We start from the raw sequence: 104,650 nt of genomic DNA, 5'->3' as shown, positions 1-104,650 counted from the left end.
TCAACAAATATATCATTTTCATGAGGGTTCTTTGCACGAATTCCCGTAATGACCATGCAATAGCTGTTTAATCACACGCCATATCAAAATCATAGATGGTAGAATTTCATATTTGAAATAAACTCTATCTTTAATTCGCTACCAAGACGTAAACAAAAACAGCTGTAAAGTGCACACGTTATGACTGTCTCCGCAGAGGGAAAACAAGGCATTGTATGTTTAGACAAGGACCAAGAGGATATCAAAATTGTCTTTATGCATATACATAAGTTGTAGTAAAATGAAAACGGAATATATTTCTAAAAAGAAAACACATGCACATTAACTAACCATGCATATTGTATAATGTAGTTGTGGCACACTTCAGACTATCACTCGATGCAGAGGGTATATTAGATAGAAAGGTTGAAATGTTGACATGCAAAAGCTAGGTCACTTACGGTCTCACAAAAGAATTATTACTGTATTCTCATATAACAGTTCAAACTGACGTTAATTATCATAGATTTTATGCGACTGTCATATACAAATGAGAGGTTGATCTAGTTATAAAACCAGGTTTACAATATTTTCTACACAAGAATATGCCTGTACCAAGTCAAGAATATGGCCGTTGTCATGATCATCCATTCGTTTGATGTGTTTGTAGCTTTTGATTTTGACATTTGATTGGGGACTTTCCGTTTTGAATTGTCCTTGGAGTTAAGTATTTTTGTTATTTTAATTTTAACCACCATATTGTGATGGTCAATTAGCTAGACAATCAGATTTATTTCTCCTGGTCAAAATTTAAGGAAGAGTCAGCATATTGATCATCATAAGTTGGTAGATACTACCCGTGTTATTAGGGAGTAATTTAATAATGAAAGAACAGCTAAAAACTTGTGATAATTCTTACTAAAACATTTATTGTCATGTATGTGGGAATATATTTTCATTACCACGATCAAATGAAATAGACAAAAAACCTATTTCACTTTAATTTTGTTGTGAATGTTGTTTGTTCAATTAAGAAAATGACTTAAATCAGTTTTTAGAAAAAGCTCATATCAATATTATTTAACGACTTTATAACGACATTGTTATTGGTTTGGACATCACGAAAGGGGAATGTCTCTGTGTTGCCATCAATGCAATGGCAAACACACATATGCATTTGTCATTAGAGAAAACCATTGTTAACGTAGTAAAAAAGTAAAATAACAAATTAAACACAAATACCGAACTGCGTGGAAAATTAAAAAAGGAAAGTCCTTTAACAAATGACAGAATCAAAAGCTTGAACCATATGAAACGAATGACGTTTTCTTATGTATAAAATTTTGTTTATCAATATAGTTGAATAGCTAGGTAAACTTCTCACTTGAAAGACAGACGAATATAATTTCATTATGAAGACAGCAATGTGTGAAAAAAATCTAAAAAAATAAGAAAATAAAAAAATAAACTGACATAATTGGTAAAAGTGTAAACAATTGGGTCACAACAGTCAACATTGTCTCTTTATCACAATAAAACCAAACAACTGACATACTAAGTCTAATTTAATGTTTTCTCTGCATGCAAAAAGAATATAACAAAATTGTAATATTTTTATTCAAAATATGTATATCACTCCTTTGGGACTGGTTGTTAGCCATCGATTATAAATAAGTGAAAGATGACGGTCGTTAACACAGAGCAATGGTCATTTATATATTATCAATCGTGCACTTTTTACTATTAGTACGGATAAGTCATATGGTTCGTTTCAATATTCTTGGGAAAGTGGTCAAATTAAAGGACAGTCTGGATGTTGTTCGTGTAGACAGAGAATTTACCGGGGTGGGGGGGGGGGAGTGAACGAGGAAGAATGTGATGTGTGTGTGTGTGAACGAGTGACGAATCGTGTGAAAATGAGTGGAAATGCATGTGTAAACGAGGGACGAATTGTGTGAAAATAAGTGGAAAGGCATGTGTGAACGAGTGATGTATGTGTGAATGGTTGATGTGTGTGTGTTTGCACAAATAATAATGAACATACAATAATGTTTCTATGAATGAGTGTCAATAAGCACGAGAGACAAAGAGTGATAATATGTGTGTAGACGAGTAAAAATCAGTGTAAGAACGAATAAGAATGAGAGAATGAGTGTTCGAAAGAGTCAGATATGTGTGAACATTAGTGTATATGTGAACGAGTGAGAATAAAATTTGAGAAGGAATGTGTGAGAAGGATGTGTAAACGAATGAAAATGAGTATGAAATAGCAAAAATAAGTGAGTGATCAAGTCGGCGAGAGTGGAAATGCATGTGTGAACAAGTGACGAATTGTGTGAAAATGAGGGGAAAGGTATGTGTGAACGAGTGATGTATGTGTGAATGGTTGATGTGTGTGTGTGTTTGCCCCAATAATAATGAACATACAATAATGTTTCTATGAACGAGTGACAATAAGTACGAGAGCAAAAGTGTGATATTATGTGTGTAGACGAGTAAAAACCAGTGTAAGAACGAATAAGAATGAGAGAATGAGTGTTCCAAAGAGTGAGATGTGTGTGGAAGTTAGTGTATTTGTGAACGAGTGAGAATAAAATTTGAGAAGGAATGTGTGAGAATGAATGTGTAAACGAATAAAAATGAGTATGAACTAGCAAAAATGAGTGAGTGATAAAGTCGGCGATAATGAAATCGTGACAATTAGTGTGTGAACGAGTAAACATTATCGAAAAATTAAGAAGTTAAAATGAATGTGCAAACGACTTAAAATCTTTGTGTTACTGAGTGCGAATGAGTGGGTGAAGAATTAAGAATGATTAGGTGAACTGCTGAGATGGATGATTTAGTGTGTAATAAAGAAAGAATGAGTGAATGAAACAGAATGTTTGAGTGAACATTAGACTAGGATTATTTGAGTGAACGCCAAAATGTTTGAGTGAACGAGAGAGATGCAATTATTGACAGATCGCGTGAACTGGTAAAAATGTCATTGCGCAAATTAACGAATGAGGAAGCGAAAGATGTATGAATATACGAGCTATATTGAAGAATATATAATGAGTGAGCTAACGAGTAATACTGACTTAGAAAACGCATAAAAAGATGTTGAAATGCCGGATATAGCAGAACAAGACAGTCTTCTGTTGTTTTTTTCTTGAAAAATCGAGACCAACAAGAATTAATTTATTGCATTGTGCATTGCAACGAATCCAACTTAGTTTTACATGATTGTATAAAATAGTAGATGTGTTGTAATTGTTTATGAGACAATTGTTTACAAGAGATCAAATAACATAGAAACTAACAACTGTATGTTACCGTAGGGCCTTTAACAATGAATATATATATCTTTATACTTTGAATGAAATATCTTTAGTTTTATGAACTACATTACAAATGTTTTGACAGATGCTGTGTATCTATTTTCTAACTCAGAATGAAAGATAAACAAGCACATATGTTCTCTCAGACCAGTTTCTCGTAATTCTTTTTTTTAAATCAAGCTCCCTTTAAAGATATTTCAGTTCCAGGTTATGCTAAGGAGTGAGGAGTACACGTTAACATGCTTACTTTAATTTACATTTTAACACATCTGTCACAAAGGTTTTTGTCTTGACAATCTTTTGAACCTTTGCATCGTCTTTAAATTGATTTGGTGATGATAACCAGTTAAAATTTTACGCTCGCTATTTTTCCTGTAGGGGTAACATTTTGTCATTGTCTTTGAACTGAACTAAACAGAATTGAAGGAAACGCAAATCTATTTTAATAAGTTGCCCTGAGAGAATTTAGTTTTTTAAATCTTCATTTTGAAGTTGATCGTATTCGTATGATGTAACAATTTGAGTGTTCAAAAATAACTAAGTATTTTTTTGTTTTGGTAACATTGCAAACATATCAAAAGGTAATGCAGCAATACTCATTTTCTTGTTATATGATATTTTGATTTCCTGCGTATCAGAGGCGGATTTAGAGGGGGGTCCAGGGGGCCCGGGCCCTCCTTTTTGGGGAAAAATTTGGTTGCTTATATAGGGAATCATTGAAGCGTGACTGGAGCGGGCCCCCTCTTAGGTCAGTCAGTGGGCCCCCACTTATGAAAAATTCTGGATCCGCCACTGCGTATCGATCAGTTTAGCGGGAAAATGTTGTATTCTCGGTATGTAGCTGTTAATTTTCGGTCGGACGATGTTGAGTTGTCAGCCAGGGGACTGAGGTTTTGTCATATCTAAGTTGGTTTTCTAGTGGTAGTTTCACTTTCCAAACGTTGTTTGACCGAGTAAATCCGTAATTTGAAACGATGTTTTGAGATATCTTTTGATAGAAACAATTGTTTTGCTTTTGTACTTTTTGGCTCTGACGAGAAATGACACGGATATAGGTTTCTTAATGTGAATTTTCCTTGTCGGCCTTGACTATCAATGAGCGGTAATTTATCAAACGTACAGCTGTCTATATTTTGATGTATTTCTACATATGTTTGGCGGATAAAATGCCGTTTTATAAATAAATTTGATGTATTTACTGATTTTGATTGGTTAAAATTTAGTATTACTTTTATTTTTAATGTTTTTTGATAGAAATTTATTTATAATTAATGGCAATAATTTTTTTTGATTATTCAATGCGAAGAGTCAAAAAATAATTTGATGGTTCTATGAACTCAAAATAAATGACTGCCATCCATTAAATAAGTTTAAAAGAATTGAATGTTTTATTGCCTTACATCTCTCTCTCTCTCTCTCTCTCTCTCTGTGTATTTGAAAAAAAAAAATGCGTTTTGAGAAAAAAATATTTAATTTGTTGCTAAAATATTTGTGTATAATGGAAGTTATGATTAATAGAGAGAAAAAAGAAAATTATAATTCATAACGTCTTGAAATGCATTTAAATTTTTTTCTCTGACGTTACAGCAAAATCAAATTAAAGTTTTCAAGACCTCATAATCATTTATAGAAATTCTAAATCTTTGATTGATGTATTTTCCTGTGCATCTGCTCCTCGAATAGCATTTGCTAAGCATAGTCTATGATGTGAAAGCAAGTGACAGTAATATGATAAAAGACTACACATGAAAAATAAAATTTCAACTAAATGGTTGATAAGAAATCCTACTGTAACACATGTCTAATAACTGTGTACAAATATATACTGTAAACCAACCTATTTTCGCGAATATTATATTTCGCGTTTAACCCTTTCTAGTTCACTTCGCGGCGATTTAATTTCGCGATTATCTAATTTATTTGAGGTTGTTAAATAAGTGAAGATCCAAGCTAAACATTTTCGCGACAATTTAAATTCGCGTTATTTTTCTACTCGCGAAAGTCGCGAAAATAAATCGCTCGCGAAAATAAGTTGGTGTACAGTAGTTATGTTCTGAAGTAATATGTTTATAAAGAACTTTTAATTTTGTTATCAGTTAAAAGGTTTTACGATAACATTTACCCGAAGAGATCATTCAATATTATCTCTATAACTTGTGGACTTCTTGACACATTAGGGTATATGACTTTCAAAACAGTTCGATTATGTATCATCTTATTTCCCCTTAAGTCATAAACATCGGCAAAAATACCGATTTGACAACTAGTATGATTTTCCCAAATGAATTTTGAGTGCCTCATATATATAATGAAGGAAATTAACGTTTCAGAATCGGAAACATTATGGAAAATATTTTCGAAAGCATGCATCAAAATGCTCTAAGTGACTGCAAATATCATAAACAATCGAATTTTAGTCAAAGTTGTGACTTTGTGTTCATTTCGGGGTTAAAAACATCACATTCACTGATAGTAATTTCGATTCTAAAACGGCACATTGTTAGCTATATATCTGTCGTCACCAGTTGTAATGTGATTTGCTTTGACTCAATTTGGTCGATATTCATGTTTATTTATACTTGCAACATTCCTAATTAAATTAAGTTTCAGTGAGATTAAACATTTAAATAAAACATTCGAACCAGTACGTAAACAACACAAGATATTTATGAAAATTATATATCTTCCGAAATGATGCGTGGTTTGTGAAACAGCTAAATTTATAAAGTGCAATGTGAAGAAAAAAGAAAAATATTGAGCAACAGTTTTTCTCGCAAAAAATATTATTGATCAGAATCATAGCGTAAAAGAAATTAGTACATTTTATACAGAATTTGACAACAAGATATTTAAATATTATCAGCACACATATTTGCATTTTTCTTTCATGAAGTGCCTAGAACCTGTATTTAACTATTCTAATAACAAGTTTTCTTTATAAGTCTTTGTTACTTTAATTTTTTTGATGATTTTAGCTTTCTTTTTGCTGTTTGACGCTCGGTTTAATTCTAAAATTTATTGATAGAACACTGTTTAATGTATTCTGACAACTATAATACAAAGTTTATGAACAATTTACATATATAACTACTTTTTGCATTATCACTACAGTTAACATTCCTTAGTGGTTTGTTATTTCTTATTTCTTAAATATTTCAGTTTAGCTTTTCTTCCGTTGTTCGATGCTCGGCATATTTCTATGAATTTATTGACATACACACAGTATGAATTATTCTGACAACTATAAAACGAGTTCGCTGAACAATCTACATATAGATCTACTTTTTGCATTATAATTGCAGTTATAATTCCCTTGCGTTTTGCAATTTTCTCTGTCTTCGATATTTCGTTTTAAAAGAATTTCCGTCTTATTCAGCATTAATCATAATCAGCACTTAATTTAGCTTCATTGTTGAGAATTATGAAATATCTGTTATTTGTATTGAAGCATTATGCGGCAATAGTTCAATATCCATAGTGCTCTAGAGATCTGATTTTGTTTTCGATGGATACGGTTTATTCATCCTTGTTCACTGAACACATTACACATTTTTGTTGAGGGGAAAGCCGAGGCCTGCCACCGGGTGTGGCGTTTTCTATTTGTGTTGAAGACCAATTGATACCCTTCGGGTTTTTTTTGGTCGGGATGTTGTCTCTTTGGCACATTCTCTTTTTCATTTTCTCTTATATGAAACAAACTCCATATACGCAGCAAGCAAAATGTTGAATGTACGTTGACCTACAGTTGCATCCGTCTGCCTTTTTTGTCATCTTAGTCCAGTCGATTTGTGCAACAATTGTTCATATTGAGGTAAAAGCATCAAACTTTGCTAAGTGTTAGTTTAGGTCATAATTAACATTTATAGCTATGGACCCAATTCAGAAAATCAAAATGGCGGCTCTGGGCGGCCATTTTGAAATCAACTCCAAAAAAATGATAAAAATTATTAAGAAAATATGAAAAATATATTACTTTACCAATTTTGATAACCTTTCGTATATTCTAATGACAAAGACTATCAACTGAGGACAATTGAAGTATTAGTGGCCATCTTGAATGGTGCCATTTTGAAAACGTAAATTTCCAATATATCATAATCCGCTATCCTAAATTGTTATTTAATTGAAATCACTGGAGCTGAAAAACCTTAAAAACAAATAGACTGGAAAGAAGTCCGGAACGCCAAGAGAGGACACGTGAGAATTTACAATGCAAAGCAAATACAAAAAGAGCAGACGTAGACATTTTACATTTTTGAGCTGGTAATCAGTCCAAGTTGATGAAGGCCATGTAATTGGAGAAACACTCCAGAACCACAAGGCAAAAGGTACTAACCCTCTTAAAACAAATCTTATATAGGTTATCTTTTGTGAGGAAAACGAAAAAAGTCTAAGATGAGTCACTGATTGAAAATACCTGTAAAATAACCAAACATTTGAAGGTCCCTACTATGTATTGGCTACCTAAACTACACAAAAGACCATTTAAATATCGTTTCATCTCGGCCTCTAGTAAGTGTTCTACAACTAATCTTTCAGTGCTCTTAACTAGTTCATTAACTACTGTTAAAGAGCTTATCATAAACTATTGTAATAAAATATATGAACATAGTGGTATAAACCATTTTTTTTATGTTTCAGATAAATTACGTGCTTTTGATGGTCCTTTTGATTCTGTTAATAGTTTTGATTTTTCTACTCTTTACACTACACTTCCACACTATCTTATTAAACAAAAGTTTTCCTATTTAATTAAATGGTCGTTTGGTAAAGCTGAATGTAGATATATTTGCTGCAACTCATTTAAAGCCTTCTTCTCTAATGAGAAAGATAAATATGCTAGATATACTTACTGGAGGTGTGATGAGATGATTGAAGCTGTTAATTTTCTCCTTGATAATATTTATGTACGTTTCGGCAACAAAGTTTATCGACAGGTTGTAGGTATCCCCATGGGTTCTAATTGTGCCCCTTTAATAGCAGACTTGTTTTTGTACTGTTACGAATCACAGTTCATGACTAAACTCAGTAAAGACCTGTCGAAATTGCATTTAATTGATAAATTCAATAACACTTACCGTTATCTTGATGATATTTTTTCGTTAAATAATCAAGAATTTTCTCAATATACTGCGGAAATTTACCCCTAGGAACTTACTTTAAATAAATCAAATTTATTCGGTAATAACTGTCCTTTCCTGGAGTTAGATATTTCGGTTTTAAACGGGAAACTCCACACTAAAATTTACGACAAAAGAGACGATTTTTCGTTCCCTATTATTAATTTTCCATTTTTAGATGGTGATGTTCCTTTGGCACCATCTTACGGTGTTTATATTTCACAACTTGTTCGCTATGCCCGTGTCTGTTGTGACGTTTTTGATTTTAACGAACGCAATCTATGTATTACTGGTAAATTATTAAACCAGGGTTATCGTTACCATAAATTACTTAAAACCTTTACTAAATTTTTCCATAGATATGAAGATTTGGTTTTGAAGTTTGGTTGTACCTGTAGAAAACTTATTTCAAACGGGATAGCACATCCTCATTTTTACGGAAATGTTGTTAACCGTCCCCGAAAATTTAGAAATGATCCATGTAAACTTGTCGCTCCTATAAACTTATTCTAAAAGGTTACCTATTCAACACTGTAATTAGATCATTGAATATTGTTTTTATTGGTATAAATATTGATTTTGTTATCAGTAAATTAAAAGCTAACTAAATATTACTAGTATGTTATATGCATATACATATTAATGGATCTACAATCTGTCGATACCTGTAACTTGGCATTGCACAAGGTCATGTTTTTCTCTGGCTATTTATGACGTCTTTACACTAAATCCATGGGATGTTGGATGTGTATGGATTGATAGTTTAGTCTTAGTTGCATGATTTTTTTATTAGTTGTTAGTGGCTTTGAACTAGCTGTCAGAAAACTGCGAGTACTCTCAGATCTGTTCATTGTGTCTTTTTGTGTCGGGATGTATAAGTACCTGGCCACGTCCACTTGTATTTTTGTCCATCTGATGAGTTAAGCCTTTTTCAACTAATTTTTATAGTCCGTTCTTTTGTTGTACTGTTATACCACTTTCCAAGGTTAGGGGAGGGTTGGGATCCCGCTAACATGTTTAACCCCGCCACATTATTTATGTATGTGCCTGTCCCAAGTCAGGAGCCTGTAATTCAGTGGTTGTCGTTTGTTTATGTGTTACATATTTGTTTTTCGTTCATTTTATTTTTACATAAAAAAGGCCGTTAGTTTTCTCGTTTGAATTGTTTTACATTGTCTTATCGAGGCCTTTTATAGCTGACTATGCGGTATGGGCTTTGTTCATTGTTAAAGGCCGTACAGTGACCTATAGTTGTTAATGTCTGTGCCATTTTGGTCTTTTGTGGATAGTTGTCTCATTGGCAATCATACCACATCTTCTTTTTTATACAGTTGTGAGGAATCAACAAGAACGATGATTGCAGGGAGTTTCTTTTTCTCTTTTTGTGATGAGGTATCTGACTATCATCACGACGCATCGACAATTATGATCGACAATAGAGTACGTGACTGTCACTTGAACTACTAACCATTGTTCTTTTAGCCAGACTCAGTGCTGGAGATTAATATTTCAGGAGCAGATATCATGCTAGATGTTTGTTACAACTGCAAGACAAGGCAATACGACAGAATTCAAAGACACAAAAGGAAAGTCAGGAATCTGTTATCATTGAAATGGAACTTGTCAAAATGATAGAAAACAGTTACTGCTCACAGTCTAGAACAGATATTGTTTTAATATTTGAAATTGCTGATATCGGTAAATTGTACAGTAAACATTCTTAGTAAATATGAGTTGTCATGTAAGGAATAATTAATACAACACTTCTAAACATAGAATACTAGATGCCATAGATGATATGCAAGCACACATGAAATGTTGCGTCTTTCTCCTGATTTTCAATGAATATGTTGGGGAAATTCTGAAACAGGCCATTTCTTATAGTCGTGATGGTGAAGGCTGGCTCATCATAGTCAAAGTAACTAGAATAGTTTGAAGAGTTAGGCTTGCTACTATAAAAAGGTTTACAGGGACATCCAATGAAGGCTCTCAAAATGAATTAGTTCCACAAATACTGAGACATGTTACTCTCTATTTGAGGACTAATAACTTGTAGTTGTATCCTTATGACGACGAGTTGCACAATTGAACTATTATAGCTGAGAAATGATAAGTGTTGTCTGCCAATCAACGATGAAACTGGACTGTCTCGATGTTTTCCAAACTGATTCATGGTAACACATGTTACTGAGTGTGCCTGTAAAGCTTTTCTTAGTATCAAGCATAGATATTTTGCCTGCTATGGCTATGCCGATGCCTTCATGTTCACCCTTTTATTATGAGGTCTGTTTCAAAGCTTCACGAATACCTTCGTTGAAAATCAAGAGAACTAATTTACCTTGCTTGTATGCTTGTAGATACTATGGCAGCTACATTCCAATTTTGTTAGATGCGTTGTATCAGTTCCTCCTTCCATGATAACTCCAAGTTATCCAAGGCGTTTACTGTACAATTTTGCGCGACCTGCAAGCTTGGAGATTGGTACAATATTTCTTCCAGACCGTGTGCTGTCAATGTATTTTATTATTCTGGAAAGCACAACTATCTTTTATCCTGCCTATTTACTATGTTGTCAAGTTGTATCTATCATTAAGCAAGATACTATTGTTTTCACTTCTCCAGCACCTACCTTGGGTAAGAGAACATTATATTATAGTACAGGTGCACAGTCATGCCCTATATGAAAATGTCGATGCATCATGAAGATCTTCAGATACATCACCACAGAAAAATACACTGCAGTCATGGTTTTTGTTGATCCAGTACCACTTTACAGTGTCTGTTTGCTTATTGTTTTCTTTCAATTGGCAACTTATTTTCAACATCAGAAGTATGTTTTCACTTTTAATGATGGAATATTTTGTGATCTGAAAATTTGTTTGACATGGTTTGTGCCATTTTGCCTTGTGATTCTGGAGTGCTTCTGCAGTTCCATAGCCTTCATTCAACTGTTTCAAATTGAGCGAAAGGAAAACCAATGCATATCCCAACATCTACGTATGGTTGCACCAAAGGAGTGATTGCCAGCTTAAATGTCTATGTCTGTTCTATGTGTATCTGCTTAGCCTTGCAAACCCTCACTTGTCCCTTCTGGCCGTTTCATTCATTTCTTCCAGTTTATTCGTCAATAAGGTTCTGATATCTAGCTCCAGTGTTTTCGAAATCTACAATTTTGATCTTTTCCAACAAAAACTTTCGGTCATAAATTATATCATATATACGTAATTTCTGATACTGATTTCTTTATTTCGTAAACATGTGAATGCCTTATTTGACCACTATGTGAATATCCAATATAGATTAGCAAAAAAAAACTATAGATGCAAACAGTGAATTAATAAAAATAGTGAGTAATGAAATATTGGAAATTCATGTTTTCAAAATGGTCATCATTCAATATGGCTACCAAATCTGAAGTCCTCAGATGTCAGTCATTGTCATCTGTGATTAATATACCGTATGACTATCTAGGAACCTTCCTGTAGCAGCAAGCTCTTAACTAATTAGTCAAAGTGAACACGGTTACCAAGGAAATGCAAATGTGTAAAGGCAGTATTAAGTTGTACTTCTCTGTGTAATTGTGGAGGACAATGTTATAGAATATGATAGACAGATATAGCTATTGTGTGGTTTTACAATACATGTTAAACTAATTTGTTGTGAGATATTTTAACGTCAATTAAGTTGATTTTCTTATACAATTTATTGTATGATATGAAACTCATTATGTCTGCAATCAAGGTTTTTGAAAGTTGTTTCAAATGAACAATATCAACAAAACGAGTTATCATGCAATCAACCAACTATTATAAATGACAGGTATATAAATACTTTTTTACTTTGATACATGTATAATAAAATTCTCCTGTTATTCTATGTTGAACAAGCGGTTGTACGAATATTGCTTTTAGCGTAATACATGTAGCATTTTAGGATCCTCTTCGTGGTCCGCGTTTTAACTCTGTCGATTACTTTTGAACATTAGAGACAATGATTCAGATTTTAACAACTACATGCAAGTGTTGGGTGTGAACTTCTAGATAAAAACAATAATGTTCATTGTCGGAATATATAAAGTAATTTGTACATGTTGTAGCCACTACAAAACTGGATCCAAAACTCGGAGGAAGGGGAGGGGGTTGTTGCTTTTTGTCCTGTTTATATAGCTCATACACATACATTTGTATATTTTCAACAATGTATATATTATGCAGATTTGTTTTTATCGAATTATGACTTTAGAGCTCTACATATCTCGGTTTAAAAATTTCAAGATTTTTCAAGATGGCCGCCATTCAATATTGGTAACATTTAGAAACAAGAATTGTTCAACACGGCAATTGGAATCAGTACTGTTATTCTATTTACAAGGTTTCATGTCAATATCTTCTCTAATATAATTTTTATGATATATTTTTTTAATTTATAGAGATCAAACGTCCGTCATTTCAAAAATGGACGCCACTTCCGATAATTTCGACTTTCAGACTGTGTTCATAGCTTAAAATGTTGACCATGACATATACTACTACAATATCAAATTTCATGCTTCTATCCCAATCTGAGCAATTTTGTCAAAAATCTGCACAAATCGACTATTTAGGGATAGTTTGCAATCATACCACGTACATCTCGTTATTTTGATATTATAGTAGCGCCGCTTAAATTGCTGTTATAATGAATATTTATAGTTATTCACTTCAAAATGGAGAAGGAATAATAAATCCTTAAGAAATTCGTCTTATGGCGTCTATAAATCGAATTTAAACATAGTTCATGTTTGTTGGACAAAAACACTCTTTGATAAGGGACGACAAAAATCAATGAAGGATAAAAAACTTAATTCAAATAGTTTGGGGGAGGGAGTGGGGGGTGGCAAACTGCTGCAAGTTTTTTTTAAATTGACTTCTATTTTACATACATCCTAATTGGTGAATCAATTTTTCCCAAATTAAGTTGAGAGGGGGTAAGGGGTCAGTGACAAAACTATATGAATTAAGTTTTTTTATCCTTCATTGAACTTTTGATGTCGTCCCTAACGGTTACAATAATTGTTTTTGGTAAGATAAACATTTTATACCCTCAACAGATTTAACATTTTCTTGAGGGGTTTTTGCATGAATCCCCACACTGTACAACAAAAAGCTGTTTAATCACACTTCATATCAAAATCATACACGGTACACATTTCACATTTAAAATTAAATTCCATTTTTCGTTCGCTGCCAAGACGTACACATACACAACTGCATTGAATGAGGTGAACAAGTTAGTACCGTCTCCGTAGAGGGTAAACAGGGATTTGTATGTTAGACAAGTTCCAAGACAGAGAGTAAACAAAACTGTCTTTATGTATATACAACAGTGGTGAAATGAGAAAAGAATTCATTTCTAAAAATAGAATACTTAAACATAAACTACCTATCAACATTGTATAACGTAAGTTTTACAAAATGGGTCGATCGACCGGGATGAGGGATCGGAACTTGAGACTGCCACTCGAAGCAGAGGGTATATTGGATAGAAGGGCAGAGATATTAACTTGCAAAGGCCGCTTAATTACACCCTCACTAAATAATTGTTCCAAGTTGTTGTCCAATGAACAGACAGCGTGATATTTCCTATGCTTCTTTTTTCATTATGATTGCAGTTATAATCCCTTAACGTTTTGTCATTTACACTTTCTACAATATTTCGTTTTAAAAGAATTTCTGTCTTATTCAGCATTAATCATAATTAGAACCTAAAGTTTAGAAGCAAAGTTTAGCTTGTCGATAATAACGAAATATCTGTTATTTCTATTGAAATACTATGCCGTACTGGTTCAATCTCCATACTATTTAGGGAGCTATCATTTGGTTTTTATGAGGGGAGGGGAGAAAAGGGGGAGGATAGGATGAAACATTTTGTCCTGCTTTTATTTTTAGTTGTAATCCCTGTCCTGTCTTTTTTATAAGTTTATCCTGACTTGTTGTACATACATTGAATATAATGCATACCCATTTTTAAACTAAAATAAAGTATAGCTTGCATCAATTATTTCGATTCTGATTAGGACAATTAAGGTAATTTATATGTACGATGTGTATAGGTGTAAAATGTTTGTGTAGGCTCTTCCACGAACCCACTTTTTTGTTTGTAAACAAGCTAACGACTGGTAATGTGTTATTACAGAGGGAGGAGTTTTGAACAGCCAGCATGAACGGTTGTCGTATCTAGGTCAAATATGTCAATTTCGAAGTGCAACACGTTACAGTCACAATAAATAAATTAGTAACAACATGTGCATCATTTAAAAGGTTGTTTTAAGTTAATCAAATATATTGAATGCATGCCAATTTGATAAAACTCATTTTTCTGTAGTAGTCAATATACGCATGTGCAAACAAATTTTATTGGATTTAGAGCATGTGTTTATTCATAAAGCGAATGAAGCACGTCATATTAGAATGGTGGGTTAAACCTGGGTTTAGATATAATCAAACCTCTCAGTTGTATGACATTATTCCATTATATTAACAATGATGTGTGAACAAAACAAACATACAAAAAAGGTAAGAATGTCAAAAATAAGATATGTTTTATTCATTTATGAAACAAAATCCATATACACACCACGCAACATTTTGGATGTATGATGACTTACAGTTGCTTTTGTTCGCGTTATTTGTTTGTAGGGGATAGTTTACAATCATTATACGCACATCTCGTTATTTTTATATTGAGGTAACCATGGTAACGCCGCTTTAATTGCTGTTATTTACATTCATATATTTCCTTTTACTGGTTGCTGAGCTCAAACGGAGAAGAAAGAATAAACAATGAAGATAAATCCTTAGAAAATCCGTCGTATGGCTTCTATAAGTCGGATATAAACTTAATTCAATGTTTGTTGGAAGGAAAGCACCATCTGTTACTATTATTGTGTATAATAACATATATAAAGATATTATATGATTTTCATGAGGAGTCTTCCTACGAATTCGCGTAATGAACATGCAATAGCTGTTTAATCACACTTCATATCAAAATCATAGATGGTAGAAATTTCACATTTGAAATAAATTTTCATCTTTCATTCGCTACCAGGACATAAACATAAACAGCTGTATGGAATAAGTGCACATTATGACTGTCTCCGCAGAGGGAAAAAAAGGCATTGTAGGTTTAGGCAAGGACCAAGAGGGTTATCAAACTTATGCATTTGTCAAGAGAAAATCCTTGCTTAGAATATGTTCGGTACCGTACTAAAAAAGTAATTTATTGTGATGTATGTTGGCATGTACATGCATTGTCATTAAGAAGATCAAATTGAAAATTGAAAAAAGCCAATTTGACTTTAACTTTGTTGTGAATGTTGTTTGTTCAAGAATGAAAATGTCTTAATTTAGTTTTTAGAAAAAGCTCATATCAATTATATTAAACGACTTGATAACGACTTTTTATTGGTTTAGACATGAACGAAGGGGAATGTCTTAGTTTTGTCATCAATCATCCATTTGTTACAAGAGAAAACCATTGCTAACAATTTGTTCGGTACCTTAGTAAACAAGTAAAATAACAAACAACATAGAAAATTAAAAAAGGAAAGTCCCTTAACAATTGAAAGAATCAAAAGCTTCAACCACATTAAACGAATGACAATTCTATATTTAGAAAATAGCTTATATAAATGGTTTCATAGCCAGCAAAACTTCTCACTTGAATGACAGACGCATAAAATTCCATCAAATTGACAGCAATGTGAGAAAAAAAAACCAAACATAAAACAAAAACAAAAAACAAAAACAAAACAAAAAACCCTGACATAATTGTTAAAAGTGTCCAAAATTGGGTTACAACAGTCAGCACTGTCTCCAAATCACAATAAAAAAACCCAACTGATATACTAAGTCTAATTTAATGTTTTCTCTGCATGCAATATGAATATAATACAAATTGAACCAGCTTGACATTTGTAATTAATTGATTGATTTTTGGTTGCTTAACGTCCAGTGGCAAATATTTCGTGCATGTGTAGGACGAGAACAAGTTTACAATTAATACCATAGGTAGGTCTTGTAATAGATGACATCACGGATGACGGTCGGGGAAATTTGGACTACCACTGGAAAATTTGCGTATATTGGATAAAGACAGAACTTTAACCTTGCAACAGGCCACCTAGGGACCTCTCATAGAGTTCTTGCAAGGGTTCTAAACGTACAAAGAGCGTGTCACTCTCTTTACACGAGGCATCGGATTTAACGTTCCCATTCTGACCGTCCGTAATTAATAGTTGTAATGTTATTTATGTTAAAAATGTATGTCAAAGATCGGCAATGGATATCTGGGAAAGGGATTAATATAAGTAAACAGCTAGCTTTCGGGTCCTATTAATCATTCAATAGTTCATTCAAAAAGTGTGTAATAACAGAATCAAATCGGCAATTGGCAAACGGACTATTTTATTATAATATTAATACAAAATTGTGCATTTCATATTACTTAAATTTGATTAATTAAATAAGTTTACACTAATATCTGCAACAATACATGAAACAAAATCCATATACACACCAAGCAAAGTTTTGGATGTTCGATGACCTACAGTTGCTTTCGTCTGCCTTTTCTGTCCTTAAGGGATAGTTGGCAATCGAACCACGTACATATCGTTATTTTTATATTATAGTAACGCCGTTTTAATTGCTGTTATTAACATTTATATATTTCCTTTTAATGGTTGTTCACATCGAAATGAAGAAGGAATAATAAATGACCAAAATAAATTCTTAAAAAATCCATCTTATGGCTTCTATAAATCGAGTTTAAAAGTAGTTGAATGTTTGTTGGAAGAGAAGCAATAACAGTTATAATATATACTTGTGGATAATATAGGGTTATTGCATGAATATTGGGGAATATTGTCCCGAGTAGAATTTTATATTGCACGAGCTTGCGAGTGCAATATATGTTCTACGAGGGACAATATTCCCTAATATTCATGCAATAACCCTTTTATTGTATAACAATATAATATTTGAAAGTAAAAATTGGTTTAAACTAAGATTTTGTCGTTGATGACGTCATTAATTTGGAAGATTTATTGCACTAGTGCAATATTGGAATTTATTGCACGCTAACTTTTGGTTACTTTCTGTGGGAAATATTATATTGCTATGCAATAATAACATATACTAATACATATAAGATAATAAACAGATGTATCTTTTTCATGAGGGGAGTTTGCACAAATTCCCATATTGAACATGAAATAGCTGTTTAATATTAAAATCATAGTTGGTATACATTTCAAATTTCAAATTAAATTGTATCCTTTGTTCGCTACCGAGACGTAAATTTAAACCACTGCATAGAGTGCACAAATTATGAACATCTCAGAAGATGGTAAACTTGGAATTGTTTCTTCAGGCAAAGACCAAGAGGGTTAACAAAAATTTCTTTATGCATATAAACTAGAGGTGTTTAAATGAGAACCGAATCTATTTCTAAAAAGAAAACACATGAAATTAAACTAACACGCCTCCGGGTGCGGGAATTTCTCGCTGCATTGAAGACCTGTTTGGTGACCTTCTGCTGTTGTCTGTGTCTCTTTGACACATTCCTCAAATCCAATTTTATGGATATTGTATTTCGTGCTGCAAACTTAAGACTGTCACTTGATGCAAAGGGTAATTTAAATATAAAGGGCTTAAATGTTGCCATGCAAAAGGCCGCTTACGGTCTCACAAAAGAATTGTTTCAAGTTGTTGTTCAATGAATAGAGAACGTGACATTCCGTACAAGAGACATATGATTGAACGTTCTCTTCAATACGACGAGACAAGTTTTCTTATGCTTAATACATACTTATATACCAGATCAAACGGACGTTCATTATCACAGATTTTATGCAGATGAGAGGATTATCTAGCTATTAAACCAGGTTTAATACACAATTTTCCAAAATAGAAAATGCCTGTATCAAGTCAGGAATATGACAGTTGTTACCGTCCATATTATTAAACGACTTTATAACGAGACTGTTATTGGTTTAAACATCACGAAAGGTGAATGTCTTTGTAATGCCATCAACTTAACACCGAACTGCATGGAAAACTTAAAAAGGTAAGTCCCTTTACAAATGACAGAATCAAAAGCTTCAACCACATAAAACGAATGGCAATTCCTTATTTAGAAAATGGTTTATAGAAAATGGTTGTATAGCTAGCTAAACTTCTCACTTGAATGATAGTGTCATAAAATTCCATTATAATGACAGCAATGTGTGAAAAAAAAAAGAAAAGAAAATAAATAAACTGACATAACATGCATAATTGGTAAAAGTTTTCAAAATTGCGTCACAACAGTCAACATTGTCTTTTTATCACAATAAAAACAAACTACTGATATACGAAGTCTAAGTTAATGTTTTCTCTGCATGCAAAAAGAATATAACAAAATTGTAATAGTTTTATTCACAATATGTATATCACCCCGTTGGGACGGATTGTTAGCCATCGATTATAAAAAAGTGAAAGATGACGGCCTTCGACATTGACCATTACTAGTACACCAATCGTGCACTTTTTACTGTTTGTACGGATAAGCCATATGGCTTGTCTTCATATTCTTTGAAAGTGGTCAAAGAACAGTCTGGATGTTGTTCGTATATACAGAGAATTCATTTGGAGAGTGAATGAGGAAACATGTGATGTGTGTGTGTGTGAACGAGTGACGAATTGTGTGAAAATGAGTGGAAATGCATGTGTTAAAGAGTGATGTCTGTGTGAATTGTTGATGTGTGCGTTTGTACCAATAAGAATGAACATGAAATAATATTTCTATAAACGAGTGACAATATGAACGAGTGACAATATACCAACTTTAACGTTAATGCAAACGAGTGATACTATGTGTGTTAACGAGTAAACATGAGTGTAAGAACGAATAAGAATCAGTGAATGAGTGTTCGAAAGAGTGAGATGTGTGTGAAAATTAGTGTGTATATGAACGAGTGAGAATGAAATTTGAGAATGAATGTGTGAGAATGATTGTGTAAACGAAAGGTAATAAGTATGCACTAGCAATTCTGAGTGAGTGATCAAGTCATAGAAAATGAAATCGTGTCAATAAGTATGTGAATGTGTGAGTTTGTGTGTGTTAGGGAGGGACAATTAGTGTGCGAATGAGTTAGAAAGAATGTGTAATCGACTTAAAATCTGTGTGTTAATGAGTGCGAATGACGGGGTTAGGAAGTAATGACGATTGAGTGAACTGCTAAAAATGCGTGATTTAGTGTGTGATAAAGAAGAAATAAGTGAATGAAAGAGAATGTTTGAGTGTACTTAAGATTAGGATTATTTTAGTGAACATTAGATTAGGATTATTTGAGTGAACGCAAAAATGTCTGATTGTACGAGAGAAATGGAATTAGTGACAGATCGCGTGAACTGGTGAAAATATCATTACGCGAATTAACGAATGCGGAAGCGAGAGGTGTGTGAGTATACGAGTAATATTGAATAATTGATAATGAGTGAGTTCACGAGTAATACTGAGTTAGAAAACGCATGAAAATCAAAACAATACAGGTATCTATACTTTTTTGATTTTTTTTTAGAAAATCCAGGACCAACAAGAATTATTCCAATGCATTCTTAATGTAACAATTTTTTCATTGGCTTAAAGTTACCGTCAAATCCACAGTTGACCAGGCGTAACTAAGGGAGGACCCGCCATTGTATATTGATTGGATCAAAAAATGTTCAATTACTACAATATTATTGAAAAAAAAACAACATCTACTTCGAATTTGCCGTTTTAATGTGATTATATCCAAATTTGAATCGTAGAGGTAACGTAATAATCTCCAGCTTACAATTGTATGACGTCACGTTTAGCCAAACCGTCTTTGCGTCAAAATCATTCATGAAGTTTCGCAATTTTTTTTGTATGTCAAATATATACATTTTTTCATGCTTTAACATATAATTTCTTTTTGTAATGCATTAGAATCGGAATAACAGTACTGTAGTTAAGAGTTGCCACCGTCAATTTTGATTTGACGGTTGCAAATCTCCGTTTTACAGTTTCCGCTATGTGTCGCCAGTAAAACTACATTTTCGACCGTGAAATCGACAATTGACGGTGGCAACTATTCAACTACAGAACTGGTACTCCTTAAATACATTACATTTGTGCATTTGCATCAACAAATTCAACTTAGTTTTACTTGATTGTATAAAAAAGTAGATGTGTTATGATTGTTAATGAGACAATTCTTTACAAGAGATCAAATAACATAGAAACGAACAACTGTCTGTCATTGTAAGGCCTTTTACAATGATTATAGTTTTGGATACTTTCAATTACATATCTGTAGTTTTATGATTAACATTACAAATGTGTTGACCGATGTTGTGTATCTATGTTCTTACTAGGAATGAAAGATAAATAAACACATTTGTTCTCTTAGACCATTTTCCCCTATTTTTGCTTTCATTCAAGCTCGCTTTAAAAATGGGTCGTTACATTTCCAGGTTATGCTAAGGAGTGCTCTTAAACAAATATGCATGTTTTGATTTACATTTTCGACACATCTGATACAAAGGCCTTTGTTTTGATAATCTTTAGAACCTTTGCATCGTCTTTAAATTGATTTGGTGTTGATAACCAGTTAGAACTTTGCGCTCGCTATTTTTCCTGTAGGGGTAACATTTTGTCATTGTCATTGGACTGAACATTGCAGAATTGAAGGTTATTCAAATCTATTTAAGTAAATTTGCCTTGAATGATTTACTTTTTAAATCCTCATTTTTAAGTTGATCATTATCGTACGATGTAATTATCTGAGTGTTCAGAAATAAGTCATTATGTTGAAAGAACATTAAGCATGTTCGTTCCTCTTGTTTTTGAATTATGTCAGATATTCGGTATCCGTTGTGTTGTAATATTATGCTTTTTAATAATGAATGAGGAACCATATGACAATGGCCTTTGTGTGAAATAAATAAATGGGAAATTAATCCTACTTTTGGTAAATCTGTTTTTGAAATTTTGCATCGAAGTTTTGTAATGAAGATGAATTAATTTGTATCCGAAGTCTAGATATATAGCCGTATTTCAAACTTTGGTTTTGGTTACATATATCAATTTGTTTTACGATTTTTGTTTGTTTTGGTAACATTGCAAAAATATCAAAAGGAAAATGGAAGTTCCTGAATTTGTGTTCATTCTTAATATCTAAATGTAAGCTGTATTTGATGATGATACATAACATAAATAAAGAATGAGAGTGAACACGGCTGCGGCCACTTTCATTTTTGACAAAAACCATCCGAAAAGTGACATATTATGGCATATTTGATACATTTTTCATGTTAAAACTTTATTTTGATCGTATGTAATGACTAAATAAGTTCAAATCTTTCACATAAACTAATTGAATCAACTGAAGTAGACACTGAGGTGTTTAAAAGGTGTCCAAAAGAGCCTAAAGTTTGAGGCCAATTATTTAAAAAAATATAAAACGGAACTTTATCCGCCAAACATATGTAGAAACCCTCTAAAATTAAACTCGAATGCTAAATTTGTGACGATTTCAGTTATTTCGTTTGACTTAATGATCATAGTACCCGATACATGTGCATTGTATTGTCAATGTAACAGAAGTATTCTATTTTCAAAAAAATAGCTAAAAGTTTACATTTTAACAATTTGGTCAAATTGCTATATTTTTGGGCAAACGTGGTCTTACTGTACCTACACATTACTTCCATTAATGTTTCTTTCTTTCTCTCTCTCTCTTTCTCTGCGGTTAAGACTAAGTTACATCCTATCTTAAATAAGTTTATTTTAAAAAAATGCGTCTTAAGAAAAAAAAAATGTATTGATTAGATAAAAAAAATATATATATTTAATATGTTTCTATTACATTTGTGTATAATGGAAGTTGCGAATAATAGACAGAAATAATAAAAAAAAGGAATAATAATTTATGACGTCTTGAAACGATGTTTTACTTTTTTCTGTGAGGTTACAGCAAAATCAAAATAAAATCATTTATTAAACTACTTAATCTATGATTGATGTGTTTTCTTGGGCAGCTGCAAAGCGATGTTTGTGATATGTAAGCAAGTGACAGCAATATAATTAGAGACTACAAATGAAAAATAAAATGACATTTGAATGGATGATAAGAACTCCTACTATATAAATGTCTTTTTACTCGACAACCAATAGTGTGATTTTGTGTTCATTTCGGGTATACGGACATTGCATTACTCATAGTCATTTAAATTCTAAAACAACAAAAGGACAAATTGTTTCGTATATTTTCTGTCGTAATCATGACAAGTTGCAATGTGATTTCCTGTAACACAAATCTGTACGAGATAAAGAAAAATATGTGGTATGATTTCTGTAACAATACATGTATGTTGTGTTTATAATCTCAAAAAGTAGCAGGCCCGGTAGGACCCCTTTTTTGACGACAAAAGGGCATCTTTAAAGTTGTGAAATTGTTTACTTTTACTTATATAATGGAAAGAAACATGCTTTTTTACATAAATATGGGCTGTTTTTGAAAATGCAATGGATATGCATCAGGTACTAGCATAATTATTTCATGCACAAATACTATTATCTTCACAATTTAAACATAAGTGCTAATTTTAAGTCGGTTTTTGTCTAAAATTGACGTGGCTGCACTTGTGTTCATTCTTAATAATTAATACATATGCTGATTTATTTTATTTAATAAGACATACATAATATATACTGTAAACCAACTTATTTTCGCGACTTTCGCGAGTAGAAAAATAACGCGAATATAAATCGTCGCGAAAATGTATAACTAGGATCTTTCCTTATTAAACTACATCATATAAATTTTAAAATCCCGAAATTAAGTAGCCGCGAAGTGGACTTGTGAGGGTAAAACGCGAAAGAAAGTATCCGCGAAAATAAGTTGGTTTAATTTTATCATTTAAGAATGATTTCAATCTGAAATAAAAAAATGTCCAAAATTTATCAAAACTATAAATGTTGCATTTCTGTAAATATATACAATGAAATTAATCTGTAGGAACTTCTTTAACGGCTTACACGGTGCCACTTTTACAATGAATAGTTTATCTTTCCAACGTTCAAAATTAATAGTATTCAATCATGCGTCTGTCTTCAGTTAACAACTTACTGTATAAAGGCAACAGTAGTATACCGCTGTTCAAAACTCATAAATCCATGGACAAAAAACAAAATCGACGTAACAAACTAAAACCGAGGGAAACGCATTAAATATAAGAGGAGAACAACGACACAACACTAAAATGTAACACACACAGACACGGACCAAGCATCAGACCAAATCCCACAAATATAACATCAAAACCAAATACATGAATTTGGGATAGACAAGTACCGTGACACGTCTTATCGCAATGTGAAATTACACTCAAAAATAAGAGAAAACAAACGACACAACTTTAAAATGTAACACACACAAAAACGAACAATAATATAACAATGGCCATATTCCTGACTTGGTACAGGACATTTTTAAAGGAAAAAATGGTGGGTTGAACCTAGTTTTGTGGCATGTCAAACCTCGCACTTTAATGTATACCTGTTTACTTACAAAAGATCCCAAATTCAATAATGAGTTTATTAATCCTGTTAATCTTTTCATAATGATATCATATTTGACCATATATATATCAAACAACCTAACAGCCTGAGAAATATACTTGTCCGTGCTGACCTTTCCAAACCTAACCATACTGTAGGTAATTGCCAGCCTTGTGGGGATAAGCGCTGCAAATGTTGCAACCAATTGCAGCATTCATCAACATTTCACAGTAAGACCACAGAAAAGACATACAAGATCTTCTGAAATGTCAACTGCAAAAGCTCAAACGTGATTTACGTTCTTGAGTGTCCTAGATGTGGTCTCCAATATGTTAGTGAATATATGCAGCCATTTCACAAACGCCTTAATGGCCACAGGAGTGACCTCACAAAAAAACCGTATATTCCGGTCATCCAACACTTCAGGTAACCAGATCACAATCTGAAAGATTTTGATCACATGAAGATCCTTGAGATCGAACAGGATTGTACATGGCAAAATAGGCAAAGAGAGAATCGAGAGAAGTTTTGAATAAAAACACTGGGTGTCCTCCATCCAGACGGAATCAATAGAAAGAAATACTCAAATTTACAGTCTAGTGTTTATATTATTATATTCAGGATTTTGGATTAAAATCAATCAACCAAAACTTACCTGTATTATTACTGATCTATGTTTACACCTTATGCATTATATATCAGTATTGTTAAAACTTTTGCACCGAAGAAGGCCATTTGTTGAGCTGAAATATTTGCAATTATTGTATAATTTATATCATCTGTTCAGTTTTTCCATCTTTGTGCGATGATATTCAACACTTTTTAGTGTTTTGTTTTCCATCTATTTATCGGTGTTGTTACACAATCTTTTAGACTCATATAATTTTTCCTGTTTGTGTAGTATTGTCAATTTTGATGATCCAATACCTATTAAGTTTACTGGTTGGTAGATTCTTATAGACTCTATATATATATATATATATATATCTAACAAGATTTCTTAGATCAATGTAATCAGTTCCATCACTCAATTAAATTTACATCTGAATTTTCAAGCGAGAAAATTGCTTTTCTCGACACCACTACATTTGTAAAAAACGGGGTCATGACAACTGACCTTCACACAAAGAAAACTGATAAACACCAGTTCCTTTCTCCAAAAAGTTGTCACCCGAAACACTGCTCCAGGAGTATACCTTACAGTCAAGCCATCAAACTAAAGCGAATTTGCTCCTCGGAATCCAAACTTAACTATCGTTTGGGACAACTAAAAACACAGCTGAAATCAAGAGGATACAAAACCAAAAACATCACAGACGCTTTTGATAAAGCCCAAGAAAAAGATCGTGCTAGCCTCATCGAATACAAAGATAAGACGACCCGTGAAGATAGAATTCCGTTTGTTGTAACCTTCCATCCCGATTTGACAAATATTTCATCTACTATCCGAAAGCACTGGCGTCTTATCGAAAATGACTCTTCCTTAAAAGAAATTTTTCCATCACCTCCTATTATTGCCTATCGCAGACCCAAAAATCTCAAAGACATACTTGTGACATCAAAAGTAAAGAAACAAGAAACTTCTAAATTTGGGTGTTACAAACAATGCGGTAGGAGCAATTGTAAGTGCTGTAAAGCCGCTAACACTGACCACTCTTTCAGTAGCACAGTAACAAAGCAGCGATACAACATCTATGTTACATTTAATTGCAAAACGGAAAATAGTATTTATATTATTACTTGCGGAACTTGCAAGCTGCAGTATGTTGGTGAAACAGAAACTAAATTCAACATCAGACTTAACAATCACCGGTCGTTCTATACAAAAGGAAGAAACTGTCCAATTACGAGACACCTCTTAAGAACAGGACATACTTTTGATAATATCACCTTTCAAATAATTGAGCTAAACCAAAATTGGGACACCAAAAAAAGAAAACAGAGAGAAAGGTTCTGGATGCATCAGCTACGTACTCTTGAATCTGATGGACTTAATGAGAGGGATGAAAAACAGTTCTACCCAAAACCAAAGGAATAAATCATAAATTTCATTCTATTTAACTAAAACAACTATTTGTTAAGATTTAAAAATTATTATGTACAATAAACGGCAAAAATATGTTTTATATAAATCATCAATCAATCTGTTAAACTTTTACACGAACTTTGTGTAGCTCAAGCTACAAAGATATTTTTTGTCATGCATCCGATTTAACCTAGATAGATGCACACGCCCGATGAAGCTAATTTGTTTAGCGAAATATTGCGTGAATAATATATAAATTATAACAACTAATTTTATAACACTCATTAGTGTGTTAAAGTTACATTTTTAGACACTTATATATATATATATATATATATATATATATATGTTACAGATATTTTCTAAATTTAGGCATTTGGTAAAATGCCTGAAAACTTTAGGCATTCTCTAAAATACCTGCAAGATTAAGTCATTATTCAAAATGACTAATTTTTCTAGGCATTTGACAAAATGACTGAAAAAAATGAAAGGCATTTTACAAAATGCCTGAAATTAATTTATAGGATGAATTTGTTAATAAAAAATAAAAAAAATAAAAGCATTGAACACCGGAGCTGTTTTATATATGATGATTACTGAATTAAAAAGAAGAGTAAAAAAGATCAAGAATAAGTTTTACGGATTTATTTCAATTTCACACAATGCAAGCACAGAACTCGGCAATTATAGATAATTTTTCAAAATGTTTTGATGAAAAAAATGATCAAAATATTTGTCCTGATTTTTTGCAAATATATTGATTAACGCAAAATCATTTTTAGCACTTCTACCAAATTTGGAGGAATTTTGATTATCAGTAATAAAGCACGTCCATTTCCATTTCTGATAAAACACTTAATCTTTAACAACATTGGGGTTCACAATGAGCACACACGTCACATATTCATATCTTCTTTTTCATTTGTTTCAAAAAGATTCAAAGTACATTAGCATGACTATAAAAAAGAAGAAGTGGTATGATTGTCAATGAGACAACTCATATATAGCATAGGTTGGTTAAAATATGAACTAGAAATGTGTAAACAAAGCAATATTTTCCAAAATTAAATGTAAACAGTTACAAGTACTAAATATATGCATTCACCATTTTTTTTTACCGAACTGACTGCTAAGATATGTGTTTTGCATAAATTTAAAGCAGAGTTATTGATGTCAATAAATAAGACATTAAAAATACAACCATCATAGCATTTACAGTATAAATTATCTGTTTTATGACCCGTGGTTTATGGTTGTTCTGATATATTTATGCCACTTGGGCCAAGGTTGGCAAAAACCCGGGTCTTATGAGTATTGTCCAGCCCAGTGGGAAATACTGGGAAAACCCGGGTTTTACTGGGTTTTAGTGGGTAATACTGGGCAATACTGGGGAATATAAAATGCTGGTCTGAATTTTTACAGGATTCAGTAATCAAATACAAATGCTATACATTTAAGATATTTATAACCTGTTTTGTTTGTCTGGATAGGTAAAACTGTAAATGTAAAACAAACAAAAATACTTTTTTCAAATAAATATATAACTTCTTTTAAGAATAAACAAATACATGTAAGGAAAATTACATTTAAATAATGTATATGTACTGCCACTAATTAATTAGTAATTTTTCAGATTAGAATGCGGTTTGTTTATGTAACAATACTCAACTCTTTCAATTCTATAAGTGTTAATGGCATGACCCCTTAGGTTGTTTATTTAGCAATATGAATGTATAACATGTATAACAATTATAATTAGCAATCCACTTAAACAATGCGACACAATTCATTATTTTCAAAGTTTGGATTAATGAAACAATGCTTGGTAATTAACAAGCTAGCTAGGTATCCTTAAATGTGTAAATCTTGTATTCTGCTATATAGAAGAGAATGAAATTGAATTTTCATTCTTCTTGAAATGACTGTCAATGGTTATCCGTATAAACAGTATATATTTAGCTGTAATGCTATGGAACTAAGTCTTTACTATTTTGTGTTAGAATAAGCTTAAAAAGTCATATTGCCCAGTAATGCCCAACATCAACCATTTCTGGGAGTATTGCCAAGCCTGGGAATCTCCGGGCGGATAATTCTTTGCATACCCTGACTTGGGCCTCTAATTTGCTAATGAACTTTGCTGTTTTTATGAATACTGATTATTTGGTTCATTTTAAGGACAGAGCACATTGTCATTATATTAAACGACCTTTGTATCTCTAGCTTGTATTGTTTATGCCGCATTCACAAGACAGCACAATTTATAGGTTACGGCTTATCTATATGTTGTCGACAGGACATAAGTACCTCAACAATACTTTCCATCAAGGATCTGTGATTTTCAATGACTGCAAATAGTTTATCCTAATTCGAATTTGCATACATCATGTACATTTTTAAAATGCCTGTCATAAGTCTGGAGCATTTAATTCAGAGATTGTCGTTTGCTGCTGTGTAATAAAACTGAGTTTCGTTATTTATGTGCACATAAAGTAGGCCGACAAATCAACATTTGAATTGTTTTACATTTGTCATGTCTGGACCTTTTATACTGGACTGTGTTGTATGTGCTCATTGTTGAAGTCTGTACGGTGACCTTTAGTTTTTTTTATTTCTGAGTTTTTGATCTTTTGAGGAACATGTGGAAAGCTGTATGTCGCATTTGCAATCATACCACATTTTCTTATTTTTCTTTCTTTTGTACAACAAAAGTTAACAAGAATTATAAACAATATTAATTATTATCCCACTTTTCATTTAATTTTGACATGACAAACAAAGTTGCAGGTGTTATATTAATCATGACTGACAAGAGCCGTGAATTGATGTATTAAAATAAAAAAAAAACATCGTCTATTGCTAATTTGTAAGTTATACAAATTTGAAAGGAATATTACGTTCCGTGGACATTATAATTAAAAATCATATCTTATGTCAACCAAATTTTTGGTGCATATTTGGAGAATCCGTGGAAATCAGTCTGCTTATTTGAACGTAATACAAAATTGATTGGCATGTTACGTCCTATTGCCACTAGACATTATCTATTACATCATGTGTCAACCAAATGTTTGGTACATACAAGCAATATCCGTTCAAATCAATCTGCTTATTTTTACGTAATACAAAATTGAATGGCATGTAACGTCCCGTGGACAATAAGCATTAAAAATCATATCTTTTGTCAACCAATTTCTGGTGCATATTAGAAAAATCCTTGACCATCAATTTATATCAATTTGCATGTTAAAAGTAAACAACCTACTACAACATTTGCACATTATTTTAAAAATTGTCATCGGACTAATTATATATTTTGTGAACCTTTTTTTTGGTGCATATTAGAAGAATCCGTGCACATCAATTTATATCAATTTGCATGTTAAAAGTAAACAACCTACTACAACATTTGCACATTATTTTAAAAATTGTCATTGGATTAACGCTATGATTGACGTATTTTCCGATATTGATTTTTCATATTGTATCCTAAGCACTACCATCTGTCAATGTTAAAGACTATACGAACAGCAGAAGCGGAGAATTAACAAACCAAATAAACTTGTATTGAAATACACCATTAGCCAAAAAATGTCAGAATTTGATGAAGTTCTTAACTTATACAATTTTAGTGATAACCTTACAAATACGGAATTACAATATTTGGAATCATGGCGTAATTTATCCGGACAAAAAGGGATATTTCCCGTATCGACAGGCGTACTTACAATTCTTGCTTTACTATATGGTTCTATATCTCTAATTGCTATTGTTGGCAATGGCATTGTTATATTTGTTGTAGCAAGCCGACGAAAAATGCAAACTGTGACAAATGTTTTTCTTGCGAATTTAGCATTAGCAGATGTTGTAATTGGTATATTTTCCACCCCTTTTCAGTTTCATTCCGCATTGTTACAAAGATGGGTGGTAGCGAGGTTCATGTGTAAGACAGCTACATTTGTGAAAAATCTATCCGTGATTATTAGCATATTGACGCTGACGCTTATTGCCATTGATCGATATGTTGCTGTGATGTATCCTTTGCGAGCTGGTTTCAGGAAGAAAATTGCTATCATTGTATTATTTATGATCTGGACAATAGGTACCGTGTCGAGTGTGCCTGACCTACTGTTTTACAACGTAGAAACAATGTTTGACTTAAAGTATTGGACTAAGAAACCAATTTGTAGAGTAGAATGGCCTTCAAAGGAATTTTCTCGTTTTTACTTTACATATTTACTTTTGTTACAGTACGTTGTGCCTTTATCAATTATAAGTGTTGTTTACATTCGCGTAGCTCACAGAATCTGGGGTAGCAACGTACCGGGGAATGAAACGGATCACAACGACATCCGAGCTGTGAACAAGAAAAAGGTAAGACAAAATATCTTGATAGTTATATAATTTTCTTTATCTGAAAACCTTTAGTAATATCATTTAAAATTCTGTATGTTGTTTTGGATTAATTTACGAGTACCATTTGTAATCATTCATAACGTATTATATATTGTAATTTTTTCTGTCAGAATAAAGGTTTGATCATTTACATGTTTTACCAACGATAAGATTGGTAAGTGTTTTACATATTCTAAGTACGGTACTTTTGGGATTGTTCGAACTGAAATAAACCGACTGTACTTATAAATCTCCTGGAAACGTTCTTTCCACGATCATAAGAGTTCGTGAATTAAAACCCCAGCAATCTGAAACACGAAACGTAATTGAGAATCGGTATGTGCTGCTTCTACTCTCTGCACGAGACGCTTAGGAGCAAGTTCGAAGACAGGTTGCGTCGGAATCGGAATGAAGTGTACGAATGGGTTAAATGTCTTCCTGTGGACTGGTACCTTGTCAACTAGGTAGCACGTTAAAACCCTGCTCAGTTGTCCGTCTAAGTTATCACAGTGTTTATATGCATATTACATTATCATGTTCTCCTCCTGAAAATGCATTTTATTTGCCACTATTACTGGTAGACTGCTACCATGTGAACTAGCACGTTAATCAATCCAGTAAAAGGACGTAAAATAGTAACTAATCATTTAATCATTTTCGTAAGAATTGGGTTAAGTAAGCCGGTTCTATCAGAATGCTACATAAATAAACCTTAATTATAATCTAGTCGACAGCAAATAGGCTAACATACTAATTCTGATTGCATGAACTCTCTATTTCCAAACAAATAATACAAATTAAACTTACGATATTCCCGTGCTTGCATTTCCTATCATGATTTTCTTGATAGAGGGTTGCTGCTCACAAGGAAGCTATTAAACCAAGATTTCCAAATGGTGAAGTTGAAATCATCCCTTCGTAAATTTTACGGACGCCATCACGAGTTTGTTGACCGTTATAGAATAACTGTTTCAAAAATGATATCGGATATGTTCCTTACGTCGTCGTAACTACAATCCCCTTCCCTTTCATTAATGTGACCTACCGAATTAGACTATTTACCGGATTTGTTATCACATAAGCAACACGACGGGTGCCACATGTAGAGCAGGATATTCTTACCCTTCCGGAGCACCTGAGATCACCCCTAGTTTTTTGGTGGGCTCGTGTTGTTTATTCTTTAGTTTTCTATGTTGTGTCGTGTGTGCTGTTGTTTGTTTGTCTTTTTCATTTTTAGCCATTGCGTTGTCAGTTTGTTTTAGATTTATGAGTTTGACTGTCCCTTTGGTATCTTTCGTCCCTCTTTTATTGACATAGCTGAACGATAAAATAAATTCCTTAACCTAAATATGAAAAATATGTACTAAAACCTCGTTATACACAGCTATTTTGGCATTGGTACTATTTCTTCACTAAAAATATGTGATATTATATATTGTACAGGAAATATTCAGTACTATTTTGTTACGTTTCAATTTTTGCAATATCTATGTGCCTGTATTCTAAAATACTTGATTTGTACTAGAAATTTAATTCCTACAGATTTTTGGTTACACAGTTCAATTTCCAGCGTTTTGAAAGGTTGTCTATTTCAAATCTCTTAGAATTATGATTTTCTTACATGGATCATTGTGATCACTGTTGGTATTATTTCTGTACCAAAAACTTCCAGTACAAATCAAGCACTATAAAAGACAGATAACTGATTATTACTATAATTTTAAATTAAAGAAATAGTACTTACTATTAAAAGTAAATTTCCAGTTCCACAGATTTTTAGTACAGAAACAGTACATATTCAAAACTAGCAGTTTATAGATTATGTTTTTGGATGAACACAATACTTTACGCGACTTTTTTGCTAGCTGTAACACCAGGTTTAATCAATCATTTTTGATAAAAGGAAATGTCTGTACTAAGTAGATATAGGAAGATATGGTATGAGAGGCAATGAGACAGCTCTCAATTCAATTAACGACCTATAAAAGTAAACATTTATATGTCAATGTACGCCCTTTAACATGGAGTCGAACAGCAAGCTACAAAGGGCCCCAAAAATTACTAATGTAAAATCATTCAAACGGGAAAAACAACGGTCTAATCTGTATAAAAGCGAGAAACAAGACATACTTATGAACCACATCAACAGACGACAACCACTGACAATCAGATTCCTGACTTATGTCAGGTGCAATATGACAGTTGTCTTCGTTTCCATTGATGCGTTTGTGCTTTTGATAGTGATGTTTGATAAAGAATTTCCATTTTTAATTTTCCTTGAAAGTAGATTTTTTAGTTATTTCACTGTTTACAGCATGTACAAGGACATCATCCAAATGCAGTTTTTTTTAAACGACCTTTAGCATAGCTTGCAGGTTTTAATCTAGATAAATCGCAAAATCTCTGACCACCAACATGACCAATGTACAACGACAATGTACACATGCATAAATGTGTGAAATATGCAATTTGTTCTGAGCTTGTACTGGAGATTAATAGCATTTGATTGTGACCATTCTTTATATACTTCACCTTTCTAAATTTGCATTGAAGTTTGGTAATTTTTGTGTTTTGAAAAATAGAAAAAAAATAAATAAAACAAGGCGTTATAAATTTCATGCATCCGAAGTGTTTTTCGAGATTTACATTCATCAAAAACGCTCACAGCTGAATATTTGGAAGCCAAGGGTGTGTAACATTCTTTTGGGTTGAATGTTTATATAACTAAAAAGGACCAGTGTTCTCGTGGACACAGTATAATCTCGAATTTAAATGTTTAACGAATTACAATTTTCTAAAGGAAGATAAGCAGACTTTACCAAAATCACTAATGTAAATATCCACGAATATGCAAGTCTTCCTCAAACCACGAAAATTGGCACCAACGAAAAAAAATGAATCCACAGTATATAAAATATTTTTTGACGAATGACGTATGATTAAAATGAGTTAAAGTCACAATTAGGTTTTTTGAATATTTGAAACGCTATATCAAAAAGGTATAAAGTTACACAAAAGCAGAAGCCAATAGTGGTAATGATACAACATTGAAACAGAGTACACATTAGATTTACTGTGGATTCATTATTTTTCGTGGGTATCAATTTTCGTGGATTCAGTTCTGATTGCATTATCGTGGAAATTTAATTTCGTGGTTTAGCTTAAGTTTGCTTCCTAACCTATAGAACATTTGTGTTTCGTAGAACATTTGAATTCGTTGTTCGCCTTTAAATACGAAATCCACGAACATGGATATCCCAGAAATAATAACGAATCCAAAGTATTTATATTTTATGTTATAATTAACATAAACAAACCTTTGCATACGAAATCGAGATAGTATTGTTCACGTTCATTTACAGTGTTTTAGAACAAGGACTCTTAATAAAGCGAAATATATAGCATATAGATACAGAAAAGTGACATATATTGGATTGTTAAAGTATGATTAGACACTCAATGGCAAGATTAAAGTTAGTTATTGTTCAGCAAACTATGTATTAGTGTCTTGGCATCGGTAAGTTATATCGATATTATGTCAAATAACTTGTGGGAGAACATCTGTTTTTGGAATATGAAATTGTGCAACCTTTCAATTGGTGGCTTATATTAACAAAAGTTTCCTGTCTCCCTATCTTTCTTATTCTTAATTCGTATGATAACTGTTATCAACGACACTATCGGTTATCTAGTAATTTATTGATTTGGTGTTAGCTGTAGCTAAGTCTCTTATGGTGTTCAAGAACATTTTATCTGCAAATATTTTTACCGGTATCTTAAATTCCTTAGGAAAAAAATCACAAGCGCAACTGAAATGACAATTCCATGTTATAATATCATGATAATGGGTACAGTTTTAATATATATGATCCATGTAATAAGGGGTGTTAACGCTATTTTGTGCATTTTTCCTTTGATCTTTTTTTGTGATAATTTTTCATATCTTGCTACTCGCTTGAGGTGGAAAATTATCGATAGAAACTAAGCAGGCACGTGGCGTTGCTAACGAAATTGACATGAAATTGACAACGTCGTCATAGGTAAAATAGCGGTTAACAGATTATCATTGGTCATCTCAACCCGGTTCAAGCGAGAAAATCAATTTCGTTGAAATAATCAACGATAATCTATAATTAAATACGATTGCACGCGATATAAAACTCGCTGACTACAATGATAACGCTGAACGTCTCTTCTATTTCAATTTGCCTCTTGATATGTCAAAAAGAATTATCCTAAATTTGCATGATTACTGTCATTTCGATTATCTAGCATTACATAATACAATCATATACTTTATTTCTCTAAGTCACTTATGGTGTTCAAAAACAAGTTATAGATCTGCGAATATTTTCTCTGTATTTAGGATCACGTAAGGAAAGAAACGAGAAGCGCAACAGAAGTGATAGTTTAATAATAATGATACAGTACTTTAGTGTTAAGATAAATAATCCCTGCAATTCAGAAAGACGCAAACGAATTGTTAATATGATTGGAAACGCAACAACACTCACATTTTGAGTGATGTGTATTTGGTATTATCTATATTAGAATACAGGTGTATAACTGCGTCCTCACTCTTATGTATCTAACTGACGCCTTATGGATTATGATGGGTCAGTTAAAAACTGTATTATAAATTAATCATGATGGGGACTTTCCTGCAAAGTGAAGCAACGAATAAAAGAACAATAAGAAGACGTGAATTCATGATTCCCCTATGTAATCAATTAAATCAATTAGAGGGAGGGTAGTCGCGTGTCGATGTTCAACCATTCACATAGTCATTTATTTACCATAAGTAAGACAAAAGGGATTATGTAAAGCAAATGGTCTAAAGAAAAATGTCAGTGATTCAGTCTTTCATTCACGGTACAAGATGGCGGAATTTGTGAAAAAAAAATCAGATTTTGAAATTATTCTCTAGTGACGGTTATAAAAGTCTGTTCAGCCCAAGGGGGCTCGTGGGTCTATATCAATTTTTTTTCTTTATATAGAATTTCTCTATATTTTTTCATAAATGAACTTTATTATATACTTAAAAAGAAATGAAATAAAAAAAATGGGGTCACCGTTCATTTAAGCTCACAATCTGCCTCCGGAGTAAGCATACATTTCTGTTAATGTCCTTTTTTTCTGTTGAACTAATAGGAGAAATAAAGGTAATATCGAAAAAAAAAAAAAAAAACAAAACTTAATTACAGAAATCGCTAAAACTTTGCAATTATTTAGTTTATGTAAAGCTTTTTGAAAACAAAAATAAAAGATATAGGTCACCGATGAATTAAAGAAGATATTTCAATGTTAATGCCAAAAAATGGCATTTTTGAACCAAAGGGAGATAGTTTGTAGCTTTTTCAATGGTAAAAACATTTTAAAAGTCATCTGGGGCAAAACCGAATCGAGTTTTAGTCTGGATTTTCGTACCATATTATAAAGTAATAACTAATAGCGTAATAAATAAAATTTGTAATGAAAAAAATAAATGTTTAGTTTTTTGCCTAAATTTTTGTACCCGCAAGCCTCCTTAACAACTAAATATTTGATCGGACATACAATTGTCGCTGTCAAATTTGGAAAGAACACACTAAATGAAGTAGTTTTCATGTGACACATCGGCATCTCTATCTGCTAAAATGTATACCTTACATATTACATTGACTGCCAACTTTGAAGAATAGAATAAATCAAAACGTCTATATCTCTAACCAAGTTATACTTATTTAATTTTAACTTCAAAGTGATTTCAAACGAACCGTTTCAGAAAGCAATAACATTTCTGTAACGTCGTAATCAATTTCGTCCATTTTTGCTATCATCTTTCTGCATCAGGTTTTTAAACCTGCAATTCCTTGTTTGTCCTGATTTTTGTTTTTCCTTATAATTACGTGAATTATCAATCTGTTTTTGTGTAACCTCAAAACTTAAGAACTTTAACGAACAGTCGGGAAGTTAAACCACTGTTTGTTTATATCAGCAGTGCATGTACAATTTCATTATTATCTTTTTCACTTTTGTAGATGTGTGGACATTCAGGCTCAGTTTTGGCCAAATAAAATTATGTATTTGAGAAGTATTTTGAAATGTGTGAAATCAGGATTGGATCATAATATGTGGTTTTTTAATGAAAACAGAGAAAACTGATAAGTCAATGAAGTTTTTCATCATTATTTCCTTTAAAGAAACTTAACTCAGTAGGAAGATAGAACAATATGATTTCAGAAATGTTAATTGTAAATATTTCCATATTCTTACCAAATATATAAACTGGTATCTTGTTTACCCATATACTTTTCCACTCTGATTGTACTTTGAAATTGATGTAGAAAATGATTAAAACTGGTTCTATTACTAGCCACACCACTCACTTTTATGACAGTTGCATCAAATTCTATTATATGGACAATGATGTGTGAACAGACAGAACAATCAGACATAATAGGTAAAAATGTCAGAAAAAGTGGTACCGCTGTCAATATCGAATTACTATCTTAATCTTTAAACAACTAACAAATATCTCAACAAAGAAACACAAGGCAAATGAAAAAAACACAAAAATGAAAGAGAAGAATACAAAAATTTACCAAAGTAGGTTACTTTCGTGAAGAGGGGAAGATTGTAGTTATGGCATAAGGAAGATATCCGAGATGATATGTGAAACTGTTATTCCATTAAAGTCAACCAACTCGTGATGGCGTCCGTAAAATTTACTACGGGACGATTTCAACTTCAACATTTCGAACTCTTGGTTTAGTAGCTTTCTTGTAAACATCATCCCTCGATTAAGGACATAATCAAAGGAAAAACAAGCCCGTGAATATCGAATCAATTATAAGATATGTACTCCGTATGCAGACTCTACTAACATTACTCACAACCACAGTATTCTAAGAGTATTTACAACAGTAATTCAATTCCCTTAAGTGATGACATAACATTCAAAGCAATCAAAGAATCCGAACTCATGATCAGTTAAAAATACTTAGAAATACAAAGAAAAGAAAGTTACGTAAAAGTAATTTCAATCATGTTCAGAACATTGTTTTTATGTATTATAGACGTAAAATGTTACACATTTGTATAGGAAATAAAGCATCACAGTGACTGTGGCATTTGCCTGAATGTCAATGACGCCATATTGTTTTACGATTACGTCCTTTTCTTTCTTTGATTTTTAGCATTATAATGGTGATTTTTGGAATGTATTTGAATGTTATGTCAGCACTTAAAGGAATGGAACTACTGTTGTTATTGCTTCTTAGTTTCTTATGTAGACGAAACGACGTCTGTGGTATTAAATTATGAGCCTGGTACCTTTGATGACTAATTAGATTACGAAACAGGTGTTTTTAATCGTGCAAATATCGTGTTTTGCGATTGGCTTTGTAAACTTCATTTTCAACAGTTTCAAAAGTTGTACGTAGTTTAAGCTTAATGCATTGCATTATCTTCAAGATAAAACAGCTCTATCAACACTTATTTATATCTTAATGTCATTGAGTACACTATTATTTATGCCTATGAATTCAAGTTTTTGTAAACTTTCATAACCTTATAACATGTATTGAATATACTATTCTTTATGGCTTTGAATTTCAGTCTTTGTTAGGTTTCAAAACCTTACCATGTTTATAACATCTTTCATGTGCACTTCAAAACTGTTACTAATTAGGAAATATCAATGTTACTAATTTAAATTAAACGCAACTTCCGTGATGTTTGTTTTATAAAATGACAAGGAATTATCTAAAGCCTTCAGGAATTGAAACAGAAACTTCATTTAAAAACTAATATATCTGACCACATTGGGTGAACTGTTTGTAATACGAGTGATTGAGTTAAGATATTATGTAGACGAAATGCACGTCTCACGTATTAAATTATCAGCGAGGTATCTTTGATATTATTATGCGTCATTTTTGCATATTATTCTATTTAATTTCAACAAAGAAACTGTTGAATAATGATTGGTTATGAAAGTTGCTCGAAATATACAAAGAAGGTCAGAATAATTCACTTTATATTATGATTTTCAATGGGTTAACATTTTTTTTCCAAATCGAATATCACTAAATGACACATCTTATTTGTTGCAACTCCGTTTAAATTGTGTATGACGATGGCCCCGACAAAACTTTTCGAACACTTGAAAATGTCCATACATAAAAACGAAGATATGGTATGATTGCAAATGATAACTCTGGATTATTTAACAAAAACATATCTTCCACATAACGAAAGGTATTGTTGTAATGTATGATTAGACACTAAATTGCAGGATAAAGTTAATTATTGTTCATAAAACTATGTGTTAATATCTTGACATCTGTTATGTCAAAAATCTTGTTGGAGAATATCTGCTATGGGAACACGAAATTACGTAACATTACTATTAGTGTTGTATAATAACCAATGTCTCTTCTTTTCCAATTTCATTTTGAAATGTCAGAACGGATTATTCTTAATTCGTATGATAACTGTTATCAACGGTACTCTGATTTATTCATTTTGTTTTAGTTGTAGCTAAGTCACTTATGTTGTTCAAAAACATTTTATCTGCGAATATTTTATTCCTGGATGTTAAATCACCTTAGAACTATAAACGCAGAAGAAATATCATGTTAATATAGTACAGTTTATATGATCCTTTCAATTCAGGAGAAAAAACACCGTGTTTAATACGATTGCACACGCAATGACACTCACATATTAAAAAGATTAAGCGCAACGTCTCTTCTCTTCTACTTTTCCTTTTGGTATGTCAAAAAGGATTATTCTTAATCTGTATGATTATATAATTAATGTCATTTCAATTATTTAGCATTACATAATACAGTCATATAGTTGAATTCTCTAAGTCACTTATGGTGTTCTAGAATTTTTTTTTACGAATATTAAGGATCACTTTAGGGCAGAAACAAGAAGCAAGAACAGACGTGACAGTTAAATAATGATGATACAGTAGTTCATTGTTAAGATATAGAATCCAAGTAATTCCGAAAGACGTAATCGAATTATAAATATGATTTCTTACGCAATAAAATTCATATTTTGAATGATGTGATACAGAACTCAAACCGCCTGATATATATCTAGTGTTGTCGTTATTATGATAATTCGACACGGTGGAAAAGCAATCGAGATGACCAATGGTATCTGTTTATTGTAATTTTACGTATCACGACGAAAAGCATGTGAGCCCTTAGTTTATAGCGATAATTTTTCAATCGTCTTATTGTGCTGAGAAAGGAATATATCAGTCAGTAAGATCAAATGAACATTTTATAAGATAGAGATAAAAGTGTATAACTACGGCGTCACCCCTATGTACCTTACTGACACTCTATGGATTTGTAAGGGTCAGTAGCAAACCGTATTTAAGGAATGACTGTAATATTTTTTCTGTCTATGAAGAAATAACATAAAAATTTGGTGCACACTGAATAACGCGCGTAGCGGGTTATTTAACAGTGTGCACCACATTTTTATGTTATTTCGAATAGACAGAAAAAATATTACAGTCATTTCTTATAATTTAATTCTAAATCCATTTTAAACCGTAGAAAACCATGAAAAAAACGTTGATGACGTCACGGTCACATGACTAAATTATGTCTATGGGCTCATAACAAAGAAACGTCAGCCAATCAGAAGACGCGTTACATCCAAAATTAAATTATTACAAATTAATCACGATGGGTGACTTTTCTACAAAAGCGAAGCAACAAATACAATAACAATAGCAGAAGACGTGAATCCATGATTCCTTATGCAATCAATTGAAAAAAAATCGGGATAGGAATCACCACGAGTCGGCGTTTAACTAGTCACCTCGTCATTGTTTTTACCCTAAGTAAGATTAAAATGTATTTTAAAAACAAAGTGTCACTATTTTAAGTATTATGTAACCGATTCAGTCTTTCGTCAACGGAACAAGATGGCGGAATTTAAACAAAAAACAATTTTTGAAACTATCCTCCAGTGACGGTTTAAAAAGTCTGTTCAGACTTAACAGTTGATAACAACTAAATAAATATTTGATCGCACATACAATTTTCGATGTCAAATTTGGAAAGTACACACTAATGGACGTATTTTTCATGTGACACATCAACCAACTGTATCTTCTTAAATGTATACCTTAAATATTACATTGACTGCCAACTTTATAGAATAAAATAAATCAAAACGTCTCTATCTCTAACTAAATTAAACTTAGTTGATTTTAACTTTACAGGCTATTTAAAACCAACCAATTCCAAAAGCAATTCAATTTATGTAACTTCTTAATTAATTTCGTCTACGTTGGCTATTATCTTTCTGATATGCACCAGGTTTTCAAACCTGCAATTTCATGGGTGCTTTTTTGTGTTTTTGTTCTTCAATGCAATCAAGTGTCTGAATCAACCATCTGTTATGTTTAATATCAAAACGGATGCACTTTTGCATACAATCGATATATCGTGAGTCAAACCACTGATTGTTTGTATCAGTAGTGCATGTACAAGTTCATTATTGTCTATTTCAATTTTTATATGTGTGAGGGCATTAAGGTTAAGTTCAGTTTCTGCCAAATAGAATTATGTATTTGAGAGGTACATGTATTTCGAAATGTGTAAAATCAGGATATATAAATGTTTGATCATTAAATATGTCATTTTCATGAAAAACAAAGAAAACTGGTTTATGCAGTTTTTATCATTATTTCCTTTAAAGAAAAATAATGCGCTAGCAAGAAAGAACAATATGATTTCAGAAATGCTTAGTTATTGAAATATTCTTACCAAAAATAAAATTGTATCTCGGTGCCAATATACGATGTAAGATAAGGAGTTCCAAGAAATTTTACAAAATATACAAAGTTTTAACTTTATAATAGTTTTGCATCGTTACTTGTTAACTTATTAAATATGAAATTTTATTTCATTTTCTGAATGCCATATACCTTTGTTAAGCCTCGGTCACACCTTACCGGATAGCTCGAACGGACGCCTAACGGATAACTTTTTTTTTCAATCCGTTCATGTCCGTTAGACGTCCGTTCTTATCCGTTAGACGTCCGTCCATATCCGTTGCATGTCCGTTAAGCGTACGTTTTATCCGTCGGCGTCCGTTTTGTCCGGTGAAAATGTTCAAAACTTTAAACGGACGTCCAACGGATAAAATGTCGGTTGAACGTCCGTTAGGCGTCCGTTTTGTACGGTCCTCGTTCGTTTCGTTTCCGTTATGTATCCGTTACGTGTCCGTTATACATCCGTTGGAGGTCTGGAAGATAAATTCACCAACAGACTTCTACCGGACGTTTAACGGATAAAACGGATGTTGAACGGATGAGAAACGGACTTCTACCGGACGTATTACGGATGAAACGGATGATGAACGGATCTGAAACGGATAAATGCAAATTATTGGTATGTCAGATTTCTTAAGGTTCATGACTTCTTAATATTCTTAATCGATCATAGAGTATAGGCACGTCTTCACAATCAAGCAGTTCTTATTCAGGCCAGACACTGCCCTTTGGCGGAATTTTGAAGAATAAACCAAAACCAGCTACACAGAAACATTTTGAATATATATGTGATTTACATGTATTATTATTGTCGCCTTTGATTTTTCCGTATATCTTGTTTATCCGTTTTATCCGGTACGTTTCCGTTAGGTGTCCGTTTTATGCGGTACTCGTCCGTTGGATTTACGTTCGACATCCGTTCTGTCCGGTTCGTGTCCGTTTCTCGTACGTTGCATATCCGGTGTGTGTCCGTTATGCATCCGTTACACGTCCGTTTTATTAGGTCAGTACATCAACGGACTCCCAACGGATAACAATTTTTTCAACGGACAACTTTTATTTTCATCCGTTAGGCGTTCGTTCGTGCTATCCGGTAAGGTGTGACCGAGGCTTTAGGACAATTTTAACAATATGTAGGACAGTGTATCCTAATTTATTTCTGACCAACAAAATGCGAGACAAAAAATCATTCGGTCAATTAGAATTATTTAGATTTTTAGTTCACGGGTAGTTGAAAATATAGAAGAAAAGAACAAATTTCTTTTTTGGTCAGAAAAAAAAACAGAAATAGTTTGGCACAAACTATGTATGGACACTTTTCAATGTGCACTCATAACTGATTGTGATCTAGAAACTTTATCAACACCTTCTCCATCGACATCAATCATGTGTGCTGACAAGGCTAATGGTAAGATCATTTAAAAAAAAACCAGTCTCACTCTGTGATGTCACAATCGAATTTAGAAGGATGTAAGAAATTAAAATCATAAAATACTGAACACCATAGAAAATTTAAAAAGGAAAGTCCCTGATCAAATGGCAAAATCAAAGCTCAAACACATCAAATGAATGAATAACAACTGTTATTTTCTTAAATTGAAATTCTGGATTACACCTGGTTTCATAGCTATTTAATCCCCTCACTTGTATGATAGTCGCATTAAATTCCATTTTATTGACATTGATGTTTTAACAAAACAGTCAGACATAATAGGAACAAATGTCAACTTTGTGTTATAATCTTAATAACTAAAACAACAACAGCTATCTCAACAAAGAAACACAACACGGCATATGGACAGACAAGAATACAAAAAAACTACCATAGAACAACACATGATGTGATGTCCATTGTCAACCAGGTATTCCATACGGTCAATAAACTCAAAATAGTTTCCATAAAGCACTCGAAGGGTGAAGTACAAAGTTACCACTTAAATAATGACTTTATTTGGAACGCTTGGTTCAAAAGCTTCACTACAGAGACTGTAAAATAATTCTGAAAATATTCTTTATATTTTCTTTCTTCATATCAGTGTAATTGCGTATGCACATTTTACAACATGACTTTTGAATGTCCCTTGTAGGTTCCTCCGTCTTTTTATCAACTTAATAACACAATTCTAATAATCTGGTTCACAATCTACTATAAAAAAATGTCATGGCTTCCATGTCACTGATAGTGCACAACAAAACTAGAACGTAGGCAATATTTTTTTCGATTGCATTTTGGTTCATAAAAACAAGATTTTAGTCGGAATTATCTTTCAATAAGATCTATAATAAACTAGTTAGTTGGTGTGGAGCAAAAATCGAATAATGGAATAATTAGTTATCAAAGCTACCAGGATTATAATTTAGTACGCCAGACGCGCGTTTCGTCTACATAAGACTCATCAGTGACGCTCATATCAAAATATTCATTAAGCCAAAAAAAGTACACAAGTAATTTTTGATACAGGCTATGCATCAAATTAGGTAATGTTATAGCTTTATCCCAAAACAAAGCATTCTAAGAGTATTATCAACAGTAATCAAATTCCTTTTAAGATGACATATCATTCAAATCAAATCAAAGATAGCGAACTCATGATCCGTTAAATTTATTTAAAAAGAAAAGAAAACTACGTAAAAGCTCATGTTTAGATTTTTTTTAATGAATTACAGATGATAAATGTTAAACCTTTGTAAATAAAATAAAAGCATCATAGGGACTGTGATATTTGCCTAAATAACATCGACACCTTTTAATTTGTTAACAATCTAATTTTTTTATTTTGTTTTAGTTTTTTAAAATTACAGTAGACAATGGTAGAGATTTCCTGAATAGATTTGAAGCTCAGCTTACATCAAAGTTGTTTTAGTTATGCAAATATCCTTTTCCTTTTGTCGCTTTGTGAATTGGATTTTCGACACTTTAATCTACGTTTTGACTAAGCCTAATGCAATGCATTATCTTCAAAATTAGTTTTTTTCTAACATTATTCATATTTTTTTTTATGTCATTAAGTACACTGTTCTTATGTCTTTGAATTCAAATTTTTGTAAGTTTTAAAACCTTGCAAATATCCTTTCCTTTTTTCGCTTTGTAAACTAATTTTTCGACAAATCAATCTGCGTTGTATGTAGTCGAAGCCTAATGCAATTCACTATCTTCAAAATAAAGTTGCTCCCTTTTCACCTTCTTTTGATAGTTTTTTGTTTGTTTATGTTATTTAGTACACTATTATTTAAGTCGTTGATTTCAAGTTCTTGTAAGGTTTCAATGCCTTATAACATGTATAATGACAAGTCTAAGCTTAGTGCAAAGTAATATCTTCAAAATAAAACTGCTCCTTTTTTCAGCATTTTTCTTTGTGTCATTAAGTTCAATATTCTTTGTCTTTGAATTCAAGTGCTTGTAAGGTTTCCAACCCTCGTAAAATGTAGAATAGGCACGTCAATATTGTATTACTAATTAGGAATTACCATGATACTAATTTAAATTGAACGCAACTTCCGTGATGTTTGTTTTACAAAAGAACAATGAATTATCAAAAACATTAAGCAATTCAAACAGAACATTGACTTCTTATAAAAACTAGGATATCTTATCACATTGCGTGCATTGTTTATATTTGAATTATTGAATTCAGATACTTCTCGTCATTTTTGGTTTATTATTATATTAAATTTGAACAAGTAACTGTTAGATAATAATTAGTTATAAAGGCGGTTTGAAATATACAATGGAGGTTATAGGATTTCACTTTAAAATAATGATTTACAATGGGTTTAAATTATTTTATAAACTTCATGTGATCAATAAACGTATACAATAAATCCCAAGGTTAGCGTATTTAGCATCAGCGATAAACGCACTTATTATTTAAATGTATATTCTAGTAACCGTGTGTCTTGCCGAGTTTAGAATGTTTTTGTTCGGGACTAAACTGTTTATTGGTCTTATTAAATATTTTTTGTATTCGAGTGTCATTGATGAGTCTTTTGAAGACGAAACGCACGTCTGTCTCAAATTCAAGATATCAATCCTGGCATCTATGATAAGTTTATTTGGCACTTGTTTTCTCCCTGGCATTAAACCCCAAACTTGATGAGTAAGATTTACCAATTCCTGGTCTTTTGAAATCTACTTTTATGTTTTGAAAATCTTTATATCGTGAAACCGTATTTCAATTTTTCATATTTCCACATTTATTATGAATGTTATTAATAATATAGATGTCCAACAGCCATACAAGACAACTGACTTCACGGTTTTCATTTTAACGTCAATGATAGCTATGCCACAGGCAATGCATAATCACCAGCTGTTAATATTCCTAGCAATTATTTTGATGGTTCGTAAAATGTAAAATGTTTCGTACATATTTTTTTTTATCTATGATGTGAAGTTTACAAAGCAATATGAACAAAATGACTGATATTGCGTTTATTGTTTAAACAGTTTTGAATTGATAACAGTTTCTGGATTAATCAACTGATACGGATAAAACCTTGGATCATAAAATAATATTGCATTTTAACAGTGCTGTTGTGTCAGTAGTTGAGTTGAATTATACTGTGTCGCTTTGAATTTGATCATGATTATACGTTATAGATATTGGCGGATATTACTTTATAATCAAGACCATCTCTCAATCCCAGATCTTTATTTGCGATATTTGGCAATTGCATTTCTTTATTAAAGCATGATAGATTAACCAGACTTCAAAATTCTATTGAACAATTCAAAAGACCGCACTCACATTGAACTCTCAATTGTGAGAGATATGTATGAGATGGGATACTTACAGAAGACATATGACCTTGACAAATTATTTTTACCTGTCCAAAATAACGAGCATCGAATCCAGTGGTGGTCGTTGGTTGCACTGTATCATTATACATGTTATTTTATATGTTTTATTCTTTTTTTTTGTTATGAAATGGTTCACTCGTTTTTTGTTTGAATACGTTTCACATGTTAACATGTCATTTTGAAGGTCGCACAAGCCTCTACATTTACTGACACCAACGTCATTTGCACTCATGACTGCATTGGCTACAAGTGCTTCCAAAGGTAATAGTAAGCATTTAAGATTTTAATCCTAGTTTTGAGTCTACTTTGAAGTTTTTAATTTCATTTATTCCTGCTTCAGTATACCCTGATAAAACTACAGAAAAAGGTTCACTATATATTAATACTTACATATACTGCCTTCTTTTGAAGGCTATGGATTTTTTTATGTTGGGGAGTGCTTTCGCATTAATATATGATTACATCAATTTGTTCTCAAAATAATAAATTTGTCCTAAATGAATTGGAGGATGAAAAGACAAAGAAGAATGGAACGTAATGAAAATCAATTCAAATTACAATTATAATAATATTCTATCATTGCTATTTGTTTCTATTCTTAAGATATCAATTTCATGGAATCATATCAAGTATTGCTGTATATGAGAAATATATCTGAAGATAGTTACATCTGCTCTTGTTATTTTTTATTGGAGGCAATGAACTCAACATACATTAAAATTGTATATGGCCGACGCGTGTTTCGTCTTCAAAATTAAAAGACCCTTTAGCTAAATACAAAAACTTTGTAATTTGTTATACAGATACTCTGGCATTTTTTAAATGTTTGTGTTTGCAAATAATGTTAGAGACGTGGTTCTAGGGATAAAATGAAATACCTCCCATAACCAACCCCCTAAAAAAAATAAAGTAAATAAAATAAAATAAAATAAGAAGTAAAAACACATAGCAAATTAAATTACGGACATTGATATCAGTCTATCATTATTTTTTGTTTCTTGATCAAATTTATTTGTATCATACAATGTTTTGCTGTTGGATATTTAGATTGATATGTAAATTAAAAAAAAAAAATATATCTTAAAACAACAGGCAAAATATATCAGAGGGGCATTCAAAGTCGAAAATAACGCCAGAGAGTAAACAATTACCGGATAAACTCATCATAGATACCGGAAATGAAATTTTGTAATTGCGCTAGACACTCGTTTTGTCTATAAACGACTTATCAGTGACGCTCGAATGATTTTTAAAAAAGGCTAAATAAAGTACGAAGTTGAAGAGCATTCAGGATCACAAAATCACTAAAAGTTTTGCAAAATACAGCTATGATAAGATATTCCTGAGGTAGAAAGCATAAGTATTTAAGACATTCAAGGTTATGTAAACTGTTAATGTATAATTATGACAATATCAAATACAATACATGTCAAAACATTGGTTACGTTGAACTGACAATCAGCCTGCTACAATATCATGGAGATATTGACAAATCACATATGTCCGTTTTATCAAACATGTTAGGGCATAAATTGGTTACTTGCAAGGCCATAAGGCTTAAAACAACGCATGTACACGGGGAAATTACAAAAAGTCGATTTTTTACCTGTTTTTAGCACTGCCATGTTGGATCACTTACTGCAATTATGATGATCATTTTAACACCAGTAATGTTGAATATAGCTAAGGTAAACAATTTATTGCATGTATTTTCAATTTAAAATAAGTCAGATTCTTTTTATTTTACCTTTAATGCTTAATAATATTTGAACAAATAACAAAATCAACTGGTCAGTACGCCGAAAAAAATCTAGTAGTGTCACAAAAATACCTCGCTGTTTCAACAGAAAAATAAATAATTATGTTCAATTTAAAACAAAAATGTTGGATTTGTCCTTCGCTTTAGAACTAAGCGTGAAATTCACTGACCATGCCGTAATTGACATTGTTGTGTGGTTGTTTGTGTATGATTCATATGTACAATTTTAGTTGAACTTAAACCTTGGCGCCGTAGAATATGAAGTTAACTAGGCTGTTGACAGACAATGGGTTTATTTCATATTGCCCTGCTGAAATGCTCCAAAACCAACAGAAAGTTGTTAACTAATCGACAGTTAGCATAGGGTCAATCACTACGTCATTGTAATGTTACATAAATACACTTCGGAGGTCACGTAGATTCATAAAATGCTCTCCTACAGCAATGCACAAACGAAGTTCGTTAGTGGGTGGAGCTTGAAAGCGATATCTGTAAAGCATATGAATACAGAAAAACAACGATATATATTGGTCTGTTATTACATGATAAGAAACTCTAATACAGGACAAAAGTTAGTTATTGTTCATAAAACCAAATACGATCCATTATGTCATATTACATGTGGGAGAACATCTTTACATGTGGGAGAACATCTTTCATTGAAATACGAAATTATGATATATTCCCCCAATTTTTATTTTGATATATCAGAACGGATTATTCAGAATTCGTAGATAACTGTTATCAACAGTACTAACATTTAACTATTATTACATGACAGAACTGTCTCATTGGTTAAAAGAACAGGAAATCCTTTTTGATCAAAACGTTATAAATTACTGCGGCATAACTCACGAGAGGTTAATGTAAGATTTTGAACAACGTTCGTGTATCTAAATATACATTTTCCAAGGTAATGCCAATGACGCAGGTTTATGACGTCATGTAAATTTCCGTTTTTCTTTCTTTTGTTCTTGTTTTAGTACTATGACAATATAGTACATTTTATCATGTATGATCCTTGAAATTCAGGATGATTTATAAGATTGGTCTCTGTGAATATCATATCTCTTGGGTTGTTAAACCATTGTATCATCCTCATCAAAAGTCAATAACTGTATAGTAATACATTCATTTTGTTTTAGTTGTACCTAGTCACTTATGGTGTTCAAGAACATTTTATCTGCGACTTTTTTTTTCTTGTATGTTAAATCACATTAGGAAACAAATAAGAATCACAGCAGAAATGACATTTCTATGTTATTGTACCATGGTAATGTAGACAAGTTTTATTATGTAAGATCCTTGCAATTTTAAATGTTTTGTAAGATTGCACGCGACATAACACTCATATATTGAAATGATAACGCTCAACGTCTCTTCTGTTCTTATTTTCCTTTTGATATGTCAAAAAAGATTATCTTTTACTTGTATGATTATATAGTTACTGTCCTCTCAATTATCAAACATTACATAGAACAGTCATAAAGTTAATCTGTCTACGTCACTTGTGGTGTTCTAGAAAAAGTTATCTGCAAGTATTATTCCTGTATTTAGGATAACTTTAGCATGTTTAGGAAGACAAAGATAGCGCAACATAAGTGACAGTTAAATCATCAAGATAATGCAGTGCAGTATTATGATATGAAATCCCTGCAATTGATTAAGGACGTAAACGGGTTGCATATAAACTTGTACACCCAATAAAACTCACAATTTGTGTGTTGTAATCCTGAACTTACGTCGACTGATGTACTTGGTATTGTCTTTATTTAGTTATGTATCTTACTGACGCGCTATGAATTTTGCGAGAGATTGTAGCGAATCGCAAAAGACTCACTTTCTGTGTCATTTGGGCTCTTGTGGAGAGTTGTCTCGTTAGAAGTTATGCAACATCTTTTTTTATATTACATGCAAGGCGACACAATAATAACAGTAACAAAAGAAACAAAGACAAGATTCTCCCAGGTGATCCGTTGAATCAATTGAAAGAACCAATCATATCGTCTTTTATTTGAGTACGATTGAAAGGGATATGTAAGATAAAGTGTCAAAACTACATATTATAGTACACAAAACATTATTGATGTTAATGGTGAAAGTACACACGTCCGCAAACTGTATCTTCTAAAATGTATACCACAAATACAACATTCAACATTCATCGCCCACTTTCAAAAAACCTCAACCTCAACCTCTAACGAAATTAAACTAATTTAATTTTAACTTTACAACTGATTTTAAACCAGTCAGTTGAAAAACAATTACATTTCTCTTTTTTTTTTTAAACTTCTTCATCAACTTCGTGTACGTTGGCTATAACCTTTTTCTTCTAGGTATAAAACCTGCAATGCTTTGTTTTGTTTTTGTTTTTTTTTTTTGTTCTTAATTGCAATCACGAGAGACATCAATCATGTTTTTTAAAACGTTAAAACGAAAGAACTATAATGATCGTGAAGTCAAACCACTGCTTGTTTGAATCAGGATTACATGTTAAGTTCCATTATTGTCTATTTTGATTTTTTTATTATAGGGGCATCAGGGTTCAGTTTTAGCTAAATAACATTAAGTATTTGAGAGTATTTCATATTTGTGCACATTATTTGAAAATGTGTAAATACCAAATATGTATAAATGAATTTCTTAGGATTATAGTGCTTTGACGTCACAAGGCATTAACATTCGTCATTTTCCTGAAAACATAGAAAACTGAGGAGTTTGAGCAGTTTTTCATCATTTTTACTTTGAGGAAACATAATGCGTTGGCAAGAAACAACTTAATAATTCAAGAAAAGCTTTAGTATTACTATTGATATATTCTTATTAAAAATATAAGGTTGTTTATTGTCTGCCAACATACTTTTCAAATCTTACATATACAGAAAATGTTGATGTAAAACAAGGATACACAAGAAAGCACATAAGCTAATATGAATGACAAGAATACAATTTTGTGCTTAATTATTTACCTTAGCACAACAACACACTGTTGGAATGTCTGGGATCACCCCCAACCCCTGTATCTATAACGGTCAATAAACCAAAATTCGTGTCAATAAAACTTTCGAAGGGTTAAACACAAACAATGGTGACTTAAGCATACATACAAAGACTATATAATAATCCAGAAAAGATTCTCAATATGTGCTATCCGTACTACTTTTTTGAAAGTCCCTTTTATATCCCACAACTTTTTTAACAGATTAATTAAAAAAATATATTTAGATTTAAAACGAAAAGAAAGCTACGTAAAAACTCAGGTTAAGAAGATTGTTTAATGAATTGAAGATGTTAAATCTAAAAACTTTGTTAAGAAAATAAAAGCGTCACAGGGACTATGATATTTCCTACATGATAACGACATCTTATTGTGTAACGACTACGTCATTTTAACTTCTAAACAATTTAAATTTTTTATTGTTTTAGATTTTTAGAATCACAAAGGAGATTTCTGGAATAGATTTGAAGCTTAGTTTACGTAAAAGTTGTTTTAGTTATGCAAAATACTTTTACTTTTGTCGCTTTGTAAATTCGATTTTCGACAGTTCAATCTACGTTTTGAGTAGTCTAAGCCTAATGCATTATCTTCAAATAAAACTACTCCTTTTTTCAACATTTATAAATAGTTTTTTTATGTCGTTGAGTACACTATTCATTATGTCTTTGGATTCAAGTGCTTGTACGGTTTCAAGTGCAAAGTATTATCGTCAAAATAAAACTGCTCCTTTTTTAACATCTTTTAAGATTTCACAGAGTGCACTATTCCTTATGTCTTTGAAGTCAAGTACTTGTAAGGTTTCAAAACCTTATAACATGTACAATGGGCACTTCTATACTATTTTACTAATTAGGAATTACCGTGATACTTATTTAAATTAAATGCAACTTCCTTCTCATTTATTTTATAAACTAACAAGGAATTATCTAAAACCTTAAGCAATGGAAATAGCGCATCGACTTCATTAAATAAAACCAATATATCTGATCACATAACGTGCGTACATTGTTTTTTTTTAAAGATTAAATTAAGATGTTGTGCGTCATTTTTGCATATTATTCTATTAAATTTGAAAAAAGTAGCTAGTCGAACAGTGATAAGTTATCAAGGCGGCTTGAAATATACAAAGGAGGTAATATGATTTAACTTTTAAAGATGATTTTTCAAACGAATAGAATACAAAAGGAAAAGTCAATTAGTTGTAAATTCAATATTATGCCACTAAACAGGCCTCACACATCACAAGGAAAACAACTATCCACCATAGTTCAAATAAAAGTGGTGTGAAAATTATATTTTTATAGTTTGTATTTTACTATGTTTTGTTATCACAAAACTCCCTTAAAACATCTTAAATATGTGGAGCAGGATCTGTTTACCCTTCCGGAGCACCTGAGATCACCCTCAATTTTTGATGGGGTTCTTTTACAATGTGCATGTTCATTCGATGTGCTACTAATATCTAAACTGGTCACAAATAGTTGTAGGGAAGAACGGCTTACATCACAACTTCATCAGTTTTTAAGTTACCATCCCACATCGGTTGACAAAAACGATATACCAGTGTTTACTCATTAACAACATGTTTGCCACCTGTGGGTAATGTTCGGGAAAGGAAGTCATATCTTGCAGACACGATCAAGACCTAAAACAATACGCTATCATGCTTTATATGGCCAGTTTATAAAGGACGAAATCTCACTCATGAAATGAGCATTATACCAAAATCAGAAGAAGTTCTTGATTTATAATCTGAGTTAACCTTTTGTAATCCGAAATTAACAGTCCAACCAAAATACATGCATGTCTGATGCGCCTGTCTAGTCCTATGTACATTTGAACATACATAAAAATAAATCTGCCGTTCTAGGTGTTGCAATATTGGCTTCAGTAAGACAACATGTCCATCCCTTATCACGCAATATATTACCCTGAGTTTTATAACAAGTCATTTCAATGTGCAATTCACCAAATATGACGAAATAATTATCTTTTCCGTAAAAATCAGGCCATTCCCAGTGAATCTTCTTAGGCATTTCCAAAAGTGGCTGGTCTGCAGTTACAATTGATGTTTTTTTCGGGATTCAACACATTTTCGGCTTATCCATTGAATGCCTGGTAGTGCATACACATCGCTATTGATGCCTATAAATAGTTTCCACATGCGCAAAAGTGTCAAATGTATGTGTATCATAACCTTGAAAAATGTTATTAAACCAATTCATAATATCGTTAGAAATCCAAAAACAATAAATATATAGTAAATAGTTCAAATGTTTTTGAAAGAATTTTGTAACATTTTCGCGCATGCGCAAATACTGGATATGTCAAACATATGATGTAAGGAAGGCAGCCGCAAAACCTGATAATAGGTTTTTACTAAAAGAAGTTCAAAGAAAAGTTTTCCAGAAAAATCAGTATTTTTAAACTGAAGAAAACAGCCATTTTAGAAAATGGCCGTGGCCATCTTGAAAAAAAAAATTTTTTTTAGTGGCCAGCAGTTATTCTTAAAAAGTATATAAGAATGATGCTTTGTGGTAATTTTCATGCTTGTATCATCATTTGCACAATTCCCTCGATTTCGCTTGCTAATAAATTCAAATATCTAATATGTATTTTACCCAATTATGCACTATTATCGTTTGAGACATATTGGATGGGTGAATTTGCATATCGGTAAATGCATGTTTGGAACAGGACGCGTACTCTGTCGATGCACCCAGCTTTACGTCTTCTCAAGCTAATGGGATTCGCAAATGATTCTTTCAATTTGTCTTCTAAATCGAGGAAAGAGATTTGAATATCGGTTATTAAGTTAATTTTAAACTCTAAATAATGTTAATGAAAACTCATTTTGATTTTTGTTTTGACAGTTTTATATTCGAAATATCGTCTTGATAGTATATTGTTGCAAACGCTCAGTTCTTATTTGTGGTCATTATGTAGTGTGGTTTTATTTGTATTGTTCCTATACTACTTATTTTCTTTTTAACAAATATTTCCAAAGGAAACAGTAAAACAAACCTTTGTACATATTTTTTTTGCAGTTTGTTCTGATGAAACACATTTGTCCTATGAAAGGGGTTTTATTGGTACAACCATTTTATATTGATATAAATTCTCTGGATTAATCAACTGATAAGGATAAAACCTTGTAAGATAACATTATATTGCAATTCAATAGTGATGTTACGTCAGTACTTGTAATATACTGTGTTGCTTTGAATTTAATCATGTTTATATCTAGGCGAACAAGATTTTATAATCAAGACCATCTCTCATTCTGAGATCTTTAATTGTGATATTTGGCAATTGCAATTCTTTAATAAAGCATGATAGATGAACCAGACATCAAATTTTATAGAACAAGTCAAAAGACTACACTCGCCTCTCCAACAATAAGGAGAATCGATTCCAGTGGTGGTCGTTGGTTACACCATATCATTATGCATGTTATATTATACGTGTTATTCGTTTTTTGTGGTTATGAAATGGTTCACTGTTTTTTTTTATTTTGAATACGTTTCATTTTTTTACATGTCAGTTCGAAGGCCGCACAAGCATCTATATTTACTGACATCAACGTCATTTGCATTTATTGCTACTCATACTACATCTTTTTATACAATTAGTAATACCGTATAGCGGTTTATTTTGCGATGTGTAAATGTACGCTTATTTTCGGATAGAACGAAATCGCCAAAATAAATTCCACCAATCTAAAAGTTCAATACAGGTATAAATAAAAGTTTTGAATCCACCAAAATAATAACTGTCAATATATTTTGCATACCTTATTACATGACAATTGTGAATGAATGAATTAAATGAATGCATTTTATTTCTCATTAACTACAATAGAATTGAGAAAGGAAATGGTGAATATGTCAAAGCGACAACCACCCGACCATAGAGCAAACAACAGCCGAAGGCAACCAATGGGTCTTCAATGTAGCGAGAATTCCCGCACCCGTAGGTGTCCTTCAGCTGGCCCCTAAAATATGCATAATAGTACAGTGATAATGGACGTCATACTAAACTCCGAATTATACACAAGAAACTAAAATTTAAAATCATACAAGACTAACAAAGGCCAGAGGCTCCTGACTTGGGACAGGCGCAAAATTGCGGCGGGGTTAAACATGTTTATGAGATCTCAACCCTCCCCCTATACCTCTAGCCAATGTAGAAAAGTAAAACAATAACAATACGCACATTAAAATTCAGTTCAAGAGAAGTCCGAGTCTGATGTCAAAAGATGTAACAAAAGAAAAGAAATAAAATGACAATAATACATGAATAACAACAGACTACTAGCAGTTAACTGACATGCCAGCTCCAGACCTCAATTAAACTGATTGAAAGATTATGTCTTCATCATATGAATATCAGGTACAATCCCTCCCGTTAGGGGTTTAGTATCATACTATCATAAAATATATGAGAAGAACATAACCCGTGTCATGCCAACAACTGTTTTTTTAGAAATAAATGTGTTTAGTTCCGATGCAAAGACCCTATCAGTGAATCAATGTTAAAGCCAAAATATGCAATCTTTAATGACCTGACAACAGTATCGTAACTATATCCCCTTTTAATAAGTCTATTTAAAGGTTTTGTAAGTTTCTGAGGAGAATACTGACATTTTTGTGCTTTATAAAGAATATTTCCATAAAATTTTGGATGTGAAATACCTGAACGTATAAGATGTCTGCATGTTGAGTTATATTTACGAATTATTTCCTTATACCGGTGATAAAATTTAGTAAATGTTTTGACCAGTTTGTGATATCGAAAACCCTGGTGTAATAATTTTTCAGTAATACATAAATTTCTCTCGCTAAAATCTAATACATTGTTACATACACGAGCGAATCGTACAAGTTGAGATATATAAACACCATAAGATGGTGACAAGGGAACGTCACCATCTAAAAATGGATAATTAACAATAGGAAATGAAAAATCATCTCTTTTATCATAAATTTTTGTATTAAGCTTCCCGTTTATGATATAGATATCAAGATCGAGGAAAGGGCAGTGGTCATTGTTATCATTAGCTTTATTTAAAGTAAGTTCTACAGGATAAATTTCTTTAGTATACATACTGAAGTCGTCATTATTTAGAGCCAATATATCATCCAAATATCTAAAAGTATTGTTAAATTTTTGTATCAAATGTTGTTTTGATGGGTCTTTGCTAATTTTAGTCATAAATTGTAACTCATAACAATACAAAAACAGGTCCGCAATAAGTGGTGCACAGTTAGTCCCCATTGGAATTCCAATAACTTGACGATATACGGAATCTCCAAAGCGAACAAAAATGTTATCAAGTAAAAATTCAAGTGCATAAATAGTATCAAAGCATGTCCAATTGACATAGTTCTTTTGTTTATTACTACTAAAAAATGATCTAAAAGAGTTTGAACATATGTACTCGCATTCCGACTTTTTAAATGCCCAGTTAATTAGGGATGTGAATTTTTTCTTAATAAGAATATGAGGCAAAGTGGTATATAGGGTAGAAAAATCAAAACTTTGAACAGATTCAAAATCACCAATATATGCATGCAATTTATCAAGTACTTCCAACGAGTTTTTGACACTCCAAAAGTAATTAATTCCACTATTTTCAAAGGCCTTATTTGAACAATTTATTATCAGGTTTTTTATTGTACCAAGTGTACTAGTAAGTAAAACAGACAATTTAGTAGTTGAACAATGGCTGGAAGATGAAATAAATCTATATTTGTAAGGTTTTTTGTGTAGCTTCGGAAGCCAGTACATAGTTGGGACTTTCATTGTGTTTGGTTCTGCTTACAAATTTGTATTTGGTAAAACTTTAACGAATTTTGGTCCTCAATGCTTTTCAACTTCGTACTTTATTTGACCTTTTTAATTTTTTGGATTCGTGCGTCACTGATGAGTCTTGTGTAGACGAAACGCGTGTCTGGCGTATATACACAATTTAGTCCTCGTATCTATAATGAGTTTATTTACAACCAGTGGGTCGATTCCACTGCTGTTGGAGATTTATTTACCCTAGGGTATCACAAGCCAAATAGTCAGCACTTTTTTGTGCTGACATGAATTGTCATTGATATGGTTATATTTATAAATTACCTGTTTACAAAATTTTGAATTTTTGAAATGCTAAGGCTTTTCTACCTCAGGCATAGATTACCTTAAGTAAGCTATATTTGTCAAAACTTTTAGGAATTTTGGTCCTCAATGCTCTTCAACTTCGTACTTTATTTGGCCTTTTTAACTTTTTTGGATTCGAGCGTCGCTGATGAGTCTTTCGTAGACGAAACGCCCGTTTGGCGTATATACAAAATTTAGTCCTGGTATCTATGATGAGTTTATTTACATAGTTACAGAAAATATATTCCAAACTAATAATAAGCATTTTTTTACGATTTAAATCCTATTTTAGAGTCTACTTTGAAGTGTTTGATCATCTCATTCATTACTGCTTCCGACACCCTGATAAAACTAAAGAAATAGGATTATTATATATATTAATACTTACAAATACTGTCTTCTTTTCAAGACTATGGGCTTTTGTTATGTTAGGGAGTGCTGTCGCATTGATGTATGATAAACATCACTTTGTTTTCAAAATAATAAATCTAAAATCTTAGATATGGTGTTGTAGAAAAATTATCTGTCATTTGTTTTCCTGTATTCCTGTATTTAGGATTACTTTATGAATTAAAAACGCCGAGCGCAACACAAGTGACAGTGAAACAATCCTGATTATGTATTACAGTTGTAAGATATTAACCCTGCAACTCAGAAAGACGGACATAGATTGTAAATATGATAGCATACGCCATAACACTCACATTTTGATTTATGTGATACAAAACTACTACCGTCTGATATGTATTTGGTATTTTCTTTATTTTTATTGAAAATGATAACTACGGCCTCACCCTTATGTATCTTACTGACCTTCTATGGCTTTGCAAGCTTGCTTACTTGCTTAATCCTGTTGCCCCTTGTTAGAGCATAGGCAACTAACGATATTTCTCTACCTTGTTCTGTTCTTTGCTAGCCTCTCCAGATCGTGCCACTTGTACCCTTCTTTCTCCATCTCGGCTGCAAAATTCCTTCTCCAGGTGTATCTTGGTCTGCCCCCGTTACGCTTTCCTTGTGGATTCCACTCATTGGCTTGCATTGTAATGTTAGTTTTTGGCTACCTCAGTGTGTGTTCTATCAATCGCCATTTTCTCTTTTTTTAACTCTTCATCAACTGGGGATTGGTTGGTCTTTTCGCAAAGATCTTTGTTTGATAATTTCTCAGGCCATCTGATGTTAAGGATGCACCTGAGGCAGTTGTTAATGATAACTTGAAGTTTACATAATACACATAGAAGACACCTATACAGGAATGCACAGTAAGGTTATACATAAAGGTCAATTAACGGAGGCCTTTGCTATAACAACAGGGGTAAGACAAGGTTGTCTCCTTTCACCTATGATATTCCTCCTGGCAGTTGATTGGATCATGAAGCAAGCCACAGATGGCAGACGAAATGGCATCCAATGGACCATGTTCATTCAGCTGGATGACCTAGACTTTGCCTATGACATTGCATTGCTATCCCACAACCACCAACGAATGCAGGACAAACTAGAGCAGGTTAAAAAGAGAGCAACAGAAACAGGCCTTTCCGTCAATCATAACAAGACCAAAGTGTTAAAGTCAGACACAAAGTCCCAAGCAAGTCTGATGGTAAACACCCAAGCATTCGAATAAGTGGAATCCTTTACATACATTGGAAGCGTAGTGGATAATCTTGGCGGCTCAGATAAAGATGTAAAGATCAGAATTGGCAAAGCCAGAACTGCATTTAACATGATGGGGTCAATCTGGAAATAACGAAATATCACGACCAAAATACACTTGTTCAATTCAAACGTACAAACCATACTCTTAAATTGAGCTGAGACTTGGAAAACAACAAAATACCTGCTTCATAAACTTTAAGTCTTCATGGCTTTGCAAGAGGTTGTAGCAAATCAAAAGGGACTTAACTTCTGTGTCATTTTGGGCTCTTGTGAATAATTGTCTCATTGGTAATTCTCCCACATCTTCTTTTTTATATTTCCTGCAAAGCGACACGACAAGTACAATAACAATATCAGAAGACGCGAAGACATGATTCCCCTATGCAATTAATTGAATCAATAGGAAGAGGGGTGTCACGTGACGGCAGTCAATCAATCACAGCGTCCTTTATTTACCCTTCGTACGATAAACAGGGATATGCAAAATAAAGTGTCACTTTTATGAATTATGTCGTAGATTCATATTCAAGACGGCGGAATTTGTAAAAAATCAGTTTTTGAAATTATCCTATTGTGACGGTTTAGAAAGTGTGTTCAGCCTCAATAGTTGATACATTTTTTAGTACAAACAACATTATTGATGTTAATTTGGAAAATACACACCGATGGACGTATTTTTTTATGTGGCACATGAGCAAAACTGTATCTTCTTAAATGTATACCTCAAACATAAAATTCATTGCCCACTTTGATAAATGAAATATATCAAACCTTCTCTATCTCTAACGAAATTGAACTAATTTGATTTTAACTTTGCAAGTGATTTTAAACCAATCATTTCAAAAACAATTACAATTTTGTAACTTCTTAATTAACTTCGTCTACGTTGGCTATCATCGATTTTTCTCTACCAGGTTTCAAACCTGTAATTCGCCTTTCCTGAATATAAAGTACTATGAGTAATCTCATTGTTCGTATACCAAAATCATTGTTTAGAACGTTTTAAACCAATCAAAAAGTTTTGGTGTGCGGTTTTGAAAATAATACCCAGAATGCATTAGATTTTGAAACATTGAATTGTTTATTTGTTCAATTTTTCGTTTTTTTGTTCAATTTTTCGTTTTTTTGTTCAATTTTTCGGTTTTTTGTTCTAAGGTGTAATCACGTGAAACATCAATCTGTTTTTGTATAACATTTAAATAAAAGAACTATAATGATCAGGAAGTGAAACCACTGCTTGTTTTTATCAGTATTGCATGTAAAGTTTCATCATTGTCTATTTTCATTTTTTTTATGAGAGGGGGCATTAAGCTTCAGTTTTAATATTTCAGTGTTTTATTAAGTAAGTATTTGAGAAAGTATTTCATATCTGTACACATTTGAAATGATTGAAGACAATATATATAAATTAATGTTTAAGTATTTTAATAATATAACGTCACAAGGTCATAAGACTCGTGAATTTCATGAAAACATAGACAACTGATGAGTTTAAGCAGTTGTTCATCATTTGTACTTTGAGGAAACATAATGCGTTGGCAATAACTACTATAATTTAAGAAATGCTTTATCTGTCTCTGTAATTAATTCTAACATAACTTTTGATTGTATAACCTTGTAAACTACCAGTCTCCATGTGGAATTATAATTGTTTTGAATAAACATTGAACGACAAAAAAATTCTTTTTTGGGACATTTGCATTTTCTGAACCCATCACGCGAAACAAGGAATGTGTTTTTTGAATTTGACAGATGCTTTTTGTGTTTTTGTATAGGTTTGTTTGTCTTGAGATTGCAACACAGTGATGACTGCTGTAACCATATTTTAACTATTTCATCGATTATATCTGTTTTGTTCACGAATCGTTGTAAAAATAATGGAGTTTTATGCGACTGCCATAAAAGTCAGTGGTTGAGCGCTATTAAACTAGGTTCAATCCACCATTTTTTACATTTGAAGATGCCTGTATCAAGTCAGAACTAGGACAGTTGTTGTCCATTTCTTTGATATGTTTTATCCTTTGACTTTGCCATTTGATTAGGGACTTTCCGTTTTGAATTGTCCTCGGAGTTCAGTTTTACCTTTTCATTAAGAGTTGTCCTCGGAGTTCAGTTTTTACTTTTTCATTACTATAGACATATTCTTACCAAAAAATAGAAGGTTGTATTTTGTCTGCCAACATACTTTTCAGATCTAATATATACATAGCAGTCGATGTAAAACAAGGACTTCCACGGAAGTTTACAAACTATACACATTTTTCATAGCTTCGCCATGGTAACTTTATGTGAAATTTGATTTCCTTTTCTAAATACCTTGTACCTTTGTTGGGACTTATTTATGATTATGCATAGCAGTCTGTCGGACTTTCTGTCCGATTAACAAAATGTGAGATTTTTAGTTGAAAGTATTGAAGAAAAGAAAACAAATCTTTTTGGTCAGCAACTGTTTATAGAAACGTTACAAAGTGCACTCATATTTGGTTTAAAAAAGGAACTCATTACTCCTATCCACTTTTTCTATGATTCATCATGGATTCGAATAGAGTTGCAAATGTGAAAATTGATTGCCATGTTGTTTTTACCTTGATGAGCTCAAAGCCTTGAAAATAACCGAGTGTGATATTTAGTGCTCTAGAAGCGTTATCAATCCCTTCTGCATTACCATCAGTCATGTGTGCTAATGGTTGGAACAAATTTTGAAAATAAGTCTGACTTCGTGATTTCACAATCGTAGTTTCAAGGAAGTTTATATAAAAATACTGAGCTGTGATAAAAACTCTGTACATAAAGTCCGTAATCAAACGGCAAAAATGAAAAGCTTAAACACATCAAACAAGTGGATAACAACTGTCATGATCTTCACTTGGTACAGACATTTTCTTTTATAGAAAAGGTTGGATTAAACCTGGTTTTAAAGATACTTACTTGCACCTTTCACTTGTATGACAGTCTCACAAAATGTCAGTATATGGACAACTATACAATGTGTTATCTACAAAATAAAACTGCTACTTTTTTCACTAAAAAAATGTTATGTCATCAAGTTCAATATTCTTTATGTCTTTGATTTCAAGTGTTTAAAGGTTTCAAAAAACTTATAACATGTACAATAAGCACGGCAATACTGTTTTACTTATTAGGAATTACCGTGATAAATATTCAAATTAAACGCAACTTCCACCACGTTATTATATAAAATGACAATGAATTATCTAAAACCTAAAGCAATTGAAAGACAGTAAAGAGTTCATGTAAAATCTATTATATCTGATCACATTGCGTGCACTGTTTGTGATATGAATGATTGAATTAAGATGTTATAAAAACGAAACGCACGTCTAACGTATTTGATTATAAGCTTTGTACCTGTGATAATATTATGTGTCATTTTGCATATGATTCTATTAAATTTCAAGAAGTAACGGTTGGATGGTGATTGGTCATCAAAGTTGCTTGAAATATACAAAGAAGATTAAATGATCTCACTTTAAAGAATGATTTTCAATGTGTTCAGATTATTTTATAGATGCTGTGTGATCAATAAACACATTTGATAATAACATAGGTAACAGTGTGTAAATTAAAAAAAAAAATGTTATTTCCATAGACGAATTTGACATGGACAAAAGGGAAAGTCAATTAGTTGGAAATTAAATAAAATGATACTATACGTTCAAATTGGCTATATTGACTAGAGTTTATTGGGTAAACTGACCAGGTTCACATATCACCATGTGTGTTTGTACGTTGACTTATCTTTGCTTTGAAAAATAAAATTATGTTACAATGAACTGTTTAATCATCGTGCAAATAATCGAATATCTCTAAATGGCATTACAAATTTGTCGAAAACCTTTTCATTGTGTATGACGATAGCACCGACAAAATGTTGAAACACTTCAAATTGACATTTTCCATATACTTATGTATACAAATGGAGCTGTGATAACATTGTTCATAAGGAAGCTTTTCACATGAGACCAAATAAAACAGAAATTAATATCTATAAGTCACCGAACGATCTTAACAATGTGCAAAGCCTAAACCGCATAGTCAGCTATAAAATGACCCGAAATGACAAATAAATACAATTCAAATGACAAATATCGGTTTAATTTATATACAAACTACGGAGAAAAAACATGTAGCGCATCACCAAATGACAACCACTGATTCACAGGCTTCTGACTTGCATGGCATTTTTTTATTCTAAACAGTACAATGTATTTTTTTTATTCTTTCGATTGTTAAATTTTTGTGAACTTTTCAAAACACATATTACTACTTTATTTATATAAAAATAAGGAGATACGATGTGATTGCCAACGAAAATAAATATCCACCAGACTTCAAATAAAAGTGGATGTAAAAAAGATAAAGTTAGTATTTTATTATGATATGTCATCACAAAACACCGTCACAAAATGACATGACGGTTAATTATGCCATTAAAATTTTAAAATATAAAATGGTGTCAGTCCCTTAAACCATTGAAACATGTTAAAGGACATCTGCATTTTTTTTTATTTTAAATAACTGTGGTTTTTTAACGAAAATATTTCTTTCTTTGATATATGATAATTGATGTGATATAAGATCTATTTTTTTTAAAGATGATAGTGTTAACACATGATACATTACGATCTGCATGTCCACTCGATGTGCTACTTAACTCAAAACATAATTATAGGGAAGTACGGCTTAAACGCAACTTTTAACTTTTAAAGTTATCATCCCAAATTGGATAACCAAAACGATATGACAGTGTTAGATATAGGAAGATGTGGTATGAGTGCCAATGATACAACTCTTCATCAAAATAACAATTTATAAAAGTAAACCATTTTAGGTCAAGGTACGGTTTTCAACACGGAACCTTGGCTAACACCGAACAACAAGCTATAAAGGGTCCCAAAAATCATATGTAAAACCATTTAAACGGGAAAACTAACGGTCTAACCTATATAAAAACGAGAAACGAAAAACACGTATGAACTGTATGAACTACATAAACAAACGACAACTACTGTACATCAGATTTCTGACTTAGGATAGGTGCAAACATATAATGGCCATAGATATGTAGATATTATAGTAGTAATCTGTTTAACTAACCAATTGTGCCATATTACCGTTATAAGACTTTTTGGCTGGTTGAATTCGCATATCAGTAAATGCATGCTCGGAACGAGACGCGTACTCATGTTCATTCACCGAGCGTTGCTTCTTCTGAAGCTCGTGTGATTCGTCAGATTTGTCTTCTAAATCGAGGAAAGATATTTGTATATCGGCTGCCTATATTTTGTATGCATACAATTTTTTAAATTCTAGTCAGGAGTCAGGAGCCTCTGGCCTTTGTTAGTCTTGTATTATTTTAACTTTTAGTTTCTTGTGTACAATTTGGAGTTTAGTATGGTGTTTATTATCACTTAACCAGTATATATTTGTTTAGGGGCCAGCTGAAGGACGCCTCAGGGTGCGAGAATTTTTCGTTGCATTGAAGACCTGTTGGTGACCTTCTGCTGTTGTCTGCTCTATGGTCGGGTTGTTGTCTCTTTGGCACATTCCCCATTTCCATTCTCAATTTTAAATAATGTTAATTAAAATACCAGGGTTATAATGGTTTACACCAGATATGCGTTTTGCTTACAAAAAATAGATTTTTGTTTTGATAATTTTACAAAATTTAATATGTCTTGATAATATAATCACAAACGTTCAGTACTTATATATGGTTTAATATGTAGTTTTGTTTCATTTGTATTGGTACTATAATACTGTTTATTTCCCTTTTAAGACATGTTCCCATAGGAAACAGTAAAACAAGCCTTTGTACATTTTGTTTTGTAATTTGTTCTTATGAAACACGACTGTCCTGTATAAAGGGAGAGTTGAACGCTCACAATAATAAATACTTCACCTCAGAAGAACAAAGACAAATGAAAGAACAATATAACACTTTTTTAAGATGATAAACAACGTCAGTATGCAGAATCTGTACATCAAGACCGTCATGTATGTTTTGTGAAGTCGATACGGAATATTTATCAACAAGGTCTTGGTACCTTCCGATCAAATTTGTTTTTAGAAAAAGGACGAGACGTTCTTTGACATACCCCTGGTTAATCACATTCATCAACATCAAAAGTACAGTTTTCAACACGGAGCCTTGGCTAACAATGAACAGAAAATCAAGCTTTAAAGGGCCCCACACATCACAAGTGTAAAACCATTCAAAAGACAACACCAATAGTTTGATCAATATGAAAAACAAGCTAAAACCCACCATGACCAAAATGAAAAAAAAAACCATGAGACAGAAATCAGTATACAAATACAACATTGAAAACCAAACATGAAACAACACAATCAAAAATAAAATAATACAGTGCCCCAATTTCTTAAGCATCTATTTATTAGTAAATGTATTGTCTATCAAGATTCGTTCGTGTCTCATTTACTCCTAACATCCTACATGTATTGTTTAAAACGCTTTGTAATATAACAGTCTACTGTATTTTTTTTTTAAAACAATAGGTTCAAAGGGATCTTAATAAAATCAATAGCACGAATTCAATGCTTGGTCACGATTTGCCTTCTCAGAATTTACAGCAGATACAAAAGAATGAGATAGAATAATGTAATATAAGGCGGATTTTATTATGAACGCCGTCTTATATTTTTTTTATGTTTCATGATGTTCAAAGAAAACTAAATGTATAAACATGAAACGGTAGATACTTAACCAGCGATAAACGAACTTATTTTTTAAAACGTATTAACGGAGTGTCGTTGTAGACGGCTTTATTGAGATTCTCATTATTTGTAAGAGACTAATTAATTATCAAAGGTATCAGGTTTATAATTTGATACGCTAGACGCACGTTTCGTCTACATAGAACTCATCAGTGACGTGCAGATCAAAATACATTCTGTGGTTGTTGCCAACTATAGGTCAACGTTCAGATTTGAACAATAATCAAACGAACATACTGTATTACAAGCTATAAATCCATAACATGACAAATTGAAAAACTACCCAAATGTGAACCAACTATTTGATTTATGTTCAAAACAATATACAAAATAATTAAGGTACATTAAGGTCAAATTTCTCGGCAAGCAAAATCCGTTTCATATTTAAACAAATGATGATTAATGACCCTACATTAAAAGCAGGTAAAACTTTTTCAACATCAAGTACATGTACACTATGCCTTAATAATTAAGAACTAAGTATCATAATGCAAAAGAAAGGTGAACTATGCCAAAAAGACATAACCTTGAAAAAAACTGATAACGCCATGGCTAAAAAATAAAAGACGACCAATAGACGAACAACAGAATATAAAACACAATATAGAAATCTAATGACTAGGCAACATGACTCCCACAACTATTAGGCGGTTATATCTGGTGCTCTTGAAAGTTAAGCACATCCTGCTCCACATGCGATACTGACCAAACAACGCCGATATTTTTTATCTTGCAGCCTTTGTCTTTTAAAACATGTATGATTTAAACAAGCAAATGTATCAAAAATTTGTCATTATCCCAAAGCTAATGCAGAAAGCTGAATATCATTTCAACTTAAACAATGTTTTGGTACAACTTGTTCTCTCCTAGCATAAACCCAAAAATCAATAAATACGATTTATTTTGAAACCTTCTTTTATGTTTATTTCAAATCTTAATATTATAAAACCCTTTTTCCAATTTTTATGTTTTCGACCTTTTTTCATGAATGTAATTAAAAATTCAGATGTCTAACAGGCATCGTAGAATGTTCCTTCATCCAAGCATATCTTGGATGTGCAGGATGAAGGTCATTCTTAGAATATGAGCCTGAGGCTCGAAAGTAATTAATTAGCTTAACTTCTCTATGAGGGGTGAAGCTTACATGTAATATCTCTGTTTAAAGAAACAAACTATAGCTGGCCAGTGACCTTGACCCTAGTATATAAGCACCTGTTCCACAATAACTTGTCATAATTTAAAGCAAGTTTGTGTCGACCAAATATAAAACCCATTGGAAAAAGGGTGGGTCTGACTGATAATCCCTAGGGTGGGAATTAATTACTTTCGAGCCTCAGGCTCATATTCTAAGAATGACCTTCATCCTGCACATCCAAGATATGCTTGGATGAAGGAACATTCTTATTCATATTTCGCCTTCGGTCTCAAGTAATAAATTAGCTTGTTTAAAGTGTAGACACAAACTAAAAACAATTTTTATATAAATGCCAACATTTAATAAAGCATAGAAATCACAAGATCATCCAGTAACTACACTGAAGAAAAGTGTTTTAGTACTGATATTATTCACTTTCCCTTTTATAGAACTTATAAAAAGTTTTACCATATGTCCAGACTAAGCTGTTGCCATAATGTCTTTAATAGAACATCCTGAAGCTAAATGCACTTATGAAGAGGTTCCTCTAAATGAGTAAACCTTAAAACCTCGGCTAAAATTAGAACTCTCTCTAACTATCTAAACTTTACAAAAAGACTTAGATGAATTCTCTCACATATTTTGTACACAAAACATGATAAAACATTGTCTTAACAACACAAAGTTTTGGTTTATCAAAACCCTTGATCACCTCATTAGGTAGACTAACTAACAGATCTAGTATTTTTCAAAAACTCATGTATATGAAAAAATAAAGTGCCATGTCTCTGAATGAAAAACATAGAATGTAAATCTACAGCTGATAAAGATTGTACTTTGGCAGTTGTAGTCAAGGCAAATAAAGACACAAGTATAAAAGACAGTCTTCAATGTAAAATCCTCTAATGAATATAAAGAACTTAAAAAGATAGCACTAAATTCATCTCCATAGTGAAAGAGTATCGAACTCTTCAATTGCAGATTCAGGCTTAAACAACCTTTCACATATGCATGTAGTAAACAAACAAATTTAGTAACATCTAGCTACTTCTTAAAGGATCAAGTCTGTTTCAACATAAAACAAGTAAAATTCACATTAAACATGCTGAATATGAAAAGCTTGTGTTTTACAAAAAATTTTAATAATCAATAACATCCTTTTGAGATGGTGATAAGGAATTGGTTCTCTTTGAACACACCAAATAATGAAATTTCTCAAAAAAATATTAATAATGCTTGATCATAGATGCATGATCTCCAAGATGAAGTGTAAATATATTTTACAAATGATTCTGAAATCTCCTGTTTATATTAAAGTGATTTCTGAATAAATACACACATTTTTACCCTACCGCACAATCAACCATTCAGGTGTTGGTCACTTATACTTTTTACAATACACAGTTAAATCAAATCTCTTCCTGACGGAAAGGCATTCTTCAGTATGTAACATTGTTACTAACTTTTATGTTTAGCAGAACTTTTAACTGTCAAATAAACTAAAATTGGTCTTAGCAAAGAAAACAACTCTGAGCAGACCAAAAGGAATAATCAAAAGAGCCTTTTGAACTTTATCACTAATAATTTTCTTTATAATTATCCCCAACAATGAAAAAGATGGGAAAATATAAGGTCTTAAATCTGACCATGAAAAGTACAAACATCTTGTTGGTCAAAAGACAACGAATCAATTATCTACAGATTTGAAAATGAAAACGTGATAACAACAAAACAAATATATCTTCTTTCAATTGCCATCCTGTTGAATCTGTAAATTTTTTAGACATATGATAAGCATCAAAATTTCTTACCAGGAATATAAAGAGCTGTGATAAAAATGTTCTTTCTTGAACACCAAGCCCAAATAATGAAATATTTGTAGTAAGCATGTTTTAAAAGTGACAAAGAGGTTATACCTCCTATTGCATAATAAATGCTACTGAAATTGTATTTTCTGATTGTATAACTCTCTGTGACTAAAAATTTCTCTCCAAAAGAAAAATATAGCCAACAATTCTAAGAAATCTATATGAAATGAGCGCATGTTCTTAAAGAAGCTCCATCTACCAAATCAAAAAATTTTCTTCAAATTTGGATCCCAAATCCTTCTAATGAGGCATCTGGTCCAATCCAAAAACTTATTTGGATGGGTCTAAAAATCAATTCTTAATTTCTGATTTAAATCGTTAAAAATTTCACCTATAGATTGATGATAATAAACACTGTAACAACTATAGTGTTTCAACATTATTTCTCGCCATGTTTCTGCAACATTCCCACAGATACTGCATTAAAAGCATGTGCCACAAGACCAATATATGATGCAAATCATCTATAATACAGTTACACAATTCTATTTAAGAAGAATTTCCCAAGGGAGATAATTTTACCATTTCACATCCGTCAGAAAAAACTTAAATAGCTCAGTATCAATAATGAGACAAAGGAAAACAATATGCTTCCAAGGAATGAGTACCAACTTCTCAAAATTTATTCCGAAGCACAGCTTATCAAGCATTTGCACCACTTCTTCTGTATTCACAATACAACCATCTAAATTCTGATCCATAATAAAAGAATCATCAATGTATAAACTATAGCATGTATATACTTCAAGTGACATTATTTCATAAAAATACATAGACAGGTTTTAAAACCTTAGTAAAAACTCTTGATGCAGAAGCCAATCCAAAACAAAGAACATAAATATCATATCAATGTCCTTTCCACATGAATCAGGCAATTGTGATATAATCATAAATGATACTTAAATATGCATCTGTGAGATCTATAGATGTTAGTTCTCTCTCTATATATATATAGATAATCATCCCTAAGAATTACATCTAAACAAAAGATAAATGGTCCTGCTCCAAATGCTGATTAGCCACAAGCTAAGTATGTTTGAATTATTCAAATAGGTAACAGGCCTTGAAGACCCATCTTTCTTAGGAACTAAGAAAATATAGGAAATAAACTGATTTTCCAATGATCGATCAACCTCTTAAATAGCTCCCTTAGCTATCAATTTTTGGACTTCTGAAATTATTTCATCCTTATGAAAGGTGAAATGTATTTTATTCAAATATGTGGTACATCATTAAAAATAATTTTATAACCATTTCTTAATAAATCTAATTTCAATAGACCATTAGTAACATTTTCCAAATCATAATATTTAAGTTATCTACTGTATATAGCAACTGGTTGAGAAATGTGACCTCTTTGAGATTCTCTGTTCCCTTTGGGAAACCTCTTCCTCTCAATGAAGGGAATTGCCTACTAGTATATGCCCTGTTAACCAACAGAGCCTCCACAGTTAAAAGACTGATATTGCCTTTCCCATAACAGCTGGGAGTAAAATAATTGCTAGACCTGGAACCTCTTCCAAGGAATCTAGAATTTGCTTAAGAATCTTTGTATAATCACCAAGTTTGCTTCATGCAATCATAACTAAAAACGTAATAAATCAACTATCACATCAGAATTACAAATAAGTTTTATCATCTAGATATTTCTGAGCATCTCCTATGCGTTAAAATAGAAACCCATGGTCAAACAAACAAATAGAATTTTACAATAAAATCCTCAACAATAGGGGTGATGATCAACCCCTTAATAAAGTATCTCTGGGTTTCCTGCATCTTTGAAACCACATAGTGGGCCTGTCTAGGCAGTGCCATTTCAATCTTGTTATTTATCCTAGACACACTAGGATTCTCACAGTTCTCAGGGTGATAGTATTACTCCTCTATGAACTTGATATTTTCCTGATTTGATATTTACTGACATGGTAGTATTATTAACAGTCACAGAAAGTCCAGAAGAAAACTTACACAGTTTTCTGCCTTTTTAAACAATTTTGGGATTTTCCAAGCAAAATCATGATTAAACTGTTCAACAAACAGGATGAGATAATGGACCATTAATCTCATTTAGAGAAGCCTTAAAGGCTTCTGAAAACCTTAATGCAGGAACAAAAGACGTATCAAAATTCAGTTCTGGCTGGACTATCATCAGCCATGGCACAAACTCCAAAAGGAGGTACATGAACAGTATCATTACAGTAGTTCAGATCAAAATTAGAACTAAATCTTCATTAAAGTAAGCCTCTAATGGCAAAATTCGAATAAAGCAGCAGGTTTCTCTACAAACTCTGCTTGAGTTGAAGGCAGAGAAACTGTCTCAAACCTCATGATTCATACATGTTCTTTACTACATTAATAAAAATGAGTCAATGCATCAATATGTATACAAATGTACATGCCTATCTTAAATCTCAACAGCACTATCTTAAGAAAAATTCACAAATCAAGGAGATTTTGAAGCTATACAAGTAGCACTAGATTTAAAAACTTACTTTTGACTCGTTCTGTTGCTTTGTCAATTATTTCCAATTGCAATGCCATTATGATCTTTTATAAAACTACTAGGTTTTATAACTGTTTAAGAAGAGGATTTATTCAAAATACCTCTTGTTTTCCTATTAAATTTATCATCTTTAATTTCTAAAACAACTGAGATGATGAAAATCATAGCCATCACCCTTGTAAGTGTAAACATAATTCTATACATCTTGCAAAAGCAATACATTTGCATAATCAAATTCAGCCATTGTAATAAAATAATGTGTACCTGTGCAGGTAAAACACGTGTAAATTCTGAAGAGTACTCACGACCTTCAGGTGAATAGAAATACTTTTAAATATCTACCTGTTTAACAAACAGGTGTATGAATTAAGAAACAAATGTGCTGTACATCGTACTAAGGCAAAAACTTAATGAATATATAAAATTGTCATACATCGTAGACAATAAAAAATTTTAATTAATTTCCATCGACACTTGTCATACATCGTAGACAAGAAATTTAAATTCATTTCCATCAACACTTGTCATACATCGTAGACAATTGAGGAATTATTATTTCTAATTAACAAAATAACATTAGAACTTGTCGTACATCGTACACAAGTTAAATGTAACTTTAGTAACTTTCCCCTAAATCTTAAATAAATATAAATTAACTAAAACGAATTCAAGTGAAGTGTTCACTTCACCCCTCTAGAAAAATAATGACAAGTTATTGTGGAACAGGTGCTTATATACTAGGGTCAAGGTCACTGGCCAGCTATAGTTTGTTTCTTTAAACAGAGATATTACATGTAAGCTTCACCCCTCATAGAGAAGTTAAGCTAATTTATTACTTGAGACCGAAGGCGAAATATGAATAAGAACACTATCTCACACGGGTTTCATTTTAACGTTAATGATAGCCATGCTACTGGCAACCGGATAATCACTATATGTTAGTATTTCAAACAATTATGTTGATGATTCGTAAAACATATGTGACATATCTTTCTAATTTATGATGTGAAGATTACAAAACAATTTTTACAAAATGACTGATAACTGCGGTTTTATTGTTAAAACCATTTTAAATAATTTTTAGTCTCTGATGTTTGTTCTCATAATGATACATTTGTTCTTAATTAATCAACTTATAAAGATAATATCTTTAAAGATAAAATGGTATTGCAATCCAATTGCGCAGTTGTGTAAGTAGTTGTATTATACTATGTCGCTTTGCCTTTCCTGCATTTTAGATCTAGGCTAACATAACTTAATACTAGCAATCAAACTATTCCTCTTTTCCAGATTTTTATTTGTAGTATTTGATAATTTCATTCCTTTATTTGAAACTGAATAGATAATATTTATAGTGTACATCAATTTCAAAACAACCACAAGACAACTAGAGACGCAAAAGTCCGAAAGCCAAAACAAGTACAAAGTAGAAGAGCATTGAACCGATAACTTTACCGTATACAGACAACATGTGCTAGAAGTGTTTTCAAAGATTATTAAACGCTGTTAAAAATAGTTTAAAGCCTACTTTCAAATATTTGATCTACAAAATGATATAAGAATCTAAGTTATGTATTATTTGATCAGTACACCATAATTAAGCTGCAGAAAAAAGGTAGAATATATATTAATACTAACTGTCTTTTGTTGAAGGCTATGTAGAGGAGTGTTGTCGCAATGACGTATGATCTACATGACTCTGTTCTCATAATGATACATTTGTTCTTAATTAAAATTTCATATTTCTATACCTTAATCTGGAAATAAGTAAGATGTAAAAATTTGAAAATAAAGAGACGTGATTTTTATATCTGCCATAGGAATACATGAAGGATGAAAAGAAATATCTTCCAGTAAAAAGACACAGAAAAATGAAACATAATTTGAATCAAATCAAATCACGGTCATCAATATCAACATATCGTTGCTCTTTGTTCATATTCTAACGATATTAAAATTCGTGAAATCATGTAATGTATTGCTGTATATTTAGAATGATAAGTAAATTGAAGAAAGATGACTGAATATAATTACTTTTGTTTAATATGTTTTGTTATTTTTTATCGGAGGCAATAAATTCACCATTACACTAAAATTTTGAACGACAAACGCGTGTTTCGTCTCCAAAAGATTCTTCAGCTACAACATAAATCAGTTAAAAAGTCTTTTCCCAACAATTCAAAATTTCTAGACAGTTCACTTCAATCTGTACTGTTAAAACTAAATTGACAGCATTTAATTGTTATTTGAGGAAGGGATTGAAACTATGACATTTGGAAACCATCTATGGTTATCTGCTATCTACAGATTATTTAAACTTCAGACCTCTTCTTGTGCACCCGTACGAAATTATGACGGATAGCCCAAAACTTATAATTTTTGACTAAATAGCATCCAGGTATACGGATAAAATAAACAAGAAGATGTGGTATAATTGCCAGACAACTCTCCACAAGAGACTAAAATAACACAGAAATTAATTTCACGTACGGCTTTCAACAATGAACAAAGCCCATAAAAAAGCTTTAAAATGTAGAGTCAGAATTTGAAAATCTGGTCACCTTTGCTTCTATATGTGGTATGCTTGTTGTTCATGTTTGATGTTAGAGTAAGTCGTGCGAGGTCACTTGACCGCGATTCGTTTCTGATAAGTTAATAAAAGAACCCAAAGAGTCATTCCGGATGAGTGATCAATTTCCGTAAAATATTTATTGTGTAGATATTTTGTATGAATAAATCTGAAAATACTTTTTGTGAAGTAGCAAAGACTATTTGTAACAACTATAGTTCAATGTGTTAATTAAACAAATGTAATTTATTAGTTAATTTTACTGAATATTATCCCTGGATATTCAGTGGTAATTTAACAGGGAAACTTGATGGAATGCTGTTCACCAAGTTTAATTGTTAAACAGCAATACGTGCAATAAAGAATCAATTAGAGTGTTAAAAAAAAAAACAAAGCGTAGAAATATTAAAGTTATTGTATAAAATGCGTTTTTTTTTCATAGTCCCTGATAGTGTTTTACATCCATTTTTTTAAATGCTTTGCGATATAACGGTTTATTGTTCTTTTTTTTTAAACAAAATATATTCAAAAAAATCTTAATAAAATCAAAAGCACAAATTCAATGTTTTTGGTCACGATTTATAATTCCGATACAAAAAGATTGAATGAACGAAAAGAATCTTAGGCAAACTCTTTTATGTGAAACGTCTTACGTGTTAAAGTCATATGAAACGAGTGACTGGTGAAAAAATAATTTTTATCAAAGTCTTGAACCAATGCATGCATATTTCATAGACGTAGTCTTCTGTGCACGATTTTATAATTTCTTTACGAACACTTATCGTAAAATCGTCAATATTTTTTCTCTTTGTTATAATGTGAAAATATGGCAGTTAATTAATTGTCGTGTTTTGAAGTCGTATTTTACTGATTGTCACCTTATAGCAAACAATCAGCAAAGAAGCATGGGTATTGGGAACGTGTATAACATGATTAATCAGATCCAGGCGTATTGCGATCACCGGATTTTTACGAGAGGGGTCACGCTTAATTCACTTTGCATACGGAAAATATGTCGGCGAATTGCTTGCAGAAGGCAAGCAATCATAAAAATGTAAACCACCTCTTAATGTGGACAAATTTCAGAATTTTCTTCAGAAAAACAGTGTATGTACATAGCTTTAATAATGAAAACTATTCATTTCTGCATCATATTTTTTTTTTAAATTTGAAGATTCATATGACTTTAACGATACAGGATGCTCAACATGTTCAAGAAAAATAAATGTAACTTAAACCGTTAATTACAAAATTAGCGATAAACCAATTTAAGTATTTCATTTTCAAATGTCCGATTGTCTGCAAGACAACTACATTTAGACTTCTCTGATTTTGCTGAAGTCTTTATTACGTAGATGTTGGCAACTTAAGCGTAAACACCGGAATCGATTGTTAAGATTTTTCTGTTTTTTTTTTGTGTCGGTAAGAAAACACACATGTAACATAATTTCTATGAATGCATTCCTTGTATTTGTAAATATTCCTTTTTTTTGTACTTATGGATGCTATTTAAAATTTAGATGTCCTCAAGTAGGGAAAACATTGCTTTGGAAACCAACAGGCAGCAAAGAAAATTGACTTAACGAATTTTATTTTGACGTCAGTGGTAGCCATATCTAGCAGTTTACAAGACAATTTCTACAAAATGACTGATTTCCCTGGTTTCATTGTTAAAAAAACCTCATGTTTTCCATATTTATTTTGAATGTAATTAAGAATTAAGATGTCCAACAGGCATCTAAGAAAACTTTCTTCACGGGTTTCATTTTAACGTTAATGATAGCAATGCCACAGGCAGTGGATAATAACCAGCTGTTAATATTTCAAACACGTATTTCGTTGGTTCGTGAAATGAATCTGAAATATCTTTCTAATCTATGATGTGAAGTTTACGAAACAATTCCTACAAAATGACTGATATCTGCGGTTTTATTGTTAAACCATTTAAAATTGATATTAAGTCTCTGGATTAATCAACTGATAAGTAAAAACCTTGGAAGATTAAAAAACTATCGCAATTCAATTTTGTTGTTACGTCAGTTGTTTTATAATACCGTGTCGCTTTGAATTTTAAATGTTTATTCGTAATAAATCTAGGCGAACATGACTTTATAATCAAGACCATCTCTCATTCCGAGATATTTTTTGTCATATTTGGCAATCATATTCCTTTATTAAAGCATGGATATAGAATATTCTGGGTCTACATAAATTAGACAACAGCAATTTTCATAATGATACATTTGTTCTGAATTAAAATCTTATATTTCTGTAACTTTACCGGAAATTAATAAGATGCAAAAATTGGAAAATAATTTAAGAGTCGTGATTTTATATCTGACGTTGGAATATGAGTTAGAGGAGAAACACATTGAAAACCAATCATTGAACAACACAAGACCAAAAATAATCGATTCCAAAATACTTCTATATGTAAGAAAAGCTATTGCGTATTAAGATTCGTTTGCATTACATTTCCTCATAAAATTCTTAATCAATTGTTTGAAATTCTTTGATATATGTCGGTTTATCATTTTTTCGTACTAAACATACTTTCAAAAGGATCTCTATAAATACATAGGACGAATTTGATGCCTTGTCACTATTTGTTTTGTCCGAATTTACAATAGCGAGACAAAAGGATTGCACAAAAAAAATATAATCTTATGTAGATTCTTTCATGTGAGGTGTCTAAAATTGTTTATGATACACGATATTGAACATGTTCAAGACAAACTTAACGTACCTTAAACTTGAAGATACAACATTAGCGATAGATCAATCTATATGTTTGTCTCATTTTTAAATTGATATAACACAGTGTCTGCAAGACAATTTAATTTAGATTGCTTTAATTTTGACCAAATAAAGTAGATTTAGCAACTAAAGTTGATAGTACAAATTTCAAAAATGATCAAAACCAATACCACATAAAACGCTATAAAGGCCTCGACATGATAAAATGAAAAAGTATTGAAATTAAAGATAAAATTTTCTGATAAGTGTTCGAAGCAATATGCAAAAGCATATTATTTCATATTGAAACCAGAGGATTAGAAGTGCCTTAATTTACAAGTAGATAATTTTTATCCAAACGCAAATGCCTGTAAACACCGACCGTATTATTTCGATCATGCAACATAGACGCCTTGTCTAATTAAAAACAAAAACAACAAATAAACATCAACTAAAGACTGAGCAAAACAAAACTCACTAAAATTTGATGTGTGATCAAAGGTGCTCTTAAAGTGTAAACAGATCCTGTTATACATGTTGCACCCGTCCTGTACCTTATACATGTTAGAACCTATATGTTGTTCTGAGATAGTTCTTTCCTGCAGCTTCAGACCTGAATGCATGTTATGCTCGAAACATGTGTTTATTAAAAACAATATATGTGACAAAGATTTATCATTATCCCCATGCTATTGCATTATGTTGACTACTTAGTCATTGTATCATGTATGCTTTAAATTTGCTCTCTCCAAACCGTAAACCAAAGGATATTAAGATTCTTATATGTTTTGTTCAGTAACAAAACACATATTTAACCTATTTTCCTTGTTTGGGATTCCTTGTATAATGAATATTCTATATTTTGCATATTTATGGCTGTTATCTATAATTTAGATGTCATCAAGTAGATGAACAATTGCCTCATCAAATGACAGGCATCCATGACATCATTCTTAACAAATTTAGTTATAACGTTAATAGTAGCCATGTCCATGCTGGCTAGTAATGCAAAAACCCAATCTATTAATATTTTAAACACTACCTGTACTTTTTTGTTAAATGCATCTGACCTTACTTTCTAGTCTATGATTTGCTGTTTACAAAACTATCGATATCATTGGTTTTATTGTTAAAACAATTTAAGTTACTATTAAGTCTCTAGATTAATCAACTGATAACAATAAAGACTTTGAAGATAAAATGATTGAATTTCAATTACGATGTTATGTCAGTAGTTTTATTGTACTGTGTTCAGACACGAAAGGTTTTTATGTGAAAAGGACTCAAAAATGAAGGACATCTCTCATTTCGGGACCTTTATTTGTAATGTATGGCAATTTCATTCCTTCATTGAAACATTGGTCGATATTGTTTTGAAAGCATCCACAAGACACAACTAAGGTCAAGTATACGATATTTCACATGTGCATCTGATTCTGCAGTCCATCAAGCTTTCAATTGCATCGCTATTCATGTTAATGTTAAAGGATATTTAAAGTCTAAACAATTTACTAATGATAAAAGCAGAAGCATATAGTACTAACTAGGATTGCTAACAGGCAAATTTGGATTCAAATTTCACGATACGTGAAAAAGATAGCAAATTATATTGAACAGCTCAAAAAACAACACTTGCCTCCAACACCAAACTCTTTGTAAAGTGCTTTTCAAAAATGGGAAAAATCACAAAAAGAACAAAAACTGTCCAGATTCATACTCATTTGGTTATCTATCCGCATCAGTTTCAAGACACAAATGGTTGATATTTGACTTATCTTAGATAACGAGAGATATATGAGATGAAGGAACTGACTGAAACGATATATTGCCGTCAACTTCTTTTGTGTATCGGTCAAATATAATAGCTTTTAAGTCAGTTGTTGACGTTAGTTGCACTTTATCATATGTGTTATTTGTTACAAAATTGGTTTTCTTTTATGAATTTTTTCACATTTTTCATGTCCGTTTTCTCATTTGTTAATGCTACACAGTGACCTTTACTGTACACCAACTTATTTTCGCGGATACTTTACCCCCTTACCCTTTCTAGACAACTTCGCGGCTAATTAATTCGGCGATTTTCTAATTTACTTGAAGGAACGATCCATGTTTTACATATTCGCGACGATTTATGGTCGCGTTATTTTTCTATTCGCGAAAGTCGCGAAAATAAGTCGCTCGCGAAAATAAATTTGTTTAAGGTATATAATTACACGAACGACATTTGTACTCTAGTGGTAGAGGATTGATCACATTGTTGATCATACCCTATCTCTTTATTCAATTGTTATTATACAAATTGACATCATAACCGTATAAAGAGTACAAGTGTAACAATTTAGGGACCCGATGTTCTGTGGTTGTCAGTTTTTGATGTGGTTTATAAGTGTTTCTGATTTCCACTTTATATATAAATTAGACCGTTGGTTTTGCTGTTTGTACACTAATTATGTTTGGTCCCTTTATAGCTTGTTGTTCGATTTGAGCCAAGGCTTCGTGTTGAAAGCAATACTTTGACCCATAATAGTTTTCTTTTACAAATAGTGACTTGGATCGAGAGTTGCCTCATTGGCTCTCATACCACATCTTCTTAAATATATTAAGTAAGTATTTACATTATGATACACAGTAAGAGACTTCTGTGAAATATTTGACTTACAATTTGCCTTTTTGCATTTATCAAAAAAAAAATAATATGCCACAGTGTAAATAATAATGAAAAAAAAGAGCTGACATGTTTACATGCAATAGCTTCATTTAACATTCTATAAAGGTCAAATAAGAATGAAGGGAGATAAATATAAATGAGCCAAATCAAAATCATTATAAATATTAAAATATAAATCATTAAGGAAAGAAAGCATATAGTTAAGAATGCTAGACGCACGTTTTGTCTACAGAAGACTAGATGCATTAGTGATACTTGAAAGGTCATCACAAGGACTTCAATACCGAGTATCAATATCAATTTGATTTGTGACAGATACTATGTTCATAAAAAGGATGTAACTCTTTGTTTAATTTAGGAGGAATTAACGAATAATAACAAATGAATAATCCTTATTGCATTCATTAATTTACTCGATGAAGACCTAATGTAGGTATAAGATCTGTAATGTTTGTGTTTTTGTACTAATCTCTGGTAGATGTGTACCAGAAATCTGTTATTTCTTTTTTTAATCACTTATCCACATACAAATACAGAAAACTATAGATTATATATTTTATATTTATTGTTTTTTCTAGGTGGAGAAAACGATGTGGGCTTTATATGACGGTGATTGATTTTACATTGACATACTGTCCTTGTTCATGTCTGTGTATTCATAAGGATAAACTCGTTAACTATGAAAACATTACAATGTCCTGAACATAAACTTGAAGTTTTTTTCAAAGTCAATGTTCGAAAATAATGTAAGCGACGTGGTTTTATGTCTATGTGGGAAGATGAAAAGAAATTCCTTCTATTAACAAGAAATAGAAAAATGAAATCGGATTACAAATCAAATTATAAAAATTGTGTCAGTCTTTCCCTGCTCTTTATTCTTTGACCTGATTTATCTAAATAATGTGACGTAGTGCCGCTGTATAATTAGATTGAAGCAATTTTTAAAAGGTGTCTAAAAGAAGCAAAAAAACAAAATCTTTTAGAACAGTTCGATTCATCCATATATCTAATTATTATTTAAATATCGCTATTTGTTAGTAATTCAAGCATGTTCCGAGATCATCGATAACCAAACGTTGGTTAAAGAGTAAAATAAAATAAAAACAAAACAAAACAAAACACAGAGAGAAATTCAAAACGGAAAAGCAGTAATCCAATGACAAAATCAAATGCTCAAACACACCAAACGAATGTACAACAACTGTCATACCACTGACTTGGTACAGTTATTTTCTTATGAAGAAAAGGACGAGAGAAACCTGGTTTACCTGTTTACAAAACCATGAATTTTCGAAATACTAAGGATTTTCTCATCCCAGGCATAGATTACCTTAGCCGTATTTGGCATAACCTTTTGGAATTTTGGGTCCTCAATGCTCTTCAACTTTGTACTTGTTTGGCTTCAGAACTATTTTGATCTGAGCGTCACAGATGAGTCTTAAGTAGACGAAACGTGCGTCTTGCGTATTATTATAAGCCTGGTACCTTTGATTACAGCCATATATATAGCTATATCAATATCAATAGTAGCTTATGTCAACATAAAAGTTCTGATTTCTGAATATCCTTTCGTCGAACTATAAAGGGAACGCATTAACGCATTAACTTATCTTTAATGTATACTGGTAAAAGTTCTATCGACCTCACCACAGAGTTCACACGTACTGTTTTATGACTCTACTTTATCAAAATTATTTCCTTGTTACGCCACCCAATTTGTTCAATCCTAAACATGGTAGCCAGTGAAGAGATGACGGGCTGTCAATTTAGCTCTTGAAAATGTCGAAAACCGATTAGTTTTTCCACATAGCATCATTACGATCCTCGAATGACACTTGCATTCCAAAGACAAATGTATCTGCTATCTATCATTTATTGTTTTAATGTACTTTTACGCTTTCAATTTAAAAACTATTGTTTTATCAGTTAAGAGAAAATATCAAAGCATTAAAAAAATCTAATTAAACGTTACGCAGAAGGACAAAATAGTTAAAGACTATTGACGACCTTAGATAACATAGGTACACATAACATGATTTATTGCTGAAGTACTGTACAGAAGAAGTCTACAAGTAAAGTCTGTCATCTACAACTTTAATAGAAATTTACTCTGTAGGATATTTTTTTCATTATTGTGAATTCATAATGTTAAGTTAATTACATCAAAGAGGGACGAACGATACCAAAGGGACAGTCAAACTCATAAATCTGAAACAAACTGACAACGCCATGGCTAAAAATGAAAAAGACAAACAAACAACAGCACACATGACAAAACATTGAAAACTAAAGAATAAACAACACGAACCCCACCAACTTGTATCTTAAAAATATAAAAATATTTTGATATGAGCGAGATGATTTTTGAATCGGAATATGAGCTTATGCGTTATATATATCTACTTACGAGATGTATTTGTGCCTACTACAATCGACTGTTTTCTAAAAAATTGCCAATACTTTAAGTTTATAAATACCGCAATGCTGCTTATTATTATGATTATTATTAAAGTCAACCCTTGTATTTAAAACCGAGGCGCCAGATACAATTAAATTCTGTATAATGCATCTACATGATACTTTTAGAGCCCATACAAGTAATCAAATATGATTATATGGTCGTGTTTACCTTCTCTCTCAATGAGTTTCATTAAACTTTTTTTTAAATATCAACTGAGCTTCAAAATGTATTAATCTACAATGAAATTTAACCTCAGTTATGTATTTTTCGGTGGCGTTTCCAAAAAGAAATGTTTTTTGTTTGTTTGACATAATCAAAAGTAAAATCACAAAAATACTGGACTTAGACATGTTAGAGGAAAATCAATTCGGAAAGTCCATAATCACATGGCAAAACCAAATAACAAAACGTATCAAAAACGAATGGACAAGAACTGTCATATTCTTGACTTGGTGCAGGCATTTTCAAATGTAGAAAATGGCGGATTAAACCAGTTTTTAAGCGCTTACCCTCTCACTTTAATGACAGTCTCATCAAATTCCGTTATATTCAATTTAATGTTTATTTAGGCTGTTAATTAAGTTTTTGTTTTGATCATAGCTATTATAAAAAACAAAATAGTTTGAAGTTAAAAGTTTACATGAAGCATTTTAATCATCAGATTTTAATGTTTTTTTCTTATACATTTTTCTCATTGTAATATTTTGTAGACTGTTGTTTTCATATGGATTAAGGTTATAACACAATATTGACTGCTGTACCACAATTTTTGACATTTAATTTAGAATGTTTGTTTGTTTTTTCCCCTAATGTTGTCAATATAATGGGATTGTATACGACTGCCATACAAGTGAGCGTTTTGGCTAGATATAAAACCAGTTTTAATCCATGATTTGCTACATAAAACATGATGATACTAAATCAGGGACGTGGCAGTTATTATCCATTCTTGTTATGTGTTGGGGCGATTGATTTTGTTATTTGAGGAGGACTTTCAATTTTGAATATTCCTCAGAGTTTGTTATTTTTGTTAGTTACATTATGAACTTCATTAACTTTGAGTAGCATTAATACATTTATGTAGTTATCAAATGTTACATTCGAGTTCAGACTAGTTGTTTTGAAGTCCACTGTCAAATAATTGACCATATGAGACATCTTGGGAAATATATAAAGCAGACGCCAATTGTAGAAATCCTATTCCGACTGAAATTTTATTCTGACTTGTTTTGTTTCTTTGTCCTTTGATTTAATAGGGACAACATAATGCACCTGAGTATAATTATATTAACTATATTTATTATCATTCTAAAGTAATGGAGAAATGTATCCACAGAGAATTTATGATTTGTTTATCCGACATCCAGACATGACACAGAAGGACACAAATAGTGCCGTCTTCGCCATCACTATACAGTTTCATGTTTTGATATGAAAGCTTAGATTGTCCTTTTCCTTTTAGGGAGCTACCATTTGATTTTTAGGGGAGGGGGGGGGGGGGCTAGGATGAAATTTGAAAAAAAATAGGCAGGACAGGAGTTTTGATTAAAAAAAAAAGGCAGGATGAGCAACTTGGTAAAAAGAAAAGGCAGGATGACAATTTGTGTAAAAAAAGTCAGGATAAACTAGTAAAAAAAGGCAGGACCGAATAGAGTAAAAAATAAAAAGGCAGGACAGGGATTACAACTAAAAAAAAAAGCAGGACCAAACTTTTCATCCTAGCCCCCCCCCTCCCCCCCCCATAAAAATCAAATGGTAGCTCCCTTATCCTACCATATTTTTTTATATGAACGTGATAAACCAAAAATATTTAAATAAAACAGTGTAACATTTTCTTTGATCACACAAATTGAAATAATCGAGAAATTCCCATTCAAATGGAATGAAAACTGACCAATATTAAAAAATATCGCTTAAATGTAATAGTTATACAGTACAAACAAACGCAATAACACTCAGCATAGCAAAACGCATCAATAGATAATATGATAATACTTTTTACCATGTTAAATGTAAATTAATACTGAAAATCTTCAGTTCACAGCAGCACAGCTCACCACAAACATTACAAACAGTGACATATTCAATCAATGTTTGTACAGTGAAACCTGTATTATCTGACACACTGGGGCCAGAAAAAATTTCGTAAAGTGAGGGTGTCAGAGTACTCAGTTTTTATCTGTAAGAATAAGCATGTGACAATATCAATTTCAGCATGTTCAGTGAAAGTCACGTTAAGTTCGAAATTTTGAGTAGTAGGACGAATCATACACTTTTGTTTAAATCGTATAGATCCACAAAGAATTGATTGTATCCATAAACTATACGGAGTCTCAATTCTAAAATGTTTTCCTCATTTTGGAGAGTTTATGCGCAAGAAGCAAAGAAAATTGTTAATTAGAAAGTTGAAGATTAAAGAGAGAATTAAATGATACCCTACCAAGAAGTCTAAATGTTGTCTTATAAACTTATACCTCAATAAAATTATACAATTTGTGAAACTTGAAGTTTAAAAATGATTGTTTGAAAAATCTGTAATATGAAGATCGTTCAGATATGCAACATGATAATGGTTAATTCACCAGCAAAAACTTTGGGAAAATATTTTGACTGACCTATACGATTGATTGTGTAAAACCCGGTTTAATTTATGTGATATTCAAATTGCTAGGGATCTTTTATCGTTATCGTTAAAACCAATTAAATACATTGAAACATATTTATTTACCTACCCTGTGCATCAGTTTGATAAAGTCGCTGAACTTTGCGTTCAGGAAGAACATTTTCATATTTGATTGAAGAGAAAATCAGTTGTGTTAAAATCTGAAAGGTTTCTTAAAAAATTTGATGATACATGTATACATTGTAAAGTCTGTATTGCAATATTTTTTATTATCTTCAGCTAAATGGATATGAAAATAAGAAGAAATGGTTAGATTTTAAATTTGACAACTTCCCACTGTAAATCAAATGACATAAAAGTTAAAAATCATACCGTTTGTTACTGTCCAGTCTTTAAAAATGAGTGAAATCCATACTGCAAAATCAGCTATATATAGCCGCGAATTTTCCAACATGTCAAATCATAATGAGGTAAAATAATTCATTTGAAATTTGGTAGTCGTTATAAATGAACAATATTGAAAGCATAAATAAAAAAAAAAAAAAATGAAATAAGATATTTTTGATCATTTTAATCATTGATGTTCATTTAGGCTCTTAATTACGTTTTTGTTTTGACCATAACTATAATAATTAATAATAATAAAAAAAATATATGTAGGTAAAAGGTCATAAGAAGCACTTTTTATACCGTCAGGTTTGAACGTTTTTATATATATGACAGTTGTTATTCATTCCCTTAGTGTGTTTAGGCGTTTGATTTTGTCATTTGATTAGGGACTTTCCCTTTTCTGAGTTAATGTCCTGTACAATGTCTGGAAAATGGGAAATGTTATCTTATAGTTCGTTTCTGTGTGTGTTGCCTTGGAAATTGTTCCACTTAAGTGTTTTTTTTTTGTTTCGGTGTTTTCCTCTGATATTTAGTGTGTTTCTCTCAGTTTTTGTTTGTTACCAGATTTGTTTTTCTTTTCTCAATTGATTCATGACTTTCGAACAGCGGTATACTACTGTTGCCTTTAATTGGTTTTAAAATTTTGGACGTTAATAAATAAAATGAAACTTAATGAGAGAGCTATTCATGCTCATAATATATAAGGTCAAGAACGCGTTTATATACATAAGACAAACGAGCAACACTAAAATCAAATCATTTATGAAGTTGAATATAACTGAAAAATTAAAATCTGTCCCAAATCTCACTCCATTTAGTCATTGCAGTTGATTGTAACTGATATCTTTTGCTTCATATACTTCGAGTATCATTAGCGTTCGAGTATAGATTAGTTGATCTCACATACTTAACCTTTGAAGGCATCTGAGGAAATATGTAAAGCAGACGCCGATTATAGAAACCCTATTCCGACCGATTGTTTTGTTTCTTTGTCCTTTGATTTAATAGGGACAACATAATTCACTTGCGTATAATTATATTAACTCTATTTATTGTCACTGTAAAGTAACGGAGAAATATATCCCCAGAGAGATTTTTATTTGTTTATCCGACATCCAGACATTGAAAGGACACAAATATTGTCGTCTTTGCCATCTCAGTATGAAATTTTAATAAGAAATCTTAGATGATTCTTTTTCCTTTTTTACCAATCTGAACCACAAACATTTAAATAAACATTGTAACATTTTCCGAGATCACACAAATCAAAATAACCAAGACATTTCAATGGAATAAAACCGACCAATTTAAAAAAAAATATCGCCTAAATGTGTGACAGTATCATACAGTACAAACAAACAAAAACACTCAGCATAGAAAAATGCATCAGTAAATAATATGATAATAAGTTTCAACACGAAAACCGAAAATTAGAAACGGACATCTTACTTTTACAGGAGCAGTGCTCACCACAAACATGACAAACAGGGACATATCTTAATGACGTTTGTATAATCTTGAAGTTCATACAATCATATGAAAACAAAATCATAAAATTAACAATGATATTCACCTTACTATTTAAAATACTTATCATTATTATGACAGTTTTGATGGCTATTCTAAAATGAATGCTGAAATAATGTCATAATTTTTTGGACTAACGCAATACTTTATCCTACAATTCGGCTGTATCTGTTTACAATACAGATATTGCTTCACAGCTACGCCTACTGTCGGACTACGTTTGTGTATTGCTGTTGAGTGTTGTATGAACCTGTTAGACCTCAGAATGTGTATTGCAGTTGCATTCAAATTACGTATTGCTTAATCTTACGTGAACTATAGATGAATTTACGTTTTAGTTGTATTCAAGCATTTCTGAAGAACAATATGAATGGAAAACATTTTCAGACAATCATGAACAGCAGGATAAACTAAAACGTGTACATGAAATAACTATACAACATTGTAAATTTCATCTGTTCAGTAAAATTCACGTTAATTTCAAATTTTTGAAGCGTAGGACGAATCATATACTTTTGTTTAATCTGGTTTAACTTATTTGACATTTAAATTATTAGGACTATATTATCGTCAAAAACAAAATCAATTTCATTTACTAAGTCCATTGAAGCGTATTGATTTACATTCTTGGTTCGTCAGTTTGATAAAGTCGATGAACTTTGCGTTAACGAAGAACATTTACAGGTTTGATTGATGAGAATATCTGTTTTGTTAAAATCTGAAAGGTTTCTAAAGAAATTAGATGCTACATATACAGTCTTTATTGCAGTATTTTTGAATTGCTTCAGGTTATTGAATATTAAGATACAAAAGAAATGGTTGGATTTCAAATGTGACAACATCCCACTGGAAATCAAATGACATTGAAGTTAATAACTATACCGTATGCTACTGTCCAGTCTTCAACAATGAGTTAAAATCTTAATGCAAAATCAGCTTCAAAAGACCCCGAATTGAATAATGTACTCCAACATGTCAAATTATAATGAGGTGAAACAAATCCATGGAAGTATATTTATCATGTTAATGAACAATATCAAAATGATTACAAGTAGATATAGGAGGAAAAATACAAACACATCAAACGAACGGAAACCAATAAATTTTCAGGAACAAATACATAAGTTGTATTTATATTTCCTTTGGGTAATTGCTTTATTTTGTTTTTGATAGAAATTCCATTTTCAGAAATCCAAATCAAAACAAACGTTCAAGTAAATACAAATTTTGTTTAAATACGTTTACATTAATATAATAATTTAATTAGGAAATATTGTTTTGTTGCACAAAGAATCGATCGCAACAGTATTAACTTATCTGGATATTTGATATTCAAAACAATTATCAAATGAAAGATATTGGCACCTTTGAAGTAACAAAATCATAAAAGTTACAGCTACGGGGTATGAAATATCAACAACATCACATGAAAACTAAACAAATAGTCTGACAATAAACACCAACATATTTCACTCCGAAACTAATTGTTATTTCATTTCAAAGCTTTGTGAACGGCTCTAATATGATGAATTAAAACAAAAAGATTTATGAAATCATGGAAAATTCAAATAGAAAAGTCGTTTAGCAAATAGTAACATCAAAAGCTCAAACATCAAAGGAATGGAAAAAATATGACACTTTCAATAACTTTTTAATTTTGTACGTCAGAAGCACGTTTCATGATCTTGATTCATGGGGGATATTTCAGACTTTAAAACAAAAAAGTCATTGTTAAGATTGGGCGATACCTTTCAATGTTTTACCTTTCATAAATAATTTTATTTTGCAAATAAAGCCGTATGAAACTAATACAAATGGGATGATAGCATGACGATTGTTGAAACATAGAAGTCAGCTAGTTGTATCTACAAAGTAGATAACAGCCGATCTGTTAACATCAGGAGCTTCCACAACTATGGCTGTAAGGTTATACGACCTGCCGATGGATTTTTAGTTTTGAAAGAAATTTCTTTTATATCTTCAATCGCAATCATAATCGTCACAACGAATATAAATATAAAATCTGAAAATCATAATCATTTAAAGTTTTTTTCATTTAATTGATGATAATTATAACATCAATGTTGGTGATATCATGCATGATATTATGATAACTTCATTTCAATTTACTTTTTTATGATTATTATTATTCATATTTTGTAGGTTGTAAAGATGCTGATAATTGTTGTAAGCCTTTTTGGTTTCTGCTGGTTACCACTTCAAACATACAATTTTGTATCAGCATTTTATCCAAAAATAAACAGGTAATTGAGATTCTTTATAAGTGTAATTTAATTCCAAATGACCGGGATCACAAACCAGCAGAATATGGTGTTAAGAAAAGTAAATGGTAAAGATAATACACAATTAAAACGTTTTCTATCGTATAAAAACACGAGGTGTGTATTAATTTCGACAAGAAAAACCGTAAAATATGCATATCATTTTACCGTAAACATTGTTTTTTTTGGATTTCAATTCTATTTTAGCGACAGCTCAAAAGTTTTCAGATCCGTTCCTGTGTTAATACACCCTACAGCTCATTTGTAGGATTAGATAATACTCACCATCTAATCTATATATAAGCTTTATGATTTTCGATCAGCGGTGTACTACTGATGCGTTTATTTAGAAATCATTATCCAGTCACAATGAAAATATCACTTTAACTACATGACGCAAGACAAAATAATATTTTTTAACTGTTAGAACAACTGTTTATATGGGAATACCTGAAATAAACTGAAATACGCTTGAAAGTGTGAATTGGGTTTAAGGATCATTACTAATTATAACATTTGTCAAAATATATATATTGCAATAAAATTGATACCGTTTTATGGCATGACTTACACTGGCTCGAATATTATGCTTGTAGGCTATTAGTCTCCGATGATGTTATTAATCAGTTTTCGTGTCGTTTTATTAAGCACGAAAATGCTTTAACTGATTCTGTAAAATTTAAAGAAATAACACTCAAGATAACATTTGAATTTTTTTATGTTTAATCATCAACGACCATGATTGTTTTCTGGAATTAATTTGCTATACCTTTGGCTTTCCCGTTTTTACTAGTTCTTTAACAATTTGTATTTTGAGATTCGCTTAATATAACTTTGATAAAATATTGAGCAAAATGTATATCTGGTGCAGTATTTATGAATTTAGTAAAGGAAACACGTCAGGATAAATGGTGATAGTATGATTCAAAGCACTTCCGGAAAATTGAATATTGGTCTTTGAAAACCTTGAATCGTCACAACAATAAGGGAAATCATAACAACACAAACACTATCTTAGACTAAAGGTGTTTTTCTTTTGAACCAAAATTGTGTAAACGTTGCATAACGCAAAAGTAGAAACATATACAGCATGCATGCACATGTTGTTAGTATTACAAAAGTTGAAACAATACATCGTTCAATCAGGCTGAAGTTAGAAACAAATGAAGCGTTTGTACTAACAAACGATGAACGACAAACTGTAGACGAATTTTAACGAGTGCATAGTTTTCAAAGTTTAGGTATACTTTGCAAACGAACGTTAGAAACATTCAGTCAAAACATGTGCGCGCCTAGCCGTTTGCATCGCTTGTCGAAACGCACTCTAAAGCTAAAGTTTGTTCTATTATAAGTGTATCTTCTCTTGTATTTTCAGATTTAAATACATCAATATAATTTGGTTTTGTTCAGACTGGTTGGCTATGAGTAATTCTTGTTACAATCCTTTTATCTATGGACTTTTAAACGTGAGTAGAACATAATTTAAGAAAAAAGAATATAGAGAACTGAAATAAACTTAAAAGGAAAAGTGAAGGAAAGAAATTTAATATTGTTATCATCGTTTAATAGTATGTATCATACTTTTACTGACATAGCCACATCGGCTTTGATTTTGATTAAATATCATTACGCAAAACTAATAAAATATCCCAATTCATGAAAACCATAAATGTATCATCAAATTACGAGTTGTAGGGCAGTAACTAAATCATGTGATTAGTGAGCATGTGTAAAAGTAGTCATTGATTTTTTTATAACAATTCTAAGTAAAAAAAAAACATTACTAAAAAACAAAACGAATAAATAATAGATTACCAAAAAAAACTCTTTTTAACGAGTGGCATCCGTGATTTTTTTTTACACCAAATGTAAAAAAAAATTTAGCAAAATTAAAAGGGCTTATGCTTCTTGCTATTTATTTTCATTAGTGTATATTTGGAAATAAGAAGATGCCGTTTGATTAACACTGAAAGATCTGTGTACCAGAGCCCAAACGACGAGGAACTTTGCTACTATAAATTATTGTACATCCCTAAAAATTAACAACACCCCATCTGTATGACAATCTAAAAATAGCACAGTTTACGATACAATTAATTGAAAACAAATACAATTTTTCTTATTTGTGTACAACAAAAATTTACAGAATTTTATTTTGATTGTTTTCTTAATATTCTAATTTTATTAAAACTGTTTTGTAGGAAAAATTTAAACGGGAATTCAAAAACCTACGTAAAATTTGTACAAAAAAGAAAAGAACAGAAAGCAATTATTTGACTGAGGATTCTGAAAGACTTAACCAGAGAACCAGTATAATGTACCGACTCAGTGATAGTAGTAATGAGAGGAGAATACAGTCGAGAAAACCAAAACGTAGCGTTTGTTTTATAAGATCCGGTAATCAGGCTACGAAATTATAAAATAAATACTAGATATATTTAGCATATTAAGAAAATAAGCTAGTTTTGCGAATGTCTAGGTCTATATTATCAATGTCGAAATGCGCATCTGGTGCAGGAAAATTGATACCGTTATTGATATTAAAAGTGCAACGGCAATAATTACTTTCAAAAATGGTTTGCAAAAAACGGTCAATTTACTGGAAATGATATCAATAACACGAGCAATACATCAAGAGAAAATAAAAAATCGAAAGAAAGAAGAGGAAACTGAAAGGCCGTACCTATACACATAGTTGATTAGCTTATAGGATGGATGGAACTAAAAAAAAAATCTGTCTAATTGTTTTAAACTATCACACGAGAGGGCGTTTGATTAAACTATTTTATTGTGTATTTTGTGTTTATATGAGAACGTTGTGAATTTGTTGACTATAACATTGGCATTATTTGTTCTGTTATCAAATGTTGCTTAATTAAGTTAAATATCTGCTGATCTTTTATCAAATGTTGATTACTTAGGTTAAATGTCTACTGATCTTTTTGAAATACCGTCATATATATGTTTCTCATTTAAATTATGCGCATTTCTATGTTTCAGAAAACTGTTACTTTATTAATTGAAAAGATTGCTTGATCCAGTTTTAAGTAAGCAATGTGTTTGTATCATTCAGTTTTTGTTTACCAAAAGTTATTTGTGTATAGTTTAATTTTATTTAAACCTTAACAGTGTGTGTCTGCGTCAAAACCTGATGTATAAAACGATTAAACTAATCTATTTCTATTTAAAGTATGTGCATCGCAATGTTGGTGAATGCTGTTACTTAAATAAGTGATTGCTTGGTCCAGTTTTAAATAAACCAGGTTTATGCATTAGTTAGTTTTGTGTGCAAGAAATTATTTTTGTGTTGCTTTAGGTTATTTAAATCATCAACGTTGGGTGCCTGCGTCAAAAACGGATGATTGCACCATGTTTAGTTATTTGTTGTTTTGTCTATGGTTGATTGTCTTGTTTTTTTTTAATTGTAAATACAATAAGGAAATGAGAAGAACATTTTTGAAAATTTGATAACAAACTTTTCTAGTAAGGTTTGTCTGATGAAAAAAGGATGATTTCTATACTCCATCTATCAACACTATCACAAGTAAATACATTGGAATCCTGCATCATAACGCCATTAGAACTGAGTACAGGGATACTGGACTACTTACTTTAATTAAATGAGATGTTGTTTATAAATATATGTGTGAATTTTAGTTATAGTGTTAACATATTTGTATTTGCCACAAACTTTATGGCAATAACTATTTGAATTGCATCGAATTTTGTTCTGTGAAAATAAATGTTGGTGGTTATGGGTCTGTTGAACTGTCTATTACTTTGAGGGGTTTCTGTTATCAGTTTGATGTATTATAAAACAAATATAAATATATTTCTTTATAGATATTTAGGGTATTTTAAGCTTGATACTAATTACCATGTCATGCTTTGTGTAGTTTTTGCTTTGTGGCTGTGTTGTATATGCTTGTTCTACTAAAGTTCGAGTTTCATCGGTTTGGTATTGTTTTTCTGTTTTCTATTCCCTTTATAGCTTGGCATTACAAGTTTATATGTGATTTTTATGAGGTTTGTCTATATTCATAAACAATTGTCAAGCCTAGTACTTGTTTATCACAGTTTCTGCCTTGTTAATATTTATTTTCTATTTGAATGATTAACTGTTTGGTACATTTTTAAAATATGACGAATGATGAATTCATTCCATCTTAGGATTACAGATGTACAATGTATTTTACCGGTTTGTTTCCTGAATTTCACAATCAGAAGGTTTCTTTTGTCTTATTAACGACATGTCACTTAATATTTCTGTAATGTTAGAAGTTATTCCGTTGTATGTTAACCCTGAGTTTAAGTTTAATATATAAACTGAGTTATCATTGATTCACACATCTAAAAAAAAATCCTTTTCTTTTTGTCGATGCCGTTTCGTTGAAGCACATTTGGTTATTTTGTTTAGCAACTATTCTGATACTTTAACATTATTGTTAGTTTTTGCTTGTTAATTAATTCATTTATATATTGAGTAAACGTATTAAAAGATAGATAAAAAGATTTCCTTTTTCATATCAATACAAAGCTAAGAGATATATGACAAATATTTATTTTTCCTCTGTCTTAGTGTGCTTTTTGTAATATTAAGTTATAAAATTTCTGTCATAATACTGAGTTGTTTTATCTGATCTTTTCCTACCGAAGAATAATATTTTTTTTAGATCAGCAGTGCATTTTTCGAATATACGTCGATGACCGTGTTCTCATTTGTGATATCTTTAGATCCACATTTGAATGTATATCTTTATAAAACAAATTAACACTCCTTGTTCTAATGAGTTTTGAAATCGTGCTTTTATTCTGTTGACAGTATTTATTGATGAGGTTATTCGTATGTGACCATTTGTAAACCGTGGTATAGATCAGCTAGCTTTTTCGTTCTTTCATTCTTTGCAGCACTTTCTGTACTGGGATAAGATGAACTACAAATTTAATTTTATTATCTAAATCACTTACTTTTCTTAAATGAAAATAATTTTTTTAAATAAGTGCATTCATTTGATTCGACCAACGCAAATGCAGAAAATTATTTAAATTTGAACTGGGTGATAATCAGATATACATTTTGATCATTCTCCAGCATTGATAGACGATTTAGAATGCTAAAACTGCTATACATCCAAAAATATTCTTCTTATGAAATCAACAATTAAAGACTTCTGTTTTTTTCTTTCCCACACATTTTAGAATATTAAGCAAATCTTCTATATCTATGTATAGGTTTTCTAATTTACCTCCTACGTTTTGATCGACATAAAACACTGTTTGCATAAATGATTCCCAAACAATAAACAAGACAGTTAATTTTACGTTGATACCAAATCAAATCTGTATTTATTTCTAATTATATGTACTTCAATTTTAATGAACCATTTAATATTTTAATATATTTATTTCGCTAATATAAAACTTTTTTTTAAAGTTTGTACTACAATTTTATCAAAGTTTTTTTTTCATACTATCAGTAGTCTTTTCAAGGGCAAAGGTCACCTTAGATGGATTTGAATATTTTGTAGGTCCTTTAACGTTTATAGCTTTTCAATGTTTTCAGACGCTATATATAAATGCAGGAATGTGGTACGAAAGTGGGAAAAAGAGGGAGTTCAAAGAGGAGTAATTTGGCATTTTAAAAATCTTCGATACGGAAGTGGAAAAACATGACCAAATGGGATGATATACACCTCCGTATTACAAACTTCCGGTTTCGCAGCGGTAACATAGCCTCTCTTTTGATACGTTTTGCTCGCACTATACTGAAACCAACTACAAGAGTGTGTCCATTACGCTTCAAAAGACCCAAGAAAAAAGATGATGAAAAAATGACACTCATTATATTTTATGGACACCAATACGAATAAATAGATATATACTATTTGCCTGAGTCAACACGACCTCGTCTTAGATTGTGGTTAACCATCTGCATCGTTTGGTCTGCCTAATACCAAATGTACGCTGTTTTCATATATGACTGTTTTGCCAAATGGTAATTCACCGTGCTACATGACTTGTCTCGGTATTGATACTCCCAACATTCAGGTATTAAGTTGCGATGTCTTTCTTAAAAATCTAGTTGAATATTGTATTATGTTCTATAGTTTGTGGTAAAATTCTGTTATTTCGGTACATTTGAAATATGCCTTATTTTTCAGTAATGTACAGTAACACGTGGTTCGTCGACAGTGTTTTTGTTCTATGTTGTTTGTTTTCCAGCATGTTAGTTGTTTACTCTAACAACAAATTGCTTTGTCATACAGGTATTTTGAATTATATTTTCTGTATTTATGTTAACATTAAGATAATAAATCAGGTATGCCATTTATATGATTTTCAGTTTAAGTTACCTTATTTACAGAATTGGTTATGGTTTATACACAGTTTTGATTGATAAGAAGAACCGACATGGTTAGAACATACAAATTATAACAATATTAAAAACACAATTCAATTCTAATATTCTATTCATGATAGAAAATACATTAAATAACACCATTAGAAACTTTCAGCCTACTCTATATTCTTGTACGTATCTTCAATAATTCAAATCTGTCCTATTTAAAAAGTGTACCTGTGATGATACAAACGTTAAACAAATACGTCACTTTTTATTGCATTGATACTTTCGCAATTTATGTTTTGTTCGTGGTGTACTTGTGTTCTTTCATAATTTCATTGGAGCTGTCCGTTATCATTCTGTGTTGTGTATATTGTAATGTCCTAACATATTATTTGATTATTGATTTATCTGTTCTGTGTATTCTTGTGTGTTTGTGCTGTATTCCTGTCATGTAAAGTTGTAATTTTAGCGGCAAGTTTAGCATTGCCAAATAGGCTGAAGGTTTGGCTAACCATAAAACCAGATTCGACCCCCTTATTTTAAAGATGTTCTGTACCAAGCCAGGAATATTCCGTTTCTGTGTACGATGGTGTGTTTTTTATTACTGTATGTGCTGCTCCCTTGTTTATAAAATTGATTTTCATCTTAAACTTCCTAGTGAACAAATATTTTGGAGGCATACATGTTTGTAAGTACTAATTTGATTTTCCAGTGTTCTGTTTTCTATCCATACGCTAATATTTTTTAAAAATGAAATTAGAACGGACGAGTTATTTGCAATCTTTCTGTTATGTTCAAAAGTGGTCATGAACACACGATTCAAATGTCAATTTTATATAATCCTCTTATACAGAGTTTAATTGATAATCGAAGGATACAAAATAAACTTTTGCAAACAGCGTCCCGTTAGAAATATTGCAATTCATATTACAGTGCATATGAAGCGTGTTTGCGTAACAGATACAATGACTTCAGCAGTTTTGAAACCTAAATGGATTATTCAACCGATACGAAGGCCTGTCTCATTTGTGATTATAAAAGTAATTATATGGTTAAATCAACAAAGAGTGAATTAGATAATTCAGGAAAGATATTTTTGGTATTTAATCCTTGCATAGGCTGTGTACAAGTTCTCTATGTTATAGTATACACATTTTTAGTCCTTTGCTTAGTATAAACATGAGTGGCATTGTTGACCCGAGGAATAAATTTGTGATCAATTTCCAAACATAACAGAACATAAGACATGAAATAACAATCTTGCGTAACGCATTGATAAGCATAGTTGGTTAATATCTAAATTATGTATGACACTGACATTAAAACACCTCAGTCTAACCAGCGAGCATGCGCTGTGTGGCCAAAAAGAAACCAAAGAATATTTTATCCAGATAACGAGACAGCCATGGATGTTATTGGTAAAACATATTTCTCAGTATGATTTTGCCCCGGCTGATCCTCGAAATATCTGAGACTTAATTGTTGAATCATGAGATTTTTGGTACAAAGTGGAACAGCTGCATTAATTATATTTATTTGTCTAATAGTAAAAACATGTTTATTTAATGCAACAATCTCTCAGTTAAAAACGGCTTTAAAGCAGATTAACGTTATTATTGTGTTTCCATTCACTGGAACCATTGGATTCAAAATATATTGTGACCTTCAAAAATATGAAAGTTATTCTAATTCTTGAACATGTTGAATATTTAGTGTTGTGTCCTTCATTATATTGAAATATAAAATCAAAAACCCATCAACAACGTTAGAACTGTATTTCAAAGCTGTCAAATCTCCCAGTTTGCTAGTCTTTAATAATGTTTGGAATGTGAATTGACAAAGAAAAAATGATGTTAACATTCTAGAATGTTGGATGGGTGGCCTTCGATATGCTGTTGAATCAAGGCAGCCTTTTTACAAGCGCCAATGGTCATAAGAGTTATATCTATAAGCGGCTTCTTCTCTAAGTTTACAAGCATTTCGGACATTCAGATCATAGACTACAACAGTTTTACATTTGTCGATGTTTAGATAATACAGCCCTGTCTATCAGGGTTTGCTTTGTTTTGAGATCAGCAATATTTGATAAAAGCTTTTAGGAATATAAGATCCTAATTGATTTAAAATTACTATATTTTGTGCCTTTTAAACTGCTTTGCTTCGAGAGTCACTAATGAGACATTGTCAGACGAATCGCGTGTCTTGCATACACAGGTCTTATTATTGTTCTTATGGTGAGTTGTTTTAGAGGATATCGTATTACATCAACATTCGACGCCACGATTGTTTTGTTTTTCAGATTTATTAAACATTTAGGTAGCTGAACAATTCTTCTTTAATCAAACACTTTGAGGCTAATTTATTCAATATTTCTTTTTTTTTCCGACAAAACATTACCAATCATACAATAACAACATTCTTAGAAAGTCGTCAAATTGAATTATCATCTCGTAAATGTAGAATCTGAGTGCTTTATCTTGCGGAAAACCACTCTTGTAAGTAGACATTTCTGGATATCCATGAGATAAGGTCTCCGTTTTATAAAACTGAAAAAGAATAAGAATAAATATTTCAAATAATGAGACAGGAAGCTTTTCGACGTCTTTAATATGGCAATATGTATTTAAACGCCATACTATCGGGTGACAACATCTTTTTGAAGACAGACACATTCAGACGATTAACTGCTCATTGAAATCATGGTTGTAATAATTAGGTATTTTCCCCCATATGTTGAAAGGCAGACTACTTTCGATGATAAATTGCTACTTGAAATCAGGGATTGTTATATGATTGTGTCTACTAGGTATTTTTTTCTCGTCAGTAGGCGAATTATTAAGGATACATCTGGGAACATTAGAAAGTTTGACGACTTGTAATTGGTTAACTGTCATATAAGGAAACTATCTCACCAGAAAGATGAATTATTCTTGTACTGATGCAGTTATTTGATTGATTAATTGATTATGTATAATCAATACTAGTATTAGTTACAAATAGAAGTGGTTGGAAAGAACCATAATAGAAAAACTGGGATTCAAACTACAACCTCATTTTAGATTGGCTAGTTGTTTATCTGCTTGGACCACTCGGTAATCGAGCACGAGTAGAAGGCCAGCCAGTGTTCTATATAGTTGGCTTACATCTACGTTATTGGGTTTCTGGTTTAAAGCTGTCGCAATGAAAATTGTACCATATCAATTTTAAAGTTGTCTTATCTATACAAATAAAGGCAACAGTAGTATACCGCTGTTCAAAACTCATGCATCCATGAACAAAAAACAAAATCGGGGTAACAAACTAAGACTGAGAAACACGTATTAAATATAAAAGTAGAACAACGACACATCATTAAAATGTAAAACACACAGAAACGGACTAAGCATTAGAAAAAATCCTATGAGAATAACAAATATAACATCAAAACCATATACATGAATTTGGGATAAATAAGTACCGTGACACGTCTTATAGTAATGTGAATTCTCACTAAAAACAAAGAGAAAATAAACGACACAACGGAAACACAACGTTAAAATGTAGCACACACATAAACGATCCAGGTTTTCTGTTAGGTACTAGAAGATCCCTATCTTTTAGAATAATTTATACTTTTGCAAACAGTAAATTTTATATAAGGATCTAAACGATCTATAATATAACAAAGGCCATATTCCTGACTTGGTTCAGGATATTTTTAAAGGAAAAATTGGTGGGTTGAACCTGGTTTTGTGGCATGACAAACCTCCCTCTTTTATGGCCATGTGAAATATAACATTAAAATTACAACACACATTACAGGACTACAATATAAATAAATAGGAGAACACAATTGACAAAGAAACACACGAATAATAGCTAACAAAAGGCAACAAATTTAAAATTTTAATACGCAAGAAGTGCATTTTGTCCACACAAGACTTACTAGTGCCGCCCAGATACAAAAGTGTGAAAGCCGAAACAAGTACAAAGTTGAACAGCATCGAGGACCAAAATTTCAAAAAACTTGTGACAAAAACGGCTAGGGTTTTCTGTTAGGTACCAGAACATCCCTATTATTTAGAATAATTTATACTTTTGCAAACAGTAAATTTTATATAAGGACTATACAAAAGATATACACGATAAAACTAAAGTATTAACTAATTACAGGAAACAACCGAAATACATTAGATAACCCCACCAAATGCAACACAAAAAATAAACACACCCGAATAAGTCAAAACATTTTTTATTTCAAATTGAAAAAAATGACAAAAAAATGACGTCACATTTGAATTTGTAAAACAGATCATCAAAAAATGAAAAATGACGTAACATTTGAACGAATAAGAATTAGGATTGATTTGAGATTATATTAGAATTAAATACTGATATTACATTTAATCACATTGCACATTTCAATACTTATTAATAGCAAACCAAGGTAGCAATTAACTATATCATATAGCTATGTCCGGTTTGTTTTGAATCTAACTTCAAACGTAAAACATCGTACAGATGACGTTGAACGAAATCAAATCTAATAAATCAAGGTGATGATTAATTTTCTTTACCATAACACATAAATATAATTGAAAAGACGTCAACACATTTGGCAAAATCCGATGAAAATTACAAATATAACATTAAACATTTAAACTAAATACATGAATTTGGGATAGATAAGTACCGTAACACGTCTTATAGTAATGCGAATTCACACTCAGCAAAACAATTGAGAATAAGCTGTATGCATGTGTTTAGCTTTCCTTTTAAAAAAATGATGGCCGTTTTAGCACTTCCGTGAAGATCTTGAAATACAAAATGCTTGACAAATAAATATTTTACAGTCTGTAATATTTTGATATACCTATAATTTCACGAACCTCGAACAAAAAGAAACTATTATCAAGATAAACACACATTGACAAGTCACCCAACGACAGCGAAAGAAATTAAATTAGTTATCAGGCTTATAATTTAATATGCCAGAAGCGCGTTTTGTCTACATAAAATATTTAGAAAGCAAAACAAGTCAACATTTCCTAAAGTTGGGCTAAAAATGAACATATAATTGATATTCATGTCTTAAACGAAGTGCTGACTACTGACCTGGTGATACTCTCGGGGACGACACTTCCATTAGTAGACGACACTTCCATTAGCAGTGGCATCGGTCTAGTGATGTTAATAGTTTTCACAGGTACGCGCGTTTGTCTACATAAGATTCATCAGTGATGCTCATATCAATATATTTAGAAAGCCAAACAAGTACAAGGTTGCAGACCATGAAGTACCCAAAATTTCCAAAAACGTTGTGCAAAATATATGCCTCGTATAAGAAAATCCTTAGTTTTTCGAATAATTCATACTTTTGCAAACAGTAAATAACTCATTTCATGTAGTGTTGAAAGGACCAGGATACCAGATTTGAGGAAAAAACAAAACTCATTGGCATGATTTAGGTATAAACAAAATTAAATGAGTGAACAGGTGTAAATCGAAAACAATACGTATGAAAACTGACAGCAATTAACATGATTAACGACATCTACTTCTCTTAAGTCGTAATGTGGTTGTCAATTATTTTTAGCACTCAGAACTCTTAAACCTCGACCAGAAACAAACATGACAAAAACATATCATTTGAACTCTGGTGGATATATCTCTCATTAGGAAATGATATAGTATCTTCTTTCTGTTTTGTATATATATATATCAATTATATATATATAATCAAATGGGTCTACTGTTGCTGGTGTCTCTAAAACAAAACGGTGATTATTTCTCAATTTTGTAATAAGAGATATAACTTTCTTATTAATCTTTCAATTCAAGAATAGCTTTGATCAAAGAGCCCTTTCGGTGTCTCGACACATTAATAACAAAGGCTTTCACATAATTAACTTAAAACGTTCTCGGCTAAATATTATCTAGAAAAATGCACGTTATAAAGTATTAATTTGAAATTGGTGCTTTATCCCGGAAAAAAACTAATATCGTTATTAGACATTGCTGGATATAAATGAAATAAGATTTCCGTTATTGTTTCATAAGACTCTAGAATTGTATAGCTAACCTTTCCAAATAAGGATGACGTGAGATCCTTATAACGCCATCAATATATATGAAAAGATTTATTAAGGCGGCTTACAACAAATCGCCAACATATCATTGAGATCAGAGTTGTAATAGGAGTAATTAGGTATTTTTCCATATTTTGAATGGCACACTACTTCCGATTATAAATTGCTACTTGAAATCAGGGGTTGTAATAGGATTGTTTAAGGTATTGTTCTCGTCAATAGGCAAATTATTAAGGATACAAAAAGGAAAATAAAAATTGCGACCACCTGTAATTAGTAAATTGTCATTTCATGAACATACCTAACCAAAAAAGTGTAATAATCTTGTATTCATGCAAAATATTAAAGCTGCACTTCAGGGATGGGGTAATTGAAAATGTAATGGTAATTAAGTGTAATGCATTACAATTTTCCATGTAATTGAATGTAATGTGTAATTGAGCATTTTTTTTTTAATTACATGTAATGGTAACTTAATTAACTACATTGAAAAAGGCATGTAATGCTCAATTACTTTTGAATTACATTTGAATTACATGTACTTCTATGGTGTTGTAAAAAGATAAGGATTTGTGTTTTATAATATAAATTGTATATCACATACTTTTTTTAATATATGAAGTCTGTAATTTATTCTGAAGTTTTTATATTATTTATTTGACCTACAGATTTTTTTTAATAGTCTTATAATTTAAAAATAAAATGTGAGGATCATACATTAGGGTTGTTTAGTTTTTAAGAAAGAGACCTTTTAAGTAAATAGATTGATAATTAATCAATCACCTTTATATAATTAAACACAAACAAAAAAATGTGTCACTTTGAAAAATCTTTCGTCGACAGTTCATTTAGAATTTAAAATCACTGCACACAAACTCATTTTGTTAAATCAGTATACTCAAAAGGATTATAGAAATAGAAATTAACAGCTGTAAAAACAAACAGCAATTAAATCAGATTAAAATGTCCAGGGGCAATACCACTTTTACATGTATTTTATCTAATTAGCAAAATATTGCTAATATTTAGACATAATATACATTGTTTGTACTAAAAATTATTTTCAATATTGTGACAAGCACACTTATTAATATTTTTAAAGTAAAAAAAAAAAAATTGATTTATTTATAATTTCTTTCTTTACATTATGTTTACTTTAAATGACTTCATTTCTGAGATGTCAAAATACCCCTCGATGTATTGACAAGTTAATAGGAACCAATTCCCTCCCCTATCAATATGATGATATTTTGATCATGGAACTTCTATGGGCTGATCAAGCAATATCTGCCACATTAGCTAGGAAGACTATTTAGAATTGTTATCAAAGTGTTCAGACCAGAGAGATTCAGACTAAATGACATAACATTAAAATAACTAACGATTATCAAATGCAACTCTTAAACTATGCTTACATGAATATTTTACACATGTATTATATATACATGTATGATATATATATTGATAGAAAATATCATGATGAAATGTAATGTGTAATTTAATTAATTACTTTAGTAATGTAATTGTAATTCAATTAATTACATTTCCAAGACTGGGTAATGTGTAATTAGTGTAATTGATCATTTTTGCAATGTAATGTGTAATTTAATTAATTACATTCCAATGTAATTGACCCCAAGTCTGCTGCACTTTATAGATTGCATGCGTCTAAAACGTCTTCTGGATTCGCCTTCACCAGGAACGCTTAAAACGAAATGAAACAATTGATTAAATGTATTAGAAAACTGGAGCTTAGAGTAAAACTTATATACATTCAAAAAGTAAAAAGGCCAAAGTTTGCCTGAGGGAGTTAAAATCTTATTTTTTCTATAAATTTCTATAAATCATGCCATTAGGGAAGTTCTTACCGTAGAGGACTCATAGTTCACCGACTGCAGTTTAACCTATTACAGTTTTGCCTCTCCTATCGTTTGTCTGCTTCACGAGGCAAACAATTATTTGCATTAAAAAATTAAGTCTTTACTAGTTTATACGTTTGTAAAGTTCTTTTTGAGAAATGAAAACTAGCGCGCATAACAAATTATATTGACATGGCAAATAATCAAAATGGTGGAGTAAAACTGGTTTCATAGCTATCTCAACCTCTTACTTGTATGGCAGTCGCATACAATTCCCATATATTTACAACAATGTGTTAACAAAAGAAACGGACATAAAAGGTAAAACACTCAATAATAGGGTACAGCAGTCAGCCTTGTGTTATTATATTACTCACTCTAAAAATAATCCAATATATTTACAAATATTAACCATGGCAAACTAACACAATGACGATATGTATAAGTACAGAGCTATGCAAATATGTCAGAAAAAAAACACAAAAAGGCATAAAGACAATGCATTTTTGCAAAAATTAAAGAAAAGAACACAGAAAATACAAAAGAGTATAAACGCACTTACGGGATGAATAAGTGCATAGCCTTATTATATGTAAGAAAGAATCACACAAAGGCATACAGAAAAAGCATAATAGCAAAAATTAATAGACAAGACAGAAAAAGTACAAAATGTAAAAATTATTGATAGGCGTCATTGAACTAATGTATCTCCTTTCGAGGCTTTTATTTTTGACCCTATTTTCATTCCCAACAAATCTATTTCTTGAGGGTGACCAAAACTCTGATCTCAGAATTAAAAGAAAATATTTATATACCATTTACCTCATATTCTGGTAAGGAAAAAATTCACATCCCTAATTAATTGGGCATTTGAAAAGTCAGAGTGCCAATACATATTTCAAACTATTTTCGGTCATTTTTTAGAAGCAACAAATAAAAGAACTATTTCAATTGGACATGATTTGATACTATATTAGCGCTTGAAATTTTACTTGATATCATTTTGTTCGCTTTGGAGATTTCGTATATCGTCAAGTTATTGGAGTTCCAATTGAGACCAACTGTGCACCACTTATAGCGGCCCTGTTTTTGTATTGATATGAGTTACAATTTATGACTAAAATTAACAAAGACCAATCGAAACAACATTTGATCAAAACATGTAACAATACTTTTAGATATTTGGATGGTATATTGGCTCTCAATAATGACGACTTCAGTATGTAAACTACAGAAATTTATCCTGTTGAACGTACCTTAAATAAAGCCAATACTAACAATGACCACTGCCCTTTCCTCGATCTTGATGTCTATATCATTAACGAAAACCTTAATACTAAAATTTATGATAAAAGAGATCATTTTGAATTTCCTATCGTGAATTATCCATTTTTAGATGGTGTTTACATATCACAACTTGTACGATTAACTCTTGGATGATACAACGTATTTGAATTTAGCGAGAGAATGTTTGTTACTGAAAAATGTTTACCATAGGGTTTTCGATATTAAAATTTAGTCAAAACATTTACTAAATTTTATCATCGATACAAGAAATAATTCGTAAATATAACTCACATGCAGACATCTTATACGTTCAGGTATTTCACATCCAATCTTTTATGGTAATTTTCTTTACAAAGCACAACAATGTCAGTATTCAACTCCAAAGCTAACAGAACCTGTCAACAGATTGTTAAGAAGGAATACAGTTACGATACTGTTGTCAGGCCATAAAAGATTGAATAGTTTGACTTTAATATTGATTCACTTATAGGGTCTTTGCATCGAAATTAAAGACATTTATTCTAAAACCAGTTGTTGGTATGACAGGGGTTATGTTCTTCTCATACATTTCTTGATGGTATAAAACTTAAGCCCTGACAGGAGGAATTGTACCTGCTTTTCATATGACTAAGACATACATTTTGTAATCTTTCAATCAGTTTAGTTACGGTCTGGAGCTGGCATTTCATTAACTGCGAGTAGTATGTTGTTATTTATGTACAAATGTATTATTGTCATTTTGTTAATTTTTGTAAAAAAACCGTCGCAATTGTGCGCCTGTCCCAATTCTGAAGCCTCTGGTCTTTGTTAATCTTGTATGATTTTTAATTTCAGTTTCTTGAGTTTAATTCGGAGTTAAGGAAGACGTCCATCATCACTAAACTAGTATGCATATTTGTTAAGGGGCCAGCTGAAGAACGGCTCCGGGTGCGGGAGTTTCTCACTACATTGAAGACCCATTGATGGCCAT

At 31.6% G+C, this 104,650-nt stretch overlaps 1 protein-coding gene across 1 annotated transcript; it reads left to right on the top strand.

The window, feature by feature from the left end:
• The first annotated feature begins 29,605 nt into the window (after nt 1-29,605).
• LOC143058533 (neuromedin-K receptor-like) lies at nt 29,606-91,838 on the top strand. The gene is made up of 4 exons (XM_076232037.1): nt 29,606-30,428; nt 88,002-88,102; nt 89,496-89,586; nt 90,322-91,838. Exons 1-4 carry the CDS (start codon nt 29,646-29,648, stop codon nt 90,538-90,540), a joined length of 1,194 nt encoding a protein of 397 aa, XP_076088152.1. The 5' UTR covers nt 29,606-29,645; the 3' UTR covers nt 90,541-91,838.
• The last annotated feature ends 12,812 nt before the right edge of the window (nt 91,839-104,650 follow it).

The sequence above is a fragment of the Mytilus galloprovincialis genome, chromosome 14 (genome assembly GCF_965363235.1).
Source record: "Mytilus galloprovincialis chromosome 14, xbMytGall1.hap1.1, whole genome shotgun sequence".
Classification (NCBI taxonomy): Eukaryota; Metazoa; Mollusca; class Bivalvia; order Mytilida; family Mytilidae; genus Mytilus; species Mytilus galloprovincialis.
Note: the sequence above shows the minus strand (reverse complement) of the source record. Positions and strands in the feature narration are given on the sequence as shown.

What these genes read in the sequence shown, in the direction of transcription:
- LOC143058533 (XM_076232037.1), top strand. Translation starts at nt 29,646, where the DNA reads ATGTCAGAATTTGATGAAGTTCTTAACTTATACAATTTTAGTGATAAC. An exon ending in GAGCTGTGAACAAGAAAAAG is followed by an intron (nt 30,429 to 88,001) that starts GTAAGACAAAAT and finishes CATATTTTGTAG; the next exon opens with GTTGTAAAGATGCTGATAAT. An exon ending in TTATCTATGGACTTTTAAAC is followed by an intron (nt 89,587 to 90,321) that starts GTGAGTAGAACA and finishes ACTGTTTTGTAG; the next exon opens with GAAAAATTTAAACGGGAATT.